General features: G+C 40.5%; 4 protein-coding genes across 9 annotated transcripts; 2 read left to right on the forward strand and 2 right to left on the reverse strand.

Moving 5' to 3' along the window:
• Positions 1-18242: 18242 nt before the first annotated feature.
• LIPI (lipase I) lies at positions 18243-37962 on the reverse strand. The gene is made up of 10 exons (XM_054841364.1): positions 37753-37962; positions 34243-34619; positions 32474-32582; positions 29874-29975; positions 28348-28437; positions 27003-27170; positions 25360-25452; positions 22785-22896; positions 22241-22414; positions 18243-18558 (listed from the first exon to the last, which is right to left on the reverse strand). Exons 1-10 carry the CDS (start codon positions 37799-37801, stop codon positions 18465-18467), a joined length of 1368 nt encoding a protein of 455 aa, XP_054697339.1. The 5' UTR covers positions 37802-37962; the 3' UTR covers positions 18243-18464.
• Positions 37963-42766: 4804 nt separating this feature from the next.
• On the forward strand, positions 42767-51917 carry RBM11 (RNA binding motif protein 11). Of its 2 annotated transcripts, XM_054841377.1 has the most exons (7): positions 42811-42935; positions 45400-45760; positions 46411-46469; positions 47530-47694; positions 48613-48691; positions 49448-49541; positions 51477-51917. In XM_054841377.1, exons 2-7 carry the CDS (start codon positions 45684-45686, stop codon positions 51807-51809), a joined length of 807 nt encoding a protein of 268 aa, XP_054697352.1. In that variant the 5' UTR covers positions 42811-42935; positions 45400-45683; the 3' UTR covers positions 51810-51917. The 2 variants fall into 2 exon arrangements, with proteins under 2 accessions (XP_054697363.1, XP_054697352.1); XM_054841388.1 differs by lacking the exons at positions 45400-45760; positions 46411-46469 and having other exon boundaries at positions 42767-42935; positions 47532-47694.
• Positions 51918-55319: 3402 nt separating this feature from the next.
• LOC129207818 (multidrug resistance-associated protein 1-like) lies at positions 55320-103947 on the forward strand. Of its 5 annotated transcripts, none has more exons than XM_054829318.1 (28): positions 55320-55451; positions 56871-56932; positions 63999-64140; positions 65528-65685; positions 66726-66903; positions 69528-69782; positions 71249-71314; positions 71923-72060; positions 76577-76723; positions 77366-77450; positions 77567-77633; positions 79181-79307; positions 80710-80886; positions 81408-81575; positions 82659-82845; positions 84468-84537; positions 85341-85401; positions 86574-86793; positions 87286-87440; positions 92499-92654; positions 93685-93884; positions 94668-94794; positions 96191-96292; positions 97246-97389; positions 99020-99178; positions 101667-101833; positions 102846-103040; positions 103532-103947. In XM_054829318.1, the coding sequence occupies exons 1-28, from the start codon at positions 55389-55391 to the stop codon at positions 103641-103643; spliced, it is 3888 nt and encodes a 1295-aa protein (XP_054685293.1). In that variant the 5' UTR covers positions 55320-55388; the 3' UTR covers positions 103644-103947. The 5 variants fall into 5 exon arrangements, with proteins under 5 accessions (XP_054685293.1, XP_054685302.1, XP_054685310.1 ...); XM_054829338.1 differs by lacking the exon at positions 55320-55451 and adding an exon at positions 55604-55893; XM_054829327.1 differs by lacking the exon at positions 92499-92654.
• Positions 103948-107412: 3465 nt separating this feature from the next.
• HSPA13 (heat shock protein family A (Hsp70) member 13) lies at positions 107413-115302 on the reverse strand. Its single transcript, XM_054829363.1, has 5 exons — positions 115221-115302; positions 113692-114032; positions 112539-112752; positions 111742-111909; positions 107413-110210 (listed from the first exon to the last, which is right to left on the reverse strand). Exons 1-5 carry the CDS (start codon positions 115243-115245, stop codon positions 109540-109542), a joined length of 1419 nt encoding a protein of 472 aa, XP_054685338.1. The 5' UTR covers positions 115246-115302; the 3' UTR covers positions 107413-109539.
• Between the last annotated feature and the right edge of the window lie 7366 nt (positions 115303-122668).

Below are 122668 nucleotides of genomic sequence, written 5' to 3' on the forward strand. Positions count from 1 at the left end.
TTGCTTTGGGGTAAGTCATCTGTGTTAACAATACGTCCAGTTATAAGCTTGATCACTGCAAAAGGCAGAGGATGCAGAGGAATCGTATAAGGTTAAAGTTTTAATTCGACAGAGTCCAGCACAGGTCTAACTTGGAAATGTTGATAGCACTTGTAATAAAAAAATAATAAAAACCCCAGACATCTCTGAAAGCTCTAGTACTTAAACACTGTCAACTAAAACTGATCGTTAGGAGTAAAATAAATGCTATGGAGAATTCCTTAATAGCATAAAGCTTTTTTCACAAGGAACTCTATCTTCTATACTTCTGCATTCCCTGTCACTAAATGGTAAGTGCTTCAAAAGCCTTAATGCATTTATAACATTTCTGGGATGTAGGGGAATACCATTGTTTTTCATTTTACAGATGGAGAGCTGAGGCAGAGGAAGGGGAATACTTTGTCCACAGCCATAAGTTTGAATCTTCATTTCTGGATTCCTAGGCCACTGCCCTAAATACTGGGCAATGCTTTCCACCACTAGCATTTTTTCCCCCGATTATGGATAGTCTTATATAGGAACATTGATAGCATTACATCTAGAAAAGGTAGGGTGCCGTGCCCTTCCCTCCTTCCTTGAGAGACCAATACTGAGATCTCCCCCGTTCCTTAAGAAGTCTAGGAGATCATGTAGTATTAATCATAGACATCTGAACTGCTTTCAGGAGTTTCTGTTCCTTATCATCCTAGCCTAGAGTACAAAAACCTGTTCTGGAAATTTTGGCATCTGATGAGGCTCCCAAGGCAAAAAAATACCAGCAATGATGTAGAGCAATAGGGTTTGCTCTCCAAACATGGTTTTGATCTAGTTTCCTCGCTCAGCTAGCTAAAGCAACTGTCAGACACAAGGATACAGGACTAGGAGGGTGAAAATCTTTTCCCAACATTAGCAAACAGGGTGATACTCCACGTATAAGCACCAATGAAACCAGATAAAAGACTACCAAAGCCTTGCTATAGGCCTACATAGGTTAACAGAAGTCTATGTTTTAACATGAGCTGACAAATAGAAGCCTATCACTCACCCACGTGCAACATAAATTTTTGTTTTGCTGGTAACTGCACCTCTGCAGACTCTTTTTTTGATATATAGTATATTATATACACATCTGATACTTCTAGGTATATTATTAGCTTTCTGAAATAAAGTTTTGCTTGATATGAAAACTCTTGATATGAAACCAGGACAAGGACCTGAAACCAGGATGATTTCATGCTCTTACCAAATAGTTACACCTAACTTCTACAGTAACACATAAACAGACCATATGAAGATAACGGGAGACAGTACATAGGCACCCTGGCGCTATTGCTATAAACCACAATAGCCCCTCTGCAAGGGAGGCAGAAAAGACATCTGTCAAGACAGCACCTTTCCCCTTGAAGGGACAACACCTGGACTGGGATTCGACTCAGTCAAATCAGTGAGCAGGAACATTAATTCACAAGAGGAGGCAAACAGCTTACAGCTCATTACATTTAGCTATGCACATATATAGTATATGCTCGTTAGTGAACACCTTTAGTGTCCTTGCCTCTGTTCCCTGCAGTCATCCTGATCCCACAAAACAATAGGTCTTGCAACAACAGGTATCTCAGCAGCTCTAAATCATATGATTGTTTGGCTGCCGATGGGTGTCACCATGAGGAAGGACCAGTCAATGGAGACTCATTCTGCAGGATTTGCCACAAAACTGCCCTGGGGAGCAGCCTGAGGAAAATGCTACAAACCCTTAGTTACTTATGGTTTCCATGTCTTAATCCATCAGTACCGACGAACACTTGACACCATCAGTAGTAGTAGGGAAAATCAGTATACATTCACAAAATGCTGCTTTTTTTTTCCCTAGTCTTCTATAAATGAGCCCAAATTCCTCCCTTCTTCCAAGCATATACTACTTCATTCCAGAATACAGGAGAATTTTTTCCCCTATAGAAGAAAACAATACAAGAATATTACACAAATGAAACATTGCTGACTTTTTCACTGTTTTTTGCTGCAGCATTTTTCATTGAATGGTATTCTCCACAGACACATACTCATGTATATTTACAGTGTATCTACATAAATCATATTTTTCCTATACTCCCAAATTCTGAACTCTTCTCCAGCTCTACTGCATTCTTTATTATCTATTCTCCTTATCTGTAAGTTAAAATATTTTAGTTTTTAAAAGTCTTTCTACTAGATAAAACAAAAATAAGTTTAAGGAATCAACTACATTACTTCTGATGTGAACTTCTTTAGTTAAACTCTTTGTGTTCATAAACCTGTACTGCTCATGAATTCTTAACACAACTGGATGTAATCAGAGCTAGTCATTGCTTGTATTGATAATTTTAGCACTTCAACTTCAAAAAAAACCCTGATTATAATGATCAGTCTCTTGGAATTTATTTTATATTTTCTGATCCTTTTGTTTTAACACTCTGTATGGCTCTAATAAGATAAAAGAATGTCTACTTTAAAAAAAAATTAATGTTTTCTGTATTCTTCCTCTTTCAGAAATTAAAATTCCTCCAATGTGTTACAGATAATTGAAAAATGAAAATTATGTGCTCATTTTTAACTTGAAAAAGAAAACTCTTGCAGAGAAATTCAATCTGGGAAGTCGGAAAGATAAGAAGAGCTGTTATGCAGCATTCAGATAAAGCCCTTCCCAGTGCTTTGCAATCAGGCAAAATTCCTGCTTGTTTTAGCAGAAGTTTTCAGAAGGGTAGAGCGCTTTGATACTGAAAGTTTTCACATATGGAAAGCATGGACATGGAAATGGAGGCTATTTATTTAACAAGTAAAGCATCTAATAAGGAATCCAACTGGAAAGAGTGAAATTCAGGGAGAAGTAGATCTACTGTCATCGCTAGCAGCTGCCATGCCCTGGCTTTGGAAAAATATCATGAGACCATAACTTATACAGATAACCAGACTACTGTAATAGATCACCCAACCGATCACAGATACCTGCACAATGAAGCATATTGAACTGGGAAATTCTGTGATCATTGCTGAATGCTCTTGTTTACTTACACACATAGCTATATTGTGACGGTTTTCTTACTGAGAAAGTGTTTAGAGTATATACAAATATTTATGTATAATTACATTGGGTTCAATAAGAATACCTATAGAATTTTTTTAATTGGAATTTGTTGTTGGTAAATTTTCTGATTTGTTCCAGAAAGTGCTAAAATGGCATAGTAGACTGAAATTAAAATCTTATTTTGTTTTCTGGGTTTATGTTCTTTTCCTATTATTATATGACATCTGAACAGCAATAACTCCTACTCGCATGTTATAATAACTGAAATACTCTGTTACTCATATTCTCTTTCCAAAGCCAACACAAACAATTGAATGTTATCTTCAGATGGAAGAAAAAATTGCTAAAATATTCAGGGTAGATACCTCAGAAGACAAGATGATCTATTATATTCTTTGGAAATATGTCTCCTGTGTCTGCTGTAATGAAAACACTGCGACAGGCAAATACCTAAGATCTTTGTACTGATTCACAAAATTCCTACTATTTACCATCTAGCTGTAATGATTTAAAAAAAAAACAACCTAAAATACAGACTAAAGGAGGGCTTTAAAACATGTTTCTTGCAGTAAGACCAGATCATTCTCATACTCCTGCTTCATTTCATCTTCCCTGAGTTATGCCATACACCTGGTTGGAAGTCAGTGCAATGAGTCAGATTTCTGCAATTTGCTGGGTTAAAAATGTTTCAGAGATGTCTTTTAGCTTATTTTTACCACGCAGATTCTTCCACTGATCAGTTCACCCCTTACACAGTATGCTGGCAGAAGTTAGAAAGCAATAAATTACAATGAGGGAAGGCAAAAAAAACGAAGCGGAGATGGGATGTTTCAGATCAGCTTCTCAATTCCAGAAAAGCAGTCGGACCAGAAAGCTTAAGTGCTGAAGAGCCTGATCTGCAGAAAGCCTGACGCAACCGGTAAGACTGCAAACCGCCCCAACCACACCAGGGATTTCCCAACTGGAAGGAGGCATATAGTGCAGTCAACAGCTGTGGTAGCACCAGCCTGAAACTAGACAGGTAACTGGAGCCATGGCAGCCAGGGGCTCAGCTGAGCTAGACTGGTTTTGAGGGTATGCTATGAGCTACATCTGGGAATTAAGCTGAGTCTGCAAAAGCTCTTTTCTGCTTTTGTTGCTACCATTTTCAAGCCAGTCTGTTCCCTAATTCTATTCGACCATGTGAAACCATAGCATCACTTAGACAGGAATTTCAGCTTCTTCCATTTTTAATTGCTCAAAAAAAATAGGTGAAACAAGATCCAAGTTGAGCAGATCGATGCAGGCACAAGACCATTTATTAAGAAAATTTTTGTAACCCTACATACTTCTGAATAAGCACGCATCCATAAATCTTCAAAACACTCAGGATGGAATAATTCACAACATAAGCATACAAAGTAGATAATTACTGGCTTGCTTACTCTTCTTGCCGTTCTGCAATTTTCATTTCACTTTGTCAAAGTGCTAGGCGAGAAAGTATGGAATAAGAATGACAAAGAAAACAAACTTGAAGTGCCACCCTTAACAAGTTAAAAGACAGTATAGTTTTAATGATACTCTCTGGAACAACTGTAGTGTCAAAGCATATTGAAAAAAATTTATGAAGAGCTGCAGAATAGGCACCTAACAGGCATTCAAACCCCTAAACTTTGCAATATGCAAGCATATAATTAGGAGAGTGCTATATAATAAACACCAATTAAGCCAGAACAATCACAAGGGGAATAACAAAATGAATACTAAATCAGAAAAACTAAAGCCATCTGCACACTGAAAAATACCATGAATTCAAAACAATCTGTGCACGACTGAATACCTGAAAAACTATTTATTACCAAACTGGGTTGGGGAGGGGAAAAGGATACCATAACAACAACATTCTTGTTATAAAATTCTCCAACTGTGATGAAATTAATATATAGGCACTACATAAGAAATTGCTTCATAAAAGACACTACAAAAAAGAAAAGTAAAATACAGTAAGAGCATCTACAGTCATTTAAAGTAAGAAGTTTATGTCTGGTCACTTCCGAGATTGAACCCAAATACTTTAACACTAACCTGGTACATTAACAAAAAAATCTGGGGTTTATTTTGCCTACAGAGATTTACCGAGAGTCTTCTTTCTGTGGCTCACCTGATCATAGGTATGCAAAACATGGAGAGCAACAGCCTGCATCAATAACAGTCACTACACCCTTTTTCTAACTAGTATCAATCCATCTCCTTCACATTCCTTTTTACTAACATATTAAGTGCCTAATTACCATACCTAAAACAATTACTGCTACAGAAGTGTCTTTTATTTTCCCAAACTCAGAGTGTTCTTGCTTACTTTTCCTGTTAAATAACAGCCTCATTCTCATGAGGGCTTAAATCTAATTTCACAAGGAATTAAAGCAGTGGTAAAATTCACATCAGCTGATATCTCTGCTGAAGAAGTACCCGGCTGGTTAAATTTAGTACCACATCTGTGAAAGGAAACAAAACCTTACCCAGTAATAAAAAAATGTGTGAATTAACTGATGGCTTTTCACAGGTGAGTTATTTACAGAACAGTACTTCTGTTTCATCTAGCATCAGCGTTGCAACCCGACATACAACCTTTGGGTTCCTGTGAATGCAGATAGCCAACAAACTAGCAAATTCCCTTCCTGGAGCTCTGCAAAGCGATGGTACCAGTGATAACACCAAGAAGGAAGAAAATAAGGTAGAAGGGAAGAAGAACAAGATGGAAGGGATATAGTTTAATTAGGCTGCAGCTTCACTAAATCTGAGAACACTTCTCAGCAGTAAATTGTTCCTCCCTTTATTGCCCCAACCTATTTGGGAGGGTGCTTATCAGCCCACTAACATGGTGGCAATGCCTCAGTTCCTCCTTGGCTAAAAATGAAAGGAGAGCTGATGACTGTAATTTGTTACCCTGCAGCCTCGTGGAGAACAGCTATTTTGATGCCCTTCACCCTCTTCCTGTGAGCCCATTTCCAGCCTGGTTTATCAAAAACCCAAACCTTTGTGGGTCTTCACCTGCTGTGGATATGGGTGAAGAAAAGGCAAAGCAGAACAAAACAAAGAAATGACCAGCCCAGTGTTGTGGGAAGGGAAAATTTCCCCCTTGCTCCCTTTCAGTCCCCCACAGAGCACAAGAGTCAAACACGCTCCTCATCTGAGAGATGGGTAAAGCGAGGAGGGACGCTGGCCTTTAGCAGTGATGGTGCCTCAGGGTCAAAAGGAACGGGGCGTAGTCATGACCGCATCCCCACCACGTGCATGACATGACTTTTTCCAGCTCTTGGGTAATATTCTCAGCTAGTTATTCTCACCTTCCAGGCAGATGTGCAACAGAAGGATTCAGAAGTGACCTCTCTGCAAAACCCCTAGATTCAGGTTTTGTGCTGCATAAATAAAAAGGCATCTGCGTAGGGTGCTGTTGGAAGATACTGGACATAGTCTGGATAACTGGAGATCTTACCTGGGTCAGCAAGGAATTTTTAACTCTTTAAGTTCATGACTCCTCTGGACCCTTCTAAATATTTGTCTGTGTTTTGTTCATAGCTAAAAGATAAATTAAATGTTAGAGTTCTGTATTTTTGATGATACATTATTTCTATAAAATGAAAAGTCATCAGAGAAAATAAAATATTATACTCGACAATATTGATCAGTATAAATTATGCATGACTCATTTTGAATTACTTCTGTAACCCAATATTCTCTTGCTAGTGGGAATAAATTAGTTATAACATTAGGAGCCATTGTACAAAGGTTAAAAACAGGCATGCATGCCGTTCGATCTACAGAAAACTAAAAAGTTTGGGTTAATGAAATGTCTGAGGAAGAGAGTCTTATTAATTAGCAGGTTCACAGCATTCTTCACAGCTATATTTTAGAGATGCCAAACTGTAATATATCAGTGCTGTAGGCGAAAGCTGCATCTCCATCTAGAGAATAATTTCAAGCTTATTTTATTCAATCTTGGATCTTTTTTCTAGTGATTTGTATGCTGCAAAGCACTATCTCTTCTTCAAAGTCTTGCATGAGACAGAAACCAAGTGCAATGTTTCTGGCCCCGTAGATTATGGGATAAAACTACTGAAAGAGCTCTAGTTATATTTATTTTTTTTTAAATGGCTTGCATTTTCAAAGTTTCTTTAACATCGTAGGTAAGTGTTTATGGCTTTTTTTTCCCCCCCTTCATTGGCTTTAGATTTGATATTGATGTAATCTCTTATTTTTCTTTTTTTTTTGGGGGGGGTGGGGATGGGATGATCCAAGCCCATTGCAATCAGCAGGAATCTTTTCACTGACTCTGCTGAGTATTTCAAGACCTAGTAAACAAAAAACTTGGAGCTTTCTGCATAATATGCAGAAAAGGGATGGAGTGTGGACTATTGGTACTAGCTATCACACTGCTCCAGCCCTTCAATTGTGACCTGAAAACCATTCATTAATAGATATTGTAATGCTTCTATTTTCATTCTTCAAAGGGCTGAAAAGAGAAAAAAATGTTGCTGTTCATTGGGATTGTTTTTGTGAGATGAACAGTTCTATTTTTTAAGCGCAAAGCTTATTCTGTCACTGAGCATCACCTTTAAGAATCAAGCAGTAAACTAGCATTTGTGCTCCTGCGAGTTGTTTTTGTTGGGAGGAAAAATCACTGCTGAGGGGAGGTGCAGGAATGGGTGAGCTGCCAGGCTTGCAGGCAGTTCCAGGGATGGGGACTTCTTGTTCTGTGCTTGAGTGGGCAGGGGAAGGAGGAGCTGCCCGCTGAGCCAAGTTTGGGTGGCATGGCTCCCAGTAAAGAGTGTAGCAGGGTGGAGAGCAGCACTTACTGGAGGCAGCGCTTCTTCAGCTGACAGTTCAGGATCCAACTCTGACTTTAAAACCCACTCATCTGAACTCGAACGAACCCCATCTGGCTCAGCCTGGGGTGCAGCTATGCCTGTGAACAAAGTCCCCCTGGTGGACAGGTCCCTTCTTAGCAATTCAAAGTTCTTTTCCTAGGTAACACTGCACCCAAAAATCTCCCTCCTTTTCCGTCAGCATCTTTCAGAGCTTGTTTTTGTCCTCCTACATTTTTTCTTTATTTCTCTTATGTTACACTGCTGATCAGGTTGAAGATTTGCCTTATTTTCTGGCTGCATTCTTTGAGACTTGTCACCACTCTCCTTCTTGTAGTTACTATGTCCTCAAATCTACAAGCTTCCTAACCTGTCTCAATAAAGGCGACACAGTTTAGCTGGAGCAATTTAAACAGTAGGTCTTTGATACCAGTCAAAATACACTGAGGTAGATTGGGTAGCCATTTCATTTTCAGGAAAGGCAAAAGTCCAAAGAGTTACCAGCAGGGATCTGCCAGTTCTCCCAGTGACTGACCGCACTTCGTCCACATTGTTCCGCATTGTCTATCAGTCGTCAGGGAAGCACTTGAGGTCAGCTGCTGTTCAAGTCTCGACACCTACTTGCACATATTGGGTAAAGCCTCTGTCGGAGAAATGCCTCTCCTGGCATCATTTCATCCAATGATATTCCTTTTCTTTCCTCAGTTTGTCGTATTTAATATAGATGTAGGTACTTCAAAGAACAACCAGAAAGATAGTAATAGCAAGGGGGAAAAAAAAGGTTGATACAGAGACATTAAAAAAAACCCACAACCCACCTCTTTTTGATTGTAGAAGTTAGGGCAGATGGACCAGATACGATATAAATCAGCACAAGTCCTTCACTTGATAGAGCTATACACTATAGCATTATATATTATTTTATATGCTTATTATATTTGTTTAAAAACTGGTTCTAGTTTAAGACTTTTTTTTAAAGTATTCTTTCCACAATAAGGACATATGATTTCAAAGTAAGTCTGGCAATTTTGCTGACCAGAACAGTCTTTCTCCTTTTTTATTTCAGAAAGGAAGGAATGCAAAAATGAGAAAGGGGAAAAAAGCCCACTTTTTAAAATTAGATCCAGCTATTGATAATCAAGGGTGGCCTAGGGATCCTACTGACAAGTTAACAATAACCTATATGAGGGCTGAAGTTTTATTGCATGTGTATACATAGACAAGTATACAAGTCTACTACCTCCAATTCAACCAGGCTCAGAAGGAGAAGGATCTTAACAGACAGGCAGAGTCATACTGTTTCTGGAAAATTTCCAGTTTATATGTGTCTCTCTGATAATGTGGACCTACCAGGATCTCATGTGTTTTGCTAGTCAAAACATTGGGAAACATCCAAAATTCAGCTATCTTAAAATACAATAATATGCATTATATATACCACAACACCTTCAAACCATAAGCGCAGTTCCTGACACCTTTCGTACAGCCCTCTGTTCCTTTAAGGAAAATCAGCTGAAAATCAAATGCTTTAAAGTAAAAGAATTGTTTTGAATGAGAACTGAAAAGCTAAAGGCCCATCTGCTCTGTATCCGCAGTGAAGATGCCTTGCTATATTTTATAGGAATAGGGGTGTGTCTTGGCATCCAATACATGACAATGCATGCACCTCATGTCGAGCAGTATGCCATGCTACGATTAACTCTCTGCCTTCCCTTTAGACTTGCCTGCAGGCTGGAAACTACAGCCTAAAAGCATCCATGAGCATGGAGTAGATGGATGAGAGGGAGAAGATTGGTGGAGCCTTTAGACACCCTTTGCTCCTTCCTTATGCTATGCATTTGTTTCTTAATTGGAACAAAGGCATAGCATACGTATTATACATAAACTAAATATTTTATGACAGTTTTGAGCACTAAGAAATCTTTGATCTTTGTGCAAAAAATACTTAATCGCTTGAGACTGCAATTAGGTAGGCAATTAAGTGCTTGCTTAATTCTCATCTTAACCAATCACTTAAATCACGTGGAGCTGAAGTGCTTTACCAAATCAAGGTCTAAAAACTTCATTAACTGAAGTTGAGTCCTCATTCAGCCAAGTGCCTAGACCCAAATTTCCACTCAACATAGATTTCCAAACCTTAAGGAAATTTGAGGACTTTTCTGACATTTGACACATTTTAATATGGAATTGGAGTTACAGAATTACATGAATAAATATTCAGATATAAGGTTGATGATTCTTCTGATTTCACCTCCTTCATTCCCACTGCCTTTCCAGCAACATAATTCTAAGCTTGCAATTACCTTCAGTAGAGATATTTCTGATTTGTATTTTTAAAAATGAGAGGTTCAAGGTCCCTCGCTTTGGCTTGGCCAACATCTGACTTTGTTTTGAAACACTGAGAAAGCCAAACTAGCCTTGCTTTAATGTCGTACATTTCTTTATTTCAGCTACCTAGGGTTTTTTAATTCATTCTTGGAAATCACTTGCCACTCCCTCTTGCCTATCAGAAGGCTACAAGAATCTACTTTGATTCATGAAACTTTCCTCCTAATTGACAAAGAAAGCATTCTGAGGTAAAAAGAAAGTTTTAACATCAAGCCAGTTCAATTAGACTCCTAGTTTGTGCAACTTAAAAATGCATTTTAAGAGATTATTTCTGTCATAAGTGCAATAGAGTCCTCCTGAACACAGGAAAAACCTAATACCACTATATGGAGGAGCTATCGCTAGTCAGTTCTCAAAAAAATTTAAAAAATCACTGCAGCCTAATTCTAATTTCAGACAGTTTTGTTAAAATGCTGCAGAATCTAATTCACCAAAGATTTTTGAAAGAAGTGGCTGTGTTATCTTACATCTTGCAGGGATTTATTGACATACCAACTAAAAGCAAATAACAACCTGAGTAAGAAGCACTTAAAAAATGGGCAAAGTTCCCATCTTAAATATACACAAGCATAGTAAGTCTCTGGAAAGTCAAGACTCTTAATCCTCCAATTGCCTTGCTTTTCCTTTCCTTTTCTTTCTATTTTTGAACAGATAAAATGTGTTCAAATTGGACTGTCTTGCACAGCTAGCAGGTGAGGTTCCCATTCTTAGAACACAACACATGTGTATTCTGCATACACTCTTTGGAACAGCAGGTCCAAAAACACTTGGGTTACTTTTTACTGGTGTAAATCCCTGTAAGTTCAAGGAGCTCTGCTGTTTGCAGATACAGCTACAGAGTTGACTATACTCTTCCTCTTTGGCCTGTATCTTTTACATTTTACCCTTTCCACGTACAGTAGATTGAGCATCTACAGGTAGATGACATGAGATGAGAGCTCCCTCCATTCCTGCTCTGAGCTGCTGGCCAGGAGATGCCTCTGGTCTTGAAGTCACTTGCCAACAATGGCTGAGTTAATAAGCTTTGCTGAGATGCTGGACTTTTTAATCTGAGATTTGAGGAAAGGTCTTCATGTGGAAAAGTTCCAATAGGTACTGATAGATAATGCATGTAACTGTCATATTTTTGTTAAATTTGTATGAAGTGTGCCTACTCACACTGGTGGTGATCTTCATAAAGCTTTGCCTAGACAGTTTGGGAGTTCCTGCTCTGTTGCCCTGACCTACTCTAGGCCAAATTACTTGCAGAAAGACACAGCCACAAGGCTACTCCTTCCTCTCAGGAACCAGAAGTTAAAACAAACACATCTTCATAATCTCTTATATCAGTTCACAAAGGATGTTCATTCAAATTTTAGCGTTTCTCTTTTACCACTAGAGTGGTATATTCACTGGAATAGTTACAGACTAGTTGTAGCTGGAGTCTAGAGACTGCAACAACTTCTGTATAAAACCAGTGTAGTCTACCAATTGCTTATGATACAAATTTCACTATTTGAAACAGTCTTCATGACTACATATTGTATTTGAATAAATACTGAGACAGATTGATATGATTAAGAATACATTAAAAAAGCATCATTCATTTAATTTACTAACGCTCTGCTAATTCTTAATCTAAACATTGGCTTATCTCTCTGCAATATTTGAGCAAGTGTATTTTGACCATAATACTCAAAGTATTCAGAGTTCATTTGCTTCTAACTACCAAAAAAGAAAAAAAAAAGGATGATCACATTTCCCTTTGTCTCATCTTAAAATAATTTCTAACTCTATTGTGTGAACATAGCAGGAAGAAACTACTACTACAAAGCCAGGCCTCTGTCCTTTGAAGACCAGGTAGCACAAAAGAGAAGCATTCTTCTTGTGATCAAGTTTTGTGCATGTTGCAGTTTCCTTAACAAGGTTAACCCCACACTGGCATGCTTAACTATAGTGAAAGGAATAATTTAAGTTGTTTTCTGTATTGTTGTTGGTTTCTAGTTTATGTGAAAAGGCTGCCCTCTTCTGACTACTTCTTCATTTCTTCTAAAATCTTAACACATTTTCTCATCTCCATTTATACTTTATTCTTTGTTTCTCGGTATGTTGTATTGGTAGGATCGTTATCCCTTTTCCTTACACTCATAGTCAGAAGAATATAAGAAACTTAGATACGAGAAAGTTAAACACACTATGAAATTAATGTGTAAACTGCATGCAGTTGGTAAACATGATAAAAATTACCACCCCTCCATTACTCAAACAGCCAAGCAGGAAACAAGTGGATGTCTGGTACTCGGAGGTATAGTAGAAATACTAACTGCCATAAGTGCCACACTTCCATTTTTTAAACTGGTGTCATCTTCCCATTTTTTGGATACAGCTACTGTATGGATACCTTTATCCACGGCATTTTGGCAGTAGCTGCATATGGCTTATAGTTTGAATCAGGACCATCCTGACTTACCACATCCTAGTCTGCATTACAGAGCAGTCTCAGAGTCTGCCGAGTGGGTTGCCTTCAAATGAAATTAAATTGAAAGATGCCTTCCAGGAGCACACCTAATGCACTCTGAGCAGTACTGGGGAGTCAGTCAGTGGGACCAGAACAGCACTTGTCGGAGGGCTTGCTGGAGCTAAAGCATATCAGGTCTCACATCAATGGTTACGGCTACTAATCCTCTCTCCCTGGGCCACGCTACTTGATGGCCACAACCACTGTCTCCAGCTGCACTGAAGTCGCTGCGGGTCAGGGACCCAAGCGCTGAGCTTTCTAAAAGCTACCACGTTACTTTTTAAGGTCATAAAGCTCTTAATCGGTGTTCCTCTCCTATACTCCTACAGAACACAGAAGGATGCAAGGTCTGAAACTAGGACGGGGTTTTGATGCCACAGTGCAGAGCCTCTTTGGCAGCTGCAGTGAATCCAGGGCTCTGTGGCAGTAGGCATACAGGCTGGTTCTTCATCTTTCGAGAAAGGACAGACAGTTCAGCTGGAGTTGAGACCAATTGGACACAGACTATTAAGAATAAGCCCTTTTTACACATTGACCATTTAGCAGCCCCTGAAGTAAGACCTGTCACCCAAGAATCCCTCTCCCATTGAGTAGTCCCCTTGCTGGGCTCACCTGTGCTTTCTCTGTCCCAGTCAATCTTGGTCCCATTCTGCACACTGGCACACCTTCAAGAGGAGGGGGAAAAGTGTGCCCAGCCCAGGAGAGCTTAGAGCACGAGGGCACCAGCACTCCCTTGGGAATCCATAGACACAAACCTAAACCTCCCCGATGCCATGGACAACTAACTTGTACTCCAGAGTCCCTTAACTCTGAACTGGGTCTGTAAGGCAGCAGCATCATATCATTTTCCTTACACTTTTTTAACAGAAGGCAGAGTCTGTCTCAACTTTTTGTGTGGACTTCAGCTCAAAGCGTTAGATGCGCACCAGGCTTGCCCCCCAGTCTGAAGGGGGAGGTGTAAGCATGCTTAGACATGGGATGTTGATCAGGTAGGAGGCAGTGTCAAACTGTTCAGTGCTGACTGATGCACACACCTGGATACGCTCAGAAGAAATCTTGGAAACTTCAAAGTGAAAAAATAAGTCGAGGTACTCACTGAGTGCTGTCAGTGGCAGCTGTCAAATGCAGTAGATGACTCTGGATTTAGCGTAAGTCCCGATTTAGTACCTCTTTAGGTCCTCATGTCTGAATCCTTCCTTCCTTGGTCATATAGCTGCGCTGTATTGGTCCATCACTTGCCACCCAGACATTAATGTCTCATGTGATTATTAATTACCCTGAAATGATCCTTTAGAAGTAACCCATAACTCTACAAAATTTGCATTAAAAAAGCAGATGTTTTTACAGGGCTTTCTTCTTCCTAAAAAGATACCTGACCTCCTTTCAGCATCTCCTTACTAAATTGCTTTCCACTTAGCTGTATATAAACTTAGCCATTAATTCCACCAACATGTATCTGCACTTTGCCTTACACAAATAAGTAACCCCAATGTGAAATCAATCCTTATCCGAGGCAGAAATCATAAACCACAGCCTTAACTGTACATAGCATCACTGAAATCAATAAAGCCATCCCAAATTAAACTGGCAAATGGTCTTGTTTTACATATCTTTAATCTAGACCATTTCAACCTATTGTGAATTGAGAGTGATGTAGTGAACATCTCCTGTATTATACATTGTCTTTTGTCTAAGCAAGCTACTGCTTTCTCCAGTTACTATGAGTGCTTAACGAGTTTCTCCACATATCCTCACTGCCATGTCATTTGAAAAGTATAGTTAAAAGAAAAGATGACATTATCAAATACAAATCAGATCTAACACAAACAGGAAAAACAAGCTTATATTAGTTTTATAAACCTGTCACCTAACAACTTCATCTCCCTGTGACTAATATAAATACTACATTAAATCTCCCAAGCTTGCTGCATTTGATAGAAATAATTTAGAGTTCATTACTACAAGTCTATGCTAACCAGTTCCCTTTGGTATTACTACAATATACTGGTTAATTACAGAGCCTACATTTACTCATGGGATATATCTTCACATGTATAAAGATTGTTCATTACGGTTAAACACATTAGATACAAGAAAACTTCTAAAATAAAGCTAGCAATATTTATCATTAGAAATTGGGAAGTCTTTCTTGACTGGACAATTTTCCATTTTACAGGTGAGCAAACCAAAGCATGACAGTATCACCAGGCCACCCAGCAGGCTAGTGCCTGTTGCCAAATACTGAACCAGGAGAAAATCAGAGCATTTAGGGTAGCTGTATAAAGCAAGTATTTCATTCCAAGTCAAACTAGTGTGAAATGACCTATTTCTCTGGTTTAGATTTTCTCAATGGAAATTGATTGGGGGTTTTCAGCTCATTCTGCATTTTCCCAGTGAAAACGTATGTACACCTTTTTGTAGTAAAATGAAAAATGATAGTGGATATTTTGTACTCTGACAGGGATTGCAAAACAATACTGCAATGAGTCCAACCTCTCTTCAGCTGTGATGCAGGAGCTTGCTCCACTGAACTGTCATCATCACTTGCTTCAGAACAGGGAACTCCTTGGAAGATTTTCATTTTCTGCCTGACCGTGGCATCCTCTGCTGAGCTTGAGGGAGCTGACAGAATTAGTACAAAGTAGCATGTGGCAGCGAGCCATGAAAAGCAATGCATTTCCCAACAACTGCAGCATGTTTTTATTGGTGCTGGGAGACACAAGGCTACAGTCCAAGTGCTTAGCCACTTGAGAAGGGCAATTATGCACTGGAAATGCACTGCCTGGAACAGTCCCTCTTACAAAATGAAAATTACCAACTAAAATGGGAAATTAGAAAAAAATAAAGTTCCTTTCTGTCTCATGTTGTTTATTGGAACCTCCTTATCAACCTCACTGCTTCTTTCCTTTTTACCCAAATTTTACCCAAATCAAGGCAACAAATTGCTATTCCTGTCCTACCCTTTTTATAGGTACGTTTAAAATGCGTGAAAACATTATCATTACCTTTCTACCGCACCACTGTGCAACACCGTTAGTCATGTGTGTATGCACCCTTTTATCTTTCAACAGCACCTTACCTCACATTTATTCCATGCATTTGTAACAGAAAAAATCTAGAAAGGTATCTCGGTCCTCAATTCTGCACATCTTCTTGTTCATGTCTCATGCTCTACCCACAACTCAATATATCATGACTGCCTGTGTAGCCATCATTTTGCCAATATGTTTACATGATAGATATAGAATGCAGGAGGCTAGTAGTTCATTATATATGAGTTACAACCATTGACTAAAAGCATATATTAGTGCAAGTTCTCCTTTCGAAGGGCTGCATTACCAGAGTTCTGTCCTAATTTGGGGAGTATGTAAATGGCAAAGGATACAGTTCATAGTGAAAACACCACCCCCAGCAAATGCTGCAAAGGTATCATTTTGTGTGTCTCTGTCTTTAAATAGAGTGAGCTGTTGAAAATCAAGCTCATACGGGTAAACAATCCACAAAATAGGGGGAAAAAACACTCGTTTGACAACTACATCAATAATAGCTGTGGTAATAAACAAGCACTCACTTCCATTACTGGGAAGAGCAGTACATCTACCCTTTATGCTGCCAATTTAGAGCTAATAAAATTTCATTAGTTTTTTCAAATATTAACTTGTAATTGAATATCTCAAGCAAAATAAAAGTTTATAGTCAAAAATCATATTCATACCTCTGTACTTCAGTTCTTCTCAGCAGGACATAAAATCAATGGGGGAAAAAAGACTATAAAAGGTTAAAAAAATAAAAAATTTAAAAACATATAAAAATATAAAACTTCAAAGAATTTGTAGAAAGCAACATTAAAAGGAAACTTAAGAGGCTATCTGATAAATTTCTATGCCTGAACATTTGTGTCACATGTCACCCATTGAAAGATTCTAGTTCAAGACATTTGAAATTTACTCTCAAGTCTCTCTGCTTTTTTTAAAGTGACATAAGAAACAGGTGTTTGGAGGCAAGGTGATGGAGGTAAGGAGGCTCAGATACCTATAAAGGGGAAGCGAGGGGTGATGAAAGCAAGGCTGGACAAAAACCTGCAGAATGAAAACAAACAGAATAACAGCAATTTAAAAAAAAGGGAGAAATTAAAAAAAAAAAAAAAAAAAACACACCCCTCCATACACATGCATATAAGCAGACAAAAATGTCTCTTCCAGTGTACCTCCTAATGACTTCCTCAGAGAAAAGGAACAAAGAAGCACACAATAAAATGATAAAGCTGAGTAAGACACCACCTGAGAAAACCTGTGGTAATGTAATTACTGTTTCTATAGATTTTTTTTTCTGTTTTTTTAAAAGTCAGTCCATGAGCAAGTCTGTCTGCAGTTCTGTATATTTTTTTGGTGTGTCTAGACAAGTAAAAGCATGTGCAATGGCTGGTTCAGAGCTTTGCACATACTGACCAGCATGCTGGAGCTGCCTCTTGCAATGAAAAGGGCAAAGTTATAACTTGCTTTCCCTTCCTCAGGATGTTATCTTCCATCTTCCTTCTCATCCAGCTGTTGACTTTCAATAAAACTTACAATTCATAGGTTTTGGACATCCCACTCCATTGAAATTCAGATGAAATTGGTTAATAGGTTCAACCAAGTATCGCTGTCAAGAGCAGGGGCAGCGGGGGCATAGGAAAGAAAGGAAAAGGATAACATGCATAGGACACATTTACACAAGCAACCTGGGTTAAATACATAAAGCAACCTTAAAGAAGAAAAATACACATATCTGTTCTTGAATCAGTACCATCAGGAAAGGCAATCTGGCATTAGAAGATCTTTCCCTGGACTGGAGGAGGAAATGTTTGTGTAGGGCTTATTCCTGCTCACATTCCAATAGGTGAAAAGCTGTCATCAATCTCTACCTGAGCAGCAGCTCTGATTCCAAGAGGCCCAAAGAGAAACAGAATGGAAATGCATTTATTTCATCTTGAAGTTATTCTCTTCAGAACAGACTTTAGAATTACTTCATGTCTGAAATATCGCTGCCTTATCCATAGCTTTAATACAAAAAGACCTGGACAGTTGCAATAAAATTCATCTACGATGAGCATAAAGATAATTGATTTAAATAGCAAATTTACATACATGCTCACAAATCTTATTATTCTAGTTCTCGGACTGAGACATTATATAATGAGAAAACGTGAATTCATTTATCCAATGAACATAGCACAGCAAAACTGCTCTGTATTAGATCTGTAGATCACATGTACGGTATATTAAATTCACTTAGTAGACAGATAATTATGTTTCCATGTAAAAGCCATTACAAATGATAAATAATTAAATATATGTGTGACTTGACAAATAATGTGCCATGATTATGCAGATAACTCATATTTAATTCAGTAGTTGCTTCGCTGCTAACAAATAATAACAAATAGACTATCGCATGTTCTCCAACATGATACACTTTATTCAAATTTCCCAAATACACAGATATCTGAAAATTTCAATTAATTTCACCCTAAGGCACTCAAGGCAAGTAATGCATATTACCAAGTAGACTCCTGAAAATAAATCTAGCTTATCTCATTTCCTTTCTCATTGCAGTCTTTATCCTGAGGAAGAATCAAAATGTCACTGCAGTAGGAGAAATTAAGTTAGAAGAAGCTCTATCTTCGTGTACCCCTCTCTGGGCAAGGGATAGGTTTGAAGGTCAGTTCAGTGTTCTCCAACAGTACAAAATCATATCTGCACAGCTGCGGCCTACAAAAGTAGAAACAGAAAAAATGTGCACAACAGAAAAAGTTAAAATTAATAGAAAAATATTTCAGTATTTGAATTATTAAACTTCCAGTATTTACCACTTCTCAGAGACAGTACTCAGGACAAGAAGAAATGTCTTGTTTAAGTTTACACCCTATTTTACACATCACTGGAGTAGTTTTGCCATACTGTGAACATCAGCTGGATGGTGCAAAATAGCACAAGTAGGAAGTGTATGGCATTAGTCTGAAATAGGAAGATGCAATTATTCATCCATTAAAGCTATTAATCTGCATTCAAATTAATTCTTTAGAACAATGATCCAAGAACAGCCCAATTCCCGTTAACACTGGGCCTGAATAATTTATTTTGAGTTCCCTAGGTATGAAAGTTTCTCTGCTTTCATTCCACAGAGGAAAGTAAAAAACCACATCATAATACCTTTTAACTCTTTCAGTTGCAATGACAGCATGCGTAAGAAAGTTTCATGCAAGAGACTAGATTGTCATCTAACCACCTAGAAAACTCAGAACTTCATAATACTACATGAAAACATACAGAGATCACAAAAGGAGTCGCACACACACACAAAATCTTTCTTTTTGAGGTCAACATAGACGCTCTGCCATTTAGGGCAGAGACAGGACATAGCTCTGCCCTTTATGCACCATTATAGATAGACAGTGAGAGCTGGTTTGAACAGGCAAATACCCTCTGATGGCACCTCTAAGGACATACAAACTATGATACTTATTTTATTTAAAATTATCTTCTGTATTGCTCTGAACTCACAGATGTGGCTATACAATACAATCCACCTCGGACTGGGATATAGCATACAGTGAAACAGCTAAAGGACAAAGCCTGAGGAAGAACATCCCGCCGGGCACTCCTGTTGGTGCCCATTAGTGTGAGATTTCCAACCAGTCAAGGTTCCACCTGTCTGATGTGAAAGGACTGTTGGATTTCTGTATAAGAATTGGAACCTCACAAAGCTAACATAGTAGATTTAATGACTAAGAAGTTCAAGGCAAATTCTGGTACTGTGTATAACGCAAAGCACAGAATTTCATCCAGTCCTTCCCCCCCACTTTGTTTGGATTTGAATTTAATGGTTTAGTATTATATTATTTTTGAGGTGGGAGAGAAAAAAAAGACATAAAAGCGCAGAAATTGCCAGCATTTTAAAAGTCCTTATAAAAGACCATGAAAGAATTCACAGGTGAATTTCCAGCCAGAACAATGCCAGGTTATTATATACATCCATTTCCTGAGCTGACTTTCAATATCTCACGTAACAATACAATGCTGTATTTTAGCATGTTTGCAACAGTTTTTGCAACACAGCAGCAAAACATGTTAGCACAGCCACTTCTCCAACAGCAGTCATGACCTGGGAAGGGCTCTACCTAATACGATACTTAGACAAACGGTAATGATGAACACTAGAAATAAAAACGTATGGTTTCCAACATATCATGTCTCATTTGAAGTGCAATACATCTAAGCTTGTGATTACTGAGTACTAGGAATGCCTTACGGGAGCGTAGCCCTGGGCAAGGACCAGGGCTCCAGCTCACCGACAAGGAAGAAAACATAAATCTTTTTTTTTTTTTTCAGGTGAGGCTTTCATAATCCCTCACCCCATGTGGCTTCTCTGCTGTCTACTAAAAAGTAAGGACATGCCACACTCTCTTGTTCAGTAGAGGTATTAATAAGGTCATCTTTTTTTATTACTTCTGTTCTTGTTTTGGTTAAAAAACCCCAAAGGTGGCTGGGCTAAGTATCTTTGAGACATTTACTTTCCCCGTCAAATGAGTTTGAATTGACTGACAGGTTCAAAAGCTTTTTTGGGAGAACTAACACCTGGACACACACAAGTTAGGAAGGCTTTCTGGGTTTATGGGTGAGCAGGAATGATTTATCTCAAAGACCAGAAGAAGAGTCTGAAAATTATACATACCTTTTAGCACTCCTACATTCACACACCATCTGTCTGAATAATGGACCAGCCCAGTAGAAAATTGCCAGTGATATCCCCCAAACTCCCACTGTCTACTATTAACCCAGATCTGGGGAGACTGAGACTCCTATTGTCTTTTACCCCTGCACCTGTTCCCTGGTTTTTACCTACTACTTTGTTATATGAATAATTTAAATATTTTTAATGTAGTTTCTGGTTGATTATCCTGTATTCAAGTAATTGTTGTAATTATATGTAACAAAATAAGGTAAATATAGGTAGTTATAATTACAATGAGTAATTATGTAATTATGCCAACCAATAGTGTTATAACATCTGCATTTAAATTACCTTCTCATGCTGATTCAATACACTATTTCCCATTGCTATCTAAAAAGTATCTAATGTGCCTGTATGACTGCCATCTGATGAGGCTCTGTACAAAGGACTTTAATGGATCCTGTATTAAAGCAAATCAAGTGCATCTTACTTTAATACTAACAAGAGTCGGAGTAACAGGAATGAAAACTCAAAACCAGTGAGGGCTGTTCACTGAAAATCTTCTTATTTGCTAGATCATTATCTGAAATAGTCCTGAATGCTGATAGGCTTGCATCAAAGGTACTGAGTGTTCTGTTTCTTCTTAAGTCTCTCCCACTCATCTCCTCCTCTTTCCCAGTAAATATGAAATAGTACATTAATTTAACAAGGTTTCACAATTTATACAAAGTTTCATACCCAATTCCATTATCATATACCCAATTTTTACAAAATATCATACCCAATTACATTATCATATACCAAGTCAGAAAGCCTTAAATGTTATTTCTCAAGTTAACAGAATATACTGACTTAAGACTTACTCATATTTTAATATTATTCCCACTCATTACTTATTTGAGAACAATTATTAGGTTTTATTTTAAATTCTGACTTTGTCGAATCTGCCATTCATACAAAGCAAACAAACAGAACAACTCTAAAATAACATACTCTTCCTACTCCTGGATATTTCTTACCTATTCCATGCAATATGTTATTTTCACCAGATGCAAATGTAAAATTTAATTGCTAGTGCTATTGTACAAGTAACTCTGGAGATCTAAAAAGCAAACATATGGCAATACTGCTCAAGTATTTAAAACCAGAAATAATTAATAAAATCTTAGTAATGACACTCAATTATCAAAAAATGCAGATGATTTCATTTTAAGTGTAGCCAAGCATAGACTGTGTTTTGGTCTTGGAAGGTCTTTACCTTCAGCAACAAGACCAAAAACCTATTTTAGTCACACAAGTAGCTGAAGTGCTCCGTTTCGTATCTGAGTGTGAACAGCTGTGTACGGACACATGATTAAAATCAGAAAAGTGCTTAATAAAATTTATCTTCTGGAAGAGAACTTAACCATGCAGGTGTAGGTCAGGCTGGTCTAGGTAAGTGGTCCTTGAAAACCCTTTGTGACCCGGCAGCAGCAGCAGCAGCCGCCGGCTGTAACAAGCAGGTGTGACACCTACATGTACAAGGGTGCTGTGCACTAAGTGTTAATGTACAGAGCAGCTCTTCCGCATGATAAATTTGATCCTAGGTAGGATGAGAAGGATGTTCATGCGTTTAGGAATATGTGATTAAAAAAATCAATAGAGGGAAACACACATTTCTGAGGAAACATCCCGATTGGTTTAGTTGATACACAAGTTTGATACGTGACAAATGCTTACCTTTCTGGATTATTAAGGGATTTCAGCCTCATCTGGAGAATCCTAAGCTTGTGTTTCGGGCCTATTAAAGTCTTTGTAGAAAAGGTCAAGGAAATTTTTGATATATCGTCAAGGTCTTGGTAAAATCCAGTTAGTATCTTGACTCTCTTATATTGCTGAAATGTTGAAGCTTCACTAAAGAAAAACATTATTTCTAGTCAGGGTTTTGTTAGCTGAGTAACATTCATTATTGCTAGGCATTATTCTTAAGATCAGAAATCTTGTAAGATGTACTGACTTTGAGTGTTCAGAACAAGGACACCTAGAACTGGATTCAAACCAGCACCATGCGAGGACCTGGGCTAGTTGATAAATGGAGAGAGGGTCACTTCAGTGTGAGGAGCATTGCCTCTGACACTGAGCCATATCCCAGAAAAGGAGCCGTGGCCAAGTCTCAACAACCTCATGATACTTTTTTGACTTACAAGTTAACAAGCTAAAAGGTTTAGGGAACTCAGAAAATTAGTCCTATAAAGTGATAAAAAAGAGACAAAGCACAACATACCTATTCATCTCTGATTCTACTGTGTTTCCAGCATAATCTGTTATTTTCATTTTAATGAATCCTCTCCTAATGCTTTTATTCCAGGTAGTAATATCCAGTAAGTAGTTATACACTGCAAAAAGAAATAGAAAATTATACAATTCAAAGAATGACCTAACAGGACATAGTTGTTATTATCACCCTGTTAAAAGTATTCACTGGTTGATGATAGGAACAGCAACTCTTTACTTCTAAGTTACCAGCTCAAAGCAGAGTAAGAAGGCTAAGGACAAAAATTAGCTTCTACCAAATGGCCACTTGGAGTTCTATGAAATTAGTGTATCGTTTCCTTCAGTTCTTATAGGGCAAGGATTTGCATCAGAAAGTTACCATCAGAATTAGTAGGAAGAGTTTGACCTGCCTGAGGAAAAAACGCACATCAAGCCCTAACCAGCGCCTTCAGGTTTTGGCAAGCTCTGCAAAGAGGGGATTTGAGTTATTAGTGCAGCAACAGTATTATGTTACCCATAAAAGCGACATATCCAGAAAACAGCTGAGGTACACGGGCAAGGAGAGGGGAGGAACAGCACTGGCACAAGCTTTATGTATAGGCAAAGTGGGCAGTTAGCTAGGTGAGCAGATTAATTGGGTGGCAAAAGCTGATTAATTCCCATGCCTTGCTTGCCCAGCCTGAGCAAGAGCAGCAGTACAGGTCCTCCAAGCACCCTTCCCTCAGAGAAGTCAACTTGCCAAAACCTCTGTGTGGATACTAGAAAAACTGCATGGGGAAGACTGATGAAGAGGAGAGGGGGGTCTGATTGCTTTCCCACACTCGAGCCCCTTCTCCCGCTCCCCTGGAGGGCCCACGGGCTGAGGAAACCAGGCTGGCTACCTGGGGCTGGCACGCTCCACGCACTGGCACGGGGCTGACCTGCTCCGCCGTGCCCTCAGAAACCCCAACCTGGCCTTCTATTGCACTTCTGTATCCATCACCAATATTGTAACTGTGTGATGGCTACCCAGAGGAAACACAGCTTTACTACTCCCAAAGTAAGGAAGCCAATTCAAACCCTTTTTTTTTCTTTTCTTTTTTTTTTTTTAAGCATGTTGCTTTCTAACATTCTCTCCTAAAAGACCAAGCCTCACCTCGTATGAAAAACTTGTCCTGCTCAAGTTTACAGTTTCATTTAGCTTTAAGACCTCTTGTTTATTTCTATTTCCTCATGTTTTCTAATATCTAAGAATTAAAATAAGGCTTTAGTTAATAACCTCTTTTTCAGACTGTTTTAGTAGACTCATTTTTCTTCTTGACTTTGCATATTTTCCCTCAAATTTCTGCTGTCATTACAATGCTTCTTATTCCTCTCCCTGTGTCCCCCCCTATGTTTGGTAATATTTCTCCCCCTCTTTTCTCTCCTCTACCACCCCTGTCCCAGAATACTAAACATAATCTTTTCATTTTGCAATGTACTCTTTCCATCATCAGGATTCTGTCTGGTTGGATATTTGATGAATGCCCAGATTTAAATATGTATGAGAGTGAAAGCAAAGCCGTATTTTTCTGCAGGAAGAATGAATAAGGAGACAGACCTAGTGGCCTGTGCAGCCTTGAGAGCAAAGCCCAAGCAGACAGGAGCAGGGGAGAAGAGTGGGAGCAGGTTTGGGTTGAGCTGAGAGACCACTGGGAAGAGGAGTTATTTTATGTAAAATCCATCACATCTTCATTAACCTCTCCTTGGCCCTTTGGAAGAAACAGTGATGTAAGTAAGCATATAGTACCACTATAAAAAGATATTTGGTCACTGGTCAAAAAACTTGCCGAGATGATGGGAAAAGCTATTGGGAAAGCATGATTTCACTTCAGTTCCCTGTAAGCCTATCCCCATATGCCAAATCAAAGAACCTTAAACATAATCAATTCAAATGAGTGTGCTAACATTTGCTTACGGTGGTAAAGTCTGTTACTAAGAAGAGAAATTGGATGAGAATCTAAACTGGGCCTCTACATGGATAGGTAGATATCTAAACTGTTGCAGCTAAAGCCCATGCCATGAGAATTCATCCCCATAGAGTATAACCCTGAAACAGTCAGCTAAGTTTTCTCTCCACTCTTTTACTCCTAGGGTGACATGGACTTTTAAAAGCTGGAGTAGCTTTAGTGGACTGTGCGGTGGTCCCCTGCTGGGGTGGAACACAGAGGCATCTCTTTTTTGTCCCCCACCCAGGGCAGCCTCACTTCCCATTTTTGCTCTCTGAAAATGGCAGCAATGATCCCATCCCAGCAGGTTCTCTCAGTCTTTTTCCCTGTCACTTGATTCTCCTTTTTTGGCTTCCTTCTTCCTCTTGGCAGTCCATCCCCTTACTTTTAAAGTCACACCTCTTTCTCAGTTCATGCATTGCTTAGGCTTCTGCCACAATCATTCTTCATCTTCCTCCAGTCTGTGAACTGACACTTAGCTTATGGTGTATTGCACCATTTTACACAGCAGTTAGCAATAACTTTCTACTTTTAACATGCTTTCACTCCAGATCAGCTAACAAATAACAGCCATAACATTTCATAAAGAGCTTGTTATGTACGTATTCAGTCACTTACTACAGAATGGTTCTTGATCCGAGGTATCAAAATAAGCTTTCGTTGGTGAACTCATTGGGATTAACAGGTTTTTCCATCTATCAGCATAATAACCTGAAATCCAAAGTTTAACTATTTCATTTCAGACATCTAGCAAAATCATGATACATGTATAATTACACAAAAGAAACTCATCCGAAGTGATAGATTTGGCTTTAATTTTCTTAAATATTCTCTGAGAAAGTAAATTGACTTGAAAAATGCAGGAATCCCCTGAGTATAGGAGAACATAGTATGCAAGTATTTCATTCTTCTAATATATTTGTATCACTAAAATTGTTGTAATGTAACAGTTGGAAACTTTTTAGTCTAGAGTACTAACTCCAAAAAATAGTGCTTATACGCTCCTGCAGAAGTAATAAAAACAAACCCAAAAAGTAGCCCACGTATTTGCAGAGAACAGTTACAGAACAGCTTCACATTAGGTAAAATTTCTTCCTTTCTTATTTGAATCATTACAGTAAATAATTTTAAACCCTTTAGTTTATAATTGTGTATATTATTTAATAAAATGTTAGATACTCTCTAAACCTCCTAAGCTTATGGATGTAGTGTAGAAAGAACTTTTGGTTTATATGCTTATTGTCTTTGGGGCTTGATAACAGTCCTCATTTCTAAACTGGCTGATCCTATTCTCTCCCTCTTGATGTCTTTACCTAGAGTGGGCAACGAGGGCTAGTTCCAGGCTGCAGAGCTGCCACTGCAAGGCAGCAAGCAGGAAAGCTTCTTGCAGTAGAAGGATGCTGCTTCTCCTCTCAGTTCCCAGATTCAGCTGCCTGCCATTTCCTCAGAGGTTTTATGGTTACAAAAACAAAAAAAAAAACAAAAAAACCAAAAACAAACAAAAAAAAGTGGCAGCTGACTGGCCAAATATTTCTCCACTTCTAGCTCAGGCATTCTGTGTGAGTGCATCAGGCATGGCTAATAACCATGCTGGGGAAGTCCTGGAGCCTTTCTGCCCTACTATAAGATCCCATTATGGTTGGGGTTTATTGTAAAATAGCATACAGATCTGTCTATCTATGCTTTTTCTTCAAACTGGATCTAATATGGATGTACATCCTAATATAAGGATGTAAAAAAGACAAGGTACGAATTGAAAGTTAACTTCTAGCTCTTTTCAAACCCTCTCCAGATCCTCCCTAAAAGCAATAAAACCCCAAAAAACTAAAACCCCCTCCAAATAAAAGCTTGATTCCAAAAGAAGATCCAGAGAAACCATGAAGTTGCTATAAATGTCATTACTCTTAAATAAAAACCACAGGTACTCTAGGGATAATAACACACTGTGAAAGTCTAAAGTGATGAATTAAGTAGAATCAGTTTGTCAGTAGAAAGGAAATACATCGTGAACCCATTTCAGACTGGAAAGCCTAATGATCAAACATTAGGAACATCCAGCACCTGTGTCTAAGAGAGATAACTCTAAAGCAGACAAACCCATAAACTTTAAACTACTTTAAACAGTATGCAGCTCTGCATGTGATCAATCTCTACAGATCCCTTCACACGATACTACAGATCTCTGGAGTAGCCCCAGAAAGAGCTGGTCTGGATTTTCCGAGCAATCTCACCCAGCCCAGAGCAGATGTGATAATGCTTACCCAGTACTGGACAGGACATTGGCTGGAAAGCTTCACAATCAACACATTTTCCTCTCTTGTAATCCAAGTAAGAGTCACAAGGATATGTTATTATGTTGCACTTTCTTTTCAAAGATGATAAGAAGAGGAAGACAGATCTTTGATGGTCACACTTAAAATATCGAAGTCCTTCATGAAAGAAGAAACAAAATATACAAAGACTATGTAATAATTTTTCTTCACGAAAGAAAAGGTGTTATCAAAGTAATCCCATTTACCTGAGTCATTCTTAGTTAGCCATGCTTTTATTCTCTGGTTAGTTGACTACCAAGTGCAAAAAATGGATGCGCACACACACAAGAAGAAATTGAAGACTATTTTGAATATTACAGGTACAGAGAAAAGTCTACAGTTTTATATGTAAGAAATAGTCTACTAAGTCACATCAAATTTACAGAGTTTTTTGTTAGAAAGCATAAGTCTGGGTTAAAATTTGCCTTGTTCCATCCAGTGCAGAACCTTTTGGCAGAAAAATTACTGAGAGGAATATTTCAGAGATTCTTCTCCCTAATTTTTGGGGGTAATACAACAAAGCAAAACAAACTCTCCTAGCCAAATGTACTCTGAGAATTGTACAGACGAAGATGATCCTGAGCGTTAAGGGATTCTCCCATACTCGCAGACACACAACTGGAAGCCCTATGCTTTTGCAGCAGCTCTAATTCATAGCAGCACTGTGCAGATTAGTAATAGAAACGTAGACAGACATAAACATATCCAAAAAGAGTAAACAAAAACAATGGGCAGCAACCTTGCCTAAGGTTTACAGAGGTTGAAATAAGCAAAATTCTGCAGCAAAAGATCATGTTGTAAAACTGTTTTCATGCTAAGGCCTAAAAGACCTGTGCAAAACCTAGTTCATCATTGCCAGCCAGGAGGAACCTAAGACCCCATAAAGACTTGAAAGCTTTTCCTTTCATGCCATATGCAAGTGATGCGGTCAAAACCACTTGGACACAAACATCTTCCCCCATGCCTGGCCATACATAAACACAGAAAAATAAAAATCACTATATGCAGATTGTATATATAATACAATACTATAATTCCATCATGCCAATAATAATTGTATGGTGGAATATATATGCTTATAGGAATATCTTTATTAAAAAAAGATATCAAATGTCTTTGTTATTTCTCATTTGCCGAGTGGGGATGGAAATGAAAGAATACAATGCCCTCAGCTCCCACATTACCAGATATGTGCAGTATCCATTGAATTCAGTTTAACCTTTTTTGATTTGATCTCAAACTCTTTTCTCATTAATTGAACACATTCTTATTAATTGAACACATTTTTATTTACCACTGAATACTGTTTGTGGACAACCAGGCTGATCCATTCCTCCATTTGGATAGAAATCAATGGTTCCCAAAGGTTTCTTGAAACCTAGTGCTAAAGTAAAAACATCATGAATCAAAAAACCATAAACAGAATTATGCAGTCAATTATTTATCATTACATTCATTACAACATAACACGGAATCCTTTAAGAAAATTTTTGCAATTATACTGTTCTTTTGTTCTTTAAATGGAAGTCATGAGTTAAATAAAATCCATGGGTTTTTTTGTTTTTAAGAAAATTGTACACATGCAAAATGCTGCACACAAATCTATACAAATTTGTGTAAGATTCCTACTGCCACAAAAGAAAAAGGAAAGAACAGAAGCAACTATTCAGTGCTGTAGCTGAGACAAAGAAATTTATGAAATTCATGTTCATTCCAGCAACCAAAATTCTTTCCCAATGTAATTTTCATTGGAGTAAGATTTTCCATTTTTGCACGACATTGGATTCTGAACTACACTAACGTAAGCAGTATATCAAAGTAGAAAAATCTGTATCCATCCTGTAAAAGACCATAAGTAATATTTAGCTTAGTCTGACCTACCTTCCTTTTTAGCACACATTAGCTTTATTCACATAATTGGAACATTACAAAAATTGGTATTTTACAGCTTTGCATATAAATTTGTATAGTAAAATTCTTAATTGTTAATATTATTAAAGAAATGTATATGAAACTACACAAATAATGGGACAACAGTGTTAGGTTTGAAAGGTTTACTTATGGTTTTGAGAACAAAATTAAACCAGATTATAGCATGGATGCAGCAGACTGTACAATGTTCTTCATTTTAACCTTACAGTAATGTGATTTAGAATTTTAAGCAGTGGATCTGTAGTGTACTAATGTGACACAGGTGAGACTGGCTGTCTCAGAAGGGACTAACTCAGTATAATCATGTGCTTACAACCTCTATGTTCATACACACTAGCACAGGAAAAGAATGTTAATGCTAAACTATTTTGGAAATAGCAGTATCATCAATTAATGCAGTAGGCATGCTTTATTCAAAGTGCAGACTTGCTTTTTTCATATTCAGAAGGAATATACTATAACAAACAAGACATAAATGACAGTGCTGCAATCACTACTTTGGCGTGACGTTAAACGGACTCATGACTATACGGTTATCTACGTACGCTGCTGGGCGTAAAAGTTGTTTCAATATTTTCAGGTTCAGTCATGAAGCTTCACCCACTCAATAACATGGCTACTTCTGTTGGAACTGAACAAAATGGCCCATCATTGCTTAAGCCATTAGCAAAGTTGAGTTTCGATTTCTTGATGAATAGGTATAATAACATATAGTATGATTTCAAAAGTATAGACATTGTTAGCAAGCAACAGCACAGGAATCCACCTGATAACAAAAAATATACTTCTGCAGCATTATTTGGATGTTACTGAAACAGCTTATTCCTTCTCTTTTGCTTTCCTGCCTTTCCTCAAGTTGAAATAGGAAAGTTAAGGCTGAGTCATTACCATCGCTATCTGAATGGATTACATCAACAAATTGTGCATCCGTACGATCTAGTCTCCCCTCTGGTGGTTCTCGAGTGAACAAAGGGCCCGCTGGATCAAGACCTAAATGAAAATAACACTAGAATTACAAATCCTGGGGTCCGTTTCTACAGATATATACAAGACCAACATTTGAGCATTATTCATCAATGACTTCATTTTCCTGGGATAAAAACAAAAACCAGCACAATTTTCTCAAGTTTTCATTCTTCAACTTACTAAGCAAACCAAGGGCTCTTAACACAAGACTGATCAGCCCGTATCTTTGAATTTCTCTCTCTTAATTAGTTGTGCTCATCTCCCAGTTCTGTAGATGAATTATAAGCCAACAGAATTAGGGATCAAATCAGGAGTATTAATTTTGTCCTTTTTCCCAGAAAATGCCATACCTACTATGTACTTCATAAAAACAAAATGCACAATATAACTACTCTCACCACCAGAACACAAGATGAAGACACATTGGATGGACACAATTTCAAACATGCCTCAATCATTTTATCAGTTGGTGTTGAAATTAATTACAGAAAAACATTGTTATATACAACTACGTGAAATAATAATTTTTGGCCACGTTTTCACCTGAAGGAGGTTTGGAAATCTTATAATCAAATGAAAACTCAACTATGACAAACGAGATTCCAACTGAGATCTACAAAAAGCACTTTATATGAAGGAGGAGGGGATTTGGGTGGCAAAATGTTCAAAGATTAAACACTGCATGTTCTCGTTCATTTTAGGGATGTTGTGCAGCCCTGAAGACTGATAATTTTCAAGATGTTAATCTCTGTCCTTCACGGGAAAGTGAAATTGTTAGCTGAGGTTTGCTCTTCTCTTATTTTCTTGACAACAAAAGCACAAAGAGGGGAAATGAAAAAGCAGCAAAGATGGAAAATACAACTGTCAAGGCAAAACATATTCCTACACTTAGCTGACTTCTGATTGCATTCTCACTGATTGAGAGACAGGGACATAGTATGACCTTAGCTTATTCAAATTTGTATTATGGCTTAACTGGCAGATGTTCTTTAAGAACTAGTCTAGGAAGGTTCTCTCTCAAGGTCAAGATAACCAAGATCCAAACTCCAGCAAGGGATCATGGAATGCCGGGAATTCACATTAATAGTACCCCAGGTGACAAAGGTCATCATTTTAGTCCACTAATTAGTTTTATATTTCAGAAGCCTCCAAACAGTTAAGAAGAAAATATATATATATTTTTTTTTTTTTAAATCTCATTTTTCCAACATCAGTTTTGGTCACCAGCTCAAATTGTTTGAAAGAAAGAGGATCAAAACAGTCAAGAGGTTATGATCCTTGAGGGTTTGAACTACTCAATCTTTGCCTTTATTCATCCATACCTGTAATTATAAGAATGTGATTGAAACATGTCATATAATTGCGAGCATCTGAGCTTAGAAATGACATGGATCTTCTAGCTCCCAATTATCGTACAGAGAGGACACAGACCTGCTAACCTAGCACTGTAATCGAGACTGTCTCCAACCAGTGACACCACCAAACTAGGGAATTGTGGAAAGTGCAAATGACTATTCTTAAATAAAGGAGTATAGCTGGAGCCTATCACACCCTTAGAAAATGCCCTGACTTTCAGATTACTGTACTAAAAGAGGACGAGTCTTTAATTCTCCTTCTTAAAGCTGGCTACTGGCTCCTCTTACATTTTGGGAAAAAATTACTTAAGTACTCTGAAGAGAGTGTTTGGAGCTATGAATCTCAAGGAGAGGTAACTGCCTCCTTTCAGCCTGAAAACAGCTGCTCTCTTAAATCCAAAACACTATCAGGATCCAACAGTCCCTTCTCCCCTTAGCACCTTTTCTGACAGTTAGCTTAGTGAGCTGCCTTCTCAGCACTGCTAGCTGCAGTGAGTTTTGCTCTTTCACCACAAGAAGTATCTGGAGCCTGTGCACCCAAATTAGCACTGTGGGTTCTGCCCTAGGAACCAGCATCTAAAAGTTAATCCTAAACTTTGTACAACCCGGCTCCTGCAACATGTACCCAAATGACGGTACTCCAATTTTTACCATATGCGCCACTTCCCGCAGATGACAATGCTGACAATGTGACGTGTATGAGGTAAGATTTGCAGTATCCATACACAGGCTGGACACCTGATTTAATCTCCCTGTAGCAGAGAGCTCAACATAGTAAAACCTGCACCATGTCCAGATACCTCAAACTGAAACTAAATCCTTGTGCCTGATTCCTGTGGTCTGACCAAGAGCTTTTGAATTTCCCTTCAGAGGGACCTGACTTGCTCCATCAACTAGACAGAAACTCATTTAACTTAAGTGGCATTTGGGATGTAGCACTCAATTTTCATTGGAGAGACTAGAGGTAAACAGGTTGGAAACTTATGTCCTGAACTCAGACTTTCACAATTTTCTGAACTTCTATCAGGGATACATTTTGCCTAGTGTACGTTACTAAATACCCAGTTCTCATTTGTCGATATTTCAGCGCTAGCATCTATGTGATTCGCAGCTATGACAACAACACAAGGTACATTAGAATACATGTATTGGGATTAAAAGACTTACCTGTAATTCTGCCGATTTTGCCTTTATACTTCTGGCCAACAAAACCAGCTATATGAGCCCCAAGACTAACACCAATCATATACATAGTGTCAAGAGAAGCTCCATCTACCTGTTGGGGAAAAAAACCCGCAAAGCCACAACCACACACATGGTTAATTGAACGGACATCAGAAGGCTGATTTAAGTTTTCACTTTTTGTCAGTACTCTAAGTTATACTTCTAACTCTCTAACTTTAAAAACAAATGGAAATTACAAAGTTCTTTTCAGTTTGACATTCTGTACTAGTTAAACAGTGTAGTAATTATGAAATTCTTTGACTAGAAAAATGTAAAAAGGAAGCTTGAGTCACATTTTTTCCAAACTGTCACACTAGTTAGAAGAGGAGCACAGGGAGGGAAGAGGAAGGTATTTACCAGATACCAGAAAGATGAACCAAAACTATGAACTAGGGAAAAAAATTTTAAAAAAATCTATCTCCCCCTGCCTTATTCTTCCAGTAAAATAAATTCAAAACATAATACCATTGACACTTATACCACAGATCTGCTGAATAACGATGCCAAACACACACCTGCAGGAAAGCCTTAAGATGCCCATTCTAGAAAACAGGCAGTATTTAAAAAAAAAAAAAATCTACCAAAGAGCTCTCAAACAGTATCAGCAGACCTGTTAGAATCTCTGCAAAGTGATGGGATGATATGTGGGACCTGAAATATTAATGCATCTCAAAATTCATTAACAAGGCCTCACAGCAGCTTGCATCTGTGAAACTGATAGCTGTGGGACACAACATACCCCACCACCATCACTTTGATGACTTGCGCAACAAGATTGGCCCAAGCATGTCCTTCAGTCATTGCTTTGCCAGGCAGATCTGTAACCAGCAATTAACCAAAAATCTGCATCAAGAAATTTGCAAATACACCTTTTTAACCCGTTCTGGATTGGAGACTGTTCTTATAGTCCTATTTTATTTTTCTATTCCATAACAATAAATTTACTGTCATAATTACAAATTGTTATCACTATATCTAGTCCCAGAGGGTAGATTCTGACAGGATATCTCCTCTTTCACCTCATCCTTTCTCAAAATGCTGGGGTTTTTTCTCAAATTCCACATGAATATTTCCTTACTGCACAGCATTCAAAACTTCTAAAAATAGCTGGGAAAAGAAGTGGTGAGAATGGAAGAAAACTCAAGTGATAAATCTAACAATGCCATAAATGAGATGATAACATGTTTTGTTCATGTGATTAAGCAATAAATCTAAAGCCCAGTTAAGACCACTGGCATCAAGAGCTGTTTCAGCAACTCCCTCTAGAATCAAGAAGTTTGTATCATTTTGAAACAAATATTTCTATCTCTGCCAGTGAATCCTTTTTCATTTAAAATCTTTAACTATAGTAGTTTAATAGTAAAAAGAGTAGTGTAATGTTTCTGTAAAATTTTAATGCTGCATACTATTTGAACATCTCTCGCTTCACCTCCCCGCTGGTGCGTTCACTCTTTCAAGAAAGCGTAAAACATCCAGCTGGCTAAAGAAATTAGATGCCATCTCTGCTGTACTTCAGGGAAAGGGAAATAAGAACTCAGGGGAAGTTAAAGATATGCAGTAATAACTGTATGCAAAGTTAGTAAATACTTTGGTAAAGAAATGTCATTTGATATTGTTCGCTGGGCTTCTCTTTAGACATATTTTAAATATCCATTCTCACTTAAACTATGCTATTTAAACTTAGTCAGAACAGATGCAACTCTCTGCCTTACCAGCATCTGGTCAACATAGTTCTTCAGTATTTCTGCAACTTTTCTGCAGTTTTCAACAGCAGTTATGTAATTCACAGTTGTAGCACCACGATTCCAATCAACTATAATGAGATTAATATCCTCTGAAGACAGTAAAAGCTCCTTTATGCCACCTAGCCATGCCGGTGGAGATCCTGTTGGTCTGAAGCCATGAATAACAAAGACAATTTTCTTGGAGGTATTAAGGTACTCAGATGCAGTAACATTATGTTCAATGAGTCTCTCAGAACAATTTGGATTTTCCCTTGTGTGTAGCAGTAGCTGAACTTGGAGTTCTGTTCCAGACAAAGCATTGCCTATATTAAGATCTGTAAATTCAGGACATTTTTTCTCCTCATCTGAAAAAGATGAAAATGTTAGACAGTCATTTGATGAGTTAGACCACCTGAAATACCACCTCTTCATTTTTCTTTCCACATTTTTCAACTAAAAGTGAAGAACTTCCATTTTCTTCACTTCAGACCTTTGGAATGAGGTGCTAGAATATGCACTGAACAACAAGGACACACAGTTTAACTAATGATTCTGCAGATACCACTATGCTCCTCTGAACCCTTCATATACAAAATTAACCTTTCTAATTGTTCCTGAACCATATATTTTCTCCATAACAAGTACACAGTAGTAGTCTGCGTTGATAAGATCCTTTGCTTAACCATCAAAGTAGGTTCTCAGAATTTTTTCACAGCTAGTGTATGTTGTATAAACAGGAAGACCGCTGTGGTTGTATCTTCCTCTTTTGGCCAGGGTGTCAAAGTTGCCAATCCTTAGACCTTATTGTTTGATCTAGCAATAAGAAACAGTTGCCGGACAGTACAGAGGTGATCCAGAACCCTGCCCTTGTTTTGGATCACCATAAGGACACTATTACCAAGAAATAAAGAAAGAAGAAAAAAAGGATCTTGTTCTGAGTTTGAAAAAGTAAGAATCTGTAAGGTCAATGTACACAATGGCACAAGAAAAAATGTGGTATTTAGCATTTCTGTACTCAGACACTTATGGTATACAAGGTTAAGCTGTAGATCGGTCAGGATCAGGAAGAGGATGGAGGTTTTCAAGAGTCTAAAAGGAATTTTTCCCCTGTGTGCTTATCAACGTCAAAAGTTAACGCTTTGAAAAGTATCCTTTGTGACTGAGGTCACATTGCGTGGATAAGCCACTTCAGGATTCTGGGCACAATGCTGATGCCTGTCACAATTCTTCTGTATGGCCTCTTCACCTTTGCTATGGTGTTAGCTGGTGTGTGGACAAAGAAATTTGGGCCAATCTCTTGACTTCTAGTGGGCTATGCAACTTTACACAAGGTTTTTGTCTGATATTTAATGGCACCTTTCTCAACTTCTCTGTCATTAACAACTTTGTAAAGCAAGACTCAGTCAGCTTCTAGAAAGCAAAAGTAGGAAGAGAAACAGTACCTACTCAGTTCCTTAAAAAATAATAAAAAAGTAACCTGAATTTCTCAGAATTTTTGAGTTACAGGAGAGGCAGTTCTAGCTCTTCTCCTTTTCCCAGCAAGTGGCCAGCAGGCAGAACCAAACCTACCGCATTTGCACATCTGAGATGGACAGCGAGCCCTCACCGGTTTATAAAGCTGCGAAGGGCAAGAAAGTGCGGGGGCGGGGGGAGGGTTACAAGGTATCTGAAAAATATATTTTATACTATAGTACAGATCTAAGCAAAGCTAAACAAGATGAATTACAGACCGAAGATGCAGTAAAGATGCTGTAAACACACTAATTCCCTTAGGGAACTAGACCAATCACCTCTAGGCCAAATCATGTATCTACAATGACTCAGCCAGTCACTTACGGACTGGACATCACAAAAAATAATGGATGTTTGCAAACCAGAGGAGGGTTGGAGTTACAGAGTGTTAGAAATTACCAGAAACTTCCTGTCTCAAATCGTTCATGCCCATCATCACCTTATGGCAATAGCTACAATTATTAAGTCTAGGAAAAGTTAGAATTACCTATATTTCACCATAAAGATCACTGTTCTCATTTTAACATTGAATAACTTAAGTAACTTTCACTGTGTTTACTGGACAGGTTATTAACTAACTAATGGTACAGGAAAGCAACTCAGATTCATTGCTGAGACTTATCCAAGAAGAATTTCTGAAATTAAGAGCTGTTCAGCTGCAGTTGCCTTGAATTTAGTGAAAACAGTATTCAAGAACCTGGTAAAATGTCATACATGCGACATGATACTGAGATGTTAATAGAATGTGTCACATTTAATCTCTACTTTTCATAAAATGATATATGACAATAAAACTAGAATAGAAATTCTATTACACAAATGTCACATACAAAGCTAAATGATAAAAACCAGCCACTTGATTAAATTTTTTCTATTCAGATTCAAAGCTACAACATGAAACTCTTTCATTTTTGCCTAATACTGTTCTTAAATCCAAGTTTAATCACTGATCCTTATAATTCACTCCCACATATCTAACACAGAAAAGATTAATGCTAAGATATTGTTGAAGTGTTCCTCCACATCCATTTAAGTGTTTTGATTTCTTATCATTTGATTGGTAGAAATAAGAATTAATTCTTCTAAAGCCAGTGGAATGACAGTGACATAAACCAGAGACACAGTCCGGTCCACGGAAGTGAGAAATCTATCACAAGGAAATTATTTTAACTGACGAAACCTATTTACTAACTGGGAAACGTCAAAAGGAAACAACTCGTTTACTTATGGCGGTGAAATGACAGAAGTTATTCTTTGACAAGTAAGTAAGGAAAAAAAAAAGATGATGTCTTTACTGTGGAATTAGACACATACTATAAATAGATTTATAGATTTAATACTTTGAATTGTTTAGCGAGGAGTCATTGAGGGAAGGTTTTTCAAACTCCTGATTGATTACTGGAAGGAATACACAGCTGCCATTTGTGCACGCGTGTGGGAGTACTGCCACACACTTTTCTGTACAGTCCGAACATACAGATAGGCGTTGGGCAGTTACATATGCTGTTTAACTCGGCTAATACACAATTTTAACTTTCCTGTGTACATTTGTAGGCATTGTAAGTACCTTCTGTGGTTGAAAAGGGGAAAATCTTAAGTGTACACTGACTTTCTTGTAACTAAATTTTACTATTTAAAGCATAACGCATAACTTGAAAACCTGTCAACCTATTGGATCAGCAATAAACGTACGTTAATATGTTAAAACTATTTCACAATTACCTCTTTACTTCGTACAAAGTGCACATACCTGAGCGTGTCCCTGTGTAAAGTACAGCCAGAGATAAAGTATCAGGCTTTGTTCTATTTACTTTAAAATGAAAACCTATGTCTCAGTTTTAAAGTGATCAAATTCTCTTTACTAATCGTCTGCTCCACTAGGCGTAATTCACAAGGTTTAATCTTTTGGCCAACTTAAATGAAGGAATATTCTTTTTTTTTACGCTTGAATAAAGCCATTGCGAAGAATAAGCTAATGGTTCTTACCTGATTTCACCCAGTATATCAAACAGATGAAGAAACACAATTTCAGCATGTGGAAATGGAGAAAAGCAATATGTAATATCCACAGAGAAGTGGCAAATCTAGCTTCGCCTTATAGTATGCTAGATTTCTAACCTAACTGAATGCCACTAGTGAAGTAAGTGACATGTAGAGTAGGAAGCAGAAAGCGAAGCTGTATTCAAGCTTCTGCAATTCATGGCTCCTCCTATTGAATGACTTCAGTAGGTAGGGTGGTTTCTGGTCTTTAAGGGTTGGGACTGTTTTTCAATCTATTTCCCTCTCTCTTTGCTCTCAGCAGATTTACACGTAAGCAATTGATGTCATATATTACTGACAACTCTGTTACACGCGTGGAATTTAGGAAGCAGAGTAACTAGATGTACATCACAATACAGACCCACCACGTCTTTTTAAAAGCGTGTCGCTCAATTGCAATCAGAGATGCTGGGATGGGCAAAAGAAACTTAGAACAAAGAGTAATTCTGGTGACAGAAGAATTTTTCTATAAGAACTTGAAAATAATTCTCACAACTGTGTCCCCACGGATTATTTTTGCACAAAACTAGCTTCTGAGCTTTTTCCAAGGAGTCATTCTTTAATCTAAATCCATAGGAGGTCTGTAAAAGCACTTATACAGGAGAGAGACGGAGCTTAGAGCCCCACAAATCTCACTCTGACACTGACTTGCTGGGTGTTTTGGGTATGTCACTTAACTTCATTCCCTCTGGTTCCCAAACTATAAAAAAGATGAAGAAACATTTAGTTTTGTGAAGTTCATTTATTTACAAAGCAATTGACTGGGTAAATACAAGAGGATCAACTTCAGTTTCTTGGAGTCCACAGTGAGGCAAAGAGGCAGATAAACTCTGCATTATTCAAACGAGATGCCTGGATGCACAGTTTGCCAATATCCAGCCCCAAATTATTTCCACTGCAGGAGAAAGAAAAACAGATCATAACCACTCCAATATGAGGCAGACGCATCCAGAAATGTTTTTTGCATAGCATACCCTTCACAGTGCTTCTAAACATAAGGTCTAGGTGTCCTTCTTTCCCTTCCACAACAGCTAAGGGTATATGTGTGTGTGTGTGCGCGCACGCACGTTTCATTACTTAGTTTTAAGAGGTCGGTCTCTTCTGCTGGTTTTATGACTCTGAGCAGCTCAACAAAGTTGTGCTACACAAGCTTCTGCAGCAGATAGCCTTTAGGAGGTCTTTTCAAAGTCTTTTCCCCTTTGAATGTAGCCACAAGAAGAAGATGCAGTATGTCTACTCATATGAAAATCGACTCAGCTTAACTAGTGATCTTTTATCACTTTTTTCCTTCCATTTCTCAAATTTGTCACCCTATTGTCAGTAAAGTTCACTAAGGCAGCTCTTGTTATTCCTTTGCGTTCCGTCTTTGACACGTTGCCCAACAATTACTATAAAAGCAGAGCCCTACTGACATTACATATTACTTAGAAGAAGTAATGGTATAGTGTCAATTTGGCTCTTTCCCCTCCCTACTTTTTAATATAGATTACTGTTACAACAAAAACTCAATGCACCCAAGCAACCACCAGTTAGGCAGCCTCAGCATGCACTCGGTGTGCAGTACACATTCATATACAAATTAAAGCATGGAGACTTCAACACCACTAAAAACAAACCAGTAATAGCCCTAGTAAAACATCTACAGCACTTATCCAAGAGCCAATCACAAGACTGTAAAAGAAAATCTTACATATGTACCTTTACATATATCTAATGCCACTAGTTGTGAATAAAAACCCACTTGTTCTTTTACACGTGTATGGGGAACAGAAAGGAAATGTTAAGCTCCATCTTGAACTGAAAACCAGTAAGCCCAGCTCACATGTAAGTACTGTACCACTCATGTCAATATAATGACCCATGAAACAGTTTTAAAACCCTCTGAAATCAGTGTCAGGAAAGGATTCCCTTACTAAATCAATGTCCAGAAAGTTCTGCAGTATTAATCAGGATGTTGAACTACTGCCTGTTGGATTCAACTCTCTGTTGTATGACAAGGGAACTTTGTTCACCAACAGTGGCACTTACGTCACTTAGAAATTCATATATCTTAACTACTGTTACTGTTTACACTGTAGTTTCTACTGACATCCCACTGTCAGGTAAATCCTTCAAGGTGACTCAGAGTTCCAGGTACACTGTCACACAAACAGACGTGAGACCCTTGAAGTTCAGGCACTGCCCATCCCGCTTCGCTGCGTGTTATGTCCACTGCTTTTCTCACAAGGATACACTTCTCGCACTGAAATTCAGAGGTACTTGCTCCGTTATGCAAACGAGTGGAGGATCCCGGCACTGCCCCTTCAGCACTCCGACTGTGTCCTGCAGCACTCGGGGCCATACCAGCAGTATTTCCTGAACGAACCCTGACACTTTCAGGGGAGCCCACAGTCCGCCAGCTATTGAAAAACTCTCAGGGCTGGCCAAGTACTGAAGTTGAAAAAAAATATATAAAAACTTCATTTTATTGCAGTACAAGATTACTCTATGATTTACAGGTGACAGGATGGCACTTTTACACTTCAGTTCACCCCCAAAAGTTTCTGATAAAATAACAGCTAAGAACATCACAGCATGTTTTTCAAGATTAAGATCGAATTCTTATGCAAGCCTTGATATCCTGATCACTGGTCACGTGTAAATGTATTTCCCCTTCTAATCTTCTCTCTACCCCCAACGATTTCGTAATCTTGGGAAATCCCATTCTCATAACGATTCTCATAACAATTCTCATTTCTCTTACAAATGAAGCCACTTCTCCAGAAAAATTCCTTTCTAACCACGAGCTTAAGAGCGCTGCCCCTTTTCAGGCAAGACAAAATCACACTTGGCTTTTGCAACACAATACATTTAGCTATGAAAAAAAGCTGTCTAAAGATTACAAAGAGAAAAACCCTGACTGGCTGGAAGAAATTTAAGACTCATTATGTATTCTATACTGTTTTGGGTTTGCATGGCAAGGTTTTGGTAGCAGGGGGACTACAGGGGTGGCTTCTGCGAGAAGCTGGTAGAAGCTTCCCCCACATCTGATAGAGCCAATGCCAGATGGCTCCAAGACAGACCCACCGCCGGCCAAGGCCGAGCCCATCAGCAACAGTGGGAGCACCTCTGGGATAACATAGTTAAGAAGGGGGGGGAAGTAGTAGTTTTTACAGCCAGAGAGAGCGAGAAGATGTGAGAAACTTTGCAGACACCAAGGTCAGTGAAGAAGGAGGGGGAGGAGGTGCTCCAGGCACTGGAGCGGAGATTACCCTGCAGCCCATGGAGAAGACCATGGTGAAGCAGGCTGTCCCCCTGCAGCCCATGGAGGTTGATGGTGGAGCAGAGATTCCACCTGCAGTCCATGGAGGACCCCATGCCAGAGCATGTGAAGGCACCTGAAGGAGGCTGTGACCCTGTGGGAAGCTTGCAGTGGAGCAGGCTCCTGGCAGGACTTGTTGACCGTGGAGAGAGGAGCCCAGGCTGGAGCAGGTTTGCTGGCAGGACTTGTGACCTCGTGGGGGACCCACGCTGAAGCAGGAGAAGACTGTGAGGAGTCCTCCCACTGAGGAGGAAGGAGTGGCAGGGATAACGTGTGATGAACTGACCACAACCCCCATTCCCTGTCCCCCTGTGCCACTGGGAGGGAGGAGGTAGAGAATTCAGGAGTAAAGTTGTGCCTGGGAAGAAGGGAGGGGTGGGAGAAAGGTGTTTTAAGGTTTGGTTTTATTTCTCATTACTCCACTCTGTTTTATTTGGTAATAAATTAGATGAATTTTTTTCCAAGTCGAGTCTGTTTTGCCCATGACGGTCACTGGTGAGTGATCTCTCCCTGTCCTTATCTCGACCCACGAGCTTTTCGTTGTATCTTCTCTCCCCTGTCTCGTTGAGGAGTAGAGTGATAGAGCAGCTTTGGTGGCCACCTGGTGCCCAGCGAGGGTCAACCCACCACAGGCTTTTAATTGTTGTAAATTGATAATCCCATTCTAAGTAGACTTGACAAGTCAGTAACTAAGCCTCCATTAGAAAATAACTGGCACTGAAGCAAAACACACCATCTATGCTTGGGGGAAAAAATAAATAAATCTGTAATAGTATTTATCACATTGCTGTCATCAGGATGACTTCTGAAAACGTGCTCCTTTGTAAAATAACATTTTAAATATATATACTGAATGTTAGATGTGTGTATGTGCTTGATACCTATTTGTAGCAACCACGCAACAGGCAAGTACAACTTCAGTTTTAAAGACAGCAATGGTATTCCAGTTCTTTTTAAATACTGAGAAAAGTGCAACATCCAATACTTGTGTATTTTTTCAGTAACTACCACAACGTTTTACTGTGCTGATGACTAAAACAGTTGAGGGCTTTCAAGGTTTTGGAAGCACGTGTGAGCCAGCCCCACCGCAGCAGCTGCAGCGCCCAGCTGTCCCACAGGGAGGCAGGCGGCGGACAGGGCTGTTCAGGCCGGCCTTCCTCTACTCGGCCTGTGCTCTTCGGGCTCCTCGCTGCCCGGCTGCAGCTTCACGCAGACACAAGGACACGCTCCAGGGGCGCACAGGCTCCTTCCCGAGGCCGCGTTTCTGTACAACGCACGCTTCCACTGGTAGCTCTGACAATACTAATCTTTTCCTCCGGTCAGCAGGGAAAACCGGGAAAAGAAAAAAGTGAAGTAAGCGTCTTCAAACGCTGAAGTTCCCCACAGAGTAACGGCACTAGCGAGCGCCCGCCCAACTGGCACTAACCCGCTGCACACGCAGCGCCCCTCAAACGCGCTATTAAGTAAACGGCAGGCCTCGCGGCACCCACGGCCGGGCCTCCAGCGGCACCTGCGGCCGTGGCGCCGCCCCGTCCCCTCACACCCACCCGCGCGACGCCTCTCCCCTCACACGAAGCTCTCCGGCAGCCCGCCCGCCCGCGCTCCCGCGTTGCTAGGGCACCGAGCCCGCTCCCTAGCAACGCGCCCCGTCGCGCGGCGCTTTACGGCAGCGGGGCGGCTTCCCCCGTTCCCCAGCCCCGCGGCGGGACCCGCCGGCGGCGCCGCCATGTCCTCGCCGGGGCGGTCCGAGGAGGTGGACCGGACGGTGTTCGTGGGGAACCTGGAGAGCCGCGTGCGGGAGGAGATCCTCTACGAGCTCTTCCTGCAGGTGGAGGGCGGGCCCCAGGGGCGGGACGGGGCCGCAGGGCGGAGGCCTGGGCGGGCCCCAGCCGGGCGCGGCGGCCGTGTTGACCCCGGGGCCGGGCAGAAGCGAAGCGAGGTCCTGGGCTTGCGGCTCGCCGCGCCGGCGGCGGCGCTCTGCGGTGGGAAGCGGCCACGGCAGCCTCCGCCGCAGGAGCGAAGCGCTGCGAGCGGCCGGAAAGCGCGAAGCCGCCGGCCGGGCGACGCCGGTGCCTGCCGGCAGCGCGCCGTGGGGTGCGGCGGCCGGGGCCCGCCGCCTACGGGGTACCGTGCACGACTGTCCGCGGCGGCAGCGGCCCTTGTAACTGTTTCCCCTGTCCGCGTCCGCCGGTGCGGCTCCGTGACCCTCGGTGCGCTGCGGATGGGAGCGGGCCCTGTCCCGCCCGTCTCCCCTTCCTCGGTTTCATCTCCCAGCTGTGCAAGTTTTGGTGCCCCACATGGGCCCCCAGTTAGTGAGGAAGTTAAATGGTTTAAAGATGTTTTTAAAATCCCCAAGGAAAAAAAATCTTTTTTCACACATTCTTAAAAATATATTCTGAATGAGAATTTTTTATCAACAATTTGATTAAGAAAAACTAGCGTAAAACCTGAAAATGTGTTGAGTAAGGTTGAAACTATTTTAAAAAGTCCATCAGTGGGATTTTCAGGGAGGTGGTGGTGGGAAAACGTTAAGGTGCCGGACCTGTTTCAAACCTGAGCTTAATTCTCTTTCTTTGGAAATAAGGTATGCCAAGGAGGAAGAAAAACAGCAAAGACAGAAATTATAAGGCACTGACTTGGTCTCAGTTTTAATCTCCCACTGACAACATCTCTGGTTAAGCCAGGCTTATTAACCTGAATGTAGTAAGAAAAAGAGAGGAGGATATGGAGAGGAGGGACCATTATATGGAATCATAGAATGGGTTGGGTTGGAAGGGACCTCAAAGACCATCTAGTTCCAACCCCCCTGCCATGGGCAGGGACACCCTCCACTAGACCACGTTGCCCAAAGCCCCATCCAACCTGGCCTTGAACACTGCCAGGGATGGGGCATCCACAGCTTCTCTGGACAACCTGTTCCAGTACCTCACCATTCTAACAGTAAAGAATTTCTTCCTAACATCTAATCTAAATCAACCCTCCTTTAGTTTAAACCTATTACCCCTTGTCCTGTCACTACATGCCCTTGTAAAATGGATTTCTCATAGGCTTCCTTTAGGTACTGGAAGGCTGCTGTAAGGGCTCCCTAGAGACTTTTCTTCTCCAGGCTGAACAACCCCAACTCTCTCAGCCTGTCCTCATAGGAGAGGTGCTCCAGCCCTATGACCGACTTCGTGGCCCTCCTCTGGACCCACTCCCACTAATCACTAATGCAAGCATCAAATTTCAAAATTTCAAGATGGATTGACAATAGTTGATGATGGGCTCTTCCTGAATTTGTTTATGGTGTGATTGTTTTATGTTCTTGGGGTGGAGGTTTTTTTTGGTTTGGGGTTGTTTTTCCTGGCATGATCCAGTCAGCCTCCGTCAAGCTAAAAGGTCCCAGACTCTGACTGGACAGTTCATCTAAGAGTATGGCGATAAACTTGCTTCTACCAATCCCGTAATTGCACCTAGTCTCAGAATGAACCTTGCTTCCTTCTGGTGTGTTTGCAAAATAAAAAGTGAAAAAAAAGAGGTGGGCAGAATCATCTGTTCTCTTGCTACGCCATTTGCTAATCAGAACTATTTCTACTCACCAGTTTTATTCCACTGATTAATCTGATATTTGTCTTGTTAACTAAGCATGCTATCCATTTGCATTGAAAGGCCTTTTTGTTTGGTATATTCTAGCCCTGTGAGTTTTTAGCTCTTCCCATCTCTTCCTAACTTTCAGTTTTTAGTTTTCCCCTAAATTATCAAAGAAATAGTTGTTTCTTCTTTTTTTTCTTTCTGATTGTCTGTGCAGTATACCTACCTATTTCCAATACTAAACTGTAGTCTGTTGTTTAACTGTAAACTGTTGCTTAACTGTTAAGAAAGCGTGCCTTACCTGAGGACATGAGTAATATCACACAAATTCTAGTACAAAAGTGATAAACGTAAGTGATGCTCTCAGAATGCAGTTTTGCATGACTCTTCTGCATAATCTGCAGCAATCATCCAGCTGCTGACTTTTATCTGGGTATTTAGGTCATCCCAATAACACCTACTTATCTGTTTCCTTCTCTTCATGTTCTCACTCAGGTTTCTCTGTCTTTTGCTGCAACACCATGTGCTTCTCATTGCAGTATTGTCCTTGGAAAGTATACAGTTCAATATTCCTGCTATGGCATAGTCATAAAGATGCACTCCTGAATCATAGAATCATTCTGTGATTCTATACACTCCTGACCTCTAGCTTTTCCCCCATCAAATTAGGAGCAAGTATCTATTATTACTTCTAAACTATTAATATTTTGATTTATGAGCAGGAAGACTACATATTTAAAAGACTGATCTGCCAAGGACTTGAGATTGTTGCTTCTAGCTCTTGAAGAACCAGATCCTCCTCATTAGGCAAATAATAATCACAAGACTGGATATATGTCATTTTTATTAAAAATGCAGTGTAGTGCAGAACAAAAATGCCTTAAAGAATCAACTCAAGCAAAAATAAACGTGTTCAGAATCTTACTAAAATCCCTTCTTTAAAAAAAAACACAACCAAACAACAACCTCCCCTAAAAAAAAACCCAAACAAACCCAACAAACCAAAATGAACCCCATCAAACTTCAAGATCTTTGGAAAGATGAGATCAACGTTTGGAAGATTCCCCACACAGGACAACCTAGGTATATCCATTGCTGTATAGCCTGATCACCCTCTGCACCATTAATAAGAAATGTTACACTATTTTTGATCTTTTGTGTTTGCCTTTATGACTTCCCTACTTTTATCAGAGGGGGGGGGGGGGTGTGTGTTCATTTTTCAGCAAAAGCATCTTATTTAATTGAGGATTAGATTATACACAGCTGGCAAAAGCATGCAGCAATCAGACATTATTATCACAGATGACAATCCTTAATATCTTCAGTCTGACAACATGGAGAGTATAAGGGAGATGGCTCCACATCATCACTCTAAATGCTCACAGCAGACAACTTGCAGATTTGTTGTTTGACAGTAATCACTGAAAATGCAGGATAATAAAGTAGATTACTTTCTATGGCTTATTTTTTTCATCTGAGCATATGCTGTGTTTATTTTGAATGTGTAACTGTTTATGCTGTTTAATTGCTGTAAAGCTGTTATGAGTTAACTAGTGTTTGCCTGAAGCTATAGATGACTTCTGAGTGACTTTCACTGAAAAGTACATGTTGTATCAGTAGTAGTAGTAGTAGTAGTAGAAGCCAGTTCTACTGATGAGTACTAGTTTTTGATTCAGAACAATGAATTCTCCATCTACTACAGTAATTTAAACATTCAGTACTTTTTTTTACAGGTGGATTTTTTTTAACTTCTATTCACTTCATCGCTCATCTGGATATTGTATCCTCCTAAAGTTAAGTTGTTGCATCCTTAACACTCCTGAGCTGTGGCAGGAAACTGCTGCTGGCTACTTCTTTTCACTCTGTTCAATCAACCGTACAGGCACATAGCTTGTTTTGATGAGAAACCATTAATTTGGTGACTAATACACCGATACCATCTTGTGTAGAGAAAATTAATCATCTTTGATATCTATTATGAAAATGACAGTTTATTTGAAAATGGAACCAGTATTTATGGAATATCACTACTTTAATTTGGTTCTAGAAGTACTATGCAAAGATTAAAATGTTGCATGTAGGTAGAGATGGAACTTTTCAATGAAGATATTTCAGCCAAAGGGTGTGGTTTGGGGTTTTGTTTTGTTGGTGGGGTTTTGGGTTGGGTTGTGGGGTTTTTTTTTTTTGGGGGGTGCAGGGAGAAAGGATATGTTATCTCTGATGAGATAAGGGGTCTCCTCATTCCTTGCCATGCAGCTGTGATGAGGGTTAGGCAGTACAGAAAACCCAGTTTTGTGGTTCCAGAAGCACTACTCTCTATTTGGGTTTGCTTTCCCACAGTGTTGACACTGCCCATTTTAGGAATTTAAGCAAGATTAAAACAGAGGCATATTAATTGAGTAGATCACTTTTTCATAGCTGATATAAATTTACCTAATTATGTTAGCTGTGCAAAAAAAACCCCAAAAACCTGTAATAATTGTACTAGCAGCTATACACACATAAGATAACTTTTGCTACAGTGTCAGTAAATTAGTCTTCCCCCTTTCAGCAGCTATCATCATTATATTTTAAAAATAATCAGAAAATCTGATTATTAAAGACTAAATATCACCCATGGACTGATGCTTGGTTCCCTTTTAATGTTTTCGGAGCTGATTTTTGTGTGTAGAAGGCTCAATATTTGAGCTTGGGGAATGTGGAGAGACATTTTCAAAATTAAGTAGAGATTCTTATACTGAGAAACACCATTTCTGACTATGGCACAATATACATCATTATGAAATACTCAAAACCAGAATGAAGTGTCAATCTCTGTTAATTTCTGTGAGAAAATAATACAAATTTCTTTCAGGCTGGACCATTAACCAAAGTGACAATTTGCAAGGACAAAGAAGGAAAATCTAAATCTTTTGGATTTGTCTGCTTTAAGCACAAAGAATCAGTGCCTTATGCAATAGCTTTGCTGAATGGAATCCGTTTGTATGGAAGACCAATTAAAGTGCAGTATCGGTTTGGTACGTTTAGTAGTCTCAATGATTAACTTAAGTCTTTGTACATTTTTTTTTAATGACTATTTTTGAATCCTACAGTCTTTTACAAAGATCACGTTTTATAGTTGGAACAAATTACAGTCCATTTTTTAGAGAAACTAAACATTTTTGTGGCTTTTGCATAGGGAAGGAATCAGTCTTTGTATTTTTTGTTTGCCAAGAGAATACAATAGGTTGGTTCAGAACAGCGTAACTTGCAAGCTAGCTCAGACCATACTGCATGGAAAACATAGCAACACAGGTTTTCATGCCAGATTACATTTAGGAATCAGGGTGTGACTTTAACTTGCAGTCTGGCAGGAAAAGTTGATACAGTAAGCGCAGCAACTATCAAGCTGTTTGATAGTTTTTATATTAAAGCCACAGAGTTATTAAGTTTTCAGTGGAAGGGATTGTAGTTCTGAGAATATAGTCAAAGAAGGGTCAGGTTCTTCATTTTATGTTTATGAAAATAAACCCTCTAGAAAGCTAACAATCAGGCAGTGCTTGCAACCCAAACATTAAGGACTCGTGTTCCCACTATGCACTGTGCCACTCCTTACTTCAAAGGCTGTACAGAGCAGTTGCTGGGTTTGAGTAGAATGGCTGAGGTTCCTAAAATCAGAAACATCTCCCATGTCTGTAACTGATTGGGAATTATTCTGTTCTTGATTACTTCAACAGCCCTGATTTATGCTTTTGTAAGTGAAGAAATGATAAATGAACATTGTCAAGCAGTAAAATGATGCTATAGCTTATCTGCCATAAAATGGCACCTTACCTTTATATACTACCTTAGACATACTAGTACATTACAGGTGACACAGAACACTTTCTGTGTTTTTAACTTGTTAATGGAATAGTCGTAACCAAATAGTCATTATGCTCTTGTCTTATTTACAGGGAGTTCTCACTCATCAGAACTAAACAGCCCTACGCATGGTTTTGAGAACTATATTGACTTATATTCTCCTTCATATAGGTAACAACGATCACCCGTGAATGAACTCTATGATTATAATTTAAAAAAAAAATCTTATTAAGAAAATTGGTTGATGTGGTAGAGCAATCTTTAGGCTTTTCATTAAAACAGTGGTTGCACGCTTTAATTTCATCCTTACTGATGACTTGCAATGGGCTGTAGTGAATTTCAACATTTGGTTGTTTAGCTTGCCAGAGGTTCATTTAGCTTGAATTTTCCATTTTGATTTGTTTCCGCAAGATAGGGACCATGAGAAAATATTGGAATATGGTGTTTGTACTAACGGTTGCAATTGCTGGGGGAAAAAGTCTGACAATGGAGATAATTTTTTTAAACCCCACTGAATTTATATCTGTATTTTTTACATGTATATGTACAAGCAGCTGTCATGCACATATGAATGCACAGGTATAAACCTGTTATAATGGAAGTCTGAACACCCCAGATTCAGTATTTTTCAATGTTTCAACATTTTTATTTACAAATGTGACAGAACTCTCCGTTGAAGCTAAACTCCCATGGTGAAACCCAGAACTCTTTTGCATCTGCATTTAAGTACATGTGAGGATTACTCATTAATTGAACCTTTGGGTGTATTTTCCTTGTTTTATCAGTTTTTTTCATGGAATTACAATTGAAAATATCTCAATTCTCCTCTTGGATATTCTCATTATAGCCCAAGAGTTAAGTTTCAGCACTCTGGTAAGCAGTATGTGGTGGACATCTAGTCTTTGTACATTTGCTTGTTTTTCCTAGGTATCAAGAGCCTTATGGAAATCCTCCATTTCCTGTTACTCCTTTTCCAGTGAACAATAGTTTACCTCAGGAATACTCAGGCTTTCAAAAGTCGGTGAGTTTGTGTTAAATATTAAAAATTTGGGAGCTTTTTCATGAAGTTGAACGTATTTGCATTTCTGCAAACAATGGTGCTTATTTTATGTCTCAAAATGTGGTTTAGGCTGCTAACTGATGGTATTAGGTCTGTTTATTTTGGCACTTCTTAAGGGTACTATAATAACAGGGGATCTACCAAACCAAACTATTTTCTTACTGCAGGAATGTCTTAAAGGTGTATAGTTTAGGGAGGCTAAAAATGTCAAAGTCTACAGATGGAGCTCTCTCCTGTACTGCATTCCAAATCAAATCCCCTTGGTGAGATGAGCTAACCTAGTAAAATTATAACCATGCAAGCGATAGCTTCTTCATATACAGCTAATTTAGTCAGAGAACCTCTTAGCTCTTCTACTCAATTCAGAAATGCCTAGCAGAAGTTTGAAATGTCCTAAAAATCAAACCTAAACCAAATCACCACTGCCCAAGTTAGGGCTACAACAGTTTGAGGCTTTCTGGTCTCAACCGTTACATGCCCCTGCAGTTCTCACATTCATGATTTACTTTCACAGCAGTAGACAGTGAGAACCTGTATTCCACTTCCCCTCTAACAGATTCTGGTGCACCAGGCCATTCTTGTCCTCATCTCTTTGTCTGAGATATTCCACAAGGCAAGAGAACTGGTCTCTTCAGATGGCAACCTGTGGGCCAAACCCTACTCACCAAACACATCATGGAGCTTCTGAATCTGATGAGTATGGATCAGTAGGACTGAAGAAACCCAGCATTTAATGTGAGGTACCAACTGTGGACAGCACTGTTGCCACCCCATGGTGGCCAGCCCTGTGTAACTGTAGAAGGGGTGAAGATTACTCTTATAGATTACTCTTGCTAGCTGCAATCTGAGGAGGAAAATGGAGACGGTCAGTTCCCTGTTGCACAGATGTGGTGGTGGTCGTTTACCTCCCCTCTTCCTAGGCTGTGCCCTCAGAAGAGCTGGTGTGCTTGCACAAACTTTCCCATCCCCTCCACTGTGGTTGGAAAGCTCGGGAGCATACCATCTCCCCCTCTGTGCTCGCCGATGAACCCGCTCCTCAGTGACAATGCAGCACGTAAACACCAAGACACCAAACTCAGCAGACCAGCACACATAGCCAACTTCATTCCATTTTCTGCTTGCTAGAAAGGATGGTATTGCAATATGTCTCCAATTATAGTTTGTTGCAGCTTCAGCAGGAAGGATCTCGTCACATATACGCCTTCACACATCTACCTCACCTTTATTTGGGTGAGCCAGGCAGGCTACTCACTTGGAGTCTGCCTGCACGTATAACGTACTCAGACATGATCGCCATCATTTTTCTGGTTACTGGCAGTCAGAAGAAAGCTGCTCTTTTCTGACCTTTGTAATCCTATTTCTGTATTTGGGCTGTGCATTTTGTATGAGAGGGACTCTTGGGATACTTCAGGGACTGTAGCAAGAAGCTGGACACTTACTGCCTTGTTCTAAGTGCTTTGATCTATGGATTCATTATACCTTGTTGGAATTCTTTGCTCCACATTAACTTTAAAATTACTTAAACCAGGTTAAAAAAAATTGCAGATGCGCATGTCTTGATATTAATGATAGGCACTGCAGTTACAAATGTTTATAAAATACATAGATGAAGAAATGAAAGGAATGCCATGCTTGATTACCCTACACAAGGACTAACTGGCAGTACAGTCTTAAATCAGATTATGTCTCTGTTCTAACTTTGCCATGAAAAAATTGTCTACTTTTTCCAACTACACTAGTTGATTAAAATATATAAGCTTTATTCTCAAATGTTCTGTGTTATGTTATTTTATAATTTATCAGTATTTTCATTCTGTAAGCCATAATGCATGCAAAATTAAATTCTTCAGAACTTCCTCTTTACAGTGTTAACAACTCAAGTTTCTGTTTCTCTAGATGAACCATTTTTTAGCACAGCAGTACACAGTAGAGAGTCCAGTGGGTCAACAATTTCCATATTATCAGATGACTCCGCCACTGCCTTCAAATTTATCCTTTTCTCCCTGTGAGAAGCAAGCTGCAAATTTTAGGTCTGCACAGAGATCTTTTGAATTGGCCGTGCCACATTCAAGTGACTATGAAGTGCAGCAGGTGGATGAAAGCACCTATAAAAGAAAGAGAGAACAGCAAAATTGTGACCGCGACACTAGTATTGAGGATGACAAAATGAGACAAAGACGGCGTGACCAAAAATACAAGAAGTGCAAAGCCAAGAGAAAGATGTATTAATACTGTGTAACTTTTTTTTAATTATTGTATTTGCTGTTTTATTTGACAGAAATTTAATCTTTCACCATTGCACTTTATTAAAAAAAGGTATGTTCAAGATTCATGTTATTTTTGAAATGTGTTATGCATAAAGTATACTGATACTTTATTTCATCTCAACCTATTTAAAGAAGAAAGTACTATTTAAGGTGTAAGAAACATTTAAGAAGATAAAGTTTTCCTAATAAAGGAAGAAAACTAGTTGGTTCCTCCCGCCAAGAATTATGGAAGGCTATTTTTCACTAATATAGAAACTTTATAAAAATACATAATTTTAGCCACTCGTGAAGCATATGCATCACTTCCATCACTTATGGAATGTATTTTTGTGAATCGTGTCAGAATTTTCTGGAGCTACTGAAGAAGTGAGCGGCTAGAAATTCTAAGTGTCACATAGAGACCTGCTTGTCACTGAAGTATCAACACTTGCAACTTTTTCTTTTTTCTGATTTAGCTCTGTTGTTACTTTCCATTCAGATTCACCTTGTATGGTTATTGGAACTATTTTTTTCCAGTAGTAAATCTGAGGTAGAATATGGACATTTGCACTAACTACAAGACTTACATATCTATAAATACTCAAATGAACGTATGTACTTTATGACTCCAGTTATGTATTGACTAGGACTACATGCATATAGATGCATCTTTCTATAAAGTTACTCTCATGTTTTATTTGCTTATTTGAGAATCTAAATGTTCATTGTAACAAATGGATGAAAAAACTAATGAGTATCTCATCTGATAGCACAAAAGCATGAGTCAGTGGAGTTAGTACTACCACTTAAGAAAAGTTTTTCCCTTATTTAGCAGAGGAAGAATAAACTATCTCATATCGTGATGAATCAGAGTAGTCAAATGACCTATCTTCTATTTTTCACAACTGCCACCAGCAACCTGTAGACAGATACAGAGGTATTGTCTTATACAATACCAAGTACAGATGATACACTTTTAAGATCCTATTATATAGGAAAGCAAAACTTAACTTTAAGCGATATTAAATAGCTGAAAATTAAGTCTTCTGTTCAGACTAGATGTAAGCTTCAAATTGAACCTGACAGTAAAAAAAAAAGGATTTTAGTTTTATTAAACTCAGTTTTCTTGGTTACAGTGTTGGGTTCCTTGAAAGGAATATTTTTCATCCTTACCCCAGAATTGAGAAAGAATATCCAAGTTTACTGGTTGAAAGGTGATGTGTTTTACAAGCCCAAATGAGTTTCAGAAATGGAAGAATGTTTAGCTTGCAATGATTTGTCTGATAAATCACAGCTAATAAAATCACTTTCTCAAGACACTGCTTTTAACTTCCCAATGGGATTACATTCTTAGCCTGAGACATTCCTGTTATGCCACAGTATAGCACCCTTGGAATGTCATTAGCAACTGAATTCAACCTTCTCTAGAAAGAACTTATGTAACAAACATTTGTACCTTTAATAAGATTTATGCTTTAAGTTTTAGGAAACTTGCTAAGTCTGCCCAATCTCTTTCCCTTTTCCCCTCTACCCTTCCACACAAACACTTGCCCCTTTATTTTTTTGGTTATTCCCCCCCCCCCCCAGTAACTTTAGGACTAAGCTATGTAGATGTAATCTAACTTCTGCTGGAAGATACTGCTGACATTATACCAGTAGGTCACTTATCACAGAAGTTGCCACAATAATGGAAAAAGTTAACAAGTAAAATACACTGGATTTCTTTAAAACTGTTCCATATGTTAAAGAAATTTAAATATAATCAAGTAGAGGAAGAATCTGTTAACATTAGCTTGTTACAAGTGAAGTTCATCAGACAAAAGGGAAAACAGCTGTATGCCCAAACCAGAGTTAGCCTCCAGAAAGAAAAGTTTAATCAGGTCTATGCTAATGTGTCCTTATCAGACTTCCCCAGCAGATAGGTAAAATAGTCTGTTCTATGCAATTATACTCTACAAAAGGAATGTCAAGAAGGATCATAATGCATATGGCTGATAAAATATCAATAGAGTTCTAAAGAAATAATTTTTCTTACCCTCTCTCTTCCCAGTCTTTTTTTTTTCCTGAGGGAGGTATGAGTTTTAATACCTCTCAATATCCACTTACCTAAAACTTGTCGGTATGTTAAAATACGAAAAGTTGGGCATGTGAGAGTGTGCTAAAATTACTTTAGCCATACCTAAATTTATTTTGTATATCTTTTAAGATATCACTTTTGTCAGGGCCCCATTGATATTTTAATAACATTGTCACCATGTTTAAGAAATAAAATACTGGAAACAAAAAAACCACTTGAGTTTGGCCTTCACCAAATATTTCTTCAACCTCCTATCTGTTTCAGTCACTTTTAAAAATTCTTTATGAATGTATTCTAATTATAAATTATAAATTTATTCTGATTATAAATTATTGTTATTTTGTCCTGGCCTTTCACTTCCCATGCTACTGGCTGGCCACAAGACCTTACTTTCCCTGCTGTCACACAGGTCTTGCATTTAGACTTGTTTCTCTTGTATTTTATTATATGGAATGCAGTGCATAATTATTTCCATTACAATCTCCCAAACTTTGGACAATCAGTATTGCTGCAGTCAGGGATGCATTCTCATTTAAGATGGCAATGTGCCAGGTCAATAAGAGTCAAAGGGGAGGTGCCATATTAACTAGAGTAAAATCAAGACACTGATTTTTATTAACTTTTGAAAAAAACTTTATGTTCAGAAAAAAAACCACAGCGATGGAAATTGCTATTATAGCTTCCTTCCTTCCTACCTTTACATTTAAATACTAGTGAGCAAGCTGTATGAAGCCTCCAAAAATCAAAACTAGAAAGTATTGAGAAGTAACAAAGGTCAAAACTTGCTTATCTGGTATGCATCTGCTGGAGTTCCCAGTGCTGCAGCAGCCTGGTTCCAGAGACGGGCCAGAGACTCAGCTGCCAGTCCCAGGTGGAATAGTTCAATAGACAGCGAGCTTGCACTGCCTAAGTTTTATCTGAAAGTGTTTTAAGTTGGATCTGTTCAGCAGCAACAGCACTGCAGTGCTCCACTCTAAGTGGGAGACTGAGCTGGTCTCACAGCTCGTGCTGCAGGCCCAACTCTAAGATGAACGTACTGTCGCCGTTTGTCATTTTCTGATGCACTAAAAATCTTCTCCTGGTACACGTCCAGCTAAGAGCTAGTAAAAAACCAAAAAAGGTGCTTTTATATGTTTGGTCACCGTTACAAGACAGGTCAGCTCACGTGCGTGCACCACCACACGCCATTGCCTCTCCTGCCCTCTCAATGCATTTCACCAGAAGCTCGGCGGCCGCGGGGGTACCGCGCCGTAAGGCCGGGCCGAGGTGGTAGAGCTACTGGGGTCCTCCTCTCGGGCCCGGTGGGGCTGGTGAACTGGATCCAAACTGCCGGGAGGACTGGGACGAAGCGCTACCTCAACCCCAGCCCAAACCCCTCCTCCAACGCCCGCCTCCCGCCTCTTTCTTCGCCCGCGGGGCGGTCCTTAATGGTCTCCGCCGGCTGCTCAGAGAGGCCCTTCGCAGCGTCCGCCTCCGGAGGGAGCCATGGCCGCCTCCCGCGGGCAGCAGAGCGGCTTCTACGAGCGCCTGAGTCCCACCGGCAAGAAGGTGACAGCGGGCGGGGGACCGAGCAGGGAGGGGGCGTTATTAACGGGGCTGAGGGAGGGGTACGTCCCCGGCGGGGCCTGCTTGCTGCCCCCGGCAGGGAACCCCCGGCAGCCGGCGGCTCCCGCTTTAAATTGGTTTCATGTAGGATTTGCGCTGGGTCTGCGTCAGAAAAATGCAGCTTATGACAAACTGATATGTCCTGGGGTGTATCCTTTGAAGTTACAAGGAGGGAATAATCTTTAGGCCGGGGTTTTGTTCAATATTTCTCATCATTCTTTTCTTAAGGAAATAGGAACTTTGCACGGGATTTGAGCAGGCAGTGTTTGTGACCTAGACTTCTGCTGTGTTCTTCAATAGCAAAAGACAATAGTTCAAGCAAACAATGGTGTATGGGTGTAAGTCATAATGGACCATGGCAAACATTTACCTCTGAGGGTGAAGGGTGAGTCAGTGCACAAGAAGATGTGTTTGCTCCAGGAGGGCATACGTATTTGTTGCATATTTGTTTCTTGGATTATGACTTAATCATTTGGCTTTTCACTGAAAGTACAAGAAAAATTGCTGTGGAAAATATCCAGGATCTCAGAGCACCCTCAGCGTACATATTTGATAGGTGGATTTTTTACACCACCTGCTGAAAAGAACTATAACTGCATCTCTGGTTAGAAATTATTTTAAGAGAATAATTACTGAGGGACAGAATTTACTGCCTAGGTGTGCTGAAGTCATTCTTGGGTGTGGATACACATTCCTCAAGAAGTATGGGAGAGTGCCTATTTGTTTGCTTCTATTACACTTATCTCCAATGACTTCTGAAATTGGCAACAGTGCACAAGCCTCATGTTCTTCTCCTCATTTGTGTGTACCATATATGTTAGTAGTATGTTGTCTCTTAGGGTCTGAAAGGAGTTTCCTGTTCTTTAGGTATTAGCAGTGGATAACTTTCAATAGCTAGGTTTTTAAATGCGGGGGGAAAAAAACCACTCAGCATTTTAACTTCTCAAAGATTTGAGGAAGGTTTACTTATATTGGCCATAGAATCATAGAATATCTCAAGCTGGAAGGGACCCTTAAGAATCGTCAAGTCCAACTCCTATGCTTTACAGTTGGTGCAATCATACTCTACGATATGTGTAAACAGTGTAAAATCAAGCTAAGGTGGTGGTTAATATCTTCTTATAGCAAGTTAAGTTGTTCTAATATGTCACAAAACTGTAGATCTCTTTCATTCTTCATACATTGTGTTAGAGTGTATTGGTGGGAGAAGGTAACAAAGAAGTGTAAGTATAGACCTTATTATAGCTCAGAATTAAATAGCTCCTAAAACCACTATGTTTATTAAAAGAAAAAAACCCAACAACTTTTTCTTCAGTCTTCCAAGTAACATTGATACTTTTTCCTTTCTTCTTTTTTAAACAGAAACACAGCCCTGAAGAGAATGTTATTTTGCTCAGTAAATTAACATATTCCTGGTTTAGCAGGTGAGAATTTAATAAACTTGTTGATGTTTATTGATGCTCACAGAATTATAGAGCACACACTTACATTCCACACCATCATTCTGGCTTGAGCCTGAGATTGCTGTTAGCTTTTTGTACAAAAATCAAAGTTTACAACTTTTAGAGGTCATATTCAAATATTTTGTGGGGTATTCTTTGTACATAGTAACAGTCGTTTTATGCGTTATCTAATGGCATTATTTAAAACATTAATATTTTGATAACTAAGCACAATGTTCTTGTCACAATAGACAATATTTTTAGACAACAGGATATAAAAGGCCAAATTAGGCTATCCTTTTTTATTTATTCATAGAATCATAGAATGGTTTGGGTTGGAAGGGACCTCAAAGACCATCTAGTTCCAACCCCCCTGCCATGGGCAGGGACACCCTCCACTAGACCAGGTTGCCCAAAGCCTCATCCAACCTGGTCTTAAACACTTCCAGGGATGGGGTATCCACAACCTCTTTGGGCAACCTGTTCCAGTGCATCACCACTCTACCAGTAAAGAACTTCTTTCTAGCATCTAATCTAAATCGACCTTCCTTCAGCTTAGACCCATTACCCCTTGTTCTGTCACTACACTCCCTGATAAACAGTCCCTCTCCAGCTTTCCTGTAGGCCCCTTCAGGTACTGGAAGGCCGCAATTAGATCTCCCCGGAGCCTTCTCTCTTCTCCAGGCTGAACAACCCCGGCTCTCTCAGCCTGTCCTCATAGGAGAGGTGCTCCATCCCTCCAATCAGCTTCGTGGCCTTCCTCTGGACTCGCTCCAACAGCTCCATGTCTCTCCTGTACTGGGGCCCCCAGAGCTGGACGCAGTACTCCAGGTGGGGTCTCACAAGAGCGGAGTAGAGGGGCAGGATCACCTCCCTTGACCTGCTGGTCACACCTCTTTTGATGCAGCCCAGGACACGGTTGGCTTTCTGGGCTGCAGGCGCACACTGCCGGCTCATGTTGAGCTTCTCATCAATCAATACCCCCAAGTCCCTCTCCTCAGGGCTGCTTTCAATCCATTCCTCGCCCAGCCTATAGTTGTGCTTGGGATTGCGCTGACTCGTGCAGAACCTTGCACTTGGCCTTGTTGAACTCCATGCGGTTCGCATGGGCCCACCTCTCCAGCCTGTCAAGGTCCCTCTGGATGGCATCCCTTCCCTCCAGCATGTCGACCCCACCACACAGCTTGGTGTCGTCAGCAAACTTGCTGAGGGTGCACTTGATCCCACTGTCCATGTTGCCGACAAATATGTTGAACAGTGCCGGTCCCAGTACCCACCCCTGAGGAACACCACTCGTCACCGTTCTCCACTTGGACATTGAGCCATTGACCACAAGTCTTTGAGTGCGACCAGCCAGCCAATTCCTTATCCACCGCGTGGTCCATCCATCGAATCCATGTCTCTCCAATTTAGACACAAGGATGTCGTGTGGGGCAGTGTCAAATGCCTTGCACAAGTCCAGGTAGATGACGTCAGTTGCCCTTCCCTTGTCCACCAATGCTGTAACCCCGTCATAGAAGGCCACCAAGTTTGTCAGGCACGATTTGCCCCTAGTGAAGCCGTGTTGGCTGTCACCAGTCACCTCCCTATTTTCCATGTGCCTGAGCGTAGTCTCCAGGAGGATCTGCTCCATAATCTTGCCAGGCACAGAGGTGAGACTGACCGGCCTGTAGTTCCCTGGGTCTTCCTTTTTACCCTTCTTAAAAACAGGGGTTATGTTCCCCCTCTTCCAGTCGGCGGGAACTTTGTCAGACTGCCAGGACTTCTCAAATATGATGTCGGGTGGCCTGGCCACTTCATCCACCAGTTCCTTCAAGACCCGCGGATGCAACTCATCAGGTCCCATGATGCACTTGTGCACCTTCAGGTTCCTTAGATATTCTCGAACCCGATCTTCTCCTACAGTGGGCGGTTCTGCATTCTCCCAGTCCCTGCCTTCTGTGACCTGGGCAGTGTGGCTCAAGCATTTGCCATTGAAGACTGAGGCAAAGAAGTCATTGAGCACTTCAGCCTTCTCCATATCCTGGGTAACCAGGTCACCTGTTTCATTCCGGAGGGGACCCACATTTTCCCTCATCCTCCTTTTATCACTGACATACCTATAGAAGCTTTTCTTGTTGTCCTTGACATCCCTGGCCAGACTAATTTCTATCAGGGCTTTGGCTTTCCTAACCTGCTCCCTGGCTGCTCGGACAGTTTCTCTGTATTCTTGCCAGGCTACCTGCCCTTGCTTCCACCCTCTGTAGGCTTCCTTTTTTTTGTTTGACTTTGCCCAGGAGCTCCTTGTTCATCCACAGGGGCCTCTTGGTGGTTTTGCTCGACTTCCTCTTTGTTGGGATGCATTGCTCCTGAGCTTGGAGGAGGTGACCCTTGAGTATTAGCCAGCTGTCTTGGGCCCCTCTTCCTTCCAGGGCTTTGTCCCATGGTATTCTACCAAGCAGATCCCTGAAGGGGCCAAAGTCTGCTCTGCTGAAGTCCAGGGTAGCGAGCTTGCTGCGTGCCCTCCTCGCTGCCCTGAGGATCCAGAATTCCACCATTTCGTGGTCACTGCAGCCAAGGCTGCCCTTGAGCTTGACATCCCCTACCAGGCCCTCCTTGTTGGTGAGAATAAGGTCCAGCATGGCACCTCTCCTCGAGGGCTTCTCTGTCACTGGGAGGAGAAAGTTGTCGTCGGCACGTTCCAGGAACTTCCTGGATTGCTTGCGCTCAGCTGCGTTGTCCCTCCAGCAGATGTCAGGGTGGTTGAAGTCCCCCATAAGGACCAGGGCTTGTGAGTGTGAGGCTGCTCCTATCTGCCTATAGAGGGCTTCGTCTGCTCAGTCTCCGAGGTCAGGTGGCCTGTAGCAGACCCCCACTGTGATGTCCCCTGCCCCAGCCCTCCCTTTAATCCTGACCCATAGGCTCTCAGTTGGCTCCTCATCCATCCCCAGGTGGAGCTCCATGCACTCCAGCTGGTCATCGACATAGAGGGCGATGCCCCCTCCTTGCCTGCCCTGCCTGTCCTTCCTAAGGAGCCTGTGTCCTTCCATCCCAACACGCCAGTCATAGGAGCTATCCCACCACATCTCTGTAATGCCAATAATGTCATAGCCTTGCAGGCACACACACACGTCTCCAGCTCCTCTTGTTTATTCCCCATGCTCCATACCTTCACGTAGAGGCATTTCAGTTGTGCCCCCGATGAGGCTGACTTATTGGCTGGGGTGGCTGGGATTCTTTTGATGTATCTTCCCAGTGTTACCCTGTTGGTTCTTGTTGCATCCGGAGCCTCCGGCTCGTCTCCTCTAGGCTTCGAGCGTGCTGTAGTGCATCCAGCACGTCTCTGAGCAGTAGGCTAAGGGCCCTCGCCAGCGCCCCGTCCCTCCAACCTGGGCACATCATCCCACAACATGTCGCTGGCAGGCCTGATGTTATCCCCCTCCCCCTTCGAGCCTAGTTTAAAGCTCTGTTGATGAGCCCCACTAGTTCCTGGGCAAAGATCCTCTTCCCCCTTTGAGAGAGATGAATCCCATCCTGGTGCCGTGTAGGCCGCCCCATTGTCAAAGAACCCAAAGTTGTGGCGTTGACACCAGCCACGGAGCCATGCATTTATGGACTGCGTCCGCCTGTTCCACCCAACATTGCTGCCCTTAACTGGAAGGAGGGAGGAGAATATTACCTGCGCCCCGGAATCCTTCAGTGACTGCCCTAAGAGCCTGAAGTCCCTTTTGATCGCTTTTGTGGTGCGTGTCTCTGCTTCCTCCCCACCCACATGGAGGAGCAGCAGTGGGTAATAGTCAGAGGGCTGTACCAGGCTGGGGAGTTTCCTAGCGGTGTCCTTGACACGGGCCCCAGGGAGGCAGCAGACTTCTCTGAAAGGAGGGTCTGCCCTGCATATCAGGCCCTCTGTACCCTTCAGATGGGAGTCCCCTACGACTATAACTCTCCTTTTCTTCTTTGTTGGGGTGGTCACAACCCGAGGCATGGGCCTTTTGGGCGTAGGTGTTACCTCTGGAGTAGCTTGGCTGTCATCCATATCCTCGCTCGAGTGGCCTTCCACAGCCAGAGCCTCGTACCTATTGCACAGGGGTACGTGGGATGGCAAGGTGGGTGAGGAGGAGAAGGTTCGCTGCCTGCCGCGCCACGCGTGGACTTGTTTCCATTCACTGCCCTCTTTGAGGCTGTTGCCTTCTGCCTGGCAAGGGGAGGATACAGGGTCCCCTTCACTTTGGCTTTGGTTTGTTAGGTGTCCTGTTTCTGCCTCAGCAGAGGCAGGTTATTTCAACCTATTTCATGTGTTATGTCTTGTGACCATTACTCATTTTTAACATTTTTCTTGTTTCTTCTTTAAAAATCATTTGAGTCAGACATACACACTTCAAAAATCTAAAAGTGAGAAAAAAATTTTAAGAGTATTATAACGGTTTCTTGCTTTAGTCAATATATTAATTTTAAGAAAAAACTGAAAATGGTATTTGTTATTAATAACACGAGACAAAACAATTAGTTTGTTTCAAGGATTTAGAGTATTCATTTAAATTCTGGCCCTTTTGCAGTTAGGTGTTCACCATCTGTTTCAGAGTAGCTGTGCTTTTTACCAATCCTTACATTCTATACCATAAATACAAATTTTAATGTATTCTAGAAAGTTACGCAGTGTACTGAGTATAGCACTTCTGTATGACATTTACATGTTCATTAAGTCACAGGGTTCACCCAAATGTTCAAGCTAGGCTATCCTTTATTTTTAACCAATTCCACAATGTTTACCACAATCAGAGAGAAACAAACAAAAAAAGGATTTCAGTTCTGCTCAATGAGAGCTTATTTAGCCATGAAATAACTGGATGCGATTAAACTAATATTGTGAACATTGGGTGTGTTCCCTCTTTCCAATCCCGAGCAAACACAATAAATTGTGGCTAATATATACTCACCTTAAATGCTTGCAATCTAAATGAGGAAATCTCTAATTGTTATATAATAAACCCATAATGCTGTAATAGATTTCTTGAGAATTCAGGCAATCTGGAGATTACGGTGTGGAGGGCATTCAGTAGATCTGTTTGTCCTCTGGCAGCAGTGAGTTTTAGCATTGAGATGAGTTATGCAGAATTCTTAAACACCGGTTCCCACTCAAGTACCAATTGGTCTGCTTTCCTCATCTGTCTCAAAAGCTGGTGCTCTTAGTGAGAAGCTGTGTTATTTTTGCCTTAATGTATCAAGCGTAAGGCAAATTTGCTTTGCATTAATGTTACAGCTTCAGTAGATGTTTGGGTGGCCCTTGGAAACAGTGAGGTCCACCCCTACCAGAATTTTACAACCTCCAAAAAAGTGTTTCCGAGTCTTTTTTTCTGTCCTGTGATAAGCACAACGGCACACATGTTAGCCCCCAGCCCAGCGCTGGCACTGACCAGCACAGAAATGATGCACTGGGAAGTGCACACTAGAGAAGATGGACACTCCGCTTGTGTTGCAGCCCTCAGGGAGGGAAGTCCCCACCAGCTTGGAAGCATTAGAGCTGCCACTGACAGGACACACACTCAAGTGTCTATGCATGTGTCTCTTGTTGATTCCTAGATGTTTGGGGCTTCCTTTAAGTTAGAGAACATGTCAACATGAATCCTTTTGCATTTTCCCCATCTCAGAAATAGTATGGCATGGTTTGCTTTGAGTTGTCATAAATCCAACATGCTTGTCAAAAATTCCTAATCATTTATTTTTCTTTCAGAGTTTCTTTAGGTTCAGTGTATTCATCAGGCCTGTTTTGCCATTTTTAAGACCAGTTTTTGTTGACACTGAAGTGGGTAAAAGCACTTTGTTAAAACAAAATTTTAGCAGCTGAAGATCTGCTGTAAGGAAGCTTCCATTGTACTTGTGCTGAAACCCAGTAGTTTTATGTTGTTACCTTGGTTAAAGATGAGTCGCAACATAATGAGTCACCATCCCTGGAGGTATTTAAAAGACATGTAGACATGGCACTTGGGACATCGTTTAGTGGTAGACTTGGTAGTGTTAGGTTAACAGTTGGACTAGATGATCTTAAGGGTCTTTTCCAACCCAAATGATTCTATGATTCTGTCATAATGCAGTCCTGTGATAGAAAAAGTATTTTGCTCCAGATCACAATAGTAAGTGGGTGATGATGCTACGCATGTTTGTTTATGAAATAGTATATTTTTCTGTAAAGAAATATGGGATCAGAAATGTAGACAGATTCTGAGGTACAAAGATTCCTCAAAATTTGCTGTTCAGATGTGACAGTCTGCTTGGGCTCTTCTTCAGATGAATTTCATTGTACTTAAGGTGACTGTAAGTATGTTCCACTATTTGTTGTGGAAAGCCAACCATGTCCTGGGCTGCATCAAAAGCAACGTGACCAGCAGGTCGAGGGAGGTGATCCTGCCCCTCTACTCTGCTCTTGTGAGACCCCACCTGGAGCACTGCGTCCAGCTCTGGGGGCCCCAGTGCAAGACAGACATGGAGCTGTTGGAGCGAGTCCAGAGGAGGGCCACGAAGCTGATGAGAGGGCTGGAGCACCTCTCCTATGAGGACAGGCTGAGAGAGTTGGCGTTGTTCAGCCTGGAGAAGAGAGAAGGCTCCGGGGAGATCTAATTGCGGCTTACCACTACCTGAAGGGGGCCTACAGGAAAGCTGGAGAGGGACTGTTTATCAGGGAGTGTAGTGACAGGACAAGGGGTAATGGGTCTAAGCTGAAGGAAGGTCGATTTAGGTTAGATGTTAGAAAGAAGTTCTTTACTGGTAGAGTGGTGATGCACTGGAACAGGTTTCCCAAAGAAGTTGTGGAAGCCCCATCCCTGGAAGTGTTTAAGACCAGGTTGGATGGGGCTTTGGGCAACGTGGTCTAGTGGAGGGTGTGCCTGGCGCTAGATGATCTTTAAGGTCCCTTCCAACCCAGGCCATTCTATGATTCTATGATTACATATATTATTTTGATTATAGAGTTGATTTATATACACTAAATTATATCATTAGGCTTTTGAGTTAGTAGTTCTGCTTGTTTTGTCTGCTGTATTTCATGCTGTCTGAATTAATTGCTTTCTTTCAGACTAATATCTATAGGCTATAAGAAGCCATTGGAGAGGGATGACTTCTTCGAACTGAATGAAAGTGATTCACCATACAGTGTGTGTCCTAACTTTGAAAAGCAATGGAGAAAAGGAATCCAGAAGTCTACCACAGGACTAATGGTAGCTATAATTCGGACAATAGGCAATATCCTTTTCTAAATCTAAGGAGTCTAGAAGCTGAAGAAGATTTCTAAAATGTTGTTGTTTATTGAACAGCCTACATTTCGTAGATCACAAAGGCCACTCAGGGTTGTGATCTCTAGTGTGGTTGTAAGCAATTTAGAAAAATCCTAAGCGCAAACTTACCTCTTAGAAAGATATCTAGTTACATTTTAACACTTCGAGTGATACAGAATCTACCTTGACTTTTACTTTGGTGATTAATTGCCATCTGTGTCAAAACTGTCTGACTAATTTCTCTCTGAACTTGTCTGTTTCCCCGTGCCTTATCTTTGCATCTGTATTTCAGGCAGGTAGAGAAGTCTATTATCAGCTTGCTTATCAGGAGACGCTTGCAGAACGCACAAGACAGGCTTCAGTTTTCATTAATTTTAACAATATTGAGTTTTACAGATATATTGGCTTTTTTGCTTGATTTATCCTGTGTGATTTTCAGGTAAATCTTTGACAGCTTCAGTCACAGTCATTATTTTGCTGTTGTAGTTAAAGTGCAGGAGGAGCTCTGTAATGTTAGGAAGTTCACAGGAGAGAGGACCTAACCTGTGAGTCCATAAGAGTGTAGCTTTTGTTTTTTAATGACTTACTAAGAAGATATGTCTCCTGCAGAGTCTGATTGTACTGCATCTCTTCAGTGTTTTTCTTATATATTTCTGTATTTGCCCTTTCTTCCACTGATGGTATACACACCAAACCCCTTTCTACCAAAGCATTCAAAAGCATTTTTCAATGAGGATAATTTTTAGTTCAGATACCATTTTTATTATTCAAGCAATCTATAAAAAATATCCTGTCCTTCATCACTGTGATAATTGAGAAAGGCTAACTTTTTTTTTTGAGCCCTGGTAAGAATATTTGCAATTGTTTGAACTAAATTCCATCTGAAAAAAATAGTTACTTGACAACTGAAAATATTCTGAAAGAATAGCAGGGTTATTCAACTTTAAATATGAAGTTGCTGTGAGCCTGCTGTAAATTATAATGCATTTATGTTGAAGCTTACCTCTTTTTCTGATACGTTTTTTTTAACCTGTGATAATTATTTGAGGATTAAATTATTTTCTGATTATATTTGTGAATGATTGAGGCAACCCTAGAGATGATATTTATCCTTTCCTGAAAGACTACTAGCCAGGCTAAATAAAACCAGACTTCATTTCTTACCCCAAAGCTCTTCTTCTAACTGTAGGAAATGTGCTTTTTCAGATCATAAATACAGTGATGGCTTTAGATGGACACTCTAATATTATATATTTCATATTTGTAAATGTGGGTGAAGTTCAAAAATATTTTTGCTCTTAATTCTGAACATATTTTTGTAATCTTACAGGCTTCTGACATCAAAAAAGTGCTATTTAAGAAAAGAAATTTCCATAAACCATCTTTGATTTTGCCATTGTGGCAAACATTTAAATTTTTATTGATTAAAGTTGCATTTCTGAAAGTTGCAGCTGATATTCTGGCTTTCATGAGTCCACAAATAATGAAGTAAGTTTTTAATGTGTTTCGCTTTATGTTCGGAGAGTAACAGTAATAATAAAGCTAAAGGGTTACCAATATCAACACCAAACTAAGCAAGAGCTTTTATGTGTAAAGATTTTATTTGCGCTCCCCCCCCCCCCCCCAGTGATTATCTGAAAATGATCGAATGAGGGAAAGCTCAAAGGGATCAGGAATTTCTTAGGCAAAGGACTGAGACAAAACCAGTAGAAGTTCAATTCCATAATACTGTATTTAAGTATTTAATATACTTAAATGTAAAATGAAATGTTAAGAAAAATGGAGTACTGAGATATTTAACTTCCCTGCTTTTTTGTCAATATTTTTCCATCTCTGTTTAAAAAGCCCCACACAAATATATAATAATATCCACAGCTTCAGCATTTCATGGAAAATTGCAATGACACTATTTTTACCATGTTGTTGGTACCATGAGGTTGATGGAAGTGTTTTTTAGAAATTGTACTTACCGCAGAGGTGTTAAGAGTGAATCAAATACCTGTGTGTTTCTGAAGAAAAGAGTTAATGAACAGAGTTATTGTTAACCTCCAAACTACGCTGAATCAGTGTAATCCTGAACAAAATTGTTAACCATAAAATCTGTTTGAAGACATCACAGTTGCTGGTTATCTAAGATAACCTTTTACTATCACAAAAATAAGAATTTTCCTCTAGATTTTTTCTCTCACTTTCATGGTTGGTAGTTGCAACCTTTCTATGTAGAAAGATCTAATTATTTTTTCCCCCTTTTCCTTATGCCATTCTTTATTTGTACATCATTTTCAGTGAAGTCAGCAATAGCACATTCATGTCTAGAATATTATTTGAGAATTGTTTCTAAGCTAACAAATTGGAAAACGCAGATAAGACCTGCCTTTTTTCGACATAGTTTTTCTTTGTGTTCTTCCACCATATCTGGATCCAAAATGGACTTGAACAAGTAGCCAGTATGTCAGTTTATTGAACTTTTTATTGTTGGTTGTTGACTTAAGGCACAAAAGTTAAAAGTTATTTTCCTTCATTTTCAGAGCAATGATAATCGTCAGTGAAAATCATCCTAGTTCACATGGGAGCGGGTATGGCTATGCTATTGCCCTGTTTTTTGTAGTTCTCTCACAAACTCTTCTCCATCAGTTATACCAGCGTAACAACATGCTTACTGCAGTCAAAATCAAGACTGCAGTTGTTGGCCTGATATACAAAAAGGTAATCATGTATTCTTCTACTTTTCTTTCAAAACAAAAGCTAAAATAAAAACACAGTGTTAACAAAACAATACACTTACCAGCATGATCAAAACCCAGCATGTTATACACAGGCTAAAAGATTGACTTTATGTTTTGATGACTATTTCTTTTATAATAATTTGGAATTTCAGCCGCATTTCTATTATAAGACTCTAATCCTGAAATTACATACTTTTGTCAAACACCTGTACAGACATAATATTGGAGATATATGTAGAAACTGAACTCTTCCTATTTTGATTATGTGTTAATTTCCCAAATTTACTGAATGAACTGGGAAAACTTTTTAGGTTGATTGTCCTGGAAAAAGTAAGGGTATACATGATCACAGTTTTTACTATACAGTAGTAATGAATATGAGAAGCTGAAGTTTGCCTTCTTTGGAGACTGAAATTTCCCCTCAGATTTTAGTGAAATTGATTTTCTGTTGAGTTGAATACCCAGTAGGTTTGTTGTTTTTCAGATGTTTAAAAGATGGGTAACTGCTGTGGAAATCTGTCTATAACTTATCCCACCTTTAATAAGATATGCTGAGGTGGCAGCCTTATCAGCCACAAGAAATGCAGGTGCTAATAATGTAGAAGCAAAAGTAGCCGTCTGACCTGCAAAACATAAAAATGTTTACTATACTATTAATATGTAGCATATGAGATGAAGCTGGTTTCTCAGCACTGCACCTTTAGTTTACTTTGTTATAAACATGACACATTGGTATTTTTACTGCAGTATTTAACTATTAAGCACAAGTTAAGGAAGCCAAAAAATACTCCAAATCTGAAATAAATTACTGTCTGTGTTAATTTAAAATACAGTCTCTTTTTCTCAAGAGAGTCAAACCAATCTTTTGAAATAGACTTCTCAGGTATTTTCTGAACCACTACACAAAATTTTACTTACAAGTTGCAAATTACTAAAATGAAGGGATTCATTCTCTCAAGTCGCATGTCAAGGTGTGTCAGTACATCAGCTCGCGAACCGGGGAATAGAGGCTCCAGTTGGGGTGAGCATGTCTTCTGGCAAGTTGTGTTGGGTTTGCGTGGCAGGGTTTTGGTAGTGGGGGGGCTACAGGGTGGCTTCTGTGAGAAGCTGCTAGAAGCTTCCCCTGTGTCTGATAGAGCCAATGCCAGCCGGCTCCAAGACGGGCCCGCCGCTGGCCAAGGCCAAGCCAATCAGCGCCTCTGTGATAACATATTTAAGAAGAAGAAAAACACTTAGAGAGAGAGAGCTTTTGCAGCCGGAGAGAGGAGTGAGAAGATGTAAGAAACTCTGCAGACACCAAGGTCAGTGCAGAAGGAGGGGGAGGAGGAGCTCCAGGTGCCGGAGCAGAGATCCCCCTGCAGCCCGTGGTGAAGGCCATGGTGAAGCAGGCTGTCCCCCTGCAGCCCATGGAGGAAGGATGAGGGGGTGTAGAGATTCCACCTGCAGCCCGTGGAGGACCCCACGCCGGAGCAGGTGGAGGCACCTGAAGGAGGCTGCGGCCCGTGGGAAGCCCACACTGGAGCAAGTTCCAGGCCGGACCGGTGGACCCGTGAAGAGGGGAGCCCACGCCAGGGCAGGTTTGCTGGCAGGACTTGTGACCCCGTGGGGGACCCCACACTGGAGCAGTTTGCTCCTGAAGGTCTGCACCCCGTGAGAGGGACTCCATGCTGGAGCAGGGGAACGATGAGAGGAGTCCTCCCCCTGAGGATGAAGAAGCGGCAGAAACACCGTGAGATGAACTGACCGTAACCCCCATTCCCCGTCCCCCTGTGCCGCTGAGGGGGGGAAGGTTGAAGCCGGGAGTGAAGTTGAGCCCGGGAAGATGGGAGGGGTGGGGGGAAGTGTTTTAAGAGTTGATTTTATTTCTCATTCCTCTACTCTGTTTTGCCTAGTAATAAATTAGATGAATTCCCTCTCTAAGTTTGGTCTGTTTTGCTCGTGACGATAATTAGTGAGTGATCTCTCCCTGTCCTTATCTCGACCTATAAGCATTTCGTTATGCCTTTTCTCCCCTGTTTAGTGAATAAGGGGAGTGAGAGAGCAGCTCTGGTGGGCACCTGGCCCCCAGCCAGGCTCAACCCACCACACAAGTTTTCACAGCTACAGGGTAGAGATGCAGCTTCTTCCTCTCTCTGAGTAGAGTTGATTAGTGAATGCCAGGTCAGGTTGTGCTTTGCATGTGGAATGGATAGAGTGAGTTGCTGCAGCACTATCTTGTTAGATGCAGGAGTTGCAGGTGACATGGTGGAAAAACGTGAGGCACTAACACAGAGAGAAAGAGGGAGTGTGTGTGTGTGTATATGTTTGTCGAGGCGTCCTAGACACCTGGGATTTGTGTATCTGCCTGCCATACTGAGGTTGTACATCTGCTTGCTGTGATGCCTGCCGTTCTTGCTTCCTGCCCTGGGAGGTTCTGAGCTAGGCCAGAGCTGAGGGTTTCTGAGCCCTCTTTGCACCATGGTGTCCTGTTTATTTACTATAAAGAGTTGCAGTCTGTTTTACTGAGTTCAGCTTTGCTCTAATTATTGTCCTTTTAGCTTCTCCTGGGCAGCTAAACCCATGAAAACAGTTGATTTTTGTGACCTCTGTATTTTCTGGTTGCAGGCCTTAACTTTAGCAAATTCCTCGCGACGAAAATACACAACTGGGGAAATTGTTAACCTGATGTCAGCAGATACTCAGCAACTCATGGAGCTAACTCTAAACATTAACCTGTTGTGGTCAGCACCTTTTCAGATCATCATGGCTGTCGTCTTTCTCTGGAAAGAACTTGGCCCCTCAGTCCTAGCAGGTGTTGCACTGCTTCTTTTGGTTATACCTATAAATGCGCTCATTGCAGCCAAAGTAAAAAGATTGAAGGTGAGATATTTAAATAAGCATAGTAAGGAGAGGTTAAGTTGTCATAATAGAGGAATGAAAGGGGGGTGTGGGATAAATTGTGCATGTATAAGAATACTACTGGTACACCTAAATTAAACCCAAAACAAATAAACAATGCCAAGCCACAGCTGTTTTTCATTGAGGAGGGGAAGCATAACTGCAGTAAGAAAGCCATGTGTTTGATGGCTAAGCTAGTATTTAGGTTGGATACCTACATTTTTGTTACACTGAAACAATACTTTTGTCTTAGTAAAAATTACTGTATGACTCAATTTAGGAAACAGCTATGGGTTTGCATATTACATTAGTTAATTCCATTAAATAAGGGATTTAGTTAAATAAGGCCCTCTTCCACTTTTATTATTCAGGCTTAGCTGCCGACTCAAATTTAGCACATTCTCCTGAGACTATGGGAATTCCCATAGAGGTACTGCATGTGTTATGACTTCTTTTCTGCTTCTCTGATGCCACAGTTCTCTTGGCACTGTATTGCCTGGTACTATGACAATTTCTGTGAGCTCCACTGAAAAAAAAATACAACCCTAAGTTTTGCATTGCTATCAAGGCAATTATTTGTCTGTATCTTGTTCTGCCCTTGATGGTGCAACATGCAGTGAAGACTCTGGGTCTCTTTGTAAAGCTGTGACAGTTTAGAGACATGGAAAAACAACCCGTAACACCTTCCACCTCTTTTGCAGGTGAGGTGCAGCAGCTACATATGTACATAGATCCCTACTGTGATATGAGAGATAGAGAATAAATACAAAGGACAATAAAATAATTCTGTCTAAAAGTTTGCAGCTTCTTGTTGTGTATGAAGAAGACTCAAAACATTGAAGAGGCTGTTAATCAGTGTTTTAGAAAGGTGAGATGCAGAAGAGCTTGAGTATAGTGTAGGAGTGAGAAGAATTTCTGTATTTCTTTGATTGGTTCTTTCAATAACAATGTATTAATCAGTTACAGAGGAAACTTTCTTCCTAACTCCTGTATATATACATATATGTGTATACACTGTTTTATATCCATATAGTATTATGTATATATTCATGTACATGTGTGTATAGTGTTATACTATATTGTTATTGAGTCTATATTTACCTGCTTAGTGATTCTGAAGATTAAAACCATATTATCATTCCTGAACACCCTGGGAACTGCAAGCCTGTTAAGATTTTAATTCAGCGTGAAGAAAAATAACAAGGACAAAAATTGAAATGCACTCTTTAAAGGGGAAAAAATGTTATTTTAATGTATTTAATCCTTTATCCTATTTAATGTTTTTTTTACTACATATATATCTGAAAATTGTATAACTGCAGTGCTAGTGTGTTTTTCAGCAAGGTAAAAAATAGCATAAAAGGTATTTGTTGCCTACAGTGCACTGCATATTTTACTTTCCAATTTTTTTTCTCATTGAAAAATGAAACATTGCTCTTTTTAACCAGAAAAGCCAAATGAGGTATTCGGATCAACGAGTCAAACTACTAAGTGAAATGTTACATGGAATAAAGGTAATGCCACAACTAACAAGGGATTTGGGTTTTTTTTTTTTTTAGGTTATAAAGATAGAAACTAAGTTATTTAAAAAATTAAGGTTTTATGAGTAATATTTCAGCTGGTAATGATAAAAGTTTAAAGAGAAAATGTTTTAACATAATGTGCCTAAAGTGTTTTTGGAAAATATTTATTGGTTTGATTTGAAAAACTTACTATCCATGATGCATTGATTTTACTACCACATTTTTAATAAGAATGTAAAATATGTTAATAGATGTCTGAAAACCTTTGGCAGAGTGAAATTTTAGCGTAGAAGAAAAGCACTATTAAAAGTTGTCTCATTTTTGTTACTTATCCTGTTTTGAAATAAACCAGCTCATCATTTATGATACATAAGGGACAAGTTGAAATCTGAAGAATTAAGAATGACTAGAATATATCTTCCATAAGAACAACCTGATTTAGAGTTATCTGAGGTCTTGCTTTCATTTGTAAAACATTCAAATTTTTGTAATTTGGCATTGCTGAATATTTGAAAATGACATTTGGAGCTTAAGCTTATTTTCTGAAGCACGGTCACTGGTTCTTTGTTTTATTCAAATATGTTTGTTTGATTGTCTAGATCCTCAAACTTTACGCATGGGAACCTGCATATCAAAAGAAGGTCATGAGCATTAGAGAACGTGAAGTGGATGTTTTGAAGTCATCTGGGTATCTGATGACTTACTCCATGCTAACATTGACGTGCATTCCTTTTATGGTTTGTTTTATAAAAATATTAATTCATGTATAACTGTTTCTTGTATTCCCTACTGCTTTAGTAGCTGAATGGCTCACAAATGTTGCCTCACAGTATCTCAAAACATGAAATTTATCAACACATTATATTTGAATTCTCAGGTTCTAGTAGTGTGTATACAATTGGAGAAGAACAAGAGAGATTATGACTTGACCAAGCTTTTAAAGACCTCTGTTAGAAAGTCAGAAACTAAATCCAAAGCTCCTGAATCTCATTTCACTGATTTAATCATACTGTTTCTATTGCTTAGAAATAACTACCTTCTTTATACTCCTCCTTTTTTAATTTTTAAGGGAATGCATTTTCGATCTGTAATTTTTAGCTATCCCTTCTCAAACACTAAACCTCTAAATATATGAAAAAGAAAAAAACAAAAAATATGAACCAAATTCATCCTAGTCTTGTTTCAGTGGAATTCTGTCAGTAATGCATTCAGATCTTTGGATCTTTAAATCCCTCTGTTAAACACTATCATAAAGGGAGACTTCAGGGCCTTGGGTTGACTGGTTAAGGGATCAGGAGCACAAGTAGTGTTCTTCTCTATCCTTCCATGATGAGGGGAGAAACAGAAAGAGCCAGCAGATCGATACCTGGCTCCAAACCTTGTGTCACTGGCAGAATTTTGGGGTTTTTGATCATGGGCCAGTCTACATGACACCAGGCCTGCTGGCAATAGACCTGGTACACCTGTCTCCAAGGGGGAAAAAGATCTTTGCACGGGAGGTAGCAGGGCTTGTTGAAAGAGCTTTAAACTAGAATTGAAGGGGGAAGGGGATCAAACCAGGCTTGCTAGAGGTAAGCGTGAGGGTGGCATGCTTATGTTTGAGGGACGGCATGCTAGCGAGGTCCTTCCATCTGCCATCTCAGGTAGGGATGGAGATACATGTGGCAGCAAAGATGCAAGGGTTATCGACGTGTTAAAAACCATGGAAGTGCCCGAGAACAGTCATATAGGAATTAGAGCTTCTTCCCCAAAAAACGTGGCCCACCTGAAGTGCATCTACACCAAGACATGCAGCATGGGCAACAAACAGAAGGAGTTGGAAGCCATTGTGCAGCTAGAAAACCATGATATAGTTGCAATCATGCAAATGTGGTGGGATGACTCACACAACTGAGTGCTGCAATGGATGGCTATAAACTCTTCAGAAAGGATAGGCAAAGAACTAGAGTAGGTGGGATAGCCCTGTATGCCTGTATGTTAGGGAGTGTTTAGACTGGCTAGAGCTTAATGATGGTAATGAAAGGGTTGAGTGTTTGTGGGTAAGAATTAGGGGAAAGGCCAACAATGCAGATATCATGGTGGGAGTCTGTTATAGACCACCCAGCCAGGATGAAGACACAGATGAAATATTCTATAAGCAGCTGGGAGAAGTCTCACAATCACTCGCCCCTGTTCTTGTGGGGGACTTCAACTTACCAAATGTCTGCTGGAAATACAATACAGCAGAAACAGTCTAGGAAGTTCCTGGATTGTGTGGAAGATAACTTCCTGACACAGCTGGTGAGTGATCCAACTAGGGAGGGGGCCCTGCTGGACCTGTTGTTTGTGAACAGAGAAGGACTTGTGAGTGATGTGATGGCTGGAGGCTGTCTTGGGCATAGTGATCATGAAATGATAAGAGTTTTCGATTCTCAAGTAAGGAAGGGGTTCAGCAGAACTGCTGCCTTGGACTTCTGAAGGGCAGACTTTGGCCTGTTTAGGAGTCTGGTTGACAGAATCCCTTGGGAGGCAGTCCTAAAGGGCAAAGGAGTCCAGGAAGGCTGGACAGTCTTCAAGACAGAAATCTTAAAGGTGCAGGAGCAGGCTGTCCCCATGTGCCAAAAGATGAGATGGCAGGGAAGAAGACCGGCCTGGCTGAACAGAGAGCTTTGGCTGGAACTCAGGGTAAAAAAAGAGAGTTTATGATCTTTGGAAGAAGGAGCAGGCAGCTCAGGAGGACTACAAGGATGACATGAGGTTATGCAGGGAGAAAATTAGAAAAGCCAAAGCCCAGATAGAACTTAATCTGGCTACTGCTGTAAAAGACAATAAGAAATGTTTCTATAAATACATTAGCAACAAAAGGAGGGCTAAGGAGAATCTCCATCCTTTTTTGGATGCAAGGGGAAACATAGTGACAAAGGATAAGGAAAAGGCTGAGGTACTTAATGCCGCCTTTGCCTCAGTCTGTAGGAGTCAGACCAGTTGTTGTCTGGGTACCCAGCCCCCTGAGCTGGAAGACAGGGACAGGGAGCAGAATGGAGCCCCATAATCCAAGGAGAAGTGGTTAGTAATCTGGTACACCACTTAGACACACACAACTCTATGGGGCTGGATGGGATCCACCTATGGGTACTGAGGGAGCTGTTGGAAGTGCTCACCAAGCCACTTTCCATCATTTATCAGCAGTCCTGGCTAACCGGGGAGGTCCCAGTTGACTGGAGGTTAGCAAATGTGATGCCCATCTACAAGAAGGGTCAGAAGGAGGCTCCAGGAAACTACAAGCCTGTCAGTCTGACCTTGGTGCCAGGAAAGGTTATGGAGCAGATCATCTTGAGTGCCATCATGTGGCACATACAGGACAGCTAGGTGATCAGGCCCAGTCAGCATGGGTTTATGAAAGGTAGCTCCTGCTTGACTAACCTGATCTCCTTCTATGACAAGGTGACCTGCTTAGTGGATGAGGGAAAGGCTGTGGATGTTGTCTACGTAGACTTTAGTAAAGCCTTTGACACCATTTCCCACAGCATTCTCCCGGATAAACTGGCTGCTCGTGGCTTGGATGGACATACTCTTTGTTGGGTAAAAAACTGGCTGGATGGCTGGGCCCAAAGAGTTGAGGTGAATGGAGTTACATCCAGTTGGCAGCTGGTCACAAGTGGTGTTCCCCAGGGCTCAGTATTTGGGCCTGTTCTCTTTAATATCTTTATTAAAGGACCTGGGGGTATTGGCTGACAGTCCGCTGAATATGAGCCAGCAGTGTGCCCAGGTGGCAAAGGCGGCCCACAGCATCCTGGCTTGTATCAGAAACAGTGCGGCCAGCAGGACTAGGGAAGTGATTTTCCCCCTGTAGTCGGCACTGGTAAGGCCGCACCTCGAGTACTGTGTTCAGTTTTGGGCCCCTCACTATAAGAAAGACATTGAGGTGCTGGAGCATGTCCAGAGAAGGGCAACGAAGCTGGTGAAGGGTCTAGAGCACAAGTCTTACAAGGAGCAGCTGAGGGAAGTGGGGTTGTTCAGCCTGGAGAAAAGGAGGCTGAGGGGAGACCTTATTGCTCTTTACAACTACCTGAAAAGAGGTCATAGCAAGGTGGGTGTCAGTCTCTTTTCCCAGGTAACAAGTGATAGGACAAGAGGAAATGGCCTAAATTTGCACCAGGGGAGGTTTAGATTGGATATTAGGAAAAATTTCTTCACTGCAAGGGTTATCAATGATTGGAACAGGCTGCCCAGGGAAGTGGTTGAGTCACCATCCCTGGAGGTATTTAAAAGATCTGTAGATGTGGCTCTTGGGGACATGGTTTAGTGTTAACTGTTGGCAGTGCTAGGTTAAGGGTTGGACTTGATGATCTTAAAGGCCTTTTCCAACCTAAATGATTCTATGGATCTAGCTGGAACCTTCGTTAGGGATAAATGACCACCATTAACTTCAGTTACACAAACTGACATCTTCTAGCGCTTAACTCACAGTATGTTAAGAAGTGAAGAGGAATAGTCCTCAGGAATAGTGAAAGAGAATAAGGCCATGCTTCAGTCTGTAACCTTGCTAATAACTGAAATACTTGAAGCAGTGAGTGAGAAAAATTCAAAGTTTGAATTAAATGCAGTGAAATAATGAACTTATTATTTAGGACTTTCTTAGAAGTCCTTCTACTTTACGACTAGATTAGTTTAGGACTCCTGGCTTGGTTTAGGACTCCTAAACTCAACAAAAGGGAGACCCTGTAGGACAGGTTGTTAAATTTAGGCTTTTCTGGGTAATTCTGAAGGCTCGAGTATCTGTTGTTTAAGAGTCCAGCTTATTCTCTCATGATTACTGACAAGATTTTTGAAAAAATTCAAAGAGGTTAAAATAAAAATACCTGCAGTAAATAATTCTATTTTATGTCCAATATCATAGCAATGGTAAGAAGAAAGAAAGAAAGAAAGAAAAAAAAAAAAGTGATTTTCCTGAAACATCATGTTTGAGTGTTTTCAAAATGAAGAAATCAGTTCCTGAAGTGGGAAAGTTATTTCATATAGTTTCATTTGTGTCTGGTTGGGTCAAACACAATAGCCATGGTTTTTGCTCACTAAAATTATAATATTCCTGCACTCAGTATTGCAGCTATGCAATAATTTCCCTGTGCAGCAGTTACAGAGTCCCTGTTTATACATGAGCAGAAATGGGATCCTACGCCTTTCAAATGCAAACAAAAATAGTGTCTGTGTATAAATTTTAGTTATAATGTGATTTTGCTTCTGCATATGTCTTTTTCATTTTTTATTTAAAAGGTCTCATTGGCTACATTTGGAGTCTTCTTTCATCTGGACAAAGAGAATGTTTTAACAGCAACTAAAGTTTTTACATCTATTTCTTTATTTAACATTTTGCGACTGCCTTTGTTTGATTTACCATCGGTGATCTCTGCTGTAGCCCAGGTAAACATATTATGAACAAGTGCTATAAAGGCTGATGTTTATACTCTGTCATGTTTCATCTATTTCTAGGAGTGATTAAGTAATTTAATTATGTTAAGTTACATTTTATTGAGGTGAAACTGCACAGTATTTTTAGGGAATGAGAAGCATGAAGGCTGTTTAAAGGATACAAGCATAAGTTCATCTGATACTGTCACAGCACAGTGATGGACACCTCATGATGCACTCAGAGTAAAATGTTGCCTTCATTATATGAAGAGAGAGTTACTATGCACTATTTCTTTAAAAAAAAAAAAGCTGAAGTGTTTTCAGCACAGGTTTATGCAAACAAACTAATTGAGTCAGAGGAACCAGACATTCAAGGATTAACTATATTGTCTAACATTGGATATGTCAATCATGCTCTGTTACTTTATAACTGCCAAGCAGTAGATCCTCAGGAAAAAAAAGACATTTATGACTTTAGATTGTTTAGTACTTTAAGGAAAATAATTTTTAAATACCTAAACACCCTTTTTGTCTATCTTCAAACAAGACAAGGAATATGTCTTTCCATATTATCTAGAACTTTTAAAATAATATTTAAAAATTTAGGGAGCACAGGCATGTTATAAATATTATATATGTATGTTCATCTTGCAGACCAAAGTTTCTCTGAGCCGTTTGGAGGATTTTCTGTGTGCTGAGGATCTTAACCCTGAGGATGTCAATACAAATTGCAGTGGAAGTAAGCAGTAGTTATTAATTTTTTAATTGGTCATGAATTTATATAGATGATCATTAAGAAACTCAGCTGAGGGGGTGGATTAGCAACTCTGTGCTCTTTTTTCTTTACTGCAACAGATCACACTGTTGGGTTTATTGGTGCTTCTTTCCGCTGGGAAAAAAATGGCCCACCAGTCTTAAAAAAGTAAGATATTTCTTACTTATTTTTATGAACTACTTTGGCAGAACGTAATGTCTATAGACATTTTGTTCAGGTTTAATGTATTGAGTCAGACTAGTTCATGATGTTACATACCAAAAAAAACATAAATTATTGTTCCCATGTGATGAGTATGCTCTGTAAAGTCAAATCTGACCTAGTCTCCCTGGTGCTCCAGGAGGAACCACGTGCTCCCCAACACAGCACTGTAAAAGTGCTACAGGAAGCCAGTGCTTTTATTCTTTCTTCATTCTTCTTCTTCATTCCTTCTTTCCTACCACCTCTCCCCTCAGTTTGCACAAAGGACATTTAACTGCAATATCAATTTTTCCTGAATTGCATTTTGGGGAGCATTAACTGGCAAGATGCCATTTTGTCCATGTAGGATTTTATATTGCCTACAAGTAAGCTGAAGTAGTTTATGCAGCCTTGCATTGAATAGTGATCTTAAAATTGGGCTGTGGCTTCCTTTGGAAAGAACAAACAAACAAAAAGTTTGGTTTTCTCACAGTGGTGTCTCTTGCCTGAAAACACCCTTTTTTTTTTGTTTGTTGTTTCTTAACAAGGTATTTCTTAGGTGTAAATTCAGCTATGCTTAAACTGCTACACAATGAACACATTGGAGGGTTAGTAAGAAAATGGAGTAACCAAGCTCTGGAGTGGAATGAAAAACCTATTTTATAAGCTCTATATAGCTGTTAAATTTTACTAAGGCAGCTGAAAAGGTTACAACCCAGCCAGTCTAACCCTTCTCACCATGCTGTCTATCCTATTCCTTTCGAGGCTGGAGGGGGTCACTTCCTATAACATGTCACCGAGCATCCACATCTCAGCCACCATAGCCTGCAATATAATTTCCAGGAATGAGCTGCCTTCAGCATCAGATACAGACTTCATTAAAGTCTGGTATAGTCGCTGGGTACAGACTTTCTCTATCTTGTTTGTGCTCCAAGCTCCAGTCTGAAGGGACTATGCTTATCTTAGCGTAGGGCCTTCAAATCAGAACACGGATCCAGATAGCACAGAGTACAGATACAACAAGTGGCTCTCCTTGAATGCTAAAATTTATGAGTACATATTATACTTATTTTGACAGCAAAATATGCAGATTATGAAGGGCAGTTTTTCTTTACCCAAACAGCTATTCTTTTCCTTAAGAGGGATCACACATTGGCTACAGCAGATGCTACATGAGAAGTCTAGCTGTTGATTGTCAGAGTAAGACGGAACATAAACCACAGGCCTGAGAAGAATACAGTAAGACCACTTATTGGTTAGACTGTCTCCCATTTGATTTTGTTGTGACCAGATGAAAGCACAACCTCTTAACTTGCAGATAAATAAATTTATACTTAAAGTCATTATTGCAAGTTTCTGGATGGTACATAGTCAAAAGACATGCAAACTGAAGTACTTATTTCTCATCCTTCTGAGGGTAAAATAGAGTATTTCTTTCTTACAGTGACCACAACCCATACATGATGGAGTATTTACAAAGAGGATAACTAATTTGTCTTCCTCAATATTTCCAGCTTGAATGTCAGCATTCCTGAAGGCTCTTTAGTTGCTGTTGTGGGACAGGTTGGATCTGGAAAGTCCTCTTTTCTTTCTGCTGTTCTTGGAGAAATGGAGAAACTTGAAGGAACAGTTCAGAGAAGAGTAAGATTGTCTGTCCGTGTTGCCCTGCCCTGCCAACTCCTCAATACCTAAATTAAGCACTTTTGAAAGTGCAGTTTTTCCTCCTCAACTATTTATTGTTGTAGAAATACTGGCAAGGGTAGCTCCAGCTTCTTAAATCTTCAAAGAAAAGTAACACAGCAACACTTTGTTAACAGTGTAACAATTTATCTTCAACCTAAGTGATTCCAAAGCTATTTTCATTTTTTTATAATCTGTATAATGCAGTGCAAAAATCATGAGTGTTTAAGTCATATATTAGGCCTAAACATCTAATAGTTGCTGGTTTTGAACAGCTGTACGAACATGAGCAGTTATAAACTGTTGTAGATGATGATCATCTTTCTTGGAATGGCTTATGTGTAGAGAAGACACAGGATATGGAAACAGAGGGAAAAGTTGAACTTCAAGCAGAGATGGAATTAAGGTGCTGGCTGTCCTAGTGACAGGAAACCCTGCAGCTTAACTTGCCTTGTAGTTACATAAAGCAATGAAAGTCCCCATCACAGAATAGAGTTTAGGGAAGTTTTTTATAAGTTATAGATACAGAGGAAGTTATTCTCTGATGACAGACTACTGTGCTTGAGCCAATAAATATCAATGGATAAGCATCATATCAGTTAATCTGGTTGCGAGTGGATGTGGCAACATTAAGAAAGTGTCTCAGCCTTGAAAAGAAGTGTTGAACAAGAATCCACTCCTGTGGAAATCTAGTACAGTATCCTGTCACTGTTGGGGGATAGGGGAAGAATATGAAGTTGAGGTGTTCCGAATCCAAGAGTAGTAATTAATAGGAAAAAATCAGCTGTGTAGAATCTAATAAGGAATGCATATATCCAACAAGTGTATCTATACTATCAATTTGTTGTAAAATTAATAGATTTTCACAGGGCATGTAGCTTAATGTAAGAAAAGATCTAGGAGTATTTCCAGTTGTCATTCCTATCCTGTAACCTTAATTTCTAATGGCTGACACATTCCACAGCATCTTATGTAAAAATACAAACAATCAAACTGTATTTTGATATATACCTAATACAGACCCATTTTGCTGCATGTAAATCTTACAATGGATGCCTGTTTGTCACTCAGATCTTTCTCTGAAAGACTTTGTTCAATGTATGTCCCAAGTCTGTCAGTTTTATTCTAGGTATGTGCTCTTATAATAATTACAGGCAAGCTCTTATACAGGAACAGGAATATTCAACAGACTGTTTTTATTGCCTGATTTAGTCAAAATTTTAACAGTTTAATAATGCTCAAGTTTTGGAAGTAATTACTGGTTACTTTGAGGTAAAGGTGGAATTTCAAATGTATTTTTAAATGTTATTTTTCATGTTCAGAAAGCCCAAGTAAAAAAAAAATTGTTTCCAATTCTTTTTAGGGTTCAGTGGCATATGTTTCTCAGCAGGCTTGGATTCAAAATGACAGTTTACAGGAAAATATTCTCTTTGGTTCAAATCTAAATAGGCCATACTACGAACTTGTTTTAGAGTCTTGTGCTTTACTGCCAGATTTGGAACAGTTACCGAATGGAGACCAAACAGAGATTGGAGAAAGGGTGAGAATTTAAGGTGTCAGAAATGATGCAATGAGTTATGGCTTTTATGTTTTTATATATTATCTATTTGATAATTTACAGTGATGACTAATCAGTCAAGTCAAGTACATCTATCCCATCTCCTTACTTAGCTTACTTACTTTGAACTTAACTTCTGTTCAAGCTCTGAACTCTTATTAATTTTTAAAATGGCTCTTTTCTCTACAGAAGTTTGAGTCAGCCCTGTCCTGTTCTCCAGGGATTTCCTTTATACTGTAAAAATGCCTGTATGACTGTAAAGAAAAGTTAATTTTTAATTTTCCAAAGTACCTTTCATTTGCCCATTTTGGAGTTGAGATTTAATCAACAGAGCCCAAACTTTGCTCTAATTACTTGAAAATCCAAATGTTACCTTTCTATTTTCATAACTAGTATAAAATTTACTTTGATTACCTCAAAAAAATGATGAGACTAAGCATGATACACTGGTCTTCTTTAGTATTTCATCTTTAAATGTGGATTATTTTGGCTTTCTTCCTTAGGGTGTCAATATAAGTGGAGGGCAGAAGCAGAGAGTGAGTCTCGCTAGAGCTGTGTACAGCAATGCTGACTTGTATCTTCTGGATGACCCCCTGTCTGCTGTAGATGTACATGTTGGGAAACATCTTTTTGAGAAGCTAATTGGCCCTTCAGGTCTCTTAAAAAGCAAGGTAAAGTAGGGTGGCTTCCTTTCAGTTTGGGGTGAACTGCTTTGTACAATACAACACACACAGTAAAAGTCCCAGTCATTCTGCAAAAGCTCATCTCTTACCCAATGTGTAGATGAAAATTATTCTCAGTAAAGAAGCTAAATAAAAAGCACAGCTGATTGTGCCAATTTGAAGCCTATTGGGTAGACATAGCACAGACCCAAAAGAAAAAAAAAAGATTAAGAGCTGGCCTGACCTGGGAGTCTGAAAGATTCATGTAGTGCTTGCTCATTTCTTCTTTTCTGGGAGTTTTTGAGGAGTGCTGCGATCTGCATGTAGGAGGCAAGGTGGAGCCCTTTGTGGTCACTGTTGATGCCTCACTGCAGCAAATAGGTTATAGCTGTTATAGGTTCTAGAAAGAAAGGCTTCTTGTTGAACAAAGAAATTCCTAGGGGAAAGTGGAATCAGAAGGAATAGATTCTTCCATTTAAGAACTGTTCATGTGGGAAGGTAAGATAGCTTGTAAAAAATCTCTCCTCAGTGTTACGAATTAGTACAGATTATTCCCGCTGGCTGATGCCTGCAAAACATGTATTACTATGAAATACTATTATGAATACGTTACTTACTATGAAGTAAATGTCTTTTACTTTCCCTCTCTCCCTTCTCCCTTTTCTTAATTTACCTGCTCCATGGGTTACAAGTATCTGGCAGAAGCAAGAACTCTAGTAATGGTAGAATTGTAAGCAATTTTTAATGTTGAGACTGTCAGACTACATGTAGCGTATTAAAAGCTGTAGTATCTACCTCTTTTCTTTACAACCTAATCTAAACCATTCATGAGCAGAAGATACACATTAAGAAACAGGTAAGTAAAGTAATAGCAAGTACCTATAAGCATAAAGTTTGACATTACAATCAGCAATTAAAAGAGTAATGTAGTAAAGTAGGCAATGAACAACAATAATAATAATAAAGTAGACAAATAAATGAGCAAAATCCCAGAAAAAATTTCATTATGTCATGCCAGCTATCATAATATAATGTCTACATTTTATATAGGCTTTGTATTTATATGGTAAAATGGAAAACATTGTGTTTCAGACTCGTATATTGGTGACCAATAACCTAACACTCCTGCCTCACACTGATCTTATAATAGTAATGGAAGAGGGCAGAATAAGTCAAATGGGGACCTACCAAGAACTCATTTCAAAGAGAGCTAATTTTGCTGAGCTTATTCAAGTCTTCAGCACAGAGCATACAAGTGAAGAGACAACTCCAATGGAAGGTGAGAAAATTTGTATACTGTGTTTGCTTAGCATTTTTTTCTTTTCATTGAAGCTTCTCAAAATATTCCTCCTCCCCTTCCTGGAAATGAATAGAATAATTGCTGGAAAATGTAGAGCATTTCTGTCTACATTTTGGTATAGAGTTATAGGTTATAAACTGAAAAAAATATCAGGCTTTAATGTCTTGAGATCAGATGGTTTACTCTTTCAACTAATGAATGTATGATAAAGCTGCCTTATGCAGCTGTTTTCTACTTTTACATACTGTATTAATTACCTGATAAAGTTACCTGATTCTGCTAAGGATTTATCACACAATAAATAACTTAGGGGTGTTTCAAATTAATCTTGCAGTGTCAATGATTATGTCCTGTTTTATATTGGATGCTTCCCGTTTTCATGACCTTAGACTGCTGTAATCATGGAGCACAGCAGAAGGAGTAGGAGAATATGGCCCATGTGTAGGAGAAAATAATAAATGAAAATTTTAGTACTCTTAGGAAATACTTCCAGCCAACAAGTAGACAGCATAAACAAACAAATACTGCATAAGACCTTAAAAAAGCTTATTTACAAACCATTCACATGGGTTGGAACTCCACTTATTTTTGTTCCTGAGTTGTTCAATGTGTGCTCTTTATAGAGTTGTGAGAAAGAAATAGGTACATTGACAATGCTGTCTGTTTGACCTGCTTTCATCATGTACTTCAGGATGAGATTAATTGCGGTCATTTAATTTTGAAAGAAGAAATCTCCCCACATGACACAGATGAGTCCTGTAACAGATAAGTAACCACAGATATTTATAATGCTGGTTTCCAGTTAGCTTAGCAACTCTAAATTGGGCCTGTAGTAAGTACAATGCACAATGTGGTGGGTTTATTAATTCAGGCCCTATACTGGAGCCAGCACTCTCAAATATTTGCTGGGGATTGAGTGCAGGAGTGGAAAGACAGAACAGCAAATTTGCAAAAGGCAGTAGTGCGCAGTCTTGAGTTAGCTGTGTTGGGATGAAAGTGTGAGGTAGCCATGTAAGGAAACATATTATTCATGGAGAGTAATAGAGAGAGGGAAGGGGAACCAAAGTAATGAGGAAAAGAAACAGCATGCAATGTGTTGTGATACAAAATCATACAGCAGAGGTACATTCAGCAGGATGGACATATCTTTGTCTTAACAGACCTGTTGACAGAAATAACATCAAATATGAAAAAGAAGTAAAAAATCCATTTCCGGAAGAAAAAAGTGTTGAATCCTTCCATTAACACACACATTACAGCAAGCTCGGTTTTCCAGCCATGATGTAAGAATACTTTGAGTTAAGCGCTAATGTTAATATTTGCAGGGATACTAATAATTTCACTAAGCAAGAATGGAATTCCAAACAGACCCCAGGCTCATGGAGGAGATTTACCTGCTGTCACACTTCTAGCATTTGGTCGTAAATGTATCTGTCTTGTGTAGTATCTGTCCCAAGACTAGGTCGACTTAAGGAGTTCATAATATAAAGTAACTCTGTTCATCATTTTGTCCCTGTTTTTTATTTCTAGCTTATTGTACTGTACCTGTCTACTCATGGTGTAATACCGAAAAGATTTTTCTTTTTTTTTTTCCATTATAGTGAGTTCTTCAAAAGAAGGCAGCCAACTAGGGAGAAGTCTGCAACAAAGAGAACTGCTGAAACATAAAGAGTAAGTATTTAAAAAAAAAAAAATTAGCCATTGATTAACTAATGCAATGCTAGAACAACACTAAGTGCTGAAGGCTCTGCCACTATGCTTCACTGTGTAAACATGGGTTAAGCCTGAATGCCCATTAGCAGTTGGCTGGAAAGTGTGTATCTGGAGCTCATCTTCTGGTTTCACTTTATACAAAAGAAATCCAGTTAATGTGCTGCATGAGTTCAAGAGGTCCAGTTCGTGGCCTGTTTCACTGTGTGAACCAAAGTACATTAAGCAGGAATGAAGGGGACTTTCAGAAGACCAATTGAAATCACTGATGTGGATGCACCCACAGTTCCCTGGCAGCAATTTGACTTCTTGGTGTAATGACAAGTTGTTTATGCTCTTTGTTTTTTCCCCTGCAACATTAATTTATTTTCTTCCACCATTAAGAAAACTTCTCAGCTTTCAAATAGTTGAATGACCTCCTAGATCAAGTTGTAAAGCACTGTAGTGATATATTTGCAGTGGTAGAAGATAGTGCAAAGATGAAGTAGAAAAGACTCCATGGAGCAAGTTCAGACAATGCAGGACACTTAAGCTTAAGTGGTCCAGAAGTGGTAGAATTGGATGTGTCAAATAGTAATGCCTAATCCTAGGCCCAGACAAGGGCTGAGACCCAAGTTGCACCACACTTAATATGCCTCTGAAAAGGGCAGTCTTACATCTTTAGCTGACAAGATTTTATAGTATCCATTTTTGCTTAGAAATAAATGGATATATTCTTTGTATGATGATTCACAAGAAGATTTGAAAGTGTTTCTTGTTTGCAGTTCTTCCTTTGATCAATGGAAAATATTCACTAACAATAAAGAAAAAGTTGCCACTGGTGGTGTAAGTATGACTAATAGAAAAGGGTTTGACATTTGTTTTTATAAAAATGTATTATTTTGCAGTTGCATTTTTCTGTTTCTTGTTAAGGTTGCCTGACATCTCATTACTGAATTTAAAATAAATCTTACAGGTTTTTACGAAATTTTAAGTATGTAGTCTGAGATTTTCTATTTTGATGATCTGCTACTGGCTGTATTTTCATATTATATCTAGGTCCAGTTTGTTTTACATATTTCAGAAAGAAGATAATGAAAAAAGCTTTTACCTCTCTTAGAAAAACATTCTATCTGTCCTGAAGTTTAAATAACTATATGCTAGAGCAGAGACTAGAAATTTTGCATGGTAATACTGCTCCAGTATTGTTTTATGCTAGAAGCATACTTTCTGTAGTCTCTATTAAAAAAATCTGCCACTTGCTAGGTAGAGGGAAAAGAAGGGGTGAAAAAGAATGTGGAGAAGGTCAAAGCTTCCTGGTAAGCTGTAGTTTAATTAAAATAAGAAGGAGAGGGATGGAGGGGGGAAGAGGTTTCTGGCAAGATGGTAGAAATAGATGCTTTAAAAAATTAGTTTGCAGAAGAGACAGAAGAGTTTGTGCCAGCTAGAGCTCATTTCACTCCAAACCCTGTAATGAAATCCAAGAATCTGTCATTATTCTGCTCCTACCAGTTCTACCTTTCAAGTGGCCTAGCTGAGTTTGGTCCCATTAGTCCTCATCTACACCAAGGAGAACTTTCTCCTGCTGACACTAATTTCCTTGGCTTCAGTAGCCCAGAGTGGCAGTTCTAAAGCTTCTAGTTCCACTAATGAATAGAGTAAGATTTGCTTCATGCAAACTGCCCAGGAATCGCACTCTTGATTGGTTGGTTGGGTGGGTTTTTGGTTTGGTTTTGTTTTGTATAATCTACATATGTAAGATTTTTTTAAGACCTACACTGGAAAGTGTCAGAAGTAAGATTGCCTATGATACGTATCATTAAAGAGCAGGATGTAGTGGGAGAGGGAACCTTTTTAGAGTAGGACATTATGTACCTAAGTTATCAGATTTAATTAAGAAATTCTTTAGATTTATTCTGAATTTAATGTATCCAATTCACATTATATAATGCGTATGTGCCTTCAGTAATGATTTTACAAGTCCTTTTTTATATATTCTCTTTTTTTAATATATTTAGGTTAAAACATCAGTTGTTTTGAAATACCTCCAGGCCTTTGGCTGGCAATGGATGTGGCTAACCATAGCTGCTTATTTAGGACAAAATGTTCTAGCCATTGGACAAAATCTATGGCTTAGCACCTGGACTGCAAAAACAGCAAAAGTTAGTGATTTCACAGAATGGAAACAATCACAAATCTATAAACTTCGTATCTATGGGCTTCTGGGATTCATACAAGGCAAGGAAGAGCTTTTATGACTGTTTTCTAACCATTTGCCAAGTTGGATGTGCCTGAATATGTATTAGTAAAGAAATAATGCTGGTTGTTTCATAAACAGAATTGTATGTCACACAGTATAATAGTTGAACCTGGGGAGAGAAGAGATATACAGACACGTAGAAGAAAATACTACTTAATTTTATGATACTTCTGTGAATTCTTGGAACATCGAAGTGTAACCTAATGCAGTTATGTTGGTATCTCAGTGAGGAAGGAAATCAGTGTTGATGTGTAGTGGCATGCTAGCACGAGAGACTTAATTACAGGAAAAACGTACTTATGAAGTAGTAAGACATATCAACAAAATACAAATATGTACATTTGTAAAACTAAAATATGAAGTGCAACTGTTGGATTGCTCGTTGTGGTAGAAAACAGTGACAGAAACAAGCTTCATCTCCTTTCCCTCCCCAGCCATTCATGCTGTCTTTTAATTTATCCATTCACTAGGTCTTCTCGTTTGCTGCGGCGCTTACGTGCTCGCCAGGGGATCCCTGTCTGCTTCTCGGGCGTTGCATCATCAGCTGTTAGACAATGTATTGCACCTTCCTCTTCAGCATTTTGAAACTAACCCAGTTGGTCAGATCATCACTAGATTCACAAAGGTAAAGGGAAAACTCGTGCCTATTTTCCATTTTATGAAAATGAAGCTTGAGTGACTACAGATGCAATTCCATTTAGCAGTGTTGAAAAATTAAAGATATCAAAGGAAGTGAATGCAATATCTAGCAATAGAAAGCTGTTTCAGTGCATAAAAAACTTAAAGAACTGTCTCAAGCTATTTACTTACAAAATCATCAAAATATTATTAGTAGTTGTAGAGACCCTATCCAAGATCATTAGGAGGCCATTCATAGAATCATAGAATGGTTTGGGTTGGAAGGGACCTTGAAGATCATCTAGTTCCAACCCCCCTACCATGGGCAGGGACACCCTCCACTAGACCAGGTTGCCCAAAGCCTCATCCAGCCTGGCCTTGAACACTTCCAGGGATGGGGCTTCCACAACTTCTTTGGGCAACCTGTTCCAGTGCATCACCACTCTACCAGTAAAGAACTTCTTTCTAACATCTAACCTAAATCGACCTTCCTTCAGCTTAGACCCATTACCCCTTGTTCTGTCACTACACTCCCTGATAAACAGTCCCTCTCCAGCTTTCCTGTAGGCCCCCTTCAGGTACTGGAAGGCCGCAATTAGATCTCCCCGGAGCCTTCTCTTCTCCAGGCTGAACAACCCCAACTCTCTCAGCCTGTCCTCACAGGAGAGGTGCTCCAGCCCTCTGATCAGCTTCGTGGCCCTCCTCTGGACTCGCTCCAACAGCTCCATGTCTCTCTTGTTCTGGGGCCCCCAGAGCTGGATGCAGTACTCCAGGTGGGGTCTCACAAGAGCGGAGTAGAGGGGCAGGATCACCTCCCTCGACCTGCTGGTCACGCCTCTTGATGCAGCCCAGGACACGGTTGGCTTTCTGGGCTGCAAGTGCACACTGCTGGCTCATGTTGAGCTTCTCATCAATCAATACCCCCAAGTCCTTCTCCTCGGGGCTGCTTTCAATCCATTCCTTGCCCAGCCTATAGCTGTGCTTGGGATTGCGCCGACTCATGTGCAGAACCTTGCAATTGGCCTTGTTGGACTTCATGCGGTTCGCATGGGCCTACCTCTCCAGCCTGTCAAGGTCCCTCTGGATGGCATCCCTTCCCTCCAGCATGTCGACCCCACCACACAGCGTGGTGTCGTCGGCAAACTTGCTGAGGGTGCACTTGATCCCACTGTCCATGTCGCCGACAAAGATGTTGAACAGTGCCGGTCCCAGTACCAACCCCTGAGGAACACCACTCGTCACCGTTCTCCACTTGGACATTCAGCCGTTGACCACAACTCTTTGAGTGCGACCAGCCAGCCAATCCACCGCGTGGTCCATCCATCAAATCCATGTCTCTCCAATTTAGAGACAAGGATGTCGTGTGGGGCAGTGTCAAATGCCTTGCACAAGTCCAGGTAGATGACGTCAGTTGCCCTTCCCTTGTCCACCAATGCTGTAACCCCATCATAGAAGGCCACCAAGTTTGTCAGGCACGATTTGCCCCTAGTGAAGCCGTGTTGGCTGTCACCAGTCACCTCCTTATCTTCCATGTGCCTGAGCGTAGTCTCCAGGAGGATCTGCTCCATAATCTTGCCAGGCACAGAGGTGAGACTGACCGGCCTGTAGTTCCCTGGGTCTTCCTTTTTACCCTTCTTAAAAACAGGGGTTATGTTCCCCCTCTTCCAGTCGGCGGGAACTTTGTCAGACTGCCAGGACTTCTCAAATATGATGTCGGGTGGCCTGGCCACTTCATCCACCAGTTCCTTCAAGACCCGCGGATGCAACTCATCAGGTCCCATGATGCACTTGTGCACCTTCAGGTTCCTTAGATATTCTCGAACCCGATCTTCTCCTACAGTGGGCGGTTCTGCATTCTCCCAGTCCCTGCCTTCTGTGACCTGGGCAGTGTGGCTCAAGCATTTGCCATTGAAGACTGAGGCAAAGAAGTCATTGAGCACTTCAGCCTTCTCCATATCCTGGGTAACCAGGTCACCTGTTTCATTCCGGAGGGGACCCACATTTTCCCTCGTCCTCCTTTTATCACTGACATACCTATAGAAGCTTTTCTTGTTGTCCTTGACATCCCTGGCCAGACTAATTTCTGTCGGGGCTTTGGCTTTCCTAACCTGCTCCCTGGCTGCTCGGACAGTTTCTCTGTATTCTTGCCAGGCTACCTGCCCTTGCTTCCACCCTCTGTAGGCTTCCTTTTTTTTGTTTGACTTTGCCCAGGAGCTCCTTGTTCATCCACAGGGGCCTCTTGGTGGTTTTGCTCGACTTCCTCTTTGTTGGGATGCATTGCTCCTGAGCTTGGAGGAGGTGACCCTTGAGTATTAGCCAGCTGTCTTGGGCCCCTCTTCCTTCCAGGGCTTTGTCCCATGGTATTCTACCAAGCAGATCCCTGAAGGGGCCAAAGTCTGCTCTGCTGAAGTCCAGGGTAGCGAGCTTGCTGCGTGCCCTCCTCGCTGCCCTGAGGATCCAGAATTCCACCATTTCGTGGTCACTGCAGCCAAGGCTGCCCTTGAGCTTGACATCCCCTACCAGGCCCTCCTTGTTGGTGAGAATAAGGTCCAGCATGGCACCTCTCCTCGAGGGCTTCTCTGTCACTGGGAGGAGAAAGTTGTCGTCGGCACGTTCCAGGAACTTCCTGGATTGCTTGCGCTCAGCTGCGTTGTCCCTCCAGCAGATGTCAGGGTGGTTGAAGTCCCCCATAAGGACCAGGGGTTGTGAGTGTGAGGCTGCTCCTATCTGCCTATAGAGGGCTTCGTCTGCTCAGTCTCCCTGGTCAGGTGGCCTGTAGCAGACCCCCACTATGATGTCCCCTGCCCCAGCCCTCCCTTTAATCCTGACCCATAGGCTCTCAGTTGGCTCCTCATCCATCCCCAGGTGGAGCTCCATGCACTCCAGCTGGTCATCGACATAGAGGGCGATGCCCCCTCCTTGCCTGCCCTGCCTGTCCTTCCTAAGGAGCCTGTGTCCTTCCATCCCAACACGCCAGTCATAGGAGCTATCCCACCACATCTCTGTAATGCCAATAATGTCACAGCCTTGCAGGCACACACACACGTCTCCAGCTCCTCTTGTTTATTCCCCATGCTCCATACCTTCACGTAGAGGCGTTTCAGTTGTGCCCCCGATGAGGCTGACTTATTGGCTGGGGTGGCTGGGATTCTTTTGATGTATCTTCCCAGTGTTACCCTGTTGGTTCTTGTTGCATCCGGAGCCTCCGGCTCGTCTCCTCTAGGCTTCGAGCGTGCTGTAGTGCATCCAGCACGTCTCTGAGCAGTAGGCTAAGGGCCCTCGCCAGCGCCCCGTCCCTCCAACCTGGGCACATCATCCCACAACATGTCGCTGGCAGGCCTGATGTTATCCCCCTCCCCCTTCGAGCCTAGTTTAAAGCTCTGTTGATGAGCCCCACTAGTTCCTGGGCAAAGATCCTCTTCCCCCTTTGAGAGAGATGAATCCCATCCTGGTGCCGTGTAGGCCGCCCCATTGTCAAAGAACCCAAAGTTGTGGCGTTGACACCAGCCACGGAGCCATGCATTTATGGACTGCGTCCGCCTGTTCCACCCAACATTGCTGCCCTTAACTGGAAGGAGGGAGGAGAATATTACCTGCGCCCCGGAATCCTTCAGTGACTGCCCTAAGAGCCTGAAGTCCCTTTTGATCGCTTTTGTGGTGCGTGTCTCTGCTTCCTCCCCACCCACATGGAGGAGCAGCAGTGGGTAATAGTCAGAGGGCTGTACCAGGCTGGGGAGTTTCCTAGCGGTGTCCTTGACACGGGCCCCAGGGAGGCAGCAGACTTCTCTGAAAGGAGGGTCTGCCCTGCATATCAGGCCCTCTGTACCCTTCAGATGGGAGTCCCCTACGACTATAACTCTCCTTTTCTTCTTTGTTGGGGTGGTCACAACCCGAGGCATGGGCCTTTTGGGCGTAGGTGTTACCTCTGGAGTAGCTTGGCTGTCATCCATATCCTCGCTCGAGTGGCCTTCCACAGCCAGAGCCTCGTACCTATTGCACAGGGGTACGTGGGATGGCAAGGTGGGTGAGGAGGAGAAGGTTCGCTGCCTGCCGCGCCACGCGTGGACTTGTTTCCATTCACTGCCCTCTTTGAGGCTGTTGCCTTCTGCCTGGCAAGGGGAGGATACAGGGTCCCCTTCACTTTGGCTTTGGTTCTGTTAGTTGTCCCTGTTTCTTCCTCAAAGACCATTCCTGCAGTGCAATGAGTTTACCAAACCTAAACTTGATCTGTTTTTTAAAAAAACCTGTATTTTTCTTCGATAGTATATTGCATATCAGAATTAAATGTTATTGTCAAAACCAATTAATACATTAAATTCACTTTCTCAGAGGTATATAGACTTAAAGTGAATGTCATTTTCTGTTTTTGTAGTGCTTTGGCTTTAATTGGAACCTCTAACACACAAACGAGTGTCATTTACTATGACTTTAATATTCCTACTCTCATCATAACTAGATTGTTCAAAGTATGCTCAAACATATGCTCTAAGTATGGTCAATGCATCACCAACTACTTCAAATACAGTGACTGTTGATGGCTGTGTTGTCTAGAACAGACCCAACAGTGGTTATGTAATACACTAAAAGATGAGTTGGTTTAGGTTTTACTCAAGCCTTTGGTAGCAATATATTATAAACTGGGTTTGAAAAAGCTTTAATGTGTACAGTAAGAGATTAGTAATATTTCAGTACATTTCTAGAATTATTAACAGGAGTATACAAGAGTTAGGATTTGAATTCGGGGCCTCCTTTTCAGTCTGATATGCTGTACATAAGCTAAAGAGTATTGAGTAGCAAAATAGCAAGAGCTGTCTCTTTTTGACTTCACACACTCAGAGCCTGTTCTCTGACATACCGTGAGTAGTCTACAAGCTATTATGTCTATTTCACTTTTAGACAAACAATAATGATATATGAATACATTTCATTAGGATATAATCAGGGGGGATCCTACTAATTTTTATTGAAGATATTTTAGTTTGATTCCATTTTTAAAGGATTCTTTCTCGAAGTTTCTAGTGGAATTTGCTTACAAAATCTTGGTTATTCTTGGTTATTGTTACAGGACTTATTTATAGTGGACATACGTTTCCATTACTACTTACGAACTTGGCTAAATTGTACACTAGAAGTTATTGGAACCATTCTAGTTATCACATCTGCCTCACCACTATTCATAGTGGTAATGATTCCCCTGGGATACTTTTATTTTACTATCCAAGTAAGTGCATTAAGCTTTTATGAAGATTTCTAGATGTATGTGGATGAAATGTCCAAAGCAATCAGGAATACAGGTTTAAATTATTCCTTATTGTGAAAAAAAAACAAACCACCAAACACATATATATATATAGAGAACATATCTGAAATTGCTTTCAGAAAAAAATCTTCAGGCTTCTTAAAAGGAAATTAGAACACTTTTTGAATATATCCTGTAATGCTTGGGAACTTTTAACAGCTTACATTTTTCTCTTTATATTTTCCTTTTTCTTAGGAAGATACAATATTGATATAGATCCCACCAACAAATTTGATGAAGTTACCTGAAAAAAAGGAGGTGTACATTATAGTGAAAGTTAAAAGTTGAAGGGTAACCCTGAAAAAGCAGATGTAAAATAGAATGATGCCTAAAATACCTGTGCTATTTTTTGAGTAGAGTGTCAGTTACACTACTGAGAAACAAGAGAGTAATGTTTCAGAAAGACTAGTGGCTGCATTCCAGTTTCTTGATGCTCAGAGTATGGTCTGTGATTAAAGACCTCGACAGATTCTTAAAATAACAATGTAGAGGAAGGAAAAGGGTGCCTGGATTCAGTTTCTGGTAAGGAATTTAAATACAGACACCCTTACATAGTAAAGGCTGACTTTCATCTGGGAAAGAAGCAGGACATTCTAATTTGAAAGTTTACATAGAAGTTTTAGTTGGTTGTTACACACCTCTTGTGGTACAGCACTTTTTCTATAGAATTTGGAAATAATGCTCTCTTATTTTAACCTTGCCAGTAATTTATGTATTGCAGTTATGTCAGTATTACAATATTGGTGTGTCCCAAGAGACAGATTTTTTTTTTTCTATGCTGTTTGTGAACAGCTTTTTTTCTATGTGGACAGTTCTGACTTTTTCACATTCAAAATTTACAGGAATTACTTAACAGGTTACTTAGCTGGAAATAAATATGGCAAATATTTTAAAGAATGTAAAAGAAACTGTAGCAACTTAAAATGTCTGTTTTGTCTTACTGTTTTATTAGCAATACTACATAGCGAGTTCACGACAAATTCGACGGCTAGCAGGAGCATCGCATTCTCCTGTGATCTCCCACTTCAGTGAGACTCTAGTAGGGTGTTCAACAATTCGAGCATTTGGCCACCAAGAGAGATTCATTAGAAAAAATAATGATCTTGTGTATGAGAACTTAGTTTACTTCTACAACAATGTCATCTCAAACAGGTACTTTACAAAAGTTCTGCATCTGTGACTGAGACTTTCTTCTGTAGAATTCCACAACTAAGTGTTTACCTTTAAGTCAGAGTAAACTCACTGAGAAACAGAAGGACAAGGGCAATTTATTGTCTAAGCACTAGGATGATTTCTTCTTTATGTACCAGGAACTAGCAGGTTTATAAAAATTATGCATATGCTCTCTGGGATGAGAATATTAAAAAAAAAAGTAGTTTATCAATAGGTCATGAGGATGGACTGTACTACATTTCAACTAGCAGTTCCTCTTGCAAGTTTATGAACAAATTGAATTTATATTTCAGTAGTTCACGTGGAAGTAACCTGATGTCTGTACCTACAGGCACCAGTTACGTCTTTAGAGTGGAATCTTGGGTTTAAGGAATTGAGTTCATTTCCTCTTCTTCCTTTGTGATTCAGTTCAGTTACAGGCAGGGATTAGTAAGGAGAAGATTTTCAGTTCTGGTTTTCAGTCATATACCTGAATGTTTTCCAGACAGGAAGATTAGGAAAGCAGTATGAGGAGTGAAGGGAGCGCTAGCCAGGAGCTGAGAGACCTGCGTTTTATTTTTAGCGATGCTACCAGTTCTTGATATGTCATATTCCCTCCCCAGTTCATCTGTAAAATGGGAATGATAGTATTTATCTCTTTTGTAAAGTGGGAAAATTGCTAATATAATGATCTCAAAGAGTCATTATATTAGCCATATGTTCACTATACTATAAAAAAAAATTATGTAATTAACTTTTTTTCTTTGCCTTGACTTGCTACAGGTGGCTATCTGTCAGGCTTGAATTTCTGGGAAATCTAATGGTGTTCTTTGCTGCACTGTTTGTAGTACTGGCTGGAAATACAGTGAGTTCTTCTACAGTGGGTTTATCAATATCCTATGCTCTAAACGTAAGTAATGATGCAATTTTTTTGCTGCTACCATATTGCATATGACAAGGGAAGAATATATACAGTGAAATTGTGTAGGTGAATATACATGGTGGCATCGATGAAACTAAATCCCATGGGCAGAACAGAGTTGTCTTTTGAGTTCTATTAATTCTGGGAAGCTTCACATTATTTTCCACTTCTGAATTTCAATGAAATAATAATTATTAAAACATATTTAAAAATCAAGTTATTGAAACTTGATTATATGGTTTATTTTTAAGTGTTTTGTTATAATAAGAATAAGAAGCCTAGTCATGTACAACTATACTTCATATTTGATTTCTTGTTCACTTACTGAATGTTATGTATGAATGTTTAATAAAATCATTTATTTTGACATTGTCCTTGTAAAGGTAATATGTGAAAGCCACATTTGAAATGTGTCTTGAAGTGAGGTAAACTGTACTGATAAGTTGCTAGTTAAAATAAAACTTAAGTATTAGGTACGGACAAACTAAGTCTTCAGGTTTCTTTAATCTTAGGATGCTTAGGAGTCTAGTGGTGTCCAGATTCTCACTGTGGGAAGTGCTTCAGAAACACAGCTGACAGATATTAATGAAGAGAAATACAAAAAAATATCAGTTACCTGTCATGGTATATCCACATCACCCCCAACTCACAAGAGTTCCATTTTCTGTTATCCAGAGATAGAACAATGTCATTTATATCATCATATACTTGGTGATGACATTCACAGGTACTGCACAGTTTTTCACCTTCATTTGATGTCAAATTAACACCATTCTTTATTTCGACACATACAGCATCTCAAAACAGTTGACATTAAGAATTGTTTTGGCTCACTTTTTTCCTGTAGAAGTGAGAATATTTAACCACAGAATTAGTACCATTAAAGTGGTACCAATTCTGTCTGCAGAAGCATTCCCAGCGCTTGAAGATGACAAATTTGGCAGACATAGCAGACCAAATACATATCTCCATTACAAATTCTTTCTTTGTATTTCTAGCTTACTTTACCTAGGGAATAGTGCAACAATGTACCCACAATATGAGCCATGTATGTTTTGCATTTTGACATATCACACAATTACTGTGCATTTTCTGTTGATCTTAAAGTAGTTTCAGACTTCTGGAGCTGTTAATGTTAGTGAAAATTACAACAGCCATTGGGCATTCTGAAAGCAGACAAGAAGTGCTCAGAGGAATGCTGAGATCAGTCATTTTCTAAGTGATAGTTCATTTGGCATGCCATCATTTTCTGTACACTTTTTGGCTTCTGTAATTAAGCATCCAGCTTATGAAATGATTAAATTTGAGGTAAGTTTCGAAATCAGTTTGCTGTATTCTAGTAGAGTCAATTTTTTTACGTTCTACGATGCAACTATTTCCCCAGATAATTCCGAGTCTGAATTTTTGGGTGCGTAAAGCATGTGAAATCGAGACCAATGCAGTTTCAATTGAAAGAATTTGTGAATATGCAAAAATGGATAAAGAGGTGAGCTTTCTTCTTGAAATGGTGAGCATTCTTCTTGAATATTTAATTTGTGTGCATAGAAAATGGCTTAGATTGACTTTAACATTGGTGAGTGGTCATAGCAAGTTGTAAGTTGTTATTAAATATTTTCTCATTTTTTTTATATTGAGAATAATATGTAGCTTCTTCATTACATTTCTAGTCATAGCAGTTTTATTCCTATTTCAACCAGTAAATTTCTTGGCATCCTTCTTAGCAAGAGATTTTGTAGTAAGACTAATGCAGCTACAGCTCAGGTGAACTTTCTATGCTGTGTGCAACCAAGAGGAGCATTTTAAGAGATGAAGACAGGAAGAGCAGCCTGTCAGACCCCTAACTGTTACTCACCTCATGTCTGGAGAGACATTTGTTTCAGACCGATTTGCCTTTCTTATTGGGCTTTTCTAAAAGTAGAGACCATCTCAAGTACGGAGGCATAAGAAACTTGGTCTGTCTCAGAAACAAGACTCTTCTACTTCTTCATTCTCTTTCACCCTTCCCCCATGTTTATGTTTCTTAACCTTTGTTTGCATCTTTCTGTTCTCTCCTACTCTACTTCTTTAAACAAAATGTTTCTCATAAGGTATGCATTTTAAATATCTGGGAGATTAGGCATGAGATTCAATTCAGGTCCTGTCAATTGATGGAACAGATACCAGACTATTAGCAACTACCCAATTAAACTGAGTTTACTTTTTGAAATGAGTGTATGAGATGTTGTTTAAAAAAACCACAACCCAAAACCCCTAAAAATCCCAGCTGGAATGTTTCTGCCCAGTGTTCATGAAAGTAGGTTCTCCTTCCCTTATATAGCATTGGAATTATTCTAAACCTGGTGGGATTTTTAAAGATATATATATAATTTTCCTAATGTTTTTATTAACTTGTAACATTTTTAATCTCATATATTGAAATACCAATGGTTTTAATTCCAGGAACCGTGGATAATGTCAAAAAGACCACCAGTGGAGTGGCCCGATAGAGGAATAATAGAGTTTGTTAACTACAAGGCTCAGTACAGGAAGGATCTTGGTTTAGCCCTGAATGATGTCTCTTTTCAGACACAGAGTGAAGAGAAGGTACTATTGTGTTGGGTTTGCGTGGCAGGGTTTTGGTAGCGGGGGGGCTACAGGGGTGGATTCTGTGAGAAGCTGCTAGAAGCTCCCCCTGTGTCTGACAGAGCCAATGCCAGCCGGCTCCAAGACGGGCCCGCCGCTGGCCAAGGCCAAGCCAATCAGCGCCTCTGTGATAACATATTTAAGCAGGGAAAAAAACAGTTAGAGAGAGCTTTTGCAGCCGGAGAGAGGAGTGAGAAGATGTAAGAAACTCTGCAGACACCAAGGTCAGTGCAGATGGAGGGGCAGGAGGTGCTCCAGGCGCCGGAGCAGAGATCCCCCTGCAGCCTGTGGTGAAGACCATGGTGAAGCAGGCTGTCCCCCTGCAGCCCATGGAGGAAGGATGAGGGGGTGTAGAGATTCCACCTGCAGCCCGTGGAGGACCCCACGCCGGAGCAGGTGGAGGCACCTGAAGGAGGCTGCGGCCCGTGGGAAGCCCACGCTGGAGCAAGTTCCAGGCCGGACCGGTGGACCCGTGAAGAGGGGAGCCCATGCCAGGGCAGGTTTGCTGGCAGGACTTGTGACCCCGTGGGGGACCCCACACTGGAGCAGTTTGCTCCTGAAGGTCTGCACCCCGTGAGAGGGACTCCATGCTGGAGCAGGGGAATGATGAGAGGAGTCCTCCCCCTGAGGATGAAGAAGCAGCAGAAACACCGTGAGATGAACTGACCGTAACCCCCATTCCCCGTCCCCCTGTGCCGCTGAGGGGGGGAAGCCGGGAGTGAAGTTGAGCCCTGGAAGATGGGAGGGGTGGGGGGAGGTGTTTTAAGAGTTGATTTTATTTTCTCATTCCTCTACTCTGTTTTGCCTAGTAATAAATTAGATGAATTCCCTCTCTAAGTTCGGTCTGTTTTGCTCGTGACGATAACTAGTGAGTGATCTCTCCCTGTCCTTATCTCGACCTGCAAGCATTTCGTTATGCCTTTTCTCCCCTGTTTGGTGAAGGAGGGGAGTGAGAGAGAGGCTCTGGTGGGCACCTGGCCTCCAGCCAGGGTCAACCCACCACACAACTATATATAATAAGAAATAAATGAGAGGTATAGATATAGCAAGATGATGTTGAACAGGGAAGATATTAAGTAGATAAGACATTAAAGACAAATGAGAAAAGGAAAAGTATTTTCTTCTATGATGTAGAAATTCTTATCCCTGTAAGAAACTGAGATAATGTTTTATGAATTTGGCAGTTTTAAGGAAGATCCAAATTTGAAATGAAATCTCCTGTCCACTGTGCTGAATATTTCTGCCAGATTAGTGTTAATCAAATTTGGATTTGGGATCAGGGAACACCAAGTGGGACCTAGTTTAGTCTCATTGGTTTGAACTGGGAAGTGCTGGACAAAAGGGAGGGGAAACGGAAAGTATTCCCGCTGAACCAGGCATAGGCTGTACTGCTTCTGACGGAGAGCTGTGATTGTGAGTCATGTGTTCCAGAAGTGAGTTTTAAACACTTTTATTCACCTATAGGATTGCATGTTGGTGAAAGAAACTGAAGTGTTGAACTGAAAGTTGAAACTGAATTCATTAATCATTTTTCATATAGAAGGTGTAGCATGGAAAGGTATAGTCTTTATCAGAAAACTTTCTTTTTCAGGTTGGAATTGTTGGAAGAACAGGAGCTGGCAAATCAACACTCACAAATTGCTTGTTTAGAATTCTAGAGGGATCTGAAGGCAAAATAATTATCGATGGAATTGATATATCAACTATTGGACTCCATGACCTACGTGGAAATCTTAACATTATTCCACAGGTGAGATGTGTTTTAGAGATAACTTTTATATTTTTTTTACTAGCACAAGACATTTCATTTTTTTTGGAGAAATTATAACCCCAAAATCCACAGGCTGCCAAGAGGCAAAGGCATAAAACTCCAATAGAATTTTACTGATCTTTGAAAACAGGCTGTGTTATGGCCTATCAGGTTTTAGAATTGAATTTTTAAGAATCTTAGCTATTTGATAAGACAGTAATCTTCAGTACCGTTGGCATAATAGTATCTTGAAAAATGTCACAACTGCATGTTGGCAATTATAAAGAAAAAGGCTCAAAACAGGGAGACCACATGTATGACATTAGGTTTTATTATGCCATTATTTAGTTTTACAGTCTTAGCTAGAATAACCCATGTTCTACAGAATCTGTATGTGTATAGCTACACACGGTGTTTTCAAGTCCCAGCTGAAGGCAAAAATATTTTAAAATAAGTCTGTGCCTGAAGAATGTAGGGAATAAGGTGATGTGTCCACGAATCATGTGATATGTATTTAAATTCATTTGTATGGTCTGTTATGTAAAGCTGTGCTTGCTTACTTCAGAACAGAGCAGGAAACTCAAGATTAGTTCATATATCATTAGGATTGTGTTCATGCTGGTAAATTGATTTACGCTGAAAAGCTCTACTATAAAGTAAGACCTAGAACACAAATTTAATGGTCACCTGAAGACTTTCTGAATGTTCCCTGAATGCCATTCATAAAACCATTTTTTGTGCATCAGTGATGTTACTATCACTTATAATATTTTTTTCTGACATTTTCCAAAGGAAGGTCTATTTTTTTTTTTTTTTTAGCTTTTCTGGAGCTTTAACCCTGGTAATATTTCCTGTGTGTCTCTACCATAGACTGTGCATGGAAACGAGACTAATGCTTAAACCAAAATAGCTTGGGTCTTTCCAAGAATGACCTGAATAGAAAAAAATATGTATATATTCCTTCAAATCCTTGGCTGCTTTTCCTTTGAGAAATATATTTGCTCAGGGCAATGATAAATTTAGAGTTTTTGATAAAACTTTTGCATCGGAAATGACAATACTCAACCAAATTTGATTATGCTGCAGGACTTCAAAACACAACAATTCATACATGCTCAGTTGTAACATTTTTCTTGTTTTAAGCACCTAATACTCTGTGACTCTGCACAACGTCTGACAGTTGTAAATTACACTGTGCTTTCTCACCTGCAGTTACAGATCTGATTTACTGTGGATGGAGTATATTGAATCTACATCAAGGCAACTAAATTAAGAGAGGTAGAAGAAAGTTCAGTGAACTAACAAGCTGGGATCAGAAAAGGAAACTAGAACTGGAAGGGTGCAAAAATGGAGACTGGAGTTTGGGGAGAGTAGGTGGAGTCTGGGGTGTTGAATTGCGTTGGTCAGGAGAATGGAACTGGACAGAGATCAAAGTCTGGGACAGAAAAAAGGGCATGGCAAGATACCAAAGCTTTCAGTGTGCACATACTTTTTCGGATCAGTCAGATCAGTCAAACACAAACACTTTTTAACATGTTAAAGTACAGATTTGCAAATTACTTCAATGATGTTCTAATGCAAATAACATGAAGTTTAAATGAAGAATATATACAAGATCTGATACCATTTTAACTGTCCTTTCTGGTCACCTAGTTGCCTCAAAATTATCACTGTTCTGCTTGCATGTAACTTCCTAGTGAATGTTGTTGGCCTTTTACAGTCTACCTGTTGGGTCACAACCACTATGACTGCACTTAGTCAAGGTGTCTGTTCACTGCCTCTAAAAACATCAGTTCTGCTTATAATTCTGTGCAGGTATGTTGTCAAGTACTGATTTCTTAAATTTGCCTGTTTAAGAAAAAAAAGGGGTTTGTGTGCATCCAAAAAAAGTGTTTAGACTTTACTAAATGCTTGTTTCTACAGTCGTAAGTGCTGGATGTGACCCAAATACATCCTGGCATGTACTAGTCTACATGTACTTTTCCAGACATTCCGTGCTGTATTCAGTGCACAGAAGCTAGTTATGCTCATTTATGCAATAATTATATTTGTTCTTATTGCTGAATATATCACCTTTCCTCTAGGAAATAAAGAATATTTGACTTATAATCATAGCCTTCTAATTTTTCTTAACCGTGCTGATGAATGTAGTACCCAGTGTTGCACAAACTTAACAGTAGTAATAATTCACATGTCGTTGCAGTTCCCAGGTGCTGGGCAGGACTTTAGTCAGCCACAGAACTGGTAGCACAGAGAATGCATAAGAAATCTTTTGTTCTTTACATTTCACTTTAATGAAGAACTGAGCACACTAAGACCCCCCGTAATTTTTGTCTTTTCATCCACCAGCTTCAAAATGTTACCATTTCCCTTGCAAAGCTTCACTTCCAAATTATTTGTCCCAGTTCCCTATGATAATGTAAGGATTTATGGCAGACTGGTTTAGGTTTGTGTTAGAATTGTGCGCTCATGTTCTGCTGTTTTTTAGGACCCTGTCTTGTTTTCTGGGACACTGCAGTCAAATTTGGATCCACTTGGAAAACACTCTGATCTTGAACTGTGGGAGGTACTGGAACTGTGTGACTTAAAGGATTTTGTCCAGTCACTCCCAAAGAAGCTCCTTCATGAGATTTCAGAAGGTGGTGAAAATCTCAGGTACATAAACAAGAAAGTGCTATTGCATTTATTTTCTGGTACTGTAAAACTATGTGTTCCTTCCAGAGAAATTTACTTCAGAAAGTATCAGTATAAAAATGACACTTCTCCCGTCTTTCTCTGTGGAATTATTCTGGTAGTACGAGTTTCTTTGAGGTGACCAGCTGGTCACAACTGTAGAACGTCCTATGGCCTGTGCTGTATGGGAAGCCAAGGAAGCAGACTGTTTTCAGCTCAAGTATATGAGTAGGTGTAAAGGCAAGGAGAGCAATTTATGCACCACCTAATTAGATTTGGATAGAAAAGTGCTCATTTATTTAAATTAAAAAAACCCCAACAACATAACAAACCAGAACAAAACAAAAAAAACCCCAAACCACAAAAAACTGGAAAGAAGGCAAAACTGCAGAGAGCTTATTCCTTTGCTTTATTTGCTTAGGCAAAACAACTGATTTTTTTACTTGTCAAACATTAACCCATGGTTACGTAAGGAGGGTGACACTTGAAAAAGAAGAACTCAGCTCTAGGAGACAAATACTGAAGCTTTCAGCAGCAACGGGGCAGGTCTTAAATGGAGCGTACCGAGTATAAACTTGAATTTTTTTAAGAGATCAGTTTCAGGAGGAAGCCTCTAGAAGGCATACACCACAGCTAACCCATAGGAGTTTCCAAACTTTTACACTGAACATTATTAAAAAGTGGTTTAGCATTCTATCTGGTTTATTCGGAGTCCCCATTATAATGTGAATATAGAAATTGAAGGCAAGAGTAGGTTTAGGCTACAAAGTTCAGCCACAGGTGTTTGAGTCACACCTTAACTATTATTGGTATGCTGAGCAAGAAGAAATCAAAACTTCCAAAACAAGGTGAACATATTTCACTAGTCTTTTCAGAAGTATAAAGTGTTGTTAAGAAAGATAGAACAGATAGGCTCCACAGTAATCTCAGCTTTGTATTTGTTCTCCCTTTCCTCAGTGTGCCTGACCTGACCTCTCAAATGTATTTTTAACAGTGTTGGGCAGAGACAGCTGGTCTGTCTGGCACGTGTTTTGCTACGAAAGACAAAAATCCTGGTCCTAGATGAGGCGACAGCTTCTGTTGACATGGAAACAGATAACTTGGTGCAGTCCACCATCAAAAGAGAGTTTTACAACTGCACAATATTAACCATAGCCCACAGGTTACATACAGTCATGGGTTCAGAGAGGTAAGTAACTTTTGGTAAGCCATTTTAAAAGTAAATGGCTTCCTTTAAAAGCGTCAGTTTTCAGACCTACTAAATTTTACATTCCAACACTTTTTACCTTAGGATCTTTGTATTTGTACAATCTGAGGTATTGCAAAAGACTTGAGCATCAATATTAATTAAATATCGAGCACCTGTGTTCTGTTTCCCCCTTCTAATTACAGAATTAATATTTTTTCCTCCTAAAGTATAGGTATAAGCTACTGTAAAGACCACTTAATTCTCTAGAGTAAATTGACTATATAGTAGCATTTTTACTGATCAAGCAAAAATGCCATTTTCAGAGGTATTTAATGTAGGAGTTCTGAGCTTTTGAAACCAATGAATTACCTAGTGCAACAATATTTCTTCTAAATAAGAGATCCATTATCCAGAGATACCTGTATTAGGACTGGAAAATATGGTTGAAGAGCTGATTTTTCTGCTGTAATCTTTCTGCTTTTGCATTGTAGGGTGCTGGTTCTGGATGCAGGAAGGATTCTAGAATATGATACACCACATAATTTGTTACAACGAAAAAGTGCCTTTTCTGAAATGGTTGCAGAGGCTGGGGTAAGAAGATAAAGACAACTAATGAATAAATGAAGATGAGAATTCCTTACTCCAGTAAACACTCGAGGGATATCTGGCATTCCACATATTTATGGATTATTTTATATTCTCTATAAAATAGCTTACTTAAAAGCTCCTCACAGCATTGCTGTTTACTACAATTACAATCTATAGATATTGATCAAGTTTCTTAAAATAACTTTCTGATTTTACACAAATCACTTACTTTGATCATGTTGGCACTGGAACCACATAATGAAGCACTAATTTTCATGGCATATTTTAACTGTTGCACTAGTAAAGACTGACTGAAAAATCTTGCTGTTCACACACTCTTTTATTTAAAAAATAGTTACTTAAGTTGCTCTGACATTATGCCCATTTAGTTAATACATTCTCATTATGATTGCAAATTCATAAAAAACCCAAATCTGCTTATTGTGTGGACATACAGGCAGATGTCACTTGGTGCTGATTTTAAGGATGTGCATAGTTGCAAGTATACTGGGGTAATTCTTGAGGCAATAAACTTGCCATGTTAAGTTAATTTTCCTTTTGACCTTGTGATTTCTGAATAACCGAAAAATTATTTCAAACAACTGAAAACCACGTCTTATGTATCTAATTGAGCATTACAAATTTGCATTGTGAAAAATCCCAGAAAAATGGAGTCAGGTGCAGCTATCTCTTTGCTAGCAGATTTTAGTGCAAACCTCAACCTAGGTTATGTACATTTACTGAAAGTGCCAGTTAAACGTACCTATGCTTCTGTAGGCCACATACATATTTTAGGTTTTATTACAGTTCCTAAAACTCTTCAAATTTAATACCAACTCAATGCAATCATATCTTCAAAAACTAAGAGAAGATTGCCATCAACTGCTTTAAAAATCCAAACAAACCCCAAGGACATGAATAAAGTTTCAGGCTACAGCCCCATTATATTTCTTTAATATTGGCACCTGGTTAGTATCAAGTAAGATCTTAATTTCTTGCCTGATAGCAAGCAAACCATATTGGCTGTTGTAAAAAGGTGGTGAGAAGTGATGGAGGCTCTCTGAAGGGAGTTCCTCAAACATGTGATTCTACTACAGCGAAGGTGAATGATTTCTCTGTCCTTTCCTGAGGGTAAAAAAGAAAGCCTTTCTTCCTACAGTACAAACGGAGTACTATCTATTTGAATTGGCAACAAAACACAACTAAATATACTATCACAAAACTATTAGCATATAATTATTTTAGACTAGGAACAGCCCTGCCCAAGTAACTATTATTCTGACAGTCTTGGAGAGACTGGTGTGACACAAGGTTTCTCAGGAGAGAGAATAGCTTTCTACTTTTCATCTCTGTTTTCCTCTTTTTTTCCCCCAAGTGAGGCCAGCAGTACCTTCCCAACAGAGCAGAACCTTCTTGTATCAACATTTAACTTCCCTGCAACATTCAAAGTGCCACAGGCAGGCTCTTCTGGGGCTCTGCTTCCCCCAACCTTGTCCCCATCCCTTACCCACCTTCATGCTCCCCTCCAAACCCACCTTTACCTGGAGGTATCACAGGAAGAACTGGAAAGGAGTAAAGGGAGTGCCATTCCTAAACCGATTAATAAGTTTTAGGCATAAAGCTAGGGGAGGGAGACTCAGTACTTTGGAGACCAACCCCTATTTGCAAGGTCCAGAGAAAATAATCTGAGAACTGGCATCAGTGCATGGTAATATTTACTTTATTATTATTATTATTATTTATGGGGAGAAGGGTTTTCTGTGCTTACTGGTGGGCTGCCATATCCTTGCAGCTTCAGCCTGCCTTCAGACCACAGCTGGGAAAAGCTGCAGCCTGAATAATTGCAAAGTCTGAGAGAAAAGAAAATGGGCTACTGTCAGCAAAAGCCAAAGTGCCATTCCTTCTCTTTCAGCAAGCTCTGGTCCTCACATACAGCTATACTTTGAAAAAGGAGGTACAGTGGAAGCAGAAGCAGCATGACATGCCTCTTTGTTTTCATGCAGCAATGGCTTACCAAAGTAAACCATCTAACGGGCTTAGGGTAGGCAGGAAAAGGTGATTTTTGCAGTAAGAATATCACGCAGGGTCTGCAACCTCTACTCTCCTCACACACCCAATGTCAAAGAGACTCACTCTATGAAACAAAGAGGGACCACTTGGCTGCCTCAAGGTCAATATTAATTCAGGCTTTGCAGCACCCAGCACAACCCACCAAACACAAGGTCACCAGCTAACTCTCTTGACAGCACAAAGTCACGTCACAGCCCTGCAGGCCGGCTCAGCACATACCTCACCTCTCGCATGCTTTCTCCTCCAAACAGCAACTGTCCTGTGCATCTGGGTTCAGGTCCCAGCCTCATCCTGTGGGGCTACTCATAGGCACCTGTGAAGGGCTCTGCCCCATAGGGGGCATGAGCTGCTGAGACTCCCAAAAACATGCTTGGGGCTATTCTCAAAGGGGCGTCTGACCAGGCAGGGGACCTTCACATGGTTGGAGATGATAGTATGAGGGACACAACTGTTCATCCCTTTGAGGAGCTACTGCTTAGCCTCCTTTTCCAGCTAGGTTGCTTGGGCTAGGGAGAGGACGGGGGGACAGCCAGGGCACCAGGGCAGAGTCTAAAGTGAGAATGAGGCTCAGAAGGGCACCATGACTTTGGTTTTCCTTTCCCCAGGGAGAAGCATGGAGCAGAACCTGCTCAAGTTCTGCTTCAACTTCCTCCCGCACAGCATTCAAAAATCCCACAGGCAGCATCGCCTCAGGTGCCGCTTCCCCCTGCCCTGCTTCCAGGCCTTGCTCTGCACTTTTCTGGCAGGATCACAGCAGAAACTGTGAAGAACCCCTCCTCTCCCTCACAGGAATGTACACGGTTCTGCCTTTTGCCAGTCATAGCTGATTGCTGTCTGTTGGGGGAAGGTTGGACTAGGCTTAGGGTTATCATCACAGCTTTTGCACTGGGGAAGCAAGAGGCTTGCAAAGGCTCTGTAGTGTTTTCTCTGGCTACATTTCTGGGCAGAAATAGTCCATGAAAATTCTGGATTGGGTTTAAACTGCAGGCTAAAAGATTAATTTATGAAACACCATCCTCATTCAGGCTCTCTAGACCTTACATTTCCCAGCCTGAATCCCAAGATGACATAGATGTAGAAAACCCTCCCACAGCTGCAAATACCAAAGGACAATTTGGAACCTCCTGGGGCAAACTTCCCTACCTGCAGCTTCTCAAACATCACATTTGCTCATATTCTGTGTAGGAACCCGTCCCCAGCCTTCACTCCGCATGTGCTGGGAGCCATTCCCTACATCCATCCCACCCTGCAGCTGTTGACCAACAGGAGGACGGGGCTGTTCCTGCCCCACACCTTGTGATCCAGCCCGCAGAGCACAAGGAACATAAGGGTAGGAGGGGTGGGAAGTGCTCCCACTCCCAACAGGAGCAAGGTCATTGTCACCCCCTTCGACCAGGGTTTCCCTCCCTGTTAGCATTCTCTCCTTCCGCCATCATTCCTTGCTTTTCCTTGTACCAACCTGCACTTTGCTTCCCAGTTCCGTTCTCCCACCCCACACTGCAGTTTGGGGAGGAAGGGTTTTTCCCCCTCCCACCCCAGTTCCTAACACTCCTCTGTGCCACTTCCCAGAGAAGATTTGCCACTCCAGGGCATAGCAAACCCTTGACAGGCTGAGGGATTCCAACCTCATCCTCTCACCTCCACAGGAATTCGAGGAAGACAGAGGGAAATAGCGCTGTTACAGTATTTCCCTGAGAAACTGAAACAAGGCATGTCCAAGGGACAGAAATTGCTTTTATTAAAAACATTCTAAAAGGTTATTTATAAAATGCATTTCATTGTCTGCACTTGGAAACAATTCAGGAACATACAATTGGTGAGGCAGCTTATACTTTCAGAATTTCAACTCACAAAACAAGGTTTAGCTATATAAATTTGTTACATACCTAACACCACAGGCAATCACGCTCAGATTCAAGGATTGTTTGTAGAAAGATTTCAGCCTTCAAATATCAATTTGTTTGAAGAGAGACTTTTGGTAAGCAGTACATGTGCATACCAGGAAATAGCCACTTAGGACAGTGGACTCATCTTTAAAATTCAATGGTTTGTGCCAAAATACAGTCTTAAAATAAAAAAATACAGAATAAATAACTTGATTGCAGAATAAATAAAGATGCATTGTGAGATATCCAATGTACAGTAACTTCTCTACTAAAAAAAAAATCTGTATAGAAATCTGAATAAATACCCTTTTGTGAATTTTTTTTTTTTTTTTACAAGTAAACAACTCACCCTTTCCTTACAATTCCCAGATTAACACTGAAGGACATTTAACTCCTCCAGAGTGAAGGAGTATGCGAAAGAAAAAAAAAAAAAAAAAGTACTTCATTTATTTGCATTGAGAGTTTAACAGTTTAAAGTTACTCCCACACTCCTACCTAACTCGTCCCAAAATTATAGTTTTAACTTCACTGCGATGTGTTTATTTTTATACAGGTCTGCTCATTTTACACAGTGCATAAAAAAAAAAAAAGATGACTAAAGACCTACTGTAACTCCAGTAGACCTCAAGATGAATTTACAGCAGGACAGAAGGAAAGGCCACAATGACTCCAAAGACATTGGAACACACATTGAATTAAATACATACATTTATATCCGCAAGGCAAGGCCCCAAGTAGCAACTGCGTACGAGACCTGTACTGTATATTGGCATTCATCCATGATTTCACTGAAGAGGCACTTCTTTCAACTCAGGAGTTGCAGTTATATTCACCCGAGTCTCTTACCACTCACTGTTTATAACACTCTTTTTAACACATTATCACGTTACTGGAAGTTCCATGCAGACTTAGAGACAGGGTCACTTTCAAAGAGGTACAAATGAAAAAAAAATCCTCAAATTAAAAAAATAAAATAAATCACTTTGGTTTTCAACTCAGGGAAATTAAACAGATGTTAGCAATATTGTAGGAATCCTCTGTGAAGTTAAACAATGCTGATGGAATGGTTGTGTGCAACTGTGATTCAATTTAAGAGGATTTTAATTGGATTACTTCAAAGATATGTTCAGACAACAGCTATGCAAACAGCTGAATCAGCACAAATTATTTATGTCAGTGCCATACATCAGGCCTACTGCCAGAAGAATAATCAGCCTATTTTAATGTAGTCATAGGTTAAACAATAAATCAGCAGCACCTGTACATTAACCGTCAAAAACAGATCAGGAAGGAAGCCCTTGGAGATAAGTAACCCAACATTGGCAAGAGCTACGTTTCTTAATATGGTTTGGCTGAAACGTGAGACAGTTTGCCATATAGCCTCAATGATACCATTATGCTGTTATGAACAGCAGAAGAATCAAGTGAATGCGTTAAGTCTCATTCAAGCTGCAACATGCCTTTTAGAAAGGTGCTTAAATGCTCAAATGACTCAATTTAATAAATAAATTTAAGCTCAACACTGCTAGTGCTATGTGCGTTAACACTGCTTCACATTCTTTCAAAGTAAATATATTGGACCTGGGAATACCTACAGTACCGTACCACATTACCTCTAACCTTTGGTCACACTCCCTTTATATTTTAAACATACACCTCTTCAGGATTTGCTAATAAAATTTAGCAAGAAAATGAGAGTGCATCATCACTAGCATTTTCATCCAATATCCAATCTACAAGCAAATACAGGACACTTCAGACCTTCAGAAAATCACTCGTACCTTTAAAGTAACACCTAGCTTTAACACAGTTAGGCGTCAAGTAACACCTAACTGGAATGGATAAAAAAAATGAATATAATATGGCTAAGATCAGGCTCCAGGGCCTGTCAGATAAGCACGCACCGTCAGATTACACTTCTGGAGAGACGGAATGCGATGGGGAAGAGTTTCTATTCAGTTAAAATTAGTCTTCTGTAAATGCTTATTAGGAATTTCTATAGCGCTGACTTGGAGAGGCCAGGAGCCACCAACAATTCCTGCTTGGATAGCCACACCCGTTACAACTGCTAGATCAGGGTCTACAGAGGTGTTGGGTTCCTTTCCGAAGAAATCCTGAATGACTTTGCGTATCTGAGGAATCCGGGTGGAGCCTCCAACTAACACAATTTCATCCACTTCCGCTTTGTGTAGGTGGCCTTCCTTCAACACCTGTTCAATGGGCACAAGAATCTTCTCAAAAAGGTCCTCATTTAACAACTCAAATTGCTTCCTAGAGATTTCTGTTTCAAAGACAACTTTGACAAAGTTGTTCTCTACTTTTGAAGTGTCTCCCAGATTTTTCAGATCTTTTGTTTTTTGTGAAGACTTTCCTTTTAGGACAGTATTTGTTGTTACCTCACTTTCTGGAAGTTCTTTTGTAAGCTTCCTTTCTGGCATAGTCAACGACACCCTTAGCGTAGCTGCCTCGTGAACAGTCAAATTTAATTTAACTGCTTCCACTGCCTGTCTGAGGCGATGTATTTCTTCTTTTCTTGTTGGCAGAGAACCATACTTTTGATGGAGCTGATCATATAAATACAGCATCAACCTCTGATTAAAATCCTGTCCTCCAAGTTTGTTGTTACCTGAAACATCAGAAAAGAAGGCATCAGACACATCATCTCCAAAGCTTCAGAAAGCAGCACACATCTTCTCTTGTACTGGGAGATGGTTCTCAAGGGCCAGGACCATAAGCACAGCGCAAGAGCTCAAAGAGCTGGGAAAACAGACATAATCGTTGTCCACTAAAGAACACACCATGAATATTTATTTCCAGATTTTTATTTAGCAACTGTTTTACAATTTATCTGCCTCAATGTTTTTCCCTTGCAACTGCTCTGTTACACTGTAACAGAAAAAAGCAGTGGTTGTTAACTCACAGAGGCATTGTCTATAGAAGAAAATACGTAACGATAGATTTCTAGCTGGAACCCTGTAACTGAAGTGCAATCCCTCACAGCAAATTGGTTTTTCAGCTAAAATAGGTAAAACTCTCAGTTTCACATTTCTCTCTCTGCCCAGAATGGATTTTTCTCTTAGCATTTCCACAATACAGCTTTATTGGAATCAGTGTTTTAACAATTTTAGTTATTCAATGTCTTCATGCATCCACACCAAAAACTACATGCTACTGAAGTATATGTACACACCCTGCCGGATGTGGAAGAAAGTGATAAAATGCAAGCAGTGAACTTCAAGCTCTGTTAACAGGTATATCTTATTGTCAGCCTTCAGAGAGAGAGAGAGGAAAAAAACCAAACTATCATACGTAACCAATTTCTACTGAAAGATTATTCTTGCACCATGCTTCCAAAACCTTGCAAACAACTGTTCATGCCTTCCATTCAATAGAGTTAAAAAAATGGCCTCAGATTTTCATCTGTGTTGAACAATACTCTCAAAGTTTTCACTTTGTTTTGTTTTGACTGAAAACAGAAATTCGCTTAGTGGACCTCCATCTAAATAAATCAGAACGAAGCTGCTGAATATTTCTCGGTGTTCCGCTCTTGCTGGACTCAGCAGCAGCTCACCTCTAAACTTTTTCATTCAAGGCAACGGAGACGGAACTGCATCTCAGACCTGTCTGAATCCAGGTCATCTGAAAAGCAGTTGTGTATTTGCTACACTTTTAGTAGACATTGCTGTCAGAACTCTTTGCCAAGTGATGAATCACTTTGGCATATACGCATCACGAACCTTACTTCTAGGTTAACAGCGTGCGCATTTCCAAACCATGCCCAACTGAGCTGGAGCCAAACACAAGGCAAGGATGCTCTGAAGCACTAGGCAATGATCTGACAAATACTTCCAGCTTGGATGAAGGTAACAGAAAGATTTGTAACACCCCCAGCCCCCAAAAGTCCAGTCAAAGTAAGCGTAATACACACCAGCACTTTTACTAGTGGGCACAAAAGTAAACGCCAAGGATAAAATGAAACCACAACTTATTCCTTTGAGTCAGCCAAAATTTGTGAATTTATCTTAATTGTTGAAACCAGTCACAAACTTAATTTTGCATGGAAGGCAGCTATGTTTTAAAAAGCTCCTCTAATGGTGACTTTAGGCACACCCTTCCTTTCCCCCCGGCTCCTTGAGAAAGTAAAGGGTTTTTCTCACCTGCCATGGCCCGTGTGAGGAACATCCCTCCCTGCTTGTTCAGCAGAGACACATCCAAAGTTCCTCCACCCAAATCCACCACCAGAACATTAAACACATCAGCTTTGTGGAGTCCATAAGCCATAGCTGCAGCTGTGGGTTCATTGATTACTCGCAAAATTTCTAGCCCTACAAAGAGCAAAGATACCAAGCAACAGTCAGGTACACTTCAGAAAACTGCAGTTCTCACATCAAAATGACATTTTCCATTAGGTTGTTTGGGTTTTTTTTAACCAAACTTACCTTAAGTAAAGAATCAGATCTAAAGGAAATTGGTTCCTAAGCAACAATACTTAATGAACTCTTTTCCTTATTTAAGCCTAAAGTAATACTACTTCAGTGTCAGAGTGAAGTCATGAACCATGATTTGCCCAAACACATTTCTTCCAGGGAAATCTTGCTAAGGAGATTTATTTCACATGTTTTCTTTCTGTTTAAATTATTGTCCAAGGGTGCTTTGTACAGTCTCTCTATTTAGAGATTACCAAAATGACTATTCCCCGTCCCCCCTCCCCAAAGTAAAACTTACTTCTAGCTATCTATGTTTGCATTAGTCAGCTGCACCTGTCAGTACCCAAGAGTTCTCTGCTGTTCTTCACAATTGTTAACTATCATTAAAAAAAAAAAAAATCCATTCTAACATTCTCTATCACTGATTCACTGTTTCTCTATCCTCCCCAAAGACTTTACTCTATTGAAAAAGACCTAAAGATAATTTTAAGGTTTCACAGAAAAATGCTGGAATAGAGAGACATCACCTGCAAGGTTAGCTGCTTTAATGGTAGAATTCCGTTGCCTTTCATCAAACTCTGCTGGCACAGAGATGACCGCCTTCGAAATGGGCATGCCAAGGTAGTCTTCTGCCATTTTCTTCAATTTCAGTAGCAGCTGAGCGCCAATATGCTCTGGAGTGATGCGAAAGGTTTCATTAGTTGTCACTGAAAATTCGGCTGATCCATTGTTGTTGAAAATCTAGGAGGAAAAAGCAACACAACCCACAGGTGAGAAATCTTTTTCTCACTCTCTCCCACCTTGCTCCTGCCAAATGTTTTATTCACATGTAGTCTGTTTATTCCAGAAAAACATGAATGTGCTTTTGCCACTTCCTTTTACTCCCTGACTACGAGTATTATGCAAAACATGCAACTTAAGGGGTCAGAGTATACTCAAAATAGTTGCACCCACTGTGCCCAGGGTAAGACATAATTAAAAAAAATAGTTAAGACCTAGCAACTGTGTAATCAACTCCAACGCCACATTCAAAGATAAAAGTGATCCTTTTTAATCATAAGGTTTACCCTACTGATAAAGCTTCCCACAGGTTCTTCTTTCTGAAAGGAAGCAAATAGGTTGCTACTGGAACAGCTTCTCTTAACAAGTAAAGAATTCAAAGACTGACTGCAGTACCTGAAAATTTGTCTCCTTTCAGCAAATACTGCACCATGCTAACTTGACACATTACTTTTTGTTTAAAAAAGCAGCTTTCAAGATCTGCTGCTGGTCAAGTAAGCACCAGAAAAGTGCTAGGGGGAAAAAAAGTACTGGAACAGAGAACATGTGACTTTTACACTTTTCGTGTGTTTTAGAGTATCAAGGGAGAAGTGAACTTTCAGCAAAGCACAGTTAGAATTTCAAGTTGAAATTCATACTTTAAGAGAAAGGGCTGGAAGGTCACCCAGAAATACATTACACAGTAGAGGACGGGGTTCTCTGGAAAATCACTGTCAGCTCTGATGCAGAGGTAGGCGACTTCCACAAGCATTTCCTCCTCCCCTCTCTGGATACCTCTTATGGTTTTCGGGCATATCAGATTTAGCCAAATGAAGCAAGGTCAGAAAATTTGGTCACCTACTACATGTTTCAAGCTTAGTATAGATTACTGCTTAGAGAGAACTGAAGATGACTACTTACCTTAAAGGGATACCTGCTACTTTCACTTTTCAGTTCTTCCGAAGTGAAGATTTTCCCAATGAATCTTTTTGCATCATATATGGTGTTCTGAGGATTTGAATCAGCCAGTTCTAGGCCATCATATCCTACATACACATCTCTGTCTGTGAAAGAGACTATACTTGGTATGCTGTTGTGCCCATTTTCATCTGCAATAACCTTCACCTGCCCCGTTCCAGGAAGAAAGACACCAACAGAGCAGTAAGTCGTGCCAAGGTCAATCCCAATTACTTTCGGCGTAGGCATTGGTAAATATTGTTGTGCTAGGTAGCCGGCTAACAAGAGAGCCAGAATAGCCGAACCTGAAACACAGATTTTTAAAAAACAGGGTTAGAGTCTCTACTGCTGCAAACTTAGAAGTCAATGCAAATTACATAGCATTATACCTTATACCTCATGCAGTTTTATTTCACTCTCTGAAGCCTGTTCAGCTACCTAATTAGTTTTCAATTTCTTCAAAGGTTACATGAAAGTTCAGGTCACTTAATTCAACAATAAGTTGTTAGAAGAGTAAAAAAATCTAAGGCATTAAATACTAAACCGCTTTTAAAAAGCCCAAGAGGTACGGCAAAGCCAAAAATACTGCCGGCATCTAAAAATATCTTTTCTCTCTGCAAGGTGCTTAAAAAAAATATAGGTTAATTAATATTTTTGGGGGAACTGCCTATGAATGACCTCTAAGGGACATCTAGTTAATAAGGCTGCACAAAATCACAGTGAAATGACAAACTCCTGATTAAAACACCTCCAACTTCACCGAAAGTCTAAAAATCAGGAGATAAAACCCATGCTAACTCTTATTTCAGTCATAGCTCCCAAAGAGCACCTTACCACACTTCTGAATCTTTTCTATGCTTTGAAATCAAGGGGTAGACTAGTTTCACTGCAGAGCAGGTTTTGTGCTTTTTTTTTTTAATTTTACACATAATCAACAGACAAAGCAAGAATCCCAAAAGTCTAATATAAAGCAATGTCTCAGAGCAGGGAAAGAAAAAGCACCAACAAAGTCTCAAGAAGAAATTTAAATAGTTTTAAGTTTCAGCGGGTGGGTAAGCTCTTTTCCCCAGCAGGGAAGGGCGGTCACAGCTCTGCTTCAAACAGACTAGTGAGAAAGAACAGGTTTACTTTTGGCCGTCACTCTTCCACGGCATTTCTCAGCAATACGCCACTGAGCACTTCGGCTCTGCAGAGGAACACACCAAACACGCTACAAGAAGCCGTGCCATCCTAAAAAGCCAGTCCGAGGCGATAACGCTGGCAGAAAGATTGAGAGAGCCCCAGCAAAACCCCGCAGTCGCGGTCAGCGCCCACTGCCTGAGGCAGGGTGACGAGACGCGCCTGGGCCCTGCCAAGCGGAAGCCACCACAGGCGAGGCGGGGCGGGGGCTCCCCAACGCCCCGCCGGCCCCACCGCGCCCGCCCCTCCCCGGGCACCGTCCCCTCAGCAGCCCGAGGGGGTGGACGGGCCCCCGGGCCCCCACCCGTGCTCACCCAGCACCGCCATCTGCCCGGCCATCGCTGCCCACCGGCTCCGGCAGCGCCCGCCAACGCTGACTGCTGACGGCTCCTTCCGGGCCGCGCCGCGCGGCACGCCGGGACTGGTGGTACACGCGGCACGCCCACTCCGTGACGCTGCTCTACCATAGCGGGTGAGAAAACCACAGCTCCCAGGGGGCATAGGGGCACGGCTACTTCCGGCGGGCACCAGCCAATGGGCTGAGAGAAGGGTCATTCGGCGACGGGGGAGGGGAGGAACAGGTAGTAAGGGAGGCTGCGCGTCACCCTTCCCGCCGCATGCGCAAAACAGGGCCGGCCGGCTCGCGCTGCCTGCTGGGGGCGGTAGTTCGGTTGGTGGCAGCACGGCACCCTGTGGCAGCCGCTTGGTGTTTAGGGTGGTTGGGACGCCCGGCTTGCCGCCCGCCCCAAGTGTCCCTTCCCCCGGCGCACGGGCAGGCGACACGCCGCGGTGCCGGGAGGGGACGTGGAGCGGGGTCCCGGCCTGGGCAGCTGCTGCTGCCGTCGCAGGCCTCTGAGCACCCTCCTGCCGGCGTGAGGCGTCAGAGACCATAGATCCAGCGCTGCCAGATCAGCACGCGTTAACGGTGTTAGGCCTTTAAAAACAGTTATAACTATTATTTCTTTTTTATTCTTATTTCTGGCATTCATGTGTCAGAGACCTTCGCTGAGGCGAGGGTGGGCAGCTGCCGTGTCAGCACCGGGGCAGAAGCTAACAGTAAAGCCATGGGTCAGGCTGTCGTGCAACGGGGGGGCTGTTGCGGTCGTGGCTTTTTGGAAAAGCGCTGGCTGCTGTGGTGAAGTGGCCTTGTCCGTGGGCGAGGAAACCCCCTGCTCAAGGGGCCTGGCGTTTTCCAGTCCTAGCGGCAGGCCGAGGCCATCCAGGGCGTGGGTAGGGGTTTTGACCCAACACATTAAGCTAAAGCTGAGCAGTCACGTTGCATCTGCTCTCCCATGCTATCTCTGGAGAGAGCACCAGGGTCTCCTACGCTGAGGTTTTACTTCCCCTTTTGAAAACATTTCATCTTCTCTCCCTGAAGTGCTCAGATGCGTTTTTGTGCCTTAAAAGTGTTCTTTGAATGCAATGGCTCAACAGTGAGACAGCCATGGCAGCTTTTACCTCTTTCTATCAACTGTGAGGGGAGATTTCCTTCTTGCCCAGCTGACAGTTAGACAAGTAAGGAGAATGCAGATGAAATCTGCCCCTCAAATGCATTCTGGAGGACCAGAAGTAGTAATTAATCCAAGAAATACAGCGTGAAGTACAGCGTAGGTTTGCTTCTTGTCAGCAGTCCCCCTGCTAAGCTATGCTCTCATAAGAAGTAATGGATTTTCTGGCTCTTGCGGATCAGGTTTTCATTTCAGGCAGAAATTAATTGTGAGAATCTGGTGTTTCCTTAATGCAGTTTAAGTTAGATGCTTTTTAATAATAAATGTTCATAAATGAAGAGCTGGTAACAAATAGCATAGTGGAAGAAAAGAGGCTAAGTTCTATTGCAGTTACCATCTTTAGGATCTCTGTTTCTCCTAAGTGATAGAAAGACACATAACCCAAAAGTAATTCCCAGGAGCTTACTCTTATAAGCTTCTTCTATATGCAAAAAGCAGCACCGCTTTAACTTAATAGTAAAAAATGTACGCATCTTCTGTTTATGGTTAACATAGTGACGTGGTTCATTCTCTGCATGAGAAGGTGGAAACTCCTTGCTAAGGGAAGAGAAGGTTAAGCCATTCAGCCTTCTTAATGACTCATGATCTGACTTTTCTAATTACATATCTAACTAATTTCTTTTCCATACACAAGAGTTGGATACTTTAATCATGTTTCTTGAAGTGTAACTTGTAACTGTGCTCATTCTGAAGTTATTTAAGTGGGGGAAAACTTGTAATCATTGTTTACAGTATTTCTTCACTTGTATAACTCAAGCACGGGCACTTTGGATTTTATGCAGTTGTCAGTGGATGGTGAGGAGAAAAAAGTTTTGAGTAAACAGGGTATACAATTAAACTGGATGTTGCTCATAATTTTGCTATTTAATAGCAATCTGGTGGTTTAATACATAGGGACCATGTGAAATGTCACACTGCAGACTGCAGATATGTAGGGATGTTTTTTTAAAAATACTGATACAAAACTTCATTTCAGAGATTTCTTCCTTTTCTAAAGCATAGGCCAGGCTCTGTTTTTTGTTCTTGAGGTTAAAACACCGAAAGACATTGGGATCACTTGATATCATACCTGCTGAAGGACAAAATTCAAATGCCCTTTCCTATATAGCTTCCGTTCTGTTTTTTCAAACCAAAGGTGCTTAATGAATTCAGCATATCAGTCAAGGCCTCCCCACCTGACTCTTGACTCCCTGGAGGCCTGGCTGTTCCCTGCAGAATTACACAGCACAGGCCACCTGCCTGGGAGTCAAATCAAGGAGAGCATCTCAGCAGGCTTTCTGCCCTGCAACAAAGGTATATCATGCCAGAAACTTCTTCAGAAGCCACCTTCCTCCCTGTAGCTGTTTTTGGCTTTTGTGTAGTTTGAAGGCTGGATCTACCCTACATACTCTGTAGTCCCTTGAAGGCAACACTTGGTCTTCAGCACCCATGCTCAGATGAAGTCCAGAAGTGCCTAATATATTTCCCCCACATCTTCTCCATGACTTATCAGGACCTGCTCATGGATACTCCTGGACTTTGCACAGAGATGCCAGACTTCTCTTGCATCTGCAAAATTGACAGAACTAATCATAGTGAGCTTGCCCTTGGGTTTTTTGGGGCATTACCAGAGTGTTTTCTGTATCAGCTTCTTTTACCTACCCTCACAGAGCTCTTGTCCAGGAGAGTAAGACCTGTTTCCATTTTCTTCCCTTATCTGAGGGGGTGCTACACCCAGGAGTAGGTTGTTCAGGAGCAGAAGGGAACATTCAGTGTTTCTGAAGAAAATGGTTTGATTTTGCACCGAATAATTAAATATTCATTGGTCGATAGAGAGGTTTATTTGGCCAGGAGAGGAAAGCTACGGGTAGCGTCTGCCCCACAGACTGCCTTGTGGGGAATATGTAAACGTGCTTAGGGGCAGATACTGGAAGGCTGGTCTTTTTTCTGAAACGATGTGCTTTACCCTCTTCCCTATAATGGCAGGCAAGGCATGGACTATTGTGTTGAGCATCCTCGCCTGGGGGTGGGCAATGCAAGTTCGGACCAATACCAACTCCTTTGAAAAAGCCCATCACTGTGATAAAGCTTCACTAGATGTAGCTGAATGAGAGTAAGTGAGGTGCTGTGGCGACATGGGGTACTAGGACTGAACAGCTTCTGGTATCTGCTAGTTTGAATACCTGGGCTGTGCTGGTTGTGCAGCATCAACCAGCCCTTGGTGACCACCCACCAGGCCCTGAATGCTCACCAGCCGCTGACTTGAGTGGAAAGTGGGCTTGCAGCAAACTCCCTCCGAGGGTCTAGGCCGAATGCTTGTTTATCCTTATTAGTGCATCTGTTCATTTTGGTAGTAAGCTGTTTGTAACATTTCAAAAGGGTTTTGGGGATTAATTTCCTTCAAGGGGCTGTTGTTTTCCCCTGCTGCTTTGATAGGTGGAGGTAAACGCATTTTTGTCTGCAAGTAGCTTGAGGGAGAGGGTTGTTCTTAGAATGTAAGAGCAGAGGCTGGTTTTTGAACGGTCTCCCATCAGATGTGAACTCATGTCCGCAGGAAAAAAACTGTTACACTGGGGAGTGTTGCTCAAAACATAGACCTGTGATGTGCTAAACGCAGTTCAAGCATTCAGTGTGTGTGGAATCAAATACAGCTCGTTTTCATTCCTAGGATGCTTTGCATCAGTTGTATCTCCACACTTGGAGAAAAGGGAATTGAGTTTCCAAAGCGTCCTCTTCTCTGCCATCGTACAAAACAAAGCTTCCTCTTTCTAGGGTTTGCTCAGGGAGAGCTCTCTATGCCATCTCAATCATTTTCAAGCCAGTGTCTAAAACTGAAACAGGGTTCCGGGATATGGTTAAAGCATGGTGTGATCCCAGCAACCTAGTATGATCAAACTGTGTTTTCCTCCTATGAAGGACAAAGCGGGAGAGGGATTTGGGTCCGCTTCTTAGATGGAGAGTGTAGTCAATGTCTCTGTGAGAAGGGAGGCAATTTATTTAGATGCTAAAATCAAACCTCATTTTCAGTTTTTAACTTAGGTAAAAGTAGGTTGTTAGTCTTAATGCAATCATATTGTCAAAACTACAGAGAACTTCACTGATAGTTCCTTTCCCTAATTAAAACATTGATCTTCTCCTGCTGTATACGGTTGGGAAATGGAAGGATTTCACCCGTGCCCAGTCTTCCTCTGACGGACTGTTCAATGTCAGGCAGCTGGAAGATAAGTATAACCTTCCATTTAGATGCAAAAGTTTCCATTTAAATTCCAGTGTACAGCTTAAAGATTTCTGGCTCCTGTTGAGTTGCTGACTGGCCATCGCTGGGCAGGTGTGCACTGAATTCTTCATTAGCCAGAAACCTGCTCCCCAGCCAGAGGCAGCAGGAGCAGCTTGGGGCTGCTCGGAGGATTCGTAGCCCCAGAGAGCTGAACCACGAGGCGTGAGACAAATGTGAGAAGCTTCCAGCAGATGTCTCTGCCATGCAGCGTTGCTTCCCCAGACCGCTTTCGGTGTTTGACAGATACCTGCACATTCATGTAAAGCATATTAACCTTTTGCAATCATTATCCAAATTCTTGTAAAGGCATAAGTCATGAAAACGGTGCCTCATTTTTCATTACAGTTTATTTAATTGGCTTAACATAGCCATTTCACTGAACCCTCATGAAATCATTTTGAGGTTAACAATGAAATTACTATTTCCCCTTTCCTGAATACAGTTGCAGTGATAACACTATAACGTAACCCAGTAGATGTCCAGGAAAAACAGTCTGGAAGAGAAATGAGATTTTCACAGGGCTCTCTCCCACTTCTCTACTTGAATTTCAGGTGGTCTGCATGCTGATACAGCTTGCTGTGGTATGGGAAAAAAAAAAAAAAAAGCAGAGACCTTTTAATGAAGAGACAAAGCAGGTTTGGCACTTACTGGTCTGGTAGCTCAGAGTTTCTCTTCCCGCTTCACCAGAGTGCCATTTTGGGTAGGTGTTGCAAGGCCAGCAGCTGAACGGCAGCTGTGAGATTGGCTGAATTCTCCCCAGCCACCGGCAGCCTGGGTTAGTGGGGCCGAATCATGCCTTGGCTTGGATTCATGCTGATGTCTGGAGTGCATCATCCACCTTCTGCTCAGCTCCGGTGTCCTGTGTGGAAGCAGGGAGAACGATACTGCAGAAACTCCAAGGGGTGACAGGAAAACTGATTGCTTGTACAACTGTTTGGTGACAACAAGGTGCTGCAAAGTGCAACCTAGAGCACAAGGAAGAGGATACGGCTGGGAGTCTTATCATCTGCGTGAATCATGATAGTGATAATGATAATGAACAAGGGTCTCAGCAGTCTCCCAGGAGGCCATTTTCTCATTCACCTTGTTGCTGTGTATATGAAATCCATACAGATGTCAGTCAGGCTTGTCAATTTTGTCTATTATAAATGACAACAAAAGGATAAACAGAGGAACGCACTCAAATATAGCTGCCTTAACAGCAAGCTCCCCATGCAAAGGAGAAGAGGTTTTGCAATATGTGTGATTAGAGAAAAGTCCCGCTTTTCTTTTTGTGGGGTTCTGAGGCTAAAGTATCAGAATATCTATTTTATGCTTGTTCTTTTCCTGAAGATATCACCTATAGTACCTCAGCGGGTTTGTACAATGGATAAAACCTTTTGGGCCTTTACGGTGGATCTTTCCACTGGCACAGAAGATCTGTTTCAGTTATCACTTCTAAGTAGTGTTATGGTATTCCAGGAGCAACTATGCTATGCCTATCTTCATAGAAGAGCTAGTCCCTGGCACAAATTATTTCTAATCCAAGTATACAGGAGAAATAATAGGTAAGAGCATGTATTCCTCTTTACACAGTGTGGAGGAAAACAGAAATTCAGTGACTCAGCAACTCAAGAATAGACAGCAAGCCTAGAGGACAAATACAGTTTGAAGCAAGATTTCTCAAACACTGTTCCAGAGAGCTCATGACAACATCAACCTTCTTCCATTTAAGGAAAGGAATCTGTATTAAGGAGGGTCAGCAAAAATCTGATGGGAGAGAAGTGTCCTCATTTATAATTGGTGTTTGGGTAAAGTGGTAGTGGCATTTCCTAATGATCTTTGTAGTACATATCTGTCCTGCAGGAACCAGAGTTGTTGTTATTGTGTAAATATCCAGCGTCCTTCAGTTTAATGGATACGTAGTTGAAATACAACTAAGAGGTAAGCAAGCTCATCTAGCATTATACAAACTCAGTTTGGTTTTATTTCTGAGTGTGATACCTGAAACCAGTAGCACTTGACAGCGTATCCCACAATGCCTCTTCTGTACTGTAGTCCATCTGAGATAGGGAAAGAAATGTTGAGAACACAGAAGAAGAAAACTCAGTGTCATCAGCCTAAGTCAAGGTCCTTAGTGTTGCTTCGTACCTTCCCAGAACCTCTGGTCAATTGGCATCCACTTCACTTTAGCTGTTGCCTGTGCCAAGGCTTGCAACGTACCTGGAGGGCTCTTAAACCTATTTCTGACATTATTGACGGAATCATTCCGACATTAGTCAGATCACTCTTACAAGACAAGCAAAGATGTTAGCCACGGCGTGTCTTCTTTTCTCAGCATCACTCCGCCATGCGCTGTCATGTGAGTAGCAAGTGTCTGTTTAGCCTGGAGAGAAGTTGGTTGGAAGCAGATACTGTAAATTTAGAGCCATTCTAGAAGAAGTGTGCACTGCTACAGAAAATGATCCATCCACAGAAGCAGAAATTAGTCTTTCTATGCAATCACAATAAAATAAAAGTCCTGTGCCAGCTTTCTCTCTCTTTCTTGAATGATTGTGCTGTGTATAGGTCTGCTGGACTGCATCAATACCTTCTTGCAGCCAATAATTCATTGCCATGCTTTTGGCTCCGTCCTGCTGCTCAGATAGGCAAGCGCATGCTTTTGCCTATTTGAAAAATCAGCTACTGCATATGCACACACCAGCACAGTAGTAGATTCTACAAGATACGTGAAATCTGCGTGCCAGCATACTTGTGGGCACCGAGCCCTTAAGCTGCAGAATATTTCTACTGAATACAAAATAGTGATAAAAATGCAACAGTGTGTTTACGTCGTGGTTCTAAGAAATATTTCTGTCTATGTGCAAACAGTCTCGTTGGGCAGGACTGCGTTTTTTTTGGCTGTTCTTGGTGCATAGCACAAAGGGGGCTGGGGCTGTCAGCATGCTCAGGTGCTCCCACAGTGCTAATAACTGCAATTAAACAGCAGTGTAAGGGAAGGATTTTGCAATCTCAGAAA

Source organism: Grus americana, chromosome 1 (genome assembly GCF_028858705.1).
Source record: "Grus americana isolate bGruAme1 chromosome 1, bGruAme1.mat, whole genome shotgun sequence".
Lineage (NCBI taxonomy): Eukaryota > Metazoa > Chordata > Aves > Gruiformes > Gruidae > Grus > Grus americana.

Coding starts and splice junctions, on each gene's coding strand:
- LIPI (XM_054841364.1), bottom strand. CDS start 37,801: ATGCTGAAATTGTGTTTCTTCATCTGTTTGATATACTGGGTGAAATCA. Junction 29,976..32,473: donor CAAAATCGGCAGAATTACAG/GTAAGTCTTTTA, acceptor ATTTTCATTTAG/GTCTTGATCCAGCGGGCCCT. Junction 28,438..29,873: donor AATCCATTCAGATAGCGATG/GTAATGACTCAG, acceptor TTTTTACTTTAG/CACTAGGTTTCAAGAAACCT.
- RBM11 (XM_054841377.1), top strand. CDS start 45,684: ATGAACCCCATCAAACTTCAAGATCTTTGGAAAGATGAGATCAACGTT. Junction 45,761..46,410: donor CCCCACACAGGACAACCTAG/GTATATCCATTG, acceptor TTTTTTTTACAG/GTGGATTTTTTTTAACTTCT. Junction 47,695..48,612: donor TAAAGTGCAGTATCGGTTTG/GTACGTTTAGTA, acceptor TCTTATTTACAG/GGAGTTCTCACTCATCAGAA.
- LOC129207818 (XM_054829318.1), top strand. CDS start 55,389: ATGGCCGCCTCCCGCGGGCAGCAGAGCGGCTTCTACGAGCGCCTGAGT. Junction 79,308..80,709: donor AAGGAACAGTTCAGAGAAGA/GTAAGATTGTCT, acceptor AATTCTTTTTAG/GGTTCAGTGGCATATGTTTC. Junction 96,293..97,245: donor ATGCAAAAATGGATAAAGAG/GTGAGCTTTCTT, acceptor TTTTAATTCCAG/GAACCGTGGATAATGTCAAA.
- HSPA13 (XM_054829363.1), bottom strand. CDS start 115,245: ATGGCCGGGCAGATGGCGGTGCTGG. Junction 112,753..113,691: donor GTAGCAGGTATCCCTTTAAG/GTAAGTAGTCAT, acceptor TTTTCCTCCTAG/ATTTTCAACAACAATGGATC. Junction 110,211..111,741: donor CCTCACACGGGCCATGGCAG/GTGAGAAAAACC, acceptor CTGATGTTTCAG/GTAACAACAAACTTGGAGGA.